This window comes from Dipodomys spectabilis, unplaced genomic scaffold (genome assembly GCF_019054845.1).
Source record: "Dipodomys spectabilis isolate Male_0828 unplaced genomic scaffold, ASM1905484v1 ptg000108l, whole genome shotgun sequence".
Lineage (NCBI taxonomy): Eukaryota > Metazoa > Chordata > Mammalia > Rodentia > Heteromyidae > Dipodomys > Dipodomys spectabilis.
In genome coordinates this window covers 7,481,772-7,625,950 of record NW_024870785.1, presented here as the reverse complement: position 1 = coordinate 7,625,950, position 144,179 = coordinate 7,481,772, and positions in this window count along the sequence as shown.

The window sequence follows — 144,179 nt, the reverse complement described above, 5'->3', positions numbered from 1 at the left end:
ACACACACACACACGGAATTCTATGCCTCCATTAGAAAGAATGAAATTGCCCCATTTCTTAGGTAATGGAAAGACATGGAAAAAATTATATTAAGTGAAGTAAGCCAGGCCCAAAGAAACATAGGTCCCATGGTTTCCCTTATTTGCAATAACTAGTATATGTCTAGGACAAGCAGAAAAGGTCAAAAGCTCTGTACATATGACCATGTAAGTTGATGTTAAGCAAAATGAACCCCAAGATAGGGACACAATAGTTTTTGTCTTTCTTGCTATTGTTTTTAATGTATTTTTTTTGTTTCTTTGGTATGCTTCTTCCTTCACAGTATAACCCCTGTTTTCATTGTTTTTGATTCCAGTACCCTGCATCTTGTATATACATTTTTCTAATTTGGGGAGGGGAAGGGAAAAAACAAAGTGCTTAAATAGGGATACAGGTTGACCCATTGAAACATGAGATGTACAAGACACTATGTTGAAAACGAACTTTACTTCAGGCAAGGGGGGGGGGGGGGGGAGTTGGGGAGGTGGAGAGGGAAGGGATGGTAGGGGAAAAACAAAGGAGGGAGTAACAATGCTCGATAGGAAATGTACTCATTACATTACTTATGTAACTGTAACCTCTTTGTACAGTATCTTTACAATAAATTTTTTTTTAAAGTGAAGCATAGCCAGGCACTGGTGGCTCACACCTGTAATCCTAACTACTAAGGAGTCTGAGATCTGAGGATCACGGTTCAAAGCCAGCCCAGGCAGGAAAGCCCATGGGACTCTTTTTTTTTTTTTTTTTCCTTAACGTATATTTTTTTTGTGGGAATCTTATCTCCAATAAACCACTAGAAAACCGAAGTGGCTCTGTGGCTCAAGTGGTAGAATGTTAGTCTTTGAGCTGAAGAGCTCAGGGACAGTAACCAGGACCAGAGTTTTAAAAAAGGGAAGCACACGGACCCTTGACCTTGACACAAATTAGCCCCATCAGTGCCCATCGTGATGTCTAGAATTTCATTGTTATTACATTCCCTTCTAGCCTCATGAACTACAAGAGACAAACCAATTAAAACTATAACCCCTATGTACAGTATCTTTACAATAAAATACATATTAAAAAAGCAAACCAATTATATTGCAGTTAATTAGTACAATTGTTCTGTAATGCAATGAGTTCCTTTAACCTCTGCTACTATCACCAAAATAAGAAAGACATTAACTGATTAGCCTAGTTGGTTCAGGACAAATGCTCACAAAACATAGTTCAATATCTACTTATCAAAGGATTAGATCCTACTGATTTATTTCTGACAAACTTGAATAAAGGTATATTGACCCTCAATTTTGCCAAGCATCTCAATAAATTTTCATTATTCTGCTTTTGGAAAGACTCAGCGTATGGTTTTCCAAAGACATTTTCCTCTATTATCTGAAACATTCTTTTTATTTATTTATACTCAGCTCAAAATGTTGCTTAATGAAAATCATTTCATGTCCAAGCCCAATTTTTAAGGTTGTTATATCTTTTTTTTTTCCTTAAAAAGCTTTCAACAAGAAGAAATCATGTTCTGCCAGAGTGAAACAGAATAATGGTGAATTCAGATTTTCATCTCCTCGGGGTTGGAGTTTGGAGGAGTTTAAGAACTAATTGCCCTTGATGGGCCGGCAGTGGAAATGGCAACATCTTTTCAATGCAAAGCAAATGGAAAAGAACATCAAATAGCAAAAGAAGATGTTGATTCCAGGGAAGCCAACAGTTTGATTTTATACAAATGTGTTAGAGAGGGAATTCCGTTTATAAATTTATTTTTTAAAAATGTGAAAAACTTTAGCTCCAGTCAACTGGCTTGTTTCACATACCCTGAGGAAGAACACATGGATGAGCAGTCTTCAGGTGCTCCACTGGCTAAGAAAGAAAACAGACCTTGAAACATCACCTAGTCAGACCTCTCATTATTTTAACTACAACTCAGCACAGAATGGCACAATATGGATAATAAAGTATTACAGTCCCAAAGGCAGCTTCTTGAAACATTAGCTTGGCAGCTCTTTCTTTCACCTGGAAACTTCACATTCACATTACAAAGAATGGATCTGGCACAGAACTGCAAGAGTCCACTAATTTGTTAACATCAAGCAGCAAGATTTAAAGAAATAGCAGTCCTTTCCACTCATGATACCACAGCAAATATGTGCAATCTCAAATATGTGCTAGTGAAAAACTTTCATTACACACCAATATATTTCCTTTCAGTGATTTAGTAGTCTATGAAAACTCGAAGGATAGGGCAATCATGAAACTGTGAGGGTTTTTTTGTTCTGTTTTGATTTTTCCACTTTTTAGTGCCATTTTGCCTGAGGGTTCAACTTTATCTCTTCTCCATCTATTCACAAACAGGTTTCTAGAAAACTCTACAAATATACACCTCTGATGTTAAAAAATATGTATGCCCTGAAGTTGTGTTGCCCAAAGCCATTTATTAATACCAACTGTTTCATTCAAGATTAAAGCAATCTCAGCAATATTTCTTGTCAATATATGCTCCTAAGGAGAAGTTGGTTATATTAATGTTTAGAGTTATTGTTTAAACTTCCACTTTAAATACAAGGTGGAGAGGGGGAGAGAGAGAACTTTTAATTAAAATGAAAGGCTAATCAAACTGAAACGTATCTTAATTGTGAAGAGATTTATTGAGTTTAGATTTATTGCAATTAAAAAGCATAAACTTCTGCAGATTGCATGCCAGTGAGATAACTCTTTGCACTGCAAGATAAATAGCTGGATCAGAATTTAGTGATTGAGAATAAGCACAATTTTCCAGAGTTTGAGAACACTAATAGGTAGCATTTTATGAAAATTAAGCTAACACAGTTGATAGGCTTGTATCACAGAAAGGGATCATATTTCTGGTGCTTCAGGAGCACTGCAGATTTGTTCAAAAGAAATCTAAAGACCTCATAATTTCCTGTCAATCCTTGCTTCCATTGTTTTTGTCACTTATTGGACATGCTTATTGTACAAAATTTCAAGAATCATCTTAAACACATCCAAAACTCATTTACTCCTCTGTCTTCTCCACTTCATGAGGCAGACTTCATGTAGTCCACACTCAGCTTTCTCTCCTTCTGTACCCAAGAAATCAAGTAATCTTCAATGGGACTTGTTGGAAGTAACTTGAGCTAACCAACCTAAAAGGAGCCTTAGGAGAAAAACAAAGGAGGGGTGCCAATGCTCAACAAGATGTACTCATTACCTTACAGATGTAACTGTAACCTCTCGTACAGCATCTTTACAAAAAAGTTAAAAATAAATAAAAATAATATTTGTATTTCTATACAATTCTTTGTTACTTTGCTCTCTCCCTCCCCTGTGGTCTTCTTTTCAAATGCCATACACACACACACACACACACACACACACACATTCACTACTTTTTTTTACCTTATCTATAAAATAAAATACAGTATTTATTTCCAAGATTTGTTGAAAGAGTTAGATGAATTGCTATATAAAGCTCTTAGAATGTTGCTAGCAAAAAATGAGGGCTACTTTTTATTTCTTGTTAGTAGGAGCGCCATCAGTTTATATAAATTTGTGAATTGTACCACATCACTGACTGGGAACATGTCTGATATTGCTCAGCAATACCAGTTCCTAGGGCTCAGAATATGTTCCTCTGATAAGTAAGTAGGGTTTGGAATAAGAAAATGGACAGCCTTGTAATCATCAAAGAAACTAGAAAATACAATGAAAACAAAAGGCAAAACTCAATTCTTTCAGAAGAACAATGAAATGATCTCTTTAGCTAGAGCAACAAAGAGAAGAAAATAATCAAACAATAAAATGAAAATTGAAATACAGTATTACTGCCACCTTTCAAAAAAGAAAAAAGGATTATAAGAAATTACTTATATTGCATGCCAACAAATTAGATTATGCAGATGAACTTTAAAATTCCAAGAGAAACACAAACTACTGAAATTGACTAAAGCAAAAATAGAAACTCGGAACACATATAACAAGTAGAAAGACTGAATTATTAATTTAGAATACCTTTTCTCAAAAAATGCTTAGACTTTGGGAGGGAGTTTCACTGAGGAATTGTAGCTAACATTTTTAGTACCAATCCTTAACAAATTCTTGCAAAATATAGACTTGAAGAGAATATATCCAAGCTCATTATATTGTTATTACCACAATGACAAACAGAAAAGACATGTAGAAATAAAAAGTATGGAATACTATAACCACTATGAATACAGATACAAAAGTCCTTAATAAAATGGTAACAAATTGATTCCAGAAACATTAAAAAAGACTACTCATAAACAACTGAATACTCAGATGTAAAAAACCAAACCTGTGCCACCATATCATACCATATAAAAATTAAACTCAAATTAAATCAAAGAATGTAAAAGAGGTAAAACTAGAAAATTATTTAATACAACATAGGCATAAGTCTTTATGCCTTTGGATTAACCAAGTAGCAAACATCTATTACTGAAGTATTTGTCCAAGAGACATAAAAAGAAAAGAAAATACAAATGACTGGTGCTCAAATTTTCATATCATTTTTAGTTCAAAACTTGAACCTAATCATATGCAATCAGTACGTGAATGACTAAGCAAATTTGGGTCTTCTATGATGTAAAATAAGTTCTTATAATAAATAAGAAAGTGCTATTATAAAATGTAATACCATGGCTACATTTCCAATTAATTTTTCTGGATGAAGGCCAAAGTAAAAAAAAAGTACATGGTGAATGGTTTTAATTTATATGAATTATAAAGTTCAAAGTGTCTGCATGATAGAGACAAACTGGGATTTACTACAAGATAAAGGAGAGGGGCTGGGAAGGTGGCTCAGTGGTAGAGCGCTTGCCTTGCATGCATGAGGTCCTGGGTTTCATTCCTCAGTACCACATAAGCAGAAAAAGCTAGAAGTGGCATTGTGACTCAAGTGGTAGAGTGCTAGCCTTGAGCTGAAGAGCTGAGGGACAGTGCCCAGGCACAGAGTTCAGACCCCACAACCGACCAAAAAAAAAAAAAAAAAAAAGATACACGTTAACTCTATCTGTTGAAAATGAACTTTACAACTTCTGGGGAGGGGGGGGAGGGGAGGGAGGAGTTGGGGAGGTGGGAAGGGAAGGGATATATGGGAAAAACGAAGGAGGAGGTAACAATGCTGGATAGGAAATGTACTCATTACCTTACTCATGTAACTGCAACCCCTCTGTACAGCATTTTTACAATAAAAACATATTTTAAAAGATAAAAAAAAACAACCTTTTGTCAATAGCAGTCTCACTTGACTGTTTTTCTCCTCTCTGCATTAGAAGTTCTCCGTTTGTATGACAACTTCACAAACACAGTCAATTTACACCAAGGTGCTTGTAAAGTCAAAAGAACACAGACTAGGGGTGACGTAGAATGTGGCAACCACCAAGCCTCTTTGGAATCTGAAGCCTGGAATATAATACTATAAGTGAATTATTTGAAAAAATTACAAGTTCATCTTTCAGGAGACTGAAGGTCTCTGTCATAACTTTAGAGAATCAGTCTTTAATACATGATGGTCAACTGACTATATTTATATTTAAAGGATTACACAGAAAATTACTAAACTTTCCAATTTAGACTTCTAGACTGGTAAGTGTTAGCTGCCATTTCTCTTCTCAATTTAGATGTAACAACTTTATACACATATACAATTGATCATCATTTAATTGTAACCATAGATTCCATGCTCAAATAAACAGAGTTGTGCTGGTAGCTTTAGTATGGTCTTGTTTGTGATTATTTAGGTAAATGCCCAAAAGTGGGATTGCTGGGTCACAGAAGAGCTCTATGTGGAGTCTTTTGAGGAATCTCCATACTACTTTCCAAAGTGGTTGAACAAGTTATACTCCCGCCAACAATGCAATAGGGTTCCCTTCTGGCCACATCTCCTCCAGCATCTGTTGTTATTAGAGTTCTTGATTATAGCCATTCTAACTGAGGTGAGGTGGGAATCTCAATGTTGTTCTGATTTGCATTTCTTTTATGGCTAGAGAGGTTGAGCATTTCTTCATGTGTCTATTGGCCATCCTTCTTTCCTCTTCAGAGAAGTTTTCTTTCAGTCTTCAGCCCATTTATTTATTGGGCAGTTGTTCCTTTGAGGATTTGTTGTTGGGGGATTTAATTTTTTTAAGGAGATATTTCTAATTTTTTTAATTGTGAAAATACTGTACAGAGGGGTTACAATTACATGGGCAAGATAGTGAGTACATTTCTTATCAAGCATTGTAGCCTCCTCCTTTGTTTCCCCTCCCCATCCTCACCCCTCAACCCCCCTCCACCCGCACCAAAGTTGTAAAGTTCGTTTTCGACATAACGACTTGTATATCTCATTGTTGCAATGGGTCCACCTGTATCCCTATTCAAACGATTTGTTTTTCCCCTTCCCCTCCACAAATTATACCGACATCAAATACAGTGAAAGCAGGAGTTATACTGTGGGGGAGGGACATACAAAGCAACAAAGAAATCATCTTATAAATGCATTAGAAACAATCACATGGAAAAAAAAGCATTTGAGTACATATCTTAGGGTTCATTTCCCTAACATCACCTTATCTGACCTTTTCTGCTTGACTCAGACATATACTAGATATTGCAAATAAGGGAAACCATGGGACCTATGTTTCTTTGGGCCTGGCTTACTTCACTTAATATAATTTTTTCCAAGTCTGTCCATTTCCTAACAAATAGGGCAATGTAATTCTTGCTGATGGAGGCATAGAATTCCATTGTGTATATAAACCACATTTTCTTGACCCATTCATCTACTGAGGGACATCTGGGTTGGTTTCATATCATAGCTATAGTAAATAATGCTGCAATAAGCATAGTTGTGCTGGTAGCTTTAGTGTGGTCTTGTTTGTGATCATTTGGGTAAATGCCCAAAAGTGGGATTGCTGGGTCATAAGGGAGCTCTATGTGTAGTCTTTTGAGGAACCTCCATACTGCTTTCCAAAGTGGTTGAACAAGTTAACACTCCCACCAACAATGCAGTAAGGTTCCCTTCTGGCCACATGCCCTCCAGCATCTGTTGTTATTAGAGTTCTTGATTTTAGCCATTCTAACTGGGGTGAGGTGGTATCTCAATGTTGTTTTGATTTGCATTTCTTTTATGGCTAGGGAGGTTGAGCATTTCTTCATGTGTCTATTGGCCATTTTTCTTTCCTCTTCAGAGAAGTTTCTTTTTAAGTCTTTAGCCCACTTATTTATTGGGCAGTTGTTTCTTTGAGGATATGTTATTGGGGGATTTAATTTTTTGAGTTTCAGGTATATTTTAGATATGAGACCCTTGTCTGTTGTATGGCTAGTGAAGATCTTCTCCCAATCCGTGGGCTTTCTATTGATCTTGCTAGCTATGTCCTTTGCCATGCAGAAGCTCTGCAATTTCATGCAGGGGATTTAATTTTTTGAGTTCTAAGTATATTTTAGATATGAGACCCTTGTCTGTTCTATGAGCTACATATTTCTTTTTTTTCTTTCTTGTAGTGTCTTTTTTTTTTTTTTTTGGGTCCAGTTGTGGGGCCTGAACTCTGGGCCTGGGCGCTGTCCCTCAGCTCTTCAGCTCAAGGCTAGCACTCTACCACTTGAGCCACAGCGCCACTTCCAGCTTTTTTCTTTTTGCTTATGTGGTGCTGAGGAATCGAACTCAGGGCCTCAGGCATGCAAGGCAAGTGCTCTACCACTGAGCCACCTTCCCAGCCCGTAGTGTCTTTTTTTTATTGTGAAAATACTGTACAGAGGGGTTAGAATTACATGAGCAAGATAATGAGTATATTTCTTATCAAGCATTGTAGACTCCTCCTTTGTTTCCCTTTCCCATCCCATCCTCCCACATATTTCTTGGCTATATTTAATGATCAATTCTGTGGTGGTTTTCCTTCGCCTTAAAATCACTTACTTCTTACATGATGTTTTTGATTTTTATTTTTCATATTTTAGTTTCCATATTTTTGCCAAAAATATGGAAAACAGAGGTCCATAAAATCACTAAAACCACTTAAAAATAGTAAGGGTATAAAGCTATTTAGATTTGGGGACAGAGACTTTAATTTTAACACTCAGGGATCTTATTTAGTTTTTTGGTTCCAGTAACCTGTATCTTGTATATACATTTTCCTAATTTGGGGAGAGGAAGGGAAATAACAACATGCTGAAATAAGGATACAGGTTGACCCATTGTAACAATGAGATGTACAAGACACTATGTTAAAAATGAATTTTACAACTTCGGGGGATGGGAGTGAGGGGGAGTTGGAGAGGTGGGGAGGGAAGGGATGGTAGGGGGAAAACAAAGGAGGGGGTAACAATGCTTGATAGGAAATGTCCTCATGCTGGGAAGGTGGCTCAGTGGCAGAGTGCTTGCCTTGCATGCATGAGGCCCTGGGTTCGATTCCTCAGCACCATATAAGCAGAAAAAGCTGGAAGTGGTGCTGTGGCTCAAGTGGTAGAGTGCTTGCCTTGAGCTTAAGAGTTGAGGGGAAGCTCCCAGGCCTAGAGTTCAGGCCTCACAACCGGCAAAAAAAAAAAAGAAAGAAAGAAAGAAAGGAAATGTCCTCATTACCTTATTCATGTAACTGCAACCCCTCTGTACAATATCTTTACAATTAAAAAATATATTTTAAAAAAGAAATATGTAGCTCAGACTGAGCAAAAAAACTAGCAAAGATGTTTGGAAAACTAAAGTTATTAATTTCTCCTCCACTCAAAGAAAAACAATTGTCACCTTTGGTTTTCTGATGCTTTCTCCCAGAAACAACTTCTTTTTTGAACTTAAATGGCAGTAAGGGCACAAACTATTTATGTCTTTAAGTATGCAGACTGAGCACTTATCCTTTATCTAATTTCTGCTTTAAAACTTAGTCATACATTAGGTCTGCACTGTATTTTAGGTGGTTTTTGAATAAAACCATATTCACCTAGGAGCGCTCTGAATTTATCTGCTACCATTCTGGCCAATGAGGACAACCATCTATCATTTTTACATCTCCAGTCTGGTATTTGATTTTAATTTCAGCTGCCAAGAGGAACAACAAAATTACAATCCTGCAGTACAACCATTCCTAGCTGTATTAACTGACAAGAACAAAAGTGCATTTAGTGTGCAGAGACAAGCGCTGTGTCCTGTGACAAGCGCTGAATAGTAAGAGGGCTGTCCTTGACTGCAGTCACAAGAGGACCCACGACAAATGGTGTGCACCAAGAGACTGACAACTCATCCTCTCCAGGGCTTGCCTGCTATGTTACACTGGGTGGAGAGATGAGGACCAAGCTAGGACCACCCACAATGTCTGCTCTTTTCCACAGGACATTCTTCATCAACACTCTGATTCCCTCTTCTACAGCAATTGACCTTGTTAAACATTTAAATCTCTTCTAAAGTTAATGATCTTAGACGCTGGAAACAGTCTTTAAACATATGAAAAAGTATTACAGAAAAAATAATAGCCAGCTGTTTCCCATCCCATCTGAGAACAATGCTTTATGCTGATGCCATTCACCTCAGGACTGAATAAATGCTTCTTGGTCATGAAGAAGATGGTAATTTGATGTTGGAACTGCAGCAGGCTTAGAAAAGACCCAGACTGCCATACCTCAACATTGAGCATTCTGAAATTGTTGACTCAAATTCACTCTCCATTCTTCAGGAACTAACTAAAAGACGCATGAAAGAGGATACATGGGGCCTTATGAAAAATAATGAAGTTTTCCATATGTGAGATCATTCTACAGTATTGAATGAGAAGATGCAGTCACTGAACTAGGCATAAATTGAGGTACTCTGGGTGAGAGTTAACACTTTTATGAAGGAGGTAGAACTACCTGACATCACTCATGGAGAATATTAAGTTGGTTATCTATATGCAGAAGAATACAACTGGATTTCTAATGATCACTCTGGCAGGCTGTGGAATGGACAGAATTTCTTCTGGACAACACCCAAGAGAACAGAAAATAATGGTACCCTTCAGGTTAAGAAGCTTCTGCACAGCAAAGAAACAGTCAATAAAGTAAAGACAAAAAAATCTGCTGAGTGGGATAAAATATTTATAAACTGTACATCTGACAAGGGAGGTTGCAACTCAAAAATGTCAACAGCAAAAAATAAAAACAAAGATTCCAACTAATTTAAAGTCATTAGACCTTCATAAACAGGCATTTTTTTAAGAAACAAAATCAGAACCATAGAAAATATCACTTCCTTCTCGGAAAGTATGGCTTCTGTCAGTAAGACAAATGATGAATGCTAGTGAGTATTTGGGTTGAGGGAGACTGACTCTGTTGGTCAGAAAGAAAAGTGCTGCAATTAATACAGAAAACCATATAAGAATTCCTTTAAAAAAAATAACAAAACTCTCGCATGATCTTCCAATCCCAGTAAATCAGTCTATCACAGAGACATCTGTTATCCCATGTTTATCTTACAGGTTCCTCAAAAGACTCCACATAAGCCAGGTGCCAGTGGCTCATGCCTGGAGTTCTAGCTACTCAGGAGGCTGAGATCTGAGAATCGTAGTTCAAAGCCAGCCAGGGCAGGAAAGTCCGTGAGATTCTTATCTCCAATAAACCACTAGAAAGCCGGAAGTGGCGCTGTGGCTCAAGCAGTACAGTGCTAGTCTTGAGCTGAAGAGCGCAGGGACAGCGCCCAAGCCGAGAGTTCAAGCCTCATGATCTACAAAAAACAAAAAAACAAAAACAGACTCCACATAGAGCTCCCCTATGACCCAGCAATCCCACTTTTGGGCATTTACTCAAATGATCACAAAAAAGACCATACTAAAGCTACCAGCACAACTAACTATGTTTATTGTAGCATTATTTACCATAGCTAAGATACGGAACCAGCCCAGATGCCCCTCAGTAGATGAATGGATCAAGAAAATGTGATACACATACACACACACACACACACACAGAGAGAGAAAGAGAGAGAGAGAGAGAGAGAGAGAGAGGAGAGAGAGAGAAAGAGAGAGGAAACATAGGTCCCATGGTTTCCCTTATTTGCAATAACTAGTATATGTCTGAGACAAGCAGAAAAGTCAGATAAGTTGTTAGACGAAATGAATCCCAAGATAAGGACTCAAATGTTTTTTCTTGCTTGCCAGTGTTTCTAACATATTTATAAGATGATTTCTTTGTTGCTTTGTATGTCCCTCCCCCACAGTATAACCTCTGTTTTCACTGTATTTGATGCTGGTATAATTTGTGGAGGTGAAGGGAAAAAACAAATTATTTAAATAGGGATACAGGTGGACCCATTGCAATAATAAGATGTTCAAGACGCTATGTTGAAAAACAAACTTTACAATTTAGCAGGGGAGGAGGGGTGCGTAGTTGAGGAGGTGGGAGGGCAGGGATGGAAGGGGAAACAAAGGAGGAGGCAACAATGCTGCATAAGAAATGTACTCATTGCCTTGCCCATGTAATTGTAACTCCTCTGTACAATGTTTTCAAATAAAAAACTTATTAAAAAAAGAATAGGCAAATGTCATTCGTTAAAACATCTGAAAGACCTATGTCTTATGTTTTACATAGTTTAGTTGATGAAGTTAATGCTTGTTATCTGCTCATAGGTTTTACATTGTTTCTTTAGTGTGTTGCTTTCTATTCATGATCATTGATGTGTTTGTCATTTTCATATAGGGAATACTTTCCTCTAAAAGCTAGATTTAAAAATTAGATACTGATTGGCTCTCTTTAGGGCAATCATAAATATGGGCATTCAAGATGATAACACAATTTACTCATTTGCATGAATTTGGAGAAATTTTGGCTAATTTCATTCTGTGGTTTGGTTTGGATTCCATGCCTGCCAATGTGTATTACAGGTTATTTTAGATGTTCCCTTTGGTCTCTAATTTCTAATTGATGGATTTCTTGAAAGCAAATATTCAAGGGAGATTTAATAAATATGAAATGGCAAATATCAAAAGCATTTTAAATATTGATATGAATGTAGGCAGTTGATTATCTTTTTGTTTATACTTTTTTGAAATGAATAAATTTGTTTTAAGAATTTAAGAAGTAATAGATAAGAAAGACCTTAGTATTTGGACTTTTAATCGATTACAGTCTGCTAGACTTTAGGTAGCTTTTCTAGGTTCTAGGAATATTAGAGATATTTAAAGATATTTTCAGACATTTAAATAAATTTAGTTACATAATTATAGTTCAATAAATTCAGTTACATAATTATTTGCAATTGAAGAAATACTGCTGGATTAGACAGTAAATGTAATGAAATATTGCAAATAATTTTCTATCTTCTGCAGGCTGAAAGGATAATAAGTAATAATGAGGATGAACTTTTTATTTGCATTGGCATTTTTGTTCTTTCAACATGCTCTAAATCCTGATTATAATACTCTATAGTTTTAAAATAAGCTATTTGTTATACCAGGATTCGGACTGATCGTGATAATAAGATACAAAGGCACAATCTACCATGTAAAACAAAAGCAATAATAGACATACATTGTGTGTGTGTGTGTGTGTGTGTGTGTGTGTGTGTGTGTGTGTGTGTCAAACACAGAAATCTAAGAGGAAGTCCCTTAATAGGCTCCTTGGTGCTGGATATATCTTCTCAGCCATCTGAATGCAACCTTTCCCAGTGGTAATTACCATATGCTCAATTACTAGCAATTAAAAAGAAAAAAATTCCCAGCATTTCTACTTGCTATCATTTAAATAATCTCATGACCATAGATTTTGGTCTATCTAGATGGTATTTTTGAAAAAGAGGGCCAATAGGCCAAGGTTTATTCCTAGTCCTGGTTTTACATCTTTTGTTGTACATTCAGACATACCGCACATACATTTGCCAATATATAAATAAACCCTTTCCTGTACTGTCTTCTTCATTTCACTTCACTTGCTTTCTTACTTTTTTCAGAGTACACATCAGGATATATGAACAAACAAAATCAAATCAGAGCACTAGGCAGCCCAATTAAGAATTTTTTTGATGTAAGCAAGCTGCTAAAAATGTCCTATTACTTCTTCATTTTTATCTATGAATCCTCCCACAGGACTGGCATGTTATGTTTCCATTTTAATTTCTTTCAAAGGATTTTTAATGCTCTTTCTAATTTTCTCAATGATGTTCTCAAAATATGTTGTTCGGTCTCCATGTTTTTGTGGAAGTTCCTAAATTTGTTTTCCTCATCGTTCCATCATGACCATAAAGGGCAGAAGCTATAGTTTCAATCTTCTAAATCTCTAAATACTAGTTTATGGCTTAATATGTGATCTTATCACATGTCTCTATGTCTCCATATGCTGATGCAAAAAATATGCATGCTACAGAAGGTGGATGGAATGTCTAAGTCTGTTCCATATTTTAGTTTAACTTTTTCTTTGTTGATTTTTTTTTTTGTCGGTCGTGAGGGCTGAACTCTGGGACTTGATGCCGTCCCTCAGCTCTTCAACTCAAGGCTAGCGCCCTACCATTTGAGCCATAACACCACTTTCGGCTTTTTTCTGCTTATGTGGTGCTGAGGAATTGAACCCAGGACCTCATGCATGCAAGGCAAGCACTCTACCACTGAGCCACCTTCCCAGTCTCTTTGTTGATTTTTAATCTGAATGATGTATCCATTGGTGAAAATAAGGCTGTGAAGTTCCTTACTATTATCATATCAATACCTATCATATCAATACCTAGCTCTCCTTGGGTCTAATGATATCTTATTAAAATTGGATGCTCCAACATTAAGTACACGTAGATTTGTAATCATCATATCCTATTGAAGAACTGATCCTGTGATTATTACACAGTGACCTCATTTATCTTTTCTTACTCTTTTGCTGGAATATGGCACAAACATCTTGTATAGAAGGGATCAAGAAGAGAAATAAAGGCAGAAGCATCATAAAAATGGTTACGATGATAGTGAGGGATATTCTTTTTTAATAGCACATATTCATTTTGTTTCACTACTGAAGATATGGTAAGTATCCATGATTCCTATAACTCCAATTATAGAGACACTGGAGTAGTGCCCAAAGACACTTTCCATGTCATTCATGCTTCCTAGAAAACTTCTCATTGACTGTATTAAGCATTCCTAATTGAGAAGTAGGGCAATCTCATTTAGGAGTAAACGAAGTTCATGTCTCTAGAAATACTGGCTGACAGCACTCACTACATCCACTGTATGTATGTCACTTTAATCAGTGTCCAAATAGTGATCATAATTCTGGGATAATTTTTATTACATCCTTCTAATGAGAATTCCTTCCTCTCAATTTCTCCGCTCAGAAAAGAAGGAAGCACAAATGTTACCGTGGAATATTTATGCATGTAGAATGTGGGGTTAACCACTACCCGATACACAAAAATCCTGGATACTTTTATGATTTTATAAAGCAAGAATCACATCAAATTAGCTACGATGAACATTTTATCTGAATTCTCAGTTCTAACCCAGCTCTTTGCTTCCTTTGTGCTCCTACAATGGAATCTCCTTCTTCCTCGTGCTCACAATCTCTTTCCCAGTGCAGGCTTCAAGCTCCTTTCCAAATGGCATTCCAATGCACTTTCCTGGGTTCCTATCTGTGGGCCAATGACTGGCACCTGGGTAGCAGATGGTGCAAATGGCCACCATATATTTCCTGGATTGATGAAAATACTGTCAGGAACCTGGCTGTATTGGCCTGATGCCTCCTGGCAGAAAAGACAAGTCAGGAAGAGTGGAAGTAATTTTGATGAAAATGAGCTGGAACTTGGTGATTTTCAAATGCTTACTCTCCTTTCTCTTCTTTACATTTATGTATCCTTGAAGTGCTGCCTTGAAAATGTATTCCAAATATATTGGACATGACAGTATCTTAAAGTTCAGACATAATTCCCTTTTCCTAGGTGTGCACTTTACTAGGGACTGATGTACTTCATAGCTCTGCATGTCTTTCTGCTTGCCAGGCTTGCCTGACTATCTGTAGACAGGGATTTGCATATATCTACCATGAACCCAATGTGCTGGAGGATCAAAGACAAAGGCTCTAGCTTCCTGGATGCTAAAAATCAAAATTAGAGCCAAAGTCCTAGTCACATTTAAAATAAATAGGAACTTATAAAGGGTTTATTTACAATTTTCCTATTTTAGTTACTGGAAAAAAATCCATTAGTTCACTAGATCAGAAAGATCTACCTATGAAACCTGTCATAAAAATCCTCTACATACAATGAACACTTTCAAAATCTTCAGCTGGATACCAGGTACATTGATGGAGTCTGGCTATTATAACCATGCCCGGGAGCTTCGTATGACTTTTCCTTTGAACTCCTCCCACCCTCCTGAAGAATTTGAGACTTCATTATGAAGCTACATTACATATAGTCACATTTAGGGTAAGAAATATAGGTGACTCTCCCATGATCCAGCAATCCCACTTCTGGGCATTTACCCAAGTGACCACTAACAAGGCCATACCAGCACAACTATGTTTATCACAGCATTATTCACCATAGCTAAGATATGGAACTAATCCAGATGCCCCTCAGTAGATGAATGGATCAAGAAAATGTGATATTTTATATATATATATATATATATATATATGTATGTATGTATGTATGTATGTATGAATTCCATGACACTGCACCATTTGTAAAGAAATGGAAAAACTTGGAAAATATCCTATTAAGTGAAGTAAGCCAGACCCAAAGAAACATAGGTCCCATGGTTTCCCTTACTTTCAATGAATAATATACATCTAGGATAATTTCAGCAGATGGGCAAAATAGCTCAATTGCTATGTTCATATGACCACATAAGATGATGCTAAGCGAAATGAGCTCCAAGACATGGACACAAGAGGTTTTTCTTTGTTGTTGTTTTTAATGTACTTGGTAATGTTGATTTTATGTTATTGTTTCTTTTGTATGTTCGTCCCCTTATGGTCTATCCCCTGCTGTCACTGCATTTGATTTTGGTACCCTGGTATTGTATATATGCTTATCTGAATTAGGGAAGGGAAGGGGACCAACAGAATGGTGAGGCAAAGGAGAAGTGAGGAACCAATGCAACAGCAATAGTCACAAGACAGTATGCTGGAAACAACCTGTCTACTTGCGGGGTGTTGGAGGGGAGAGAACGTGGGAGGAAAGTGAAGGAGTAATGAGTTTGACAAGAAATGTACTTATTACCTTACTTATGTAACTGTAACCCCTCTGTATATCACCTTGACAATAAAACAATTTTTTAAAATACAGGTGAGTTTTTAACATATTTTTTATTGTAAAGATACTGTACAGAAATGGGTTACAGTTACATGATTAAGGTAATGAGTACATTTCTATGAGTTTTTTAGGGAGAATATCATGAAATTAAAATCTGACTGGAATAGTGAATGCGGAAAAAAAGAAAAAGCTTGAGAATTTCTGCAATTAGTATAATACGAAAACCCACATGTTCTGGGGACACTACTGTTATAGTTTGAGCAGGAAATATCCCCCCAAAAAGCCCAGGGTTTCTAACATTGGTTCCCCAGCTGGTAGACTAGGAGGTAATAGTACTATGAAGGATCTGATCTAATGAATGGTTTAACCCACTGATAAACTCATAATTTGTTGGCATTATGAGCAGTAATAGATATGTTAAGAGGTGGTCAAAGCAAATGGATGACTAGAAACATAACTTTAAAGGATATCTTGTCCCTGCCCTCTTCCAGTCTCTCCTCTCTTTTCTTCTTGTACATTATGAGAAGAACATAGTCTCCTCCATGATGTTCTGCCTCACCACAGAATCTGTTTAATTGTTCTGCTCCCAATGTTAGGTAACGTTCTGTGATAATTAGGAACACTGATTCACCAATTGCATTAGGCACAAATCTTGGCTCTTCCATTTATCATCCCTGTATTCAGGACAGCGTCATCTCTTAATGCCTCAGTTTCCTTGTTTAAAAAAGAAAACTTAAAATATCTACCACTGAAAGGTAGAGGAGACTAACTATGACCCTGAATAGCACATAAAAGACCCTTAAGAAATGACACTGCTAAAGGTTCTGTGTCTGACAGGGGAGCTAATATTGTGTGATCTCCTTCACTTGCTGAACAAGTTTATGTTTACGTTGACATTATACCAACTTCAGTCGACAGACTATTGTAGAGCATTAATTCATGTTCATGGTACTTTTTTAAAATAAAAATCATAATATAAAAGCTCCCATCTGGGTATTTATAAGAAGAGAAAATAAAGGCTATAAAGTAAATTATTTGTCGTGATTGTTTGGTTAATGACTGAGCTCACTTCATAGCATGATACATAGGGTAGTACTCTTGAAAGCCACTCTCTAGGAAGCAGTGAAATCCACTGGCTGGGTAACAATGGTATTGATGATGCATGTCCTTATGCAAGCACATAAACAGAGAATTGAGATATCTTGTAATTCTAGGAAAGCTGTCATATTTCAAAAGTGTTTTCTCATTAAATTACCCAAGCTATCAACCTGCAGATACAAAGTTATAAATGCAATTCTTTGAAACATGAATTTATATCTATTACCATGTTAAATAAAGAACTTTGTCCAAGTCTTTCCATTTCCTAACAAATGGGGCAAGGTCATTCTTTCTGAGACAAACAGAAACTGTCAGACAAGTTGATGTTAGGTGAAATGAATCCCAAGACAAGGATTCAAATGTTTTTTTTTTTCTTTCATACGATTGTTTCCAACATATTTACAAGATGATTTCTTTGTTGTTTTGTATGTACCTCCCCCATGGTATAAGCCCTGCTTTCACTGTGTTTGATGTTGATATAATTTGTGAAGGGGAAGGGAAAAAACAAATCGTTTAAATAGGGGTACAGGTAGACCCATTACAACAATGAGATGTACAAGACGTTATGTAGAAAAATGAACTTTATGTACAAGTCGTTATGTGGAAAAATGAACTTTACAACTTTGGTGGTGGGGGAGGAGGATTGGGTGGGGGGGCGGGGGGAGGCTACAATGCTTGAAAAGAAATTTACTCATTATCTTGCCCATGTAATTGTAACCCCTCTGCTACAGTATTTTCACAATAAAAAATAAAAATAAAGAAAAATGAACTTTACAACTTTGGCAGGGTGGGGGGTGGGGGGGTGGGGGGAGGAGGTGGCAGGGGGGTGTGGGGGTGAAGAGGGGAAGGGATGGGAAGGGGAAACAAAGGAGGAGGCAACAATGCTTGACAAGAAATGTACTCACTATCTTGCCAATGTAATTGTAACCCCTTTGTATGGCATTTTCACAATAAAAAAAAAAGAACTTTGTTTCTGGTGCATGACTTCTCTCAGCTGATTAATTAAGAGGTAATATGAAGGCATTATGATAGTGGATGTTTTCAAACCTAAGCAACCAGAATGAAATATGCACCTCATTTAGGTCCAGTAGTATTTGGGATGATTTCTCTTTTCCTCAAGCCAGTATTTGTAAAGTTTCATAAAATATAATAATGCTAATATTTCAATTCTTCTTATACCAATTTCCTGGTTTTACTATTTGATGTTAGTCTAGAGTTCCATACAAGATACTACTTTTGAAGAAAGTCAGGTATATGAGACCTATCTGCACTGTTTGGAATTTATTATGAGTCTATTCATAATAAAAACTTTAAATCTGTGCTGTTTTTACATACTTAGATTTTTTATAACAATTCTATCGAAAGGAGAATCCTAATCCTCCATTTGAAAAACCACTCGTTGCAGGAGACTATGAAAAGGGGGCCAGTGTACTATCTACCGACAGCCTTCCACATCCCATGCTTGGGACTGACCTCTCGATTTACAGGCAGGCCACTCAGAGTCATTCAGAGCAAGGTGAACTAGAGTAGCATAAACTTCTGAATGTGTCTGTTTTCAGATATATATTAGGGGAAAAGGCAGCTAGTTGACAATTTAGCGTTTAGATTTTTTTTTTTTAGTTCTTGTTACCAAGATTTAGGCAAACTGCCTCTTCTGCCCTTCTCCATTGTGGTAATGCTGGCCACTTACAAAAGTATAGAGTGATTAAGGACTGTCCTTATTGTCCCTTTACAGATACACTGTGTATGCCTACTCAGGGTATATTCTACTATAGAAGAAAGAGAAACCAAAAGGGAACTGACAATCCATTGTATCTTGGCAAAGCCTCAAAACTAGATGGCTGAGCCTTTACTTGATGCCATACATTCAGCACACATCAGCAATCAAAGACAGCTGTATTTTCTGTCCGTGAGGTTGCTAGGAGAGCCACTGTACTTCAATTGTGGGGTAGGTAAGAACATTACTGACTGCCATGTTTTTAACCATCATTACAAATCAAGGCACTATAACCTAACAGCAAGAATTAGTCAGTGGGATATTAGTTATAAACAGTCTGTGCTCTGTGTAACCTTAAATTCATACAACATTTTCCATATGGCATCTGTCTGTGTGGTTTCTTTTCCTATTTTAATCTATGAATGGCTGATATGGTTCATGCCTTACCATTTGTGTTTGCTTCTTGCTTTGTTATGAAAATTGCTACTTAATGCTACTTTCTCATTTTAATCAAACAGGCTTTGGTATCAGTTGGCTAAAGCCCCCATTTCTTGCTTTCTTCCTAGTTGTTTCAGTTCCAGATTCACAATTTTGTATGTGCTGGAGTCATTCATACAGAGACAGGCAGCTCCTTTAGTAGCACTAGAAACCACACTGGAAGGACAGAGCCACTTTGCTGGACTTCAATAATGTTCCCTCTCATATTGTAGCCTTAGATCTTAGAAATTACTACTCTACATAGACTTGCCTTTTGAAATGAAGAACTGTATCTCTGCAGACACATTCTCCATTCATTACTTCCTTATTCCTCACAAGTTGAAGAAACATATCAATTCTTAGTAACATTTTGGTCAATGATAATACATAAATATACTGTATATTATAAGCAAATATACTGTGTTTTATCGGGTATCTCCTGTGTTTATTCACTTTTGTCTTTCCTTGGAATGCAGTTCATGTACTGGATGAAGCTGGTAAAATAAATCATCTTAGACAAAAAGATGCTTGTTATAGTCCTCCCAATAGCAGCAACTTATTCCCTATTAGTGAAATCCTCCCCTGGATAATCCTGTCATTATGTGACTGGAAGACCTAGGAAGATAAGACAGGACCACAGACTTCATGCTACCAATCTCAGGTATAAAGCTTGTTTTCTTGGGGGGGCTAATAAAAGATGAAGATCCACAAGCGTAGATCTATACTAAGATGAGATCTACCTCATCACAGAAGTCTCCACAAGTAAAAATGCCTCATGAAAGTAAACCTGACCACAAAGTAGGCATAAAAGGTATACTAAAACTATGTATTTCAGTAGTGTTTTTCAGCTTCAGAACCCCCGCTAGGGGCATGAAACTGCAGTGACACTAGGCACAAAAAGTAGTATCTCATGGGATCTAAAAGCTATCTTCTAGATATACCAATGGTTTTGATACTTGAAATTTGTACCTCCATGTAAAAGAAATTACAAAAAAAGAAGAATATACTATACTTCAAGACACTGGGCTCTTTCAGTACTTCACATCAATTAGAAGACAGCAAGGCCACAACTAGAGATGAAATTAGGATGTACATCCAATGTACAAATGTCTCTGAACATACTTATGCATCCAATTTTCCAATATCCTAGAAACTTTATTTCCTCCAAGAAAAAAAGTCTCCAAAATCTACATAATGATTATGTGATTTCTGTTCTGTAGTACCATTGTGTCTACTAAATTCTGACAGAAATCTATCTACATATCTTCAAGTGTGATCAAGGAAAAGGATATACTAGTTTTCGCTCTTCCATCAATAATGCCAATGCTAACAATCTCAAGCTAAAATGGAGAATGCTTAGATGTCTTAAGGCGAAATGGATGAATAATTCCACAAATGTAAATCACAAGGCAGAATGCATGCTGCATTATATAACAAAAGCTAAATAAAGGTAAACACTGGAGCCACCAGGAAAAAAAATGCCTCATCTCTATCCTCATCCCCACAGACATTTTTTATTTCTTATTTCTTTTCTTTCTCCTTCCCTCTCCCATATATTAAAGGCTATTTGAGCAACAATTACTAGTACACCTCTACAAAAATTGATTAGCCCTTTTCTTTTGTAGTAAATTTCTTTAAAAAGTGGTTATCAACTTCCTTGAGGTGGATGCTAACTCTGCCAGAGCCTCTGTTGAATTTCCTTGAAGGAAGCCCCCACTCCAATCCCATCAGATCAACAGTATATATATTACAGAACCACGGCTCAAGAGTAAAATCTCTTTCCTAGACTCCCTTACAGTTTGGAATGGTTTGGGGGAAATATTGTACATGAATTCTTTTTTTAAAAAAGTTAAAAATTTGTATACTTTATTCTTTCCTCTTCTCTCTGTTTAAATGCAGACAAAAAGCTAAGGCTACAACAGCCATCTTGTGGTCATGTTGTGAATATATTAAGCAATGATCAGATTTAGCACAGAGATGCTAGCTCTGATATAATAAACCACCAAAGCAGTACAATCACTACATTTTCTCCATATATTCTAACAGAAAAGAGACCTATTTTTTATTGTAAAGGTGATGTACAGAGAGGTTACAGTTTCACAAGTAAGGAAATGAGTACAATTCCTGTCAAACCTTGCTACCCTCTCCTTCGTTTTCTCCCACTACGCCTCTCCCCCAACTCCCCTCCACAAGTTCTAATGTTCATTTCCAACACAGTGTCTTGTTGCATTGGTTCACCCTTTGTCCTTTGTCTCATCATTTCTGTCATTTTCCTTCCATACCCAAATCTGATAAAACTTACATATAAGACAAAGGGTACTGAAATAAAAAACAGGGGATAAGCCAAATTTTAAAAAATGAAAGAAAAATAAATAACTGTATACAGTATACTTAAAAAACTCATTCCCATATCTTGTAGTTCATTTCAATTAGCACCATTGTATAAGGTCATAGTTATGGAAGCATAGAATTCCATTGTATATACATACCACATTTTCTTGATCCATTTGACCACTGAGGAACATCTGGGTTCATTCCATATTCTTAGAAAGTATTTAGGGACTATTTAGAAAAAGGATCGGGATAAGTAAGAAGAGGAAGGGGACAAAAAATGATAAGGGAAGTATGATTAATGTGCATTATGTATGTACATGAAAATAGTGTAATAAAATCCACTATTTTGTACAGTTAATATAATCTAATAACAAAGAAAATGGAAGAATCTTCATTATTCAATGTTTGTAACCAAATTATTCCTACATGAGACAGCATGCTTTCTACTGAATAAATTACATTTTTGAGAGGCATGACTCAATAATTTATACTCATTTGTGGACATTGCGGCTGGACAGAAACAAAGTTGATCAGAAAAACAACCAAGTAGAGACTCTCTCAAGAAAGGTGAATTTAAAGAAATGAAAGGCTGGAATACCTAGCTACAGTTGTCTACATCATAAACAATTTATCTTAGAATCGGTCTTTGAGGAAATTATGACTCAAAGTAGAGATTTACATATTCTATTATTTTGAAATTAGCACATGAAGATCCTAGAGCTTTCTATTATTTGAAAGAAGCTGGCAGAGTGCCAGATTAATATTCCAAGAATTCATGACCTACTGTATTTTAATAAACTCAACTGGGCTGAAGAGAAGGCATCCTTTCTCTGTTTCCTCTATGTCTCTCCCATACTAAAGGCGAAGTACTAAAACACAACCTATTCATGCTTCTCATTTGGGCTTCAATGAACCACCTTTCATAATCATTTGCAAAACCTAATAATCACTTAAGAGATTAATATAGCAACCAGGTAAGCATTCACTGTCTGCCTCCCAGCCTTCCCTATTCACCCAAGAATTGAAAGGGAACAGAAGATGAAAGCAAGGGTAAGAAAATTCTGAGAACCGAAGACAAAGTATATAGCTCAGGGGACTGAGAAAGATAAAAGGAAGTAAAACTGAAGTAAGTGAATAGAAATTACAGAAGGAAGAAAGTAGGCGAAAGGCTAGAAGGCCGTCTGAATTTGGGGAAAGAAAAGTCTCTAGAGTTGATGAAGATAAAGTTTAAAGACCAGAGACGGTTAAAGAAGATTGCTGTAAACATATTAGAGACTCTCTTATGTTGAACATTTCAAAAAGTATTACTTTTTTGAGGATTTGTTTTGAGAGGTTTAATTTTTTTGTGCTCTGAGAATATTTTAGATATGAGGCCCTTGTCTGATGCATAGCTAGTAAACATCTTCTCCCATTCTGTGGGCTTTCTATTTACCTTGATAGCTATGTCACTTGCCATGCAGAAACTCTTCAGTTTGACGCAATCCCATTTATTTCGTCTTTCTTCAATTTGTTGTGGTTCTCTATATTCACTTAGGAAGTTTTGGCCTATGCCAAGGAGCCTTAGTGTCTCCCCTATCCCTTTCTGTAATACTTTCAGGGTAACTTGTCTTACACTGTCTTTGTTCTATTTGGAGTTGATTCTGGTGCAAGGCAATATATAAGGATCTAAGTTCAGTCTTCTGAATGTGGGTAGCCAGTTCAGCCAGCATCATTTGTTGAAGAGGCTTTCTTCCACCCCATGCTTTTAGCTCCCTTATCAGATATTAGGTGGCTATACGTCTGTGGGTTCATTTCTGGGTCTTTTATTCTATTCCATTGGTCCTTGGTGTCAGTACCAAGCTGATTTTACTCCTACAGCTTTGTGATAGAGTGAGAAGCTTGATATTAATATTCCTTGGCACTGTTCTGTCTGCTAAAGATTGTTTTTGCTATTCAGGGTCTTCTATTATTCAATATGAATTTTTGGATTGTTTCTGCTATGTTGCTGAAAAATGTTGGGATTTTGATGGGCATTGCTTTGAATTTGTAGATACCTTTGGGAAGTACTACATTTTCATGATGTTAATCCTTCTAATCCAGGAGCATGGGAAGTTTCTACACTTCCTTATATCTGCTTTAATTTCTTTTTTCAGGTTTTTAAAGCTTTCATCATAGAGGTCTTTCACATCTTTGGTTAATTCCTAGGGGGTTTTTTAGGCTAATAAATGGGCTAAAGATTTAAAGAGAGACTTCTCCAAAAAATAAATAAGAACAGCCAAAAGACACATGAAGAAATGTTCTAAATCTCTGGCCATAAAAGAAATGCAAATCAAAACACCATTGAGATTCTATTTCATACCAATTAGAATGTCTATTATCAAGAAAACTTACAATATCAGATGCTGGTGGGGATGTAGCCAAAAGGGAATGCTACTACACTGTTGGTAGGAGTGTAAACTTGTTCAACAACTCTGGAAAGCAGAGTGGAGGTTCCTCAAAAGACCAAACATAGTGCTTCCCTATGACCCAGAAATGCCATTCCTGGGCATCTATCCAATCTATCTAACCAGACTACACTAAAGGCACTAGTACAACCACGTTCACTGCAGCATTGTTCACCATAGCCAAGCTATGGAATCAACCCAGATGCTCCTCTGTAGATGAATGGATCAAGAAAATGTGGCACATATATAAACAATGGAATTCTATACTTCCATCAGAAAGAATAACATTGCCCCATTCATAAGAAAATGGAAAGACTTGAAAAAAATTATACAGACCCAAAGAAACATAGGTTGCATGGTTTCCCTCATCTGTAATAATTAGACTGTGCCTCTAAATCTACAGGCAAATCCAATGGATAGTAAAAGACAAACAATTACACTTGGACAGAATTAATTAAACAGCAGTCTAAACATTCACAAAGGAGGATATTCTTAGGAGAGGATCACAAGGGCTCAAAAGCTATGTGCTTATGAGCACATACAATGATGCTTATCTTACCAAAGGGAACACTCAGAAATGGAACAAGAGGTTTTTTTTATTGTACTGTATGCAGTTTTTTTCTTCTTCTTTTCTTCTTTGGTTTATTCCCTTCTGTCACTGTTAATGACTTCTGTACTCTTCATCTTGTCTATAAGTTTATCTGACTTGGGGAGGGGAAGGGGAAGCACAGAAATGGTGGAACAAAGGGTGAAACCCACTAGACACCATGTCGGAAATGAGCTATCCAACTATACAAATGAACTATACAAGTTGGGAGGGGAAAAACTGGGAGAGAGTGAGAAAGGAGTGACACTGTTCAAATGAAAATGTACTCTCATTACCTCACATGTAACTGTAATCCCTCTGTACATTACCTTTACAATAAAAATTTTAAAGTATTATTTCTAGATTATGTAATACCATCTTTGATGTTCTTTAATGTAGCATCCTTAGAATTGCGCTAAAGGGGCTCATAATTGTGTGTTCACATTTAAAATGGATAGATAAATGATAATTAATGGGACAAGCTAATAGTTAAATATACATATAAAGAAAACCACCCAATAATTTAGGAATAAATGCAGAAACAAAAAATTAAAAACTTGAACAAGCACAGGATAGATGTTACAGTTGAAAAGATGGTACAAATTAATATGTGCATTGTGCCAAAGAAGAAACTGAGGCCAAAACAAGTTAATCGAATTGCCCAGGTTTGCCCTGAGTTCTATGAAATGGTGCTTGCCTCTGGTCCTTGGAATAGCCACAGATCTGTCAGGAAGTAAAAACTCAGACTTGCGTTTTATATGCTTCAGACCAATGGGAGCAACATGAAACTATGAATGACATTTACTTCAAGAAAAACGGAAAAAGTAAATTACAAGGAAAACACACTTGAACCCGGGCAATGACACCTGCCAACAGCAAAGGGAACATGTACTCATCTGCCATGACACTAGGAAATGAAACTAAAATGAAAGCAATAGGTGTTCTCCAGGTGCTGTCATCCAACCTGGCTCTCCAGGGCATACAAATACTATCTACACATTCTGTAAATGTAAACTGTGGTGCAAAGGTGCAGAACAGACTGCAAGTGTAGTCTTCAACCTTTATTTTTATAGATCTCTAGAAACACAGTGTTGGGACAGACAGTGGTGAAACTTTTTTGGCATTTGACATCCATAAATATTTTAATGGCAGAAGAGAAGGACTCCAATGGAATCAGGACACAGGACAAGGTAAAAAAGAAAACAAAGTTTACAAGCACTATCACTACTAAACATATGATGCTAGGCAGAGAAAGTCTATTCGCTCAAAATAATCATGTTATGAAGCTATAAACTTCAAAGAAGGTAAGAACCCTCTAGTATTGGTGACATTATGGAAAAAAGTCCTCACTTTCAATGTGAAGGGTATCTCCATCTGTCATAGCAGGCAGGGGATTTCAATCACAGCTCAGAAGCACTGTCTGACTGGGCTTTACAGCTCACAGATTATGAAACCTTGCAGAGATCTTGCCACAGAGCTCTATGTTTTACTAGTTTCCAATATAGCCAACATTTACTCCTCATTTTCCATGTGTCAGACACTGTGCTAGATGCTAGAAATTTCCTTTCCCATTGATAGCTTGTATAGTCAGGTGCAATTAGATGAACATATTTGAAGTTCTAGAATGTACCATGTGGTGAAATAGAAACTGGAAAATCTTGAAGAACAAAATGCTCAGAAAAACAGGCAAATAGCCCTCAAATAATCATGTGCTCTTCTATATTTCCCAGCTTCCCTTACAGTTCAGTGGGTAGAAGGGATTACCACTCAAAATATAATATGCTCTCTTCTACAAGCTCTCTCCTCCATCCATGTATCTGGAAGCAAAGGAAGATGGAGAAAGTCATGTCATAAAAATGACCTAGATCCTCAACTCAGTGTATCCATGAGAGGATCTCAACCTTTACTGGAGTACATATAAGCAATAAACTTGCATTTTGTGAAGCTTTCAAGATTTGTTATAGGCACTGATGTTAACTACTAATGCAAAATCTTAAATTTGCTATTTAATTATCTCCCCCTAACAGATGACACAAGCTTTGTGAAAAAGCAATGAAAAACTATGACCAATAAGTAATGTTCATGTACTCCAAAAAAATGTGGAAAGTAGGAAAAACTTGCCACACAGAGGTCATAATAAGCCTGCTCATAGGTTCTGATTAAAGAAACAACAACATGAAGTCTTTCTCAAGAATTTGACATCCTGGGCCTGAACCTCAAATGAGTTTACAGTCCAAATCCTAACCATGTGGTGTAGGAATATCCAAGCTAAATTAACATAAAATGCAAACAGGCAGAGGAAAGCATAAATGCCCTATGGAAAGGCAAAAATTCAGAGAATTTTGACATAAATTCAGTAACCCTTTCAGAGCCAAAGTACTTATTTCCACAGCTGTGGTAAGCGCCTCCAGAATATGGCTCTCAGCAATAAGTCCTTTTTGAAGGTTGTCTCAGATAAAGAAAACTCTTCATCCAAACTTACAACACCTTCCATACACCTTGCACATTCAAGACTGACCACACCACAATAAAGGTTGGCTTCCTGGCCCAATGCATGAACAATCTGAAGGTCATCCTTTCTCCTGAGCTCACATGGAATCAGTAAAAGCCTCCTTAGCTGGAATGACAATGCAGTTTGCCTCTCCACTATTCAAACACTATTCCTTCCCTTTCACAGATGTTGATCCAAAGCACTGTGAAATAAATACCTTGTTTGATCACCTACATCTTTGAGTTATTGGGAAACCCATTCTAAAAAATATGATGTGACTAAAAGAAAAATAAATTTTGTAAATGAAAAATATAGCATGTGACACACCAAACTTATATGGTATATTATATACAACTGAAAGATAACTAATCAAGATTAAGAAATTTAGGCATTGTGAAAATTGCTGTGAAAACGTTACTGAGACTATGTATGTTAACACCACCATAAACTATTTTCTACTATTCCTTGAATTAAGGCGGTCTACTGTATTGTCAGATGACCAGGCATCTTAGTTTGTCTAGACTGGATGAAGGATTTCATCATCAAAACTGGGATAATCTCAGTTAAATATGATGATTTTCTCCTACCTGTAGGAGCTTGTATTCTTGCTTCTGGTTGGAGAGAGATGTTATCTATTAATAAATCACAAACATGATGATAGTAAATATTTCCACAACAACAAATTGCTAAAATAGTATGTGCAAAAGTAATAAGAGAAAACATCTAATCTATCTTCAACAGCAATTAGAGTTCTAGAAATTTTCTCTAAGCTATGATGGAATACTCAGTATTTTTATCTTACTAGATAGTTGCTTTCCTAAGTTAAAGCATAACTATTAACAATAAAATTTCATGGGAAGGGAAAGAACAAAATGCTGAAATAAGGATACAGGTTGACCCACTATATCAATGAGATATATAAGACACTATGTTGAAAACGAACTTTACAACTTTTAGGGGGGAAGTAAGGGGGAGGGAAGAAGGAAAGGGACAGTAGAGGAGGGGCTAACAATGCTCCATAGGAAATGTACTCATTACCTTACTCATGTACCTGTAATTCCTCTGTACAGTATCCTTACAATTATATATATATATATATTTAAAATTAAAACCAATAAAATTTTGTATGTCCAAAAAACTCCAACAAAAATAAGGAATGACATACATAAAATATGACCCATTACAACTGGAACTACAGTACAGTATGTGTATGTCCTACAGTCTAAGCACTTTTCAGCTTAAATATTCAAACAGAGGCCAATTCAACTAACCTCATTCATTCATTTTTCCTTGTGGCATCCAAAGTTCTACTTATCCTCTCCAGATTCTCTCTGTAATGGATAGAAAAGGAAAAGTGCTCCTTTCCTCCAAAGTTTAGCAGCTGTCATTATTGAATGTACACCATCTCATTTATGATTCACACATGCTCTATGAGATAGACACACATTAGCCTCATTTAGGAAGACAAACTTAGAGCTACAAAAGCACTCACTGCAGATTTCACATATGGTCAAAATGACATAAACACTCTAGTTATGGATATGTGCTTTTTAAAACCACTAAGTTGTAAAGATACCTAAAAGAAACACTGAAAAAATCGCACGTGTGTGCGTGCGTGCATGTGTGTGTGTGTGTGTGTGTGTGTGTGTGTGTGTGTGGTGTGTACATTACACCAGGGTGCATGTCTTTGTCATTGCTTTCATTGATGACCTCTGGTTTTCTGGAAGTGTAGAAATACCTAAGATTAGAGGTTCTGTGATATAAGGGCATACCATTTTGTTGACAGAGAATGAGAAAAAAAAAAATGAACCACAGAAAAGAGCATCTAAATCTCATCCTGTCTCCTTCTCCAAGAATTAGTACCTAATGGGAAACCAACTTGTACATGTTCCTTAACTCAAATGAGAACTTTTTATCTTGGTAGTAAATTCAGATTATGAAATTTATCTTTATTCCTTTAAAAAATATTTATTTTTTCCTGTAAAAAATTTAAGGTACCTGACAATGCTGCATTCTGCATTACTTTGATTTATCTACTCAGTATGAAACTGCACTAGACATAATATAGGGTCAGGTACAGTGGCTCACACCTATAATCTGAGGATCACAATTTGAAGCCAGCCAAGGAAGAAAAGTCCATGAGACTCTTATCTCCAATTAACCACCAAAAGGCTAGAAGTGGAGCTGTGGCTCAAGTGATAGAGGGCTAGATTTGAGTGAAAAACTCAGGGACAGTGCCCAGGCCTTGGATCAGTACATACATACGTACACACACACACTCATGCATGCATGCACATGTATGTGAATATCCTTGGTAAGTGATTCCGAAAATAGGTATTGAGAAAATACACTGATAAATTAAAGTAGAATGTAATGGCAATAACAACAACCTGACACATAATCAGAACAGTTTTAGGTTATGAAACCTGTGGTTGCCTTCTACACTAATCTGGTAAAGTAGACATAAGATATTAAGATCCCTATTCGATGAATGAGAGAACTAAGACAAACTGAACACGTACCTTGTCCAAAGCCACACACTTAAGAGTAGGGGGTTGTGTGACTGGGATTCACATCTCTGTCTCTTGTTCCATATCTGCATTTTCCCCCCAAACACCACACTGCTTTTGAGTGGTGGTGAGGTGATGGTGCTTTGTGAGCATGTGAGATTTTTCTGAAGATCTGATCACATTCACACTGGTGAGATGACATGCCCTGTATTAAGTGGGTTTTCCACTGCTGGAAACGTGTCCATTTTTATAAATGCCTCATGACACTCAAAACTATTTTAAATTGCTTTCTCTAAGCAATTTCAAAATCTTTGTTAAAGTGGAAGTATAAATGAGAACACACAACAATGTTCCCAGTGACCTTTTTATGCACCAGTAAATGCAGTAGTCAACATATCCACCCACCCAGGCTGGAAGACAGGTACTCCATCTCTCCAGTGAGGTCTTGAAAGTTCTGAGCATTCAAGAAACTGCCCAGACAACCCCCTTTTAAATACATGTCTAAAACTTAAAACAATCTTGCTGGTTATCATAACTCATATTCTTCCCATCCTACCTTGATGGAGCCTATGGCTACCATATCCACTTTTTAAAAATTATGTACATATTTTGCTTCCTTTCTTGGTGCCAGTACTGGAGAATAAACCCAGGTCCTAAAGCTCTCTCTTGGGTTTTTCACTCATGGCTAGAGCTCTACCACTGGGGTCTCATTTTTTGCTTCTCTGACTATCTATAAAATTTATTTTTTGTTTCAACTCTTCAAAATGCAACAAAATACTGGCCAAGCAGTATCAATCTTCTTAGGGATGGGAATGTGACAATATTTTAATATAATAATATATTTGTGTGGCATCTTCATTTATCTGAAATATTTATAGGACAAATGAATTATCTGCTGTGGACTTTATTATTTTTTTTACCCGTGACGTGGTAAAAGAATTTACTGAGACAGGAGACTAGAATAAACAAGATTTATTAGAATACTAGTTCAAGAGAGAGACAGCAGGCCGCAAAAGAAGAGCACAGTGCTGCTGCAGCTGCTGCTGCTGCTGCTGCTGCTGCTGCTGCTGCTGCTGCTGCTTTTGCAGCCCCTGCTCCTTCTACCCTGATACAGGGTTGATGAAAGGCTTTTATGGGGTTATTATGGAATTTGTTGGTTAGCTCTCTTTTTGGGGACTTTATTGACTGTCTCTTTTCAGACCATGGTTCAAATGTCCCATGCACTGGAACATTAAGAGCTCAGTTTTCATAGCTGCACTCCATCTGGCCCATTTTGAGGGTTTGATTCTCTTTCATTCCACCTGTCCTGTTTTGTGGAAGGAAACTCACCTACATTCTACTTGGAGCTTGGCTTTTTCTGTCTGCTATGTCCTACATCCATATTATTAAAATAGAGTAACAAACAGTCCAAAAGCTCATTACTCATAGCTCAGTAATTTGATTTATTATCCAGAACTCACAAACATGTTTAGCAAGCATGATGACTTTGATTTACCAACTCAGAGAAACTTTAGCACTTCAAATTGAAAAGGATTAAGAAAGCTAATAAAGGTGAGTGAGAATCACTTACAGTTACAAGTAATTGCTGAATGAGAAGAAAAAGATGCCAAGATAAATATGTTTTTCATAAAGGATAGCCTATTGATTCTGTATCATGAAGGGTCATGTACTTAGTCCTTTATTAAAATGCTTAAATCTGGAAGTGGCGCTGTAGCTCAAGTGGTAGAGCGCTCGCCTTGAGCTGAAGAGCTGAGGGACAGCGCCCAGGCCCAGAGTTCAAGCCCCACGACCGACAAAAAAAAAAAAATAATAAAAATAAAATGTTTAAATCTGTCAGTCTGTCTATCTGTCATGCACACAGGTCATGTACTTATTCTTTTATAAAAATGTTTAAACATTATCTATCTATCTATCTACACACACACACACACACACACACACACCACCACCACCACCACCACCACCACCACCATATACTAATGCTGGGGATTAAACCAATGGTAGGCAAGCACTATGCCACAGAGTTGCCCTCTGTCTAAATGCATCACTATAATAATAGATGTTCATAACAACCATGGGTAAAGGTTAATATTGAACTATAGAAGAATACAGTCAAAGGAGATCTAAAAAATACATTAGCCTTCGTTTTTCAGATGACATCACTTAGTCAAAGGTAAGTTAGGTAATTTCCCAAAGCTGCACAACTCATCCCGGGAGAGTGGCAGACCTAAGAAGAGAATAAAGACAGTCAAAGGGCTAACCACACTGCCTCTCCTTTCCAGTTGTAATAGTCACAGACACAATTAAGAAAGAGCATTCCACAAGGAGCGGTCTTTATGGAGTCTTGCACATAAAAGGGAAAACTTTTAACTATCAGAGCCTGAGAACCAGTAAGTTCCTGTTATTTTTGAAAATCACACTGTGGAACACCTTGTACCCTTAGGAAATAAGGCAAATGTGCTGTTGTTATATGCTAAATTTCTATCTACCATGAATAAATAGGTCATCTATTTCTTGCTCCTTTTGTCTAATCAGTATGGGCCTGGTTATAGGAGGAAATGAGATGAAGAATTTGTGACTGAGTAATGCACACTTTGGTCCTCTGAAATGGATGGTGGTGACTTAATTTTCTTACATCAGTCTGGGAGTGTCAATTAGTAATAAAGAAAGGTCAAGATGTGAAAGCAAAAATGATTAAAATAAAGGGGAAATTAACCTACATGCCAGGGACTCATCACAGAAGCCGAAGAAGAATATAAATAAAGTGGAGGAGATACAGCATAGAAATCACATTAACATTAAAATGCAGCAAACTCAAGAGAACTGAGTATGGGAGGAGGGGATGGGAAGGGATAAGGGGGAAATCTAGATCCCAGATGAAATCAGTTAACAAAGGGCTCACAGCCAAAAGTATGAGAAGCAGGAGCATACTGCCCCAGACACCAGCTTTGCTTGGTAATCCAGCTTTATTCCTTAACTATCCACAGAGTTATTTTCTCAACAGATGCTTACCAGGTACTAAGGTAGCAGACAGGACCCAGGCTCAGACAGGCACTCTTGATGGTGTGAGATAGAGGTAAAAAATAAGTTCTGAAGGGAAGGAACGTGTGTTAAGATTAGAAAGATTACTAGGCAGAGAGAGAGAGAGAGAGAGAAAAAGAATTGCAAACAGGCATTTGTAGGAATCCTTTGAAGCCATGGATTTAGGCTATATAGGCTAAACATTCTAATCACAAAATCCAAAAGCAGAAAATTTTGAAATCTGTAATGTTTTGAGCACCATCATGATGCCAGAACTAGCAAATTCCACATGTTCACAGCCCAAACACTAAAATACTGAATAAAATTATCTTCCCCAATCCCAAACGTCCAAAATTTAAAAATTCATTCCCAAGTTATTTTGGATAAAGGATACACTACCAGAATGTGCTATCAGGTATATAAAGGTGATTAAAATGATTAAAAGCAATCAACTGTACAAAATAGCTACATATTTAAATGACACAAGTTCTGTGCTGATCACTCTCTCTTCCGTGGCAAGTTTAAGTTCTTACGTTCTATCCACTTTCTATTTCACACTGAATGATCTTCCATACAATATCTGTGTCTTTATGTATTCCACATTTATACCCCATACCTCAATATATATGAAATTCATAGGTAACAACTTTGTCTTTTATAAAAAACTTTCATTTCCCTTTTTTTCATTCCCCACTCCACTGGCAAACTCCCTGGAAATATCTCTTTATGGTTCAAATACGTAAGAGATTTCGCTCCAAAGTCTCAACATCTGGGTTTCAGCCCCATCATTCCACCCTCACTGCTTTTGTTTCCATTGTATGATCTCTCATCCCTCCTCTGGTTAACGCCTTCAGCCACCTACTGATATTGGCTATGCCCTTTTTCATAATGCTCCTTCTTAATTTCGGTACCTTTTCTCTCTTCTCCCATATCTCAGATTGATATTTGTCCTTCGTTAGATTCCTGGTTTCACATCATAGGTTAGGTGTTCAAATTCTTTACTTTCTTCTCCTGCTTTTGTCTCTGAACAAACATTTTGGGGTGACTTCATCCATATACCCATAGAAAATTATTTAGAAACTCCAACTTCACATTCAGATATGAAAATGCTCAAAGGAGAAGAAAATTCACCTTGTCCTATGATTCCTTTTTATGAGCAGGTAAATCTTTTAATGGACTAAATTAAGTCAAATGACAACAGATGTTTGTTGACATACAAGAAGAATGAAATTTCCCTGGTGGAAATTACTAATTACGTTGAAAAGAAATGATATTTGTCAAAGTCCTAACAGGAGAGTTTCATGAAGGTCATTTTACCTAAGTGTGGACAAAGTACAGAAAAATCTCAAAGCATACACTAGATCCTCAGGTCTGTTACAAGGAACCTATGAAATGGGCTCTAAGACTTGCCAATCCTCAATATAATGGGATGAAAAGACAGTGTGTGAAGACGTTTTGGGGGTAGAAAGTTTGGGTAATCTATTTTTGTCTGTTTCTTAATATAATCTTAAACCTGGCACACTGATAGACCCCAGTACTGGCTTTAATAGTTTGTGACTTGTGTTTTTGTTTATGTCTATCAGGATATCATTGTAGATAATTGTATGCTGTAATTCCTTCCATCAATGTATAGACTATTTTTCAAAAATTACTACATTCATAGTAATATCTATGCTTTACCAAAAAGATAACCAAGGGTGATTTCAATACTAACCTTACACATCTAAAATTTTTTCCATCATGTTTGTTATTTTCTAAAGGCTTTGATAACCTCCTTATCCCTTTTCTATTCCCAATAGCATCTCTCGGTTTAATCCCTCATCTCTCTCTAGGAATATTATGACAGCCTCCCAACTAATTTATCTGCTTCCCATCTGACACCCCACAAATTCATCTTCTTAATTGTGATCAAAGTAATTGTTATAAAATGCAAATCACATCATGTCTCTACATGGTCAAAATTCTTCATTAACCTTGCAAAATGTATATAACACACAAGACCTAGTCCCTTATAAAAAGTCAACTTCAAAGAAGATATATCACCTCAACAAAATGAAAACATGGAATGCTTATTTTCGAGTCTAAGTTCACTACTTTAGGACAAGCTCTCTGAAGGTTTGTCTTGAATGTATCTCTCACTGATTTTCCTTCAGTTGTCTTTTCTACTGTGTCATAAGTTTCACAAAATCTCCATTCCACTGCTGACAAAAATCTGATTTGAGTTTTGGGTTATACTCTTACATAGGAGAGAAATCTATAGTTTGGGTATGCAAAGAAATCAAGTGCAATAAAAGGTCAACTGTGAATAGATAGGATTTCCTGTTTTCTTTCTTGGTAACAGCTTTAGGTTAAAGTCTTATTTTCCATGATATACTATAAAAAGCTGTTTTAACAAATTTCCCTTTGCATATTAAGTGTCTCTAACAGCAACAGGGGGAAAATTGTGTAACAAGTTCTGCTATCTCAGACATATTTTCACATGTGTTTCCTTCATATGTGGACTACTCTTATTCTGGAAACCTAGTTTGTTCCTTAACCTCGTTTCATTTGCCATTTTCTTCCTGGTTGCCTCTTCTAATCTCAGTCACTACTTATTTCTTTTTCTGAATTACTTTTATGTATGTTTACATATTTTACTGTCTTTAATATTACAGACTTCTTCACTGGGCTGGCCAGTCATAATTTAAACTAGAGATGACTTAAAGTCATTTTAATGAACAAATAAATTAATGCAAAAATGGATGCGTGAATTAAAGTTTTATGAGGTGTAAACCTGACAGAATACTTGGCACACAATCAATAGTCTATACATTTCTTTCCTGTTGGTTGACTGGGAAAAGCAACAGACCTATCTTGAGCAAAGCAATCCTAAGAAGACCATAAACAGGACCTTTGATGTTACTTGGTGGCAGGGTCCGGGAAACCTGTGTGACCAGCACTTTATTATTCTAAGCAATGAGGGCAACTCAGTTCATGGCGGCTGCTGTCACCACTGTTTTACAATCATCATCTGAAGAACAGTAAGAGAATAGAATGTGCTCAGAAGAATATATGCTACACGGCATAAATGTGGGTCTGGAGAGTGTCCTAAGCAACGGTGCTATCTGAGAAGTTGTCAAGATTATGGAGACAAAGTCTTTAACGCTATAGCTTAGGAAAAGGAGGAGCAATAACAGGCATTATCCTAGATGAAGTGTGCTAAAGGGCCTCATTTCATTAACATCACAGCCTTGCAAACTCAGTATTATCCCCATATAATAGGTGAAGACCCTAGGACTGATTGGAATCAGCTCATTTAATGAAGGTTATATAGACAGTACCTTTGTAGTCTGAATTACAAAATTAGCTCTGGTCTCTTCCCATAGAAGTCATCCTTTCATTTTTCTATTTTCTTTTTTTGGGGGGAGGGGAGTCCGGTCGTGGGGCCTGAACTCTGGGCCTGGGCGCTGTCCCTCAGCTCTTCAGCTCAAGGCTAGCGCTCTACCACTTGAGCCACAGCGTCACTTCCGGCTTTTTTTCTTTTTGCTTATGTAGTACTGATAAATCGAACCCAGGGCCTCATGCATGCAAGGCAAGCGCTGTACCACTGAGCCACCTTCCTAGCCCATTTTTCTATTTTCTTAAACCTGTACTTACTACAAGACACTTTCCCCTGGAAGCTAAGAAACAATGGACCTGAAAATAAAGTCACAATTCCAACAGATTGGGAAGGACATGAAAGAAGATAGAAAACAGTGGCTGGATTTTATCAGTGCTTGCTCTATGAATGTATGGAAATTCAGAGAGAACCCATTAATATGTGCAATTAGCACATTAATAAAATGCAATTAATTTGAGAAAGCAGTGGCTTCAGTTGTCACTGTTCTCATGGATACTCCCCATCCCAATACACCTAAGTTGGTGGCCTTTTAAAACATAACATGTCAAGCTACTATTATGAGAGAACTCAGCAAGCATTTAATGACAGAAGTCATCAAACTGACCACCTGCTTCATGTACCGAGAAGTAAGAGCAACAGCAATTATACTGTGGTGATTGATGTCAGAATAAAGAGGCAAAGGGGTGGGACGATACTTTTGAGAGGGCAACTCCAGTTTAAAAACAAAATGAATCAGAATTCAAGCTAACCTGTAATTTCTGTAATTTGGAAAGTAAAAATGAAATTAAGTTTCTATTCACATCTAATTGAAAAAGGTTTTGACTGTCATCTTACAGTTTCTGTTACACAGAAATACAAAATTGGAAGTTTCTTCTAGATTTGCAGTAGTAATTCATAGCAGGAGAGTGAAAGAGGTATTTAGTGTTTTGCTTGGTGCTAGTGGCAGGACTAAAGCCAAAGAGTGTAATCGCAGAATACAGAGTTATAGAATAAGTAGAAGGACTCTTTTTTTTTTTTTTTGTCGGTCGTGGGGCTTGAACTCTGGGCCTGGGCGCTGTCCCTCAGCTCTTCAGCTCAAGGCGAGCGCTCTACCACTTGAGCTACAGCGCTACTTCCGGTTTTCTGGTGGTTTATTGGAGATAGGAATCTCACGGTCTCTCCTGCCCGGGCTGGCTTTGAACCGCGATCCTCAGATCTCAGCCTCCTGAGTAGCTAGGATTACAGGCGTGAGCCACCAGTGCCTGGCAGTAGAAGGACTCTTAACTGGGGGTTTCAGAAATAAAACTGAGGTTTAATCAAATGGCATTTTCTAACTTATACTGCCTTCTACTTCAAAGAGGCAAAAGGATTTACACTTTCTCTACTACAGGTCAAACATCCTTACCTGGAAATCATGTTTTATGTTATCAGTTAGTTGTCACTAAAAGCACTCACATATTTGACTTTTATCTATAGCTCCCATATAGCCCCTCAACACCATTAAAGTAGCGGCAGAAAGTCTTTACTTGTACTAACTAGTTGAACTTGATTTAGTCTGCATTAGGGTAGGCTTTAAATATCCTGATGTGGTATGTGTATTGTTAGGTTCAGTTAAGTATTTATAATAGAGAGAGAAACTTGAAAATGTATGCATAAAGGTTTTATAAATCCTAACTGTTTTTATTCTTGTCAGAAACCTATTTCTACTCAAATATTGATAAACATCATTTCAATTCTTTGTTCTAGAAACATCTGTTTATAACATTTGACAATAGGTAAACATTAAATTCCTCTTGTCTATGATGTTAAATATGAAGTGGCACAAAACTTTGTTCAATCCATCTCTTCTTCATAAAATGATAAAAATCTAACCCCAGAGTATTTAATGTCCTGTGAAAAGTCATGCTTTTTTTTTTTTGCTGGTCCTGGGGCTTGAACTCTGGGCCGGGTGCTGTCCCTGAGCTCCTTCTTGCTCAAGGCTAGCGCTCTACCACTTGAGCCACAGTGCCACTTCATGCTCTTCTTTTTAGCAACAGAATTTCATTGAGAATTCTGATTCCTAGTTCGTAATACCTTATTTCCTCTCATTCTCCTTCAATGTGTCTGTTTTTTCCTCTCTCATACATATATTTAATATTTATGTGTGCTTAGTACAAATAAATGCATGTGTGCATACAAATATATATAATACTTATTTATTATCTTATATATATTATAAATAAATGCACATATTGTGTAATATTCTAAATTCCAACATATAGATGGAATTGTATAACACATTTCATACAAAAGATGAGAATTGGGGAATGTTTCTTCTTTTAAGTATCAATTCTGTTCTCTATTTAACTTTACTGAAATATTTAGTCCTGATAACTGAAAAGGCAAATCTTTCTTCTGTTGTGGCACAGCTTAATGTGGAGGTACAGAGACAACTAATGGTATAACTTTACACTGGAGATAAGAATCATTTCAGAGGAAGAGGACATACGTCAGAGAATAATCTAATGTGGGCCTGGGGAAGCTGAGGAGAGTATAATAAGGTGTATGAAGGCTTCTGGCCTTCATAAATACAGTTGATGTATACAAACAAGTACTGTATGAAAACCATGAAAACAAAAATTCCTATTCTGCTCTATTTTGTAGTTTATGAGACCCCATCTATTTATCCATTACATAATACTTTCCTTTAAGGACTTGAACATACTTGCAAAAGATTATTTTGAAGTATATGCTCATTGTAACCTCCATATCACCCTGAGGTTAGTTTCCAGGATGTTCTTTCTCATGAACAATGGTTACATGTTCTCTTACTTTTACAAATGAAATAGTCTTTATGCAGATAGTAGGTATTTTAAGTGATGCATTATAAATAAAGGCTCTGGACTCTGTCAAGTGTGTTATATCTAAATTCTATCACAGTTTACCTGACAGTCAAATCAGGAGCATTACAAGTATTCAATCAAATGTGATTGATTAATGTCACAAAACAGAAGTAACATAAAAAGTGACAGAGGGACTTGTTCCTCTCTTTTTCATTCATTCTTTTTCTTGTTAGCAGAAGAAAATCTATTGGCAACTCTGAATTTTCCTCTGGACATTTATCCTGAAGAACCAATGCAAATATGATAAACAAATTTGTTTGGGAAAATATGATGATCTCAATGTTTAGGATCTTGCCAAACACTACTTATTACCACTCTCTATTTCCCTGCGGTAGGGAAATAGAAGAAAAAAGGTTGTGTGAATTCAGTTCTTCAATTTAATAGACAGTCATGACCTATCTCACCATTTTAAGTCCCCTAGTATGTGAAAAACTGACATAAAAAATTCAGGAGCAGCTGCTCTCTTTTTACTGAGAACATAAAAGGAAGAAATAGATAAACTACTGCATTGGAGATTAAGATCAGCCATATAAAAACTATTTCTTAATGTTGAAAGTGATGGAACTCCTCAATGGGTAACCCAATGGTAGTGACTGAAGGAATGTTTATGTGAATGCCGTGTGTATGCATGAACACATGATTAACTGTATCTCTCTGGAGGGAGACATCTGTGTTTAAAATGATACCATACGCTTTGGTCTTTTTTGAGTTTTTAATCAAGGCACTATCATAAAAGCTTATTTCAAAATTTAAAAGGCACCATTTTTGAAAATGAGCTTGATATTCAATATGCATAAGGAGCATTTAGTCAGATAAAATAGCAAAATGAAATATCTCAGTTGTTTAGGAGTTTGGACTCCTTGAAGAAACTGTTAATAATTCTAGCAGAGCCTTCTCCTACTACCTAAAAAATGGCTCAGATATATAACACATAATTTGGATTTAATTTTGTATTAGGAATGCATGAAAAAATTTAACATTCAGTTTAAAATTCAACATGTATGCTAAAGGCATATTAAGATCTGCTTTTCCTCAGTGAAATTTGTTTGAGCTAATTCAAAAAGAAATGTATAAGCTGGTGAGAGACAAAAACCTGTACTTGTTTGTTGGCTGAAAAATTGATTGATGGTCAGGGTTTAAACTCAGAGCCTCAAGCTCTAACTTAACTTTTCATTCATGGATATTGTTCTACTACTTGAGCTATGCCTCCAGCCTGGAATTTTTCTGGTTAACTGGAGATAGAATCTCTCAGACTTTTTCTGTCTAAGCTGACTTTGAACCATTAAGTTCATATCTGTGCCTCCTAAGTAGCTAAGACTGTGTTACTGGCCGTCAACCAACTAACACCTATATTTTTGTTCCACAAAACTGTTATTTTGCTAGGTCTGACACAAAACATCATGGCACAGGTAGCTTACACAACAAAATCTAGGAGTCCAAAATCAAGATGCTGGCAGGGTTGGTTCCTCGGAGAACTCTCTCCTTGGGTTACACATAGCTCTCTCCTGCTGCCTCCTTACATGATCCGCCCCTAGTATCCATATGAGCAAGTTTACTCTTTAAAAAGGCACCCATCAGATAGCCACCTGTGACTCATGCCTGCAACTCAGGAGCCTGAGATCTGAGGATTATGGTTTGAAGCCAGCCCTGACAGGAAAATCCATGGGTCACATCTCCAATTAACCAAGAAAAAAGCCAGAAGAGGATCTATGGATCATGTGATAGAGTGCTGACTTTGAGCAAAAAAGCTCAGGGACAGTACCCCGACCCATGTTCAGCCTCATGAGCAGCACAAATAAACCAAAAATAAAAAGGCATCCATCATTATGGATCAAGACTTACTTAAGGACTTCAATAAATGCTATTCACCTCTGTTAAAGCTCTATCTTCACATATACCCTTAAGTGTTAGGGCCACCACTGTTATCTCATAAACTCAATTACTTCTTTAAAAGCCCTTTCTCCAAATACTGTTACATTCTAAATAACTGGGAAATACTATTTGTGCATACAAATGTGCAGTGTGAGAAGGGCAAAATTTAACACATTAACAACATTTAACCCCTAACACATTAGGGGTCAATATGCCAGCATGGACAGGAAAGTCAGTGAGATTCTTATCTCCAATTAACCATCAGAAAACCAGAAGTGATGCCGTGACTCAAAATGGTACAGTGCTAACCTTGAGCAAACGAGCTCGGGGACAGCACCCAGGTCCTGAGTTCAATCCCCAAAACTGACAAAAACCACTACCAACAACAATCTGACCTTTCACCATCATACAGACTCTAGATTCCCTTAAACACTCTACATTTACGAATTTTCAAAATCCTTTGGAATTCACCTCTATTCAGGAAAAAGTCACAGAGGTGAATATGATATTTTAAGTCCAGTCTGCTAATCAGACGGGAAGTTTGTTATAGGTTTCTTTGTGATTGAAATTGAGAAGAATACTTTTCTACAACAGTCTGTCAGAAATATACACACACTAGATACAAAAGACCTGAATTACACAATTGCTTGAGAAAGGCTCCTGCAGCCTGTACTGTCATTAGTCAGGAAGAAGCAGTTCTTATTTTAATCAGGTCCCCTAAGGATGTTGACAAGGATAATAATTCTTTCCCAATGGGCTGATATAACTCTCAATTGTTTCATATTAAAACAAGAGAGGAAAAAAGGCTTTGGGAAAGAATACACATTTTTAATAGAAGCTATAATTCTGTATGAAGGGTTATCTGAATAGTTTGCACAAGAAATGAAATTATAGCAGTTATTCTGCTGATATAGCCATTGAGGGAATGAAGCCAAAGTCCTGCCATCCTTTGCAAGAGAGGTTTGTGAGGACACAGTTAACTCTATGTAACTTTCTGAAGTGCACAGGCTCTTGCCTTGTTCTGAAAAGAAGAAACTGGTGCTATTAGTCTTTGTTTAATCTGACATCAGAGCCTTATAAGAAATAAATGGCATTACAGACACTGAATTTTTCTAGGTATTTTTTCAACAAAGGAAAACCCCCCAAAAAAGGTGTATAACCTCACTGATAACTTAGCTGTGTTGGGTAATGATAACACAGGTAATAATACAGTTTACCTGGCATCGTCCCAATTGCGTGAGATATACAAAATACTGATTTGACCTGTTTAAACATATCAGAAATGTCTACCTAGACTGAATAAACTTTTCTCTCGTCACCTCTTGAAAAGTTAATGGAAATATAATCAGGAGTGAGGGTCAGTTCTAGCTTGAGTATTTTAAACAGCAGAGCTGTAATTCCTTGCTTAACTCTACCTTCTGTTGAGTTCCTTGTCACTGTCCAATCTCACAGGGAAATAATAGAACCTCCAAACAATTTTGACGCAGATTTAGACCCAATTAATGTATGTCAACTTTCCAGAAAGCCTGAGTAAAAGCAAGTGGCATCCTAGGTCTAAATACTGATTGCCATTTCCATCTTCATCCAGGATATAAAAATGGGAAGAGTGGAAACAGTCTTCACCTCAACAGTGTTTTGGTCCACCGGTTTTTATTACACGGGTAAGAGCCATCTGCAATTATCACAGAGAATCAAAGCCTCTTAGAGTAATAAGGATCCTTAAGAGAAAAGCCAAATCCAAATCTCTCATTTTATGCGTGAGCAGACTGAGGCTTTAGAAGTTTAGACACTTACCCAGGGCATATATGCTACTTAATAGCTCACCCGGGAGGGATATTGATCAAAACAAGTGATTGTCCCTAGCAGCCTGAACATTTCCTGTTCAATGTTACTTACATTACTGTTCATAGAAAATACTCTATTTCAACTACCAATTGAAATAAATCAAAAGTTAAAATTGAAGCCCAAAGAGTTTTGCTTAGAATTTGAAGTGCTCTAAACAAAGGTTCGTAAAAAGGGCTCTTTTGAGGTCTCTCATGCTTATTTCCAGGAGCAGGGAGGGTAGAAGTAGAGAAGAGAGATGTCTGCCATGTTGGAGTGAAAGATTGCTGGAATTTAGGTACTTTTCTCTCCAAGAACATGAGCTCCTTTTTCATTCTGATGAGAATTACAGTATCTTAGACTTGGAGGTACATTCTCTCTGCTCTTCTAACTATTGCTAATTTGAGGAGAGTGTGATTTTTCTTAAAATCCTGCTCACTTCCTGTTTGTAACTCTGCATAGGTTGAAGAATTGAAAGGAAGCAAGTAAAAAGAGGAAGAGATGCTAACAAAATTAAATATATGTATATAGAGATTGTAAAAATAATCAAAACCCAAACACCAGCATCTCATATTTAGAGCAGAGTTATAAATTGATTGAGCCAATATGGTTTTTTTTTAAGTCATGCTAGTAATTCAGCTAGCAGGCTAGTCTACAGATTTAGAGGGCGTCAGTGAAGAAGGTTAACTTATATGAAAGCATTACACCACAGTAAAATTGAGGTATCAGCTTCTCTGGACCCATCTGTCACTGAATTGGAAACTGCACTGGAGAAGAGAGTGTTAAGAGTCATGGAAGCTGGGATGGGAGGTGAGACTGCACCATCACCGACCTGAGCATGGGACAGTGGGAGGGCAGTTTTTCTGTGCCAGTGGTTGGCAGGGTATGGGGTCCTTAGGGAAGAGGCCAGAATTATTGCCATGATTCCACTGTGTTACTTTTCCAACTATAAATGAGGCTCCTCATTAATAAACCAGGCCTATAGACTGCCAGAGTTTCTGCATGCATTGGCACTAATGGGACCAATGGCAGAAATGGAAAGCTCTAGGAGTCCTTCAATCTGATTTCAGTCTGATTTGATTTGGAATGGAGCTCAAGCTACAAACATTTTCCATGGAATTCAATGGCAGCCTAACACATTGTATTTGCACTCCAGAGCACTAATAGCTTGTACTGAGTAGCTACAAAAAGGTCTGTCAAATTCATCATTAGAGAGAATACCAAGTTTTCCAGTGAGATTTTTCCTTCTCGACTGGCATAATATACCAGAAAGTGTTAGAATCTGCTTTTGACTGCACTATGCATGCACTGTGTGCATTGTTTTCCCTTTGAGATCTCTCGGTATGGATTTACTGCAAGTCAACTCTGAGGATGTTTTGTCCAATGAGTTTTATTTAGAACGTGTTTTCCCATGATAATGTAATATTATTTCAACAAAAGAGAATAGTGTAAAAGTTTAATTTGAGCAGTCCACAATATACTGCTCCTTAACAAAAACTAAAATGTAATATCCCATTTTTCACCCCAAAGTTAAAGTATTCTGACATATGTGCAGCACTGGGGAATCATGGATAATACGGTCAGTATAGTTCAGACCATTTCAGAACATATAATAAATGGGTGAAATCCACTTTCCAAATCACCTCAATCCCACTCACATTTACTCTGCTCCAGATACAACACAGATATCAACTCATGGTCAGCGTTCAGTCGGTCCCATGCATACTCAACAATTACAGAAACTTCCTTTAAATGTCTAAGGAGAAATGAATATGCTGGTCTTCATTTGATAATAAAGAAAATATGGTTCACACACACACAGAAGGAGGGGGAAGGGCAAACAATAAGGATGAATATGGTCAATGTTGTTTAATGAAACTTCTTTCAATTTGTTTTAGAGATGAAGGTAATGGAAAGTGATAGAGGGGATGAGTTTGATCAGGATACATCGCATCTATGTGTAGAAATGTCATAATGAAACCTGGCCTTGGACAACTAATATATACCAATTTAAAAATTCATAAAAATTAAAAGAGGAAATATGTGTGATGGGATATTCAACTATGATGCCCCTCATCAAGATATATGGCATAAGAAAGGTCTGAGTTAATAGTAACATAGTTTCACATACCATTTAAGTCTTGTTTTGGTGTTTCCTAGGCTTCTTCCCTTTTAGCTGCAACAGAAAGGAGAATATCAGCGGCACTCAGCTATCCATTCACCCAAATCCTCCCTCTGTAAGTATGCTGTATGTGAAAGAAAAGCCAGTAAACACATAATGCTTCTATTTTCATCTACTTCCATAAATAAGTTCTATAAGCTACATCCAACCATCAAGTAATATTATTGAGCATCTGTTCATGGCATTTCAATGTCTAAGGGTGCTAAGGTTGTTTCGCTGCAAAAGGAGAAAACCAGAAATAGCATTTCTAACAGTTATTCAAAGGCAGGAAAGCACTGTTTATCACCCACTTCTGAGAAAGAATGAGAATAAAAGCCTGCAAGTGTAAAAACTTGAGAATGAAACTTCCAATGAAGTAGTGAAAGAGTTATTTCTACATCTTTTAACTACATCTGTCGATACATTCCTGTATTCACACAGAATTATAAAATCAGGCTGCCCCAAGTTTTATGACAAAGGAATACATTTCCGGCAGACAATCTGAAAGTTGTCAGATGAAGATATTTAAACATGTATTTTCAAAAGTTATCTACTAATCCATTAACTGAATAAATACCAGATTATTAGGCTTTGTGCTTTGCAGGATTAGGAAATATCTATGTAACCCCTGTACCAAAGGAGGTTTTAATGCATATCATAGAGAAACTAATAGAAAAAAAGTGAACAATTAAATGTTATTTATAACTACATCCCATATTAGTTGTGCAGTGCAGGTGATTTTGCAAGTGTCCAAAAGATGACATGCTCTGCAGTTTTAGATTAACCCAAAAATAGAAAATAGATGAACATAGAAGGATCAGATTTTGTAAGTGAATAAAAGAAATAAAAAAGAAGAAAACTGAGAGAATGGATATAACGTAGAAATTCATGCTTTTTATAGAATCAACAAAAAGATAGATCTAAACACAGAAGAAGGAACATGCTAGAGAGTAGGGAAGATGTTTCAGAATGCACAGTGGGAAAATCTACCAACTTGTCTTCGTTTTATGCCAGGATAATGAACATGTCTTCTGGTCATTTGTGCTCCAATTAAACGATCTCCCCTTAACTAACCTCATTCTTTTCCTTATGTTCATGCTCTTAGGTCAGCAGATATTCAGCCAAAGGATCTCATAAAAGAGAAATCTAAACTCAAAACTGATGCAAGCCTTTGTTTACTTTGTATTCTCATGGTAGGCAGATGACGTGTGTGTGCATGTGTGTGTGCACACGCACACACCCATGTGCCAGTCCTACTTCTTCTTGCTCAAGGCTCTACCACTTGAACCAGTGCTCCAATTCCAGCTTTCTGAGGGGGTAGTTTATTGGAGAGGAGTCACATGGGCTTTCCTTCCCAGGCAGGCTTTGATCTGAGCCTCAGATCTGAGCCTCCTGAGTAGATAGGGCTACAGGATTTTATCTATAAGACGTTTTTATTCTAGCAAGTGTACAACCACACAAAGAGGCAATTTCAGTATTGTTATTGCAGCATTTCACCCCATCTAAACTGAACACCAACAGGTGTAAAGAAGTGAAAGTAGGTGAAGAAAGGAATCAAATCTAAACATACAAAATGGTGCATGAGATCCCAAATAGGAAAAACATACTGCACATGGTGAACTATAAGAAGTACACCATGGGCTACAGCTTGATAGAGAAGAGATAAATGGTTAGATGACTCCTATAATATAAGCTCCATTAACGTACGTCTTTAGAAACGTGTTCTTCCAAATAAATCAAATACATGTATTGAACTTCATTTTATGCTTAAAATTGCCTGAGAATTCTATAAGGATTTTATTTTTAAAGCCTAATTTTTATCTACGTTTTTAAACTTTTGAATAATATTGAAAAAAAGAAGTATGAAAAAAGAAAGATTGTATAACCACTGTTCAACTTCAGCCTATATCTGTTTATCTCAGAGCAAAAATAAAATACTCAAACACAAAAGTAATGTGAAATTTAAAAACCATAATAATAGAAAAATTACAAGAACACAAATGATTTATCTCTGTAATTTAATTCAGCATTGCTTGAAGGAAGCAGTAATTTGTCAATAAGCAAATCTTTCCTAACTGTGTTTGGTAAAGAAATGAAGAGCTGGCTGAAACAAAATAGAACAGTTTCTGAGGTAAATAGGAAGATGGAGCAAATGTTGGTAACAATAAGTGAGATAACAAAGAATAAATAATAGAAACACTGAGAAAGCAGTGCTCTGGATTGAAAGCAAGAAAATTAAATTTAGGGAGACAGGATATGTGAAAGAGAACAAGCATACTTCTCTCTTTTCTAGAGGAGTAACTGTAAGCTATAGGTCATCAAGCTTTGTAGACTAATAACCCCTGACCCATGACCTTGTGATTTACTTCCCCTTATTTTAAGCATAGCCCTCCTCCTTCGAGAAAAAGGAGGCAACATAGCTGGCTGACTGGCTTCTCGCATCTACCACACAATGGCAAGGTATCTTGAGTTCTCAATCTGCCTTCAGCACTCTTGCTCCAAGCCACTTCAGGAAGAGTTTAAAGAGCAACACAAAGGATCAGCAAACACGTTTCTTTTAAAAAAAATTATATATGATATACATATCTTATATAATATACACATTCATATATACATGTATATATGTATACACATGCACATATATTTCATTTATAAATCTACTGAACCAAAAAAGCATGCTGTTTCCAGTTTAATTAACATATTTAAAATGCTAAGTATCTCTTCCTCACATAACTGTAACCGCTCTGAACAGCATCTTTACAATAAAATTTTTTAAAAAAATGATCGGCAGAACATGTTCATAATTGACTGACGTCTGCCCTTTTGGCAAAGAAAAAAAAGTTCACTAAATGTAAAGGAAGAAGAGTTCTTTCATTTGCACTGAGTTTTAATACTTGGCAAGTACAGGCATCCATTTGTGAATGGGCATATTTCCACACGAAAGCCATCAAAAAGGTATTTCCAGAAGAGCAGTGAGAATTAAACAGAGTACACACACCCTCTTTGATGCCACTCCACAGGGAGACTGACTGGAGTCTGAGAGGGGACATGGGTAAATTGTTCTTTTGTGATGCCAAGGCTGCTGCAGCCAAAGCTGGCAGTGACTTTAGGGGGCAAAGGAGACTGAGTCACCTCCCTTCACGGAGCTGATTTGTTGAAAGGGCACAAGAATTTCCCAGGGATTTCATGCTGCTTTGAGGCAACCTTCATTTCAAATAGATGGGAAAGGGGATAGGAGAAGTGAATTTTGTTGCTAGGTCTCCCAGTGACTTGCCAAAATTTTGCCTGTTTCTTTGTGAACTCAGTAACTACCCCAGCTGGGCTCCCCATTACTCTAAACAGAAAGGGATGACTATACCCAGTCCTTTTCAGTCTGTAAATGTGCCCATGTGAGGGTAAACATGGCCATATTTGTTCTCCCGGGGGAACAAGTCAGGCATGAAGCTGCTTTTGTTTGGACTGAGAGCAACTACCCTCTTCTCAAGTCTCAGAGGGTCAGGCATCTTGTTATAGGAATGTGAGTAAATACTCCACCTGAGAAGAGCAGAGCTCTCCAAAATTGCCCAGGAGTTGCAAGGTTGGTCTGAAACCCTTAGGAAACAGATTGAGGTAATTCCTGGGAGACATTCACTTTGCTAGGTGTGTAGTTCTACAAAGCGTGTCTCAAATAGGAAAGAAAGCAAGATATTGGCCCAGTGGCCCCTCTAATAGTACTTAGTTTAAACAATCATGAGCTGGAGGTGTTAAACACATCTTAGATGTATCTTACTGTATTAGTAAATTAGTGGTTACATATAAAGAAAACAGAAGAATGTTTTCTGCATGGTTTTTCAAGAATAAAATGAATGTATAAGATTACATGCAGAGTATATGTGCGTGTGTGTGTGTGTGTGTGTGTGTGTGTGTGTGTGTATCCATGTACAAGGGAAGTTATGATTAGTGCTGGGGTGGGCTGATCACAAAAATAAGTAGGCATTACTGTTAACTTCAATGAATTTATAGGAATAAAAACATTATTAGTAAAGCCATATGATAATAAAAAAAGACAAGAACTGATACAGAGTTGACAATTTAAAAAAAGATGAAAGAAGCAATGAACTCTAGGGTTAGAAGTAACAGAAATTATAGTTTATCAGACAATCAGAAAGGTTTTCTGGTACAGATGGCCTCGATGCTTAGAAAGGATGCCCACAGAAGATGAATGAAGGACATTCCACATCTGGAGGAGAGGGTTAACAAGAGTGTTAAGGTGACAAATTATAGCACTTGTTTGAGAAACCGTGTGAGTTTGACTGAAGCACTACATTTTTAAGAAAACAGTGAGAAACAGAACGGGTTGGGGCCATACTAGGGAAAGCCTTCTATATTAGGCTATTTTTTTTTACTAAACAAAATCAGAAACCTGTATTTTTTACTAAGGAAATGATACAATTAATAATGGGATATATTGGGGAGATCTTGGTGATGAACCCATAAGACTCTATATCTGAGTCACCTAGTCAAAATGTAAAAGATTTTTTTATATTGGAGTGTGGGCGTGGGAATAGTAAAAGAAGAAAAGAAATGACGAGACTTTGCAAAGGCAGAATCTACAGATTTGACAACTAATCAGATGTGGCTGCAAGTAAAGGAGAAGAGGCTGAGATGATGCCAGGAATTGGAGCCCAAGGGATTGGAATAATAGTGTTACCATGGAGAGACAAAAAAGTCTAGAGAGTAGGAGGAAATTGAGTTTAGTTTGGAGAGTACTGAAATAAAAGCACTAGCAAGAAACAATTAGAAATGCTCAGCATGCAGCTAAATTATAGGAAATAGGACAGAGCTGAGGCTTAGAATTGAGTCATTCTTTAGCAAGCAGTTATGGTGTGAGACACTGGAGTAACAGAAATAAATGAGGTAGATGACTTCTGATATCCAAGAGCTTATGGTCCAGCGAGAAACAGGTGAATATAATAATGGACTGTAAGCTGGTAACTGGTTTGGGGAAAGGATGTGAGCTAATGGTATCTGGAAAAGGTCTAATGTACATCTCTCTCAGACTAGGGGGTCAGGTAAAGATCCTGACAGAAAGCGATGTCTAGATGGCAAAAAAAATGGGAAGAATATTTCTGTGCAACATGACAACTTAACTAACAGTAAGAACAAGCCACAATTGAGCAGAAAAATGCCAGATGAAGATTGTAAAGAAAGGAACTGGACAGATAAGGGCAGTTAGTCTGAGCCTTAAGAGTGACATTGAAGAGTTCAGACTCTCTAGAAAATCTCAGTAGGCAGTCAATGGATTTTAAACTGAGAAGCTATTATTTTTATTTTATAGAAATTGCTCTGGCAGCAATGTGAGAAGAAAAGAAAAGAAAAACCAAAAACAGTACAATGAGATTCAGGAGACCTGGTCTTGAGTAGTAGCAATGTGGGTTGAGAACTGTGAATGGATTCAAAAGGTTGAGAAAGAATAATTCATAACTACATTAAAGATATGGAGGAAATTTGAGGGAATAGTCAAGAACAGTACTAGCTTATTCTTGGTTACTATATAGTTGATATTCACTAAGTAACAAAAACAAAAATAACCAGAGACTCTGTGAGTTATGTGTGTGTGTGTGTGTGTATACACACAGAGCCAAAACCTTGGTTTGATAAGGGGTAGGAAGAGGCCAACCTTGTGATACTGAATTTGAGATTACAGCTGACGGGCAATATGGTAAGATGGCTAGGTATGTTTGTAGTGTGTATGAGAGAATTCAAGAATTATTAGCATAACATGATAATTGGACCCTTAGAAGACAATGATTTTATTAAAATATTCCAGGAAAAAATCCAAGAGCCAATGTCAATATTTCAAAATGAAGAATTCAGTATTTCAAGAATAGGAAGGAGGAAAAGGAGGAGGAAGAAGAAGGGAAAAGGAGGGAGGAACAGGGACGAGGGAGGGAGACGGAAGAGGAAGATGATGATAAGCACCACCCAGAAACTGTTCCCAGGGAAAAGGAAGAAAATCCCAACAGCTCTGTGTGCCTTAATAACGAGAGAAGAGTATGCCAACTCGATTAAGGAATTAACTACATTAAATACTGCAAGACATCAACTTAGTGAGTTCTTTACTGTCTATGTGGCAAAGCAGTCATTAGTGTCTTATTCGAGAGTATCTGTGGAAGCAGGATAGAATGATGTGGGGTTTTGGCTGATGACTATAAGTCAGTGATTGGCCTCCTGGGCACACAGGACAGCTGGGTGGTAGGAACAGAGAGGCCAAACAGCAAGGAATGAGCAAGTAGGTGGCTGAGGAGGTAGCAGAGGAAAACAAATTCTAAAAATGTGTTGAGGAAAAAGATAAAATTTCAGCTAGGTCAGGTGGATGCGAAGAAGTCTTCTGTAGTGGTGGAAAAATTACAAATAGGAGGAAACTTGCGTAGGAGACACTGGGCAGATTGTTATAGGAGCCCAGGCTCTAATGAGTGAGAATGCTATCCCTCCCTCCACATTCCATGGTCTCAGAAAGACAAAGCAAACAAACACAAGACATATCCTGAGGTACTTCTAGAAATACCCTGGAAATATTATAAATATTGTAGGATATCCCAGAAATATCCTAGGATAGTCTTCCTATTTTAGCTCCTGAAAAAAGTTTAAGGGTAAGCATAAGCAATACTGCTCTTTGTCTTCACTGGACAGGAAGTAGGCAAGAAGTAACAGTTGGGTCTAAAATACCATAGAAAATATACCAGTTGGAAAGGCATTAGCAAGTACTTCTTCAGAAGGCACAAAATGTTTGGACTCTGTTCCATTTAGGTCTGTGGGGTTTGTTGTTGCTGTCTGTAAATAACACCAACTTTGATAATAGGAATTCTTTCAGTCATGATTTTGGGCATAAGATCCAAAGGGAAATGAGAGTGAGGAAAGCTAAAAGGAGAGAAATAGATTATTGCCATTCAGATTCAATTCCTACCCAGGTAGACCCTCCACCTCTCCTCCTTGAGCTCCTGCCTGCTGATATTTGTCTATCCCTTCATTTTGACTGCTGTTTACTGGTGAGTATCCAGGCCAGTAGAAACAATCACTGCTCACAAAATATCTTACAACAACCTCCTAGGAGAAACAGACTGATAGCAGGCCCAAAAACAGAATCAAAATTTGTGTTCTCTCAAGTGTCTGGAAGGAAACAGGTAATGGGCACTCTGTGCACACCCCATGGCAGAGTAACCACCAGGATGTGGCCTCTGACTAGGCTTACCATAAAGCAAACGCACAATTTTAATATAGATGTCATGGTAGGAAGAAGATTAAGCATACTAGTTTTTTCCCCCTCAAAATAAAAGGCACACTGTTGTTTTCCTTTTAAATATAAATAAATAAATAATCCCATTATTTATTTTTTTCCTTTTGTGACTACTCCAGGATCTGGAAACAAGGTGCCCTGGTTTTTGGAATCTTTAACATTTTACCTAGTTAATACTAGGAAAACAAATCTAATATGTGAAAATAAAAGGCCACAATAAATCTGCCTTCTTTCTTGGATGTAGAACCTTTAAGCACCCAGCAGGGAAGAAGTATTTCTCCTAATACAGAGATAGAAGGTTGTTTGTACAAAAGGAGAAAAATCCAATTAAAAAGCAGGATTTGTGAGGCATCTGCATTGATGCAAACAACATAACAGAATCAATTCATCAGCTGGAATGCCAAAGGCATGGAAACCTGATATTGGAGATTATAAACCAGTTTCCACTTGATTGGGTTTTTTCAAAAGAGGTGGACCTTCAGTAATAAATAATTCTAAATAAACAGCAAAAAGTTGTAAAATTTGCCAAAGTGATTAGCTAAAAGAGAAAAAAATCAGTTATACTGGTTATAGCATGCAGAAAAAAAATGACGATTTGGCTTAGTTATCTACCAGCCATTAGAACATAGGTGCAGAAGTCCATTCCCAAAGCGAACATGGGCATGCTTTAAGGAAAATAAAATAACACATTAACTGCATATTGTACACTGGCCCCAGAATGCTACCAATCTCTATTTCTCATTTCAAAGCTGCCTGCATTGTAAGTACATTAAAAAACAATAGCAAGAAAGGAAAAAAAAACCACTTGTGTCCCATTCTTGGGGTTCGTTTCACTTAACATCATCTTATCTGGTCACATGTACATAGCTTTTGTCCTTTTCTGCTTGTTCTAGAGATGTATTAGTTATTGTAAATAAGGGAAGCCATGGGACCTATGTTTCTTTGGGCCTGGCTTACTTCACTTAATATAATTTTTTCCAAGTCTTTCCATTTCTTAACAAATGGGGCAATGTCATTCTTTCTGATGGAGGAATAGAATTCCATTAGATATATATGCATGTATATATATATGCATATATATATACACGCATATATATCACATAGAGGCTGACACATTGTAACAATGAGATGTATAGACATTAGATTGAAAACGAACTTTACAATTTCAGGGGAGGGGGCGGAGTTGGGGAGGTGGAGAGGGAAGGGATGGCAGGGGAGAAACAAAGGAGGAGGTAACAATGCTCGGCAGGAAATGTACTCATTACCCTACTCATGTAACTCTAACCCCTCTGTACAGTATTTTTACAATAAAAATATATATGAAAAAAAGCTGCCTGCAAAGCTGCTAGATTTTGCTTTGATTTTGCCATGGGCATTGAGAGACTACAGGTGCTTACCAATTATAATGGTATCTAAAGTCAGCTAAGTGTTTATTGCATTCTGAACTCTATATTAAGAATATTATTTGTATTATCTCATTTCATTTTTGCAATAATTCTACATAGTGTGAATGAAATTATCAATAAATTCTTGACTCAATGACTTCCTTTCTATAAGCTGTGACTCATCATGCAATGCAAGTTACTTGGGAAGCTGAAGATCCAAAGGATCTTAGTTCAAAGCCAGCCAGGGCAAAAAATTCCTTAAGATCCTATCTCCAAAATAACCAGCAAAAAATCCAGGCTGGAAGCATGGCTCAAGCAGTAAAATACCAGTCCAGGAGGCAAACCGATCAAGTTTGAGGGCCAATACCAGAAAACAAAAGTTGTTATACATATGCACTCTAATATGTGGACAAGAATGTTTATTACAATAATGTTTGGGGAAATACAATGCTGAAAACCTACATTTTCAACAGAGGACTAGTAAAATAAATGTTAGTACATCCCTAAAATAGAAATGTACACATTTAAACAAAAGAAAGAGGCAGCTTTATGGATCCTCTGAGACTCTTATCTCCACTAACGACTGTAAAACAGGAAGTGGTGCTATGGCTCAAGCAGTAGCACACTAGCATGAGCACACAGAGGTTCAGGGACAGTGCCCAGGACCTGAGTTCAAGCCCCATATTCAACAAAAAAAAAAAATGAAGCTTTGAACATACATATATACAAAGATGCATCTGAGGGGCTGGGAAGGTGACTCAGTGGTAAAGTGCTTGCTTTGCATTCTTGAGGCCCTGGGTTTGATTCCTCAGCACCACATATGCAGAAAAAGCCAGAAGTGGTGCTGTGGCTCAAGTAGTAGAGTGCTAGCCTTGAGCTGAAGAGCTGAAGGACAGCGCCCAGGCCCAGAGTTTAGGCCCCACAACCAACAAAAAGAGAAAGAAAAAGAAAAAAAAAAAGATGCATCTGAGTAGGAATTGGCCATTTCTTAAAAAGAATAAGAGTTTGGAAAAAATTATTAACAATGTCTACTTCTGGAGTGAGACTGGAGTCTCTGAGACAGGAGGCAAATTTCATTTTATGCTCATATTTATATTTTTAATTGCTTTATTTAGCTTAATTGCTTTATTTAGACAGTCCTAGGGCTTGAACTCTGGGCTTGTGGGCTATCCCTGAGTTCCTTTTTGCTCAAGGCTAGCACTCTATCACTTGAGCCACAGTGCCACTTTCAGCTTTTTCTATAATTAATTGGAGATAAATATCTCATGGACTTCCTGCCTGGGCTGGCTTTGAACCACAGTCCTCATAACTCAGCATCCTGAGTAGCTATGATTACAAGCATGAACCACAGGCACCTGGTGTTTTTATAATTTGAAAATATATATGTGTATATATATATATATATATATAGGCTTTTCTAGTAAATATTTATATGTATATGTAATTTATATTTATAAATGTATTTATACTTATATATAAATATGTATTTAATATAAATATGTATGTATTTAATCTACTTTTTTTTCTTTTGCATCCATAAAAGAGGTTTTCTGTTAAAGTATCCAACTGCTTGCCAAGGACAAAAGCAGAGGCATAATTTAGAGGATACTGGGTTAAGTCGACAGTATCTAAGGACAACTCCTTAGGCAGATACTGTGTTTCCAGATACTGTTCTGTATCTGTACTGTTCTGTAGCTGAGGATTTTAACTGATGGCTTTATTATATAGAATTTTTCTTTATTTATAAGACAACCTAAGGTGAATGTAGCAGAAGCTTCCTAACTGGAGAAAGCATCTGTTTATGATTATCAGACATAGTAGACTGAGCACAATTAAATGCAAAACCTGCCTTAGACTTTGGAGAGACTAATCATCCAGAGTATGACATGCAAAAGGATCTTCTTGCTTAAGAAAATCATCACATACTTGAGCCTGCTTCTCTTAAAATTCCTATTGTTAGAATTATTCCACCAGATGGATCAGCTCCACAGGAAAATCTTGAGAACCAAAGCAAAGCCCTGAATGTGTTTTGAAAGGCAGAAAAATGGTGAAAGAAGGCCTGTAAGTGGGAATTAAGAACCAAATATAAGAACCTAGATGGGGGGAAAAGAAACAAACATGGACAACACAAAGAAAACAGGAAGAAATTATAAATAAAAAGGCCAAAACTTAGAGAAAAGGATAAAGATAAATGATAAACTTGTAAATATTTAAATTCATGACAAAAGCCTTGGTGGAAGTCAGTGAAGTGTGAATAAAAATAGAATGAGTAACTTACTGTTTTACAACTTTCATATTGAGAAAAGTGAAAAGCCTGACCGCAACAAGTCGTGGTGAGGATGCAGGAAAATAGGAAATCTTATCTCTCACAATGTAAATTAGACACGCACAATAAAAACCAATAAGAAAATCTGAAAAATGTACAAACTAGAAGCTCAACAGTTGAACTCAGGTCCTATAGTACATTCTCTGCATATTTGGCCAAGGAGATTGGATAAGAATAATTCTGACACATTGGCAAATAAATTTCTGTCTACTTGAGAGGAAACACAAATAATGTGTTGCAGTTTTACAGTGAATTCTATGTGGTGGTTAAATTGAACTTACTGCTGCTATCAGTATAAGTATGTATCTATACAAACAAATCTTTCAAACATAATAAAAATGAAAATTACGGCTTGATATTTGTAGCAGGATGTCATCTCCATAAATCATAAAATCTGCAGAAGCTGTGCTATATGTTTAATATGACTAAGTATTAAAAGTTCAAAATCCTAGACAAAAAGGATTTAAGACTCAAGAACACTCTATGCTTATGGTGTTGACAGGGGGAAAAATGGTCTTGTAAGTGGATCTACAGACCTTGTGCTAAATAAATGACATTTAGTTTTTCTAGTTGAATATGGCAAAATAGCATGTTTAACAAAACCTGGAAATAGCTACAGAATATTTGCTTTATTTTGTGAGTTTTAAATAATTCATAATAATAAAATTAATGAAAGCACTCTGAAACTTATTGAGAATTTTTTCCTCTCCCCTTTGAAAAGAAATTAAGAATTTTACCTGGCTTTATCATGAATTTCTGTGAATTATTAAGTACATATTTTAAAACCCAAATGCTTGATGTTAACAGATCCAACTGCTGTCTAAAATGATGCTCAGCAATTTGTTTTTCCTTAGAGAAATACTCATTTACTTTCAAACAGAGAACAAGACACACTTGAAAACTCACACCTGCACATGCAACTTCACACTTACATGAACAAAAGATCTATTCATACCACATAAATACGTGTATACACAAAGACATGCTAATATACCCACATATATTCACATACTTCTAATTTCACCACAGTAATATGGTATTACTGTATGTGATTTTTATATAACAAATAACTATCAGACTTTGATGTTAACGATATACATATGTTTAAGTATGCATATCTGAGTTTGTTTGTACCTGTACTGAAAAAGTATATATTAATATAGAATTATACTAAGGATATCTTGGATATGTCTGGATCAGATACCCAGAACTGAAACTCAAAGGTTTCTTTCACAATTCTACATTTATTTTAGGATTTTAATATCTCATCTCAAAATCACTCATTAAAGACTTTCGGAGGTCACTTAAACTTCCAATTTTCTAATAAGTGTTTTATTTCCCAACATTTCAATTTGTTTACTTTTCAGTATTTTTAAGCAGTAATATACAATTCCTTTTAGAAAGGAAGAAAATAAACTACTTAATGATTTATGACTTAGAAATCTGCATATACTGCACTGGGAATCAGTTTTAATAACAATCTTCATGAGACTGTTCATTTATGACTCATAAAATATGGCAATGGCTTGATTTCTGTATGTAAACACATTTTGAAATTTAGCAGAAAATTAAAGTATTGGGAAATGAGCTTTACTCTACTTTTTTAATGGGCATCTAATAAGATCCATTTGTTGGACTGATATTGTTTCTTGTGATTAAGTTAGGTTTTAGTATTGCCTGAAGTGTTTCTCTTGTAGTGAATGATTGAGGAAATGATTATAATTGGCTATGTCTTTGACAGAGTCTATAAACACGGAGATGGCAGCACATGATTAAATTTATGTTTAGATTGTAGAAATCGTTGCTGCTTAAGAAGAGAACAAGCATATTGATCTTTGAGAGTGAAAGAAGGCAGGATGAAAGAAATAATTAAATCTGGCAGTATTGGTGTTTCCATCCACAGCAGGACAATTATACAAATTACATCTCTCCTCATCCTGTCCCTCATTTCTTCTTCTCTTTAGGTTTAAACTCAAGACCCTAGGAGCAAATATCCTGAAAAAGATTTTCTTTACTTTTGCCTTGCTAAATCAACCTGATTTCAACAGAGAAAGGCTCTGTGTTGGTTCATTATAAAGATACTTTACTCTTAAAATCTTGTTTGAGCTGGCAATCTATAGAGTATCAAAATCTATTTCAGTCTTTGTGCAGAGATCTTCTATAATCTGAAAGTCCTATAAGTAATCTGCATGCTTGGGGAGGCCATTTTGGCTAGGAGACTATAATTTTTTAAATTTTTTATTATGAAAATACTGCACAGAGGAGTTACAATTACATGGGCAAGATAATGAGTACATTTCTTATCAAGCATTGTTGCTTCCTCCTTTGTTTCCCCTTCCTATCCATTCCCATATCCCGCCCCCTCCCATACCTCTACTCCACCCCACCCCCCAGCCAAAGTTGTAAAGTTAGTTTTTCGACATAACGTCTTGTACATCTCATTGTTGCAATGGGTCCACCTGTATTCCTATTTAAACCATTTGTTTTTTTCCTTCCCCTCCACAAATTATACCAACATCAAATACAGTGAAAGCAGGGGTTATATCGTGGAGGAGGGACATACAAAGCAACAAAGAAATCAACTTATAAATATGTTAGAAACAATCACATGAAAGTAAAAAACATTTGAATCCTTATCTTGGGGTTCATTTCACCTAACATCAACATATCTGACCTTTTTTGCTTTTCTCAGGCTTATACTGGTTATTACAAATAAGGGAAACCATGGGGCCTATGTTTCTTTGGGCCTGGCTTACTTCGCTTAGTATAATTTTTTCCAAGTCTTTCTATTTCCTGACAAATGGGGCAATGTCATTCTTTCTGATGGAGGCACAGAATTCCATTGTGTATATCTGCCACATTTTCTTGATCCATTCATCTACTGAGGGGCATCTGCGTTGGTTCTATATCTTAGCTATGGCAAATAATGCTGCAATAAACATAGTCGTGCTGATAGTTTTAGTGTGGTCTTGTTGTAAACATTTGGGTAAATGCCCAAAAGTGGGATTGCTGGGTCATAGGGAGCTCTATGTGGAGTCCTTTGAGGAACCTCCATACTACTTTCCAAAGTGGTTGAACAAGTTTACACTCCCACCAACAATGCAGTAAGGTTCCCTTCTGGCCACATCCCCTCCAGCATCTGTTGTTATTAGAGTTCTTGATTTTAGCCATTCTAACTGGGGTGAGGTGGTATCTCAATGTTGTTTTGATTTACATTTCTTTTATGGCTAGAGAGGTTGAGCATTTCTTCATGTGTCTATTGGCCATCCTTCTTTCCTCTTCAGAGAAGTTTCTCTAAGTCTTTAGCCCACTTATTTATTGGGCAGTTGTTTTTTTGAAGATTTGTTGTTGGGGGATTTAATTTTTTGAGTTCCAGATATATTTTAGATATGAGACCCTTGTCCGTTCTATGGCTAGTGAAGATATCCTCCCAATCGTGGGCTTTCTATTGATCTTGCTAGCTATGTCCTTGGCCATGCAGAAGCTCTGCAATTTCATGCAATCCCATTTGTCCAACCTTTTTTTGATTTGTTGTGTTTCTGGGTCTCTATTAAGAAAATTTCGGCCTGTGTCAAGGAGACCTACGGTTTCTCCTATTCCTTCCTGTAATGTTTTCAGTGTGTAGGAGACTATAATTTAATGCCAAGGCAGTTACTGAGCTACTGTAGGGTGTTAGTGAATGAATATATATAAATACATATTTAAGTATATATTTATATGCATTCATACATTTATTTTATTATTTATATTATACATTTTATTTATATTTATTTATATATTATTTTTATTTACATATAGTATATGACTTAATATGCTATGTATATTTCTTTATATTTATTTTTATATATTTATTTTAGTTATATATTAAATATATTTACATATATCTATCAATATATTTATATATTTACTTATACATTTTAATATATTGTGTGTGTATATATATATATATATATATATAGTAATGTGTCTCCAAGATGCAAACAAAGAAACCTTTATGGATTCAAGCCAATATTTCATGAGCAAAAAGAAAATTCATAATGCCATTTCAATAACCCTCATCTATAGGCTATCATCCTACCTGTCTAGGAATTACACAGGACATGTGAGTGATTCTGATCAGTCAATTTTTTTCTTTCCCAGCATTCTCATTCCTTGGCCCTCCTAGGGTCAGTAGGTTTGAGGACCTTTCTATAAGCACATCGATATCTACCTGAATTGTGTTTACTTGGCTCTTGCTCTGAGCCAACACTCTCCCTTACATTTCTTGCTAATGATATGGCTTCATTTTTTTGTCTGTTCACCTGGCAACCAAACTGCAACTGTCAGTCATCTCTTGCATATAAGTAGACTTGTGATACTTGCAGGATGCCAAATTAATATTCTCAACAGGAAGGATAGAAGTTTCATGTTCTCTCAAATCTTGATAGCATTTTCTATTTCCATACTTCTCTCTTGCATCCAATAATTTATCCCTTAGTCTCTTTCATAAATCAGTGCTTCCCAAACTGTACTTCATGGAATGCAATCCTTAAACACGTCTCACAAAACATAAGCCATAGAAAAATATTGCATAATCCACCCTTACCTACCAAATGTGGTATGCGCTGCTGTGCATGGATGCTTAGCATCAGCAGTGGGGCTGGTTGAAATTGAAATGTGCTACAAGTTTAAAATAGACACAAGATTTCAAACACTTATTGTGGGGAAAAGTAAAAAATACCTCAATAATGTGACATTGATTATGTGTTAAAATAACAGTTTTAATACGCTAAGAATATGAATTATTAAAATTAAATGTATCTCTTGTTTTTTAGTACTTTTTGGAAATTTTTTTTAACATTTTTTCTATTAGACTCCCCACTGTAACTGAATTCAATAATATATACTTGTTTAATAGGATTTCTGAGAATCTTGCAGTAAGGAATTCTTCTTAACTTGCTTAAAACTTGTCTTTCTGGAATCTCATTGACCATAGATGCTATTTCCACATAAGAGTCATTAAAAGTTTTCCCAGAGTAGGTAGCTTCCAAAGCTGACTCTGAAAAACAGTGTATGAAGCAAACTACCTAGAAAATGTTTACCCTCTTTGTCTATACAACATGCTTCCTAATTTCCATAAGGTACAGAAAGTGTGGTTTAGACTCTAAATGACTGTTTAGTCCAGATATCACAAACAGACCTGGTATCCATGGCTTTAATAAAGATTAATTGCTTATACTTTCACTGGTTGTTTTGTCAATAAAACTAAGTAGAATTCAAATCCACAAATTTGTTAATGGTTCTTCTTTGTCATGAATATTAACCTTCTTTCAGGAAGAATGATTTGACTGGAATGATTTGATGGCATACAAGAATGGATTTTCTATCAGCTCTATAGTCATGACATACACTTAAATATGGTTTCCACTTATCCTGAATCATAGGAAGAAGTGGGAATGTCAAGACCATGGTGAAGAAAACTGAGAATAGAACCTAACAAACTACTATCCTATTATGCCTATCCATTCTCTAATATTTAGAATACAGTATACAATTATTTCAAGTAATAATAAAATAATTTTCTAATGGTTTTTGTATCATAGACTTCAGTGAACACTTTATGAGCCTCACTAATTCTCTACATATCTTGTACATAAGGAAACTGAAGCTCAAAAAAGTTAAGTAACTAGATCAGAGTTCCATAGCCACTAAATTATGGAGCTCTGAACTGAGAGTCTACATTCTTAACCATGGGACAAACTGTAAAGTAGTGTATGCATATATAAACCTCCTCCCATAACAAATCTCAAGGACTGAAAGGAGAAATGTCTATTATGATGGGGGAAGGGTTCCTCAAATATCTTCTTCTCCCTTGTAAAATCTGTGATGTTCCATTAATATGTGTACATGAAGTGAATTAGTAGAGAATAAAATATTGATTTATAACCTTTGCAACTTTTTTCAGGGACCTTTTCATTAATATTAAACAGCTTTTGTCTATGCTGATTGCCTTTTCCGCAGATATATCCGAATTTCTTCAACCTCACAGGAGATCCAAGACTGACTTCATTACTGCTTTCACAAATTCTAGTACTTCCATGAGTCCATGAGCCTTGTCTCTAATTAACTACCAAAAAGCTAGAGTAGGCCAGTAGCTCAAGTGCTAGAATGCTAGCCTTGAAGAAAGGAACTCAGGGACAGTGCCCAGGCCCTGAGTTCAAACCCCCAGGACTGGCAAAAATATATTATACTGGATCCTGAACACCATGGAAGATCCTCTGATCTGTTGATCACTCTGTTTTCTCTGCGTAAACTCATAACCTTCTGAGGAACTGCAAAGTATTAACATTTTTTCTTAAATAACCAGTTGTATTAGGCTTGTATTAAGAAAATAAAACTTAATAACTACTTGATTATTGTTTTTCCTTCCTGGTACTTAGATATTTGTTGTAGTTGTTCACAAATAAGTTCTCAAATTCCCAAACTTACAGGCAATTCTTAGATCTTTTTTTTTTTTTTTTTTTTTTTTTTTTTGTGGTGCCAGTCCTAGGGCTTGAACTCAGGACCTGGGCACTGTCCCTGAGCTTTTTGTGCTCAAGGCTAGCACTCAATCACTTGAGCCACAGCTCTACTTCTAGCTTTTTAGTAGTTAATTAGAGATAAGAGTCTCATGGACCTTTTTTGCCCAGGCGTTCTTTAAACTACCATTCTCAGATCTCAGCTTCCTGGGTAGCTAGGATTATAGGCATGAGCCCCAAGGACCCAGCAGAAAATTTTACTCTGTAGACTCAAACTGCTGTCAACTAAAAGAATAAGGATCCACTCACTCTAAACTGCTTAGCATTCCATGAAAATTTTCATTGAAACCTAACAATGCTGATACTTGTTTCTGATATTCTCTTTTCTCAGGTTTAAGTAACTTTAAAAAATTTAGGAGTTCACAACAACAGAGCAAGAGTTTATATATAAAGTCATACACAAGAGGAAATATATGCATAGATGCACTGTGTTCATTACAGATTTGAATTCCAAAAAAAGCACAGTTTATAAATTATTGAGAGATATTTTATCTTTTACATTTTATAATGAATAAGTAAGTATATTTAATCAGGATACCAGAATATTCAACCATTTCCTTCTCAGTATTACAACCAGGAAAGTGTAGAAAAGAATTAAAAAACTACTTTGGAAAGTAATATGGAGGTTCCTCAAAAGACTCCACAGAGCTCCCCTATGACCCAGCAATCCCACTTTTGGGCATTTACCCAAATGATCACAAACAAGGCCATGTTAAAGCTATCAGCATAACTATGTTTATCGCCACATTATTCACCATAGCTAAGATATGGAACCAACCCAGATGCCCCTCAGTAGATGAATGGATCAAGAAAATGTGGTATATATACACAATGGAAATCTATGCCTCCATCAGAAAGAATGACATTGCCCAATTTGTTAGGAAGTGGAAAGACTTAGAAAAAATTATATTAAGTGAAGTAAGCCAGACTCAGACTCAAAGAAACATAGGTCCCATGGTTTCCCTTATTTGTAATAACTAGTATATGTCTGAGACAAGCAGAAAAGATCAGATAAGTTGATCTTAGTTGAAATGAATCCCAAGATAAGTATTCAAATGTTTTTTTTCCTTCTTGCTATTGTTTCTAACATACTTATAAGATGATTTCTTTGTTGCTTTGTATGTCCCTCCCCCACAGTATAACCCCTGCCTTCCTTGTATTTGATGTTGGTATAATTTGTGGAGGGGAAGGGAAAAAACAAATCATTTAAATAGGGATACAGGCGGACCCATTGCAACAATGAGTTATACAAGACGTTATGTCGAAAAATGAACTTTACAACTTTGGCTGGGGGGGGGGGAGGGCGGGTAGGGGGATAGGCGATGGGAAGGGGAAACAAAGGAGGAGGCAACAATGCTTGATAAGAAATGTACTCATTACCTTGCCCATGCAATTGTAGCCCTTCTGTTTTTCACAATAAAAATTAAAAAAAAAAAAAGAATTCAAAAGCTAATATCTCAAGTCTCCAGACCAAGAAGTTCAAGGTAAGAAGAGACAAGTTAGAAAGGAATATTAAAGGCATGAGAATGCAGAACTCTAAGATGTTATTTTTCCAGAGAGCCAGCAGCAAATATCTGGATGCCCTTTTCACTCTTTGTTTCACAGATCACAAAAAGAAAGTTGCTGTACTTATATTCACCTCGGCAGCAGACAAAAGGGAAGATTACAAACATAATCCAGACACTATTTTTCTAAACTTTTTGTCTTCCACTCAGAAAAGATAAAGTCATACACCAGAGGAAACACATGCATAGATGTATTATGCTCATTATAGATTTGAATTTGAAAAAAAAAATACTGTATATCACTTTGTTCTTACCAGTCTAGGTTGAAAGGCACGTTAGCAAAGAATTTCTCAGGCTCTGTTCTACAAGTAAAATGTCTTAGATTGCTATCCATCTATAATAAAGAAATGAAAGAAGGAAAAAGGCCTCTGGTCTCCTCACATGGCTGACAGTCAATTTTCTACTATACATTTTAAATGTGCTCATTGAGCCAGTTTCCAGTGCATTACTTGGAGAGCTATTACATTTGAATGGATTCCATGCTGGCAAACTGCATTTTGGAGTCACCAAGAGCCCCCTGATGCTTCACCATCAGCTGAGTAAATTAGTCTCCTTTCCTAAGGTTTTATACTTGGATTGATGCATGTATTATCTCACAGTCTTAAACTCTAGGAGCTATTACCAACTCTGGGGAATAGTGCAGGCTTCCTATCCTGAGAACTGTGAGTACAAGGGCCCACTTAACTGATACTCATATTGTCAGGATATTCTCTGTACTCTGTTGATTTTTTTTTAAGATTTAGAAGACTCTCAAGAAGGTGACCTGCTTTCAAATTTTTCTGAAGATCCAAGATTACTGTGAGGAAATAGTTTTATATATTGTGTGTCGAATAGAATGTGAACACCAAGGGACACCAAAAAGAAATAGGTATTCTAGTCCAAGTGGCCAACGAAACAATTACCAGAGGATTTTTGTGAACACACTGACCTGGCTGAAACAGTGAAGAAATGTTAAACTCTGAGCTACTGTACTCCATCCAGATCCCTTTGTATCCCTTTCACCCCTTTCTGTGTACATTACCCTCAACTATTCTATGCTTTTGTTTGTACTGGTCTCCACATGCACGCAACTCTCTTTAGGGGACTATCTTGGTTATATAGAGATAGCTTTGCCTACAGGCACAAAGGACCAGAAGTATCTGGTATCTGGAAATGCCAATACCTCCCTCTGGAAGAAGGCACTAACCAATTATTGACTTACGTGAGAAGGCAAAAGTTTGCCACTTTACAGGGAGGCAGGAAAAGTTGAGGAGCAGTTTATACTCTAGAGCTCCTCACAGAATCAAAATGGTGCTGGATTCCTGTTTGGCCTCTTCCTATTTCCTGAGCTGCTTCCACACTGTCTTAAAAGTTTTTACTGAGAACACCTCTTAATAATAAAAAATTTGTTCATGAATCTTTATCATAAACTTGTATTAGAAGTATCTGACCTAATACAACTTATGAATGAGTCAGGACTTACTTACTCCTTAGCCTGAAGGACAAACAACATTGTATTTGGTGGAGAAGAGGGTGAGGAGCCCTATCCCTAAAAACGCAGAATAAACAGCATGAGAAAATCACCAGGCTGCAATCGGAAATTTACACAGCATATTAGAATGTAGTAAAACTCATAGCGGGATATTAGAAGACAAATGTTCCCACTCCCCAGCTCATATTGGCACCCTCTGCCGAAGTGTACTTTATAAAAACAAAGTTGAACTACTTAACACTCATGAGAACTCTCATTTTTTTATTCCAAAGCAAACCCTAGCGAGAACCCTAAATCCTCTTATCAAGTGGTAAAGACACAACAGAGTTAAGCATTTCAGGGGACGAGAGAATTTCAGAGGAAAAAAGTCAATTGAAAACTCTCTAAATTTTGGGTCATGCATATACATGAGAGTGAACATTACAAAGAAATGCTAATAGCAAAAAACCCTACAAACAACAAAACCTACTGTTTATTCCTTAGCATAGCGAAGACCTCCATCACCTGGCTCCATATTATATTTTCTTCCACTTCCCTCCATTTCTAAAATTGTAAAGACTTTCACGGGGTCACTATGTGAAAAGAATATAGTTCTTCCCACAACTGCTGCCTTTTGAAATGACCTTCTATTACTCTTCTGCCTGACAAACTTCTGGTTTTTTTTTGAATATCCAACTATCACATTTTCTGGTAACTTCTACCTTTTTAGGTAATTCATTATTTCTTTGTACACTTTGAGTAACTAATTTCTTTGAATCACTAAGAACAACTAATATCATTGAGTCAAAGAAGCAAGAGAAATGACAGTGCTGTAGGTTTGGCATGTCGCTGGAATCTTAAGATAGCAACATGATTTATAAGTTACAACTACAAATACCTTGTCAAACCAGAAAAAAAAAAAGAAATATGACAAACAGAAAAAAGAAATAAAATGGAAAAGGAGATAGAATATGTTAAAAGGAATAGTAGTAAGAAAGACAACAGCTGGGCACCAGTGGCTCATGCCTATAAACCTAGCTACTCAGGAGGCTGAGATCTGAGGATAGTGCTTAAAAGCCAGCCTCGGCAGGAAAGTCTGTGAGACTCTTATCTCCAATAAACCACCAGAAAACCGGAAGTGGTACTGTGGCTCAAGTGGTAGAGAACTTGCCTTGAGGTGAAGAGCTCAAGGACAGTGCCCATGCCCAGAGTTCAAGCCCCACAACCGACGACGACAACAACAACAACAACATGGCATAACCCTATGGTATAACCCCTGTTTGTTTTTGTATTTGTTTCCAATGTCCTGCATCTTTTATACACATTTTTCTAATTTGGGGAGGGGAAGGAAATAACAAAATGCTGAAATAAGGATACAGGATGACCCATTGTAACAACAAGATGTACAACACGCTATGTTGAAAATGAACTTTACAACTTTGTGTGGGGGGGGGGGAGTTGGTGAAGTTGGGAGGGAAGGAATTGTAGGGAAAAAAAGGAGGGGGGAGCAATGCTTGATAGGAAATGGACTCACTATCTTGCTCATGTAACTGTAAATCCTCTGTACAGTATCTTTACAATAAAAATATATATAAAAGAATACTAAAAAACATAACAACAACACAAAAAATATAGATGAAATGGATAGAGGAAGAAATTCATGTAAGTACACGGCATAATCATTTATTTCCAGATTGCTTCTTTTCTTTCAAAATCAAGATTTCTCTCTCTTTTTAGGTCCAATTTTTATTAAACAAGTTTGCTATAAATAAATAAGTAAAAATAAAACAGAAAAAGTACATGCTTTGCCTTGACTTTCATGGTTTTTCTAGCAGTTAGTAAACCAAGACAGACTTTTTAGTCCAATATTCTAATTTACAAAGAGGAAACAGAAAATTACTTTTGTGGCTTTCAATCATAAAAGTCAGAATATCCTGTGTATTTGAACCCTGCATGGCTCAGATGTGGTACTTAGTATGTTTTCCTTTCTTTCTAAAGATGTTTATATCTCTCACCTTTGTTTATGCATTGATTACTAATGTCAAAGAAAATATGCAAACAAAAATAGTAGTCTTTAGTTAAGGCATTTTATCAACATCAAATATCTGAAGTATACAATTTTAATACTAGAAATCAAACTTTCTCTGTTGTCTGTTCTTTTAAGAATAAATGTAGGGACATGTGAGGAAGAAATTAATAATCAAAATATTCTTGAGCCAAATTACTGTTTGAATGATGAAGCAACAAGTAATTGCTGTTGCTAATTTTAATACTGAGCTTAGCTCTTTAAGTCACTCTGTAAAAATCCATTGGGAAGTAGACCCTAATGTGAAAAAGTTGAGTCGAGGTCTTTTAATTAAATTTAAAGATTTTCTTACCCATGGGAAAGGGCATAATTAGCTGTTTTCTAACGCATTTGACCTAAAGATGCTTGAATCAGCAGATAATTGAATGTATTAAAAGAAGGAGCACATTCTAATTATGAAGCTTAGTTGTTGGGGTAGGAAGTATTCATTATTTATTCAGGAGAGTTTACACAAATGTAGACAAGGGAAGAGCAGCAGGCAATTGCCAACCATATCAAGCCTTCAATTGTGTATCTGCACATGGTGACTCGTAGAAGAACTGGGCAGCTCAGGATGTGAGCCATTCTGTTATTCCCATGGAAGATCTCAATCTGCATGCCAAATAAATTACTACTAAAAATAGAGTAGAGCATTTGCAGCACTACAGTGTACCAGCTGGACGGGTGCCTGCACTACAGATTAACTTTGATATATTGGGCTTGGGTATGTCACGGTTATGTTTCTGACGGCACATATATATCCAAGTCGCTACACTAACAAGCTGCTCGCAGATGAAGTTCAATAGGATAAATACTTGGGTCATATGGTACTTTTGCAGGTTTGATTAAGACACTGTTTCTTTTTAAAGGTAAACAAGTTTCATGAACTCCAAGTCCAAATTATCTTTCAATTATGTTACTTGAAGGTTTTTAATCACATTCAATTAGACAATCTCCATTAGTCCTTTACACTCATTATCATACCCAAGAATAAATTCACATCCCCCCCCAAATAGTCACACCCTTGACTTCCTGGATTATTCTCTAGCCCCATGAAGGACTAGCATTTACTCAATTCTGCAGCTTAGAAGCAAAGAAAATATTCCAAATAAATCCTTCCCTTTATATATTTGTGAGTCCTTTTGTTTTTTATTTTGATATTTTTATTTGTTTAATTTTTGAATTGGCATATATTTGAAACATGAAAGGATTGTATTGTTATAATTCCATAAATGCACACTATGCAGTTTGATCAAATTACTCCCTCTACTATGTCATTTTTCCCCTCCTTCCTTACTCATTTTCAACTGTGAAGGTTTCATTTATATGTGTGTATGTATGTATATGCATATCTGTTTGTGTGTATATATATATATAAAACATGTCCCCCAGTCCTCTACACCTCTCATATTGCTTAAGTATTTATACATGTAAGATATGTAAATTTAAAGTTGTGTTTTATACTTATTAGCTAAAGTGGTTTTTACTAATTTATAAATTAAATAAAACAATAAATTTACAATAAAATTCAAATCAACAAGTTTGAATGTGATGGATAATGCTGTTTTATTGAAAGTTACCTTCACTCAAACCCCCAGTATGGCCTTAGCTGCTACAATGGAGAGATTTTGCTGACTTTCTCTTCCTTAATATATCATGTGTGCTTTGTAGTGATAGTTCTGCATCATTCTTCTTAATTTGAACTCATGCAAAATTGGACCTTCCTATTACATGCCATGAAGGCAGTTGACTTTCATTTGAATTAATACACATACAAATATTAAGCAATGTTCTTTTTCTCTAATTAGTTTTATGTAATTAATCTGCTAATAGGAATAAAACCAAAATGAAGTCAGAGATGCCAAATACACTATGCAGTATATTATTTTTATCTCTTTGACTATATCCAATATTATTTCATTTTCTATTCATGTATCTGTTTATTCACTGAACAAATAAAGAGTGCTAAGAATGTATTACATTCTCATGATGATGATAATTAATTGTATATAATTTCTGGTCAAGGAAATTTAAAACCTTTCAAATTGAATGATATTAATGAATTATAGGTTCCTAGCACTTCAGTTTTAGGTTCGGTTAAAGATATTAGAGAAGTGAATAAATCATTTTAAGAAAATATCAAAAGTTTCCACTGGAATGGGAAAAAGACCCCAATTTAAAGTAACTGCTACAAAATAATGATTTTATCCTAACTTATAAATAATATTCAGTTCTTATTGAATGTCAATCATGAGTTAAGCATTAGTTTGTCTAAGCTTCAGTGATCTAATGAGATAGTTATTATTTTTGCCATTTTTAGAGATAAGGCATCTGAGAACCAAAGGCACACACCTGGAAGTAACAGGACTAGGAGTTTAATGCAGGAAAAATAGCTCAACAGTGTGAGTGTCAAACAGAGTTAAGCATGAAAGAGTTGAGCTTTTTCTACATAAATGAATTGAGCATCTTCTATAATTAACAAATAAGATTTGCCACACAGAATATATCAGGTGACTTTGGATGCCAGTTAAATAGTCCATATGATAATGTATGATATAATGTATAACAAACTGCATCACACATATACATGACATCATTTAAAATAATAGATGACATTGTAAATTCAGTAACAGTGCAGTTCATTTTATATGTCCACTTGACTAAGCCAAGAAGTACACAGATATCTGGGCAAACTTGATTCTGAGTTTTGTTTTTGTTTTTTGGTGAGGGCCTTTGGATGAGATCAATATTTAAAGTGACAGACTCAATACTGTAAAGCATATTGCCTTCTTTAATGTAAGACCTTGTCCAAACAGCTGAAGGCCAAAATACAACAAAAATCCTGAATCTTCCCCAATTAGGAGAGGATCCTTCATTCCTGAATCCTTTCCAGTTGGGACATTGACTTCCTTCTAGATTTGAACTGAAATGTCTGCCAGTATCTCAAGCCTACCAGATTTCAGAGTTGGAGCTACCTCTGTCTTGGATCTCCAGACTGTATATCCATCTATCCTCCTTCCCATGTAAAATAATGATTTTTTTTCCTATTGAAACCCGATTAATACACAAGCTAATATCTTTTTCCCACATACTATAGGCCAGGCATTTTTTCCAAGAACATTCTCTCAAGGAATAAACTACTGAAGTCCAAACAGTACTTTAATAATATCTACTTTTCAGATAAAGAAACTGAGACAGAGAACATAAGTAATTTTCGGATGGCCATTTACAATTTAAAAGTAGTGGATTTGCATGGCTTTTCTGTATGCCAACAATGAGAAAAGTGTGGCTGAAATTAGGAAAGCAACTCCATTTGTAATAGCCCCACAAAAAATAAAATACCTAGGAATTAACTAAAGAAGTGAAGGACCTCTATGATGAAAACTTTAAAATCTTGAAAAAGGAAATCAACACAGAACTTAAAAAATGGCAAAACCTCCCATGCTCCTGGATTGGAAAGATTAACATTGTGAAAATGGCAATACTTCCCAAGGCTATCTACAAATTCAACGCAATACCTATCAAAATTCCACCCTCATTCTTCAAGGAAATAGAAGAGGCAATCCAAAAATTCATATGGAACAATAAAAGACCCCGAATAGCAAAAACGCTCCTCAACGGAAAGAACACTGCTGGAGGAATATCAGTACCAAATTTCAAACTCTACTATAAAGCCATAGTAATCAAAACAGCTTGGTATTGGCATAAGAACAGACCTCAGGACCAATGGAATAGAATTGAAAACCCAGAAATGAACCTACAGACCTATAGCCATCTAATCTTCGATAAGGGAGCTAAAACAATAGAATGGAAGACAGACAGCCTCTTCAGTAAATGGTGCTGGCAAAACTGGTTAACTACATGTAGAAAACTAAAGCTAGATCCTTATATATCACCCTGCACCAGAATCAACTCCAAATGGATCAAAGACCTTGAACTCAAAGCAGACACTCTGAAAACATTACAGGATGGAATAGGAGAAACCCTGGGTCTCCTCGGCTCAGGCCGAAATTTTCTGAATAGAGACCCGGAAACACAACAAATCAAAGAAAGGTTGGACAAATGGGATTGTATAAGGTTGCAGAGCTTCTGCATGGCAAATGACATAGCTAGCAAGATCAATAGAAAGCCCACGGATTGGGAGAAGATCTTTACTAGCCATACAACGGACAAGGGTCTCATATCTAAAATATACTTGGAACTCAAAAAATTAAACCACCCAACAACAAATCCTCAAAGAAACAACTGCCCAATAAGTAAGTGGGCGAAAGACCTAAAGAGAAGCTTCTCTGAAGAAGAAAAAAGGATGGTCAATAGACACATGAAGAAATGTTCAACATCCCTAGCCATAAAAGAAATGCAAATCAAAACAACATTGAGATATCACCTCACTCCAGTTAGAACAGCAAAAATCAAGAACTCTAACAACAACGGATGCTGGAGGGGATGTGGACAGAAAGGAACCTTACTTCATTGTTGGTGGGAATGTAAACTTGTTCAACCACTTTGGAAAGCAGTATGGAGGTTCCTCAAAAGACTCCATATAGAGCTCCCCAATGACCCAGCAATCCCACTATTGGGCATTTACCCAAATGACCACAAACAAGGCCACACTAAAGCTACCAGCACAACTATGTTTATTGCAGCATTATTTACCATAGCTAAGATATGGAACCAACCCAGATGCCCCTCAGTAGATGAATGGATCAAGAAGATGTGGTATATATACACAATGGAATTCTATGCCTCCATCAGAAAGAATGACATTGCCCCATTTGTTAGGAAATGGAAAGGCTTGGAAAAAATTATATTAAGTGAAGTAAGCCAGGCCCAAAGAAACATAGGTCCCATGGTTTCCCTTATTTGCAATATCTAGTATAGGTATGAGTCAAGCGGAAAAAGTCAGAGAATGTGATGTTAGGAAAACGAACCCTTAAATATGTATTTTAATGTTTTTGTTTCTTTCATGCATGTGTTTCTAACGCATTTATAAGATTATTTCTTTGTTGCTTTGTATGTCCCTCCCCCACAGTGTAACCCCCGCTTTCACTATATTTAATGTCAGTATAACATGTGGAGGAGACGGGGACAAACAAGTCGTTTAAGGATTCAGGTGGACCTGTTGCAACAATGAGAAGTACAAAATGTCATGTCAAAACCAGCTTTACAATGTCGGTGGGGGGGGGGGAGGGGGGTATGATTGGGTGGGGGGGAGGGGGGAGGCTGGGAAGGGAGGTGAAGGGTAAACAAAGGAGGAGGCTGCAATGCTTGGTAAGAAATGTATGCATTTTCCTGCCCATGTAATTGTAACCCCTCTGTACAGTATGTTTTCAATTAAAATAAAATAAAATTTAAAAAAAAAAAAAAAAGTAGTGGATTTGGGACTTAAATCAAGTCAATATTGACTCTTAAAAACAATAACTTTGGCGGGAGGGGGGATGGGAAGGGATGGGAAGGGGTAACAAAGGAGGAGGCAACAATGCTTGATAAGAAATATACTCATGGGGGGCTGGGAAGGTGGCTCAGTGGTAGAGTGCTTGCCTTGTATGCATGAGGCCCTGGGTTCGATTCCTCAGTACCACATAAGAAAAAAGAAAAAAAGCTGGAAGTGGCACTGTGGCTCAAGTGGTAGAGCACTAGCCTTGAGCTGAAGAGCTGAGGGACAGTGCCCAGGCCCAGAGTTCAGGCCCCACAACCGGACCCAAAAATAAAAAAATAAAAATTTAAAAAAAAAATTTAAAAAAAAAAAAAAAAAGAAATATACTCATGGGGCTGGGAAGGTAGCTCAGTGATAGAGCGCTTGCCATGCATGAATGAAGCCCTGGATCCGATTCCTCAGCACCACATAAGCAAAAAGAAAAAATCCAGAAGTGGTGCTGTGGCTCAAGTGGTAGAGCGCTAGCCTTGAGCTGAAGAGCTGAGGGACAGCGCCCAGGCCCAGAGTTCAGGCCCCATGATCAGACCCCCCCAAAACAAAATTTAAAAAAAATGTACTCATTATCTTGCACATGTTATTGTAACCCCTCTGTATGGTATTTTCACAATTTAAAAAAAAAAGGAAAAAAAAAGAAAACATTGTTAAGGCTTAAGGAAAGGAAATAAATAAAATGGTGGGTGAATGCAGTCATAAACCCATGTTCTTATGTGTAAATGGAACTAGGAAACTTGACCGGATACATGGGTTGGGACAGATGAGGGAGAGAATGGGGGGGGGGGGGGTGACAGTGATCAAGATTCATTGTACATAGTCTGGAACTCATTGTAAATATGAACAATATAGATTGTCACATAAAAAAAGAGTCATTGTACTAATAAACTGACATATTAAAACCCCTCAATATGACTTAAGTACAGCAGAAAATTTTATTTGAGAAAAGAGAATAGGAAGGTAATTTCATAACTTTCCTAGTAGTTTTGAGGGTGAATTATAATATGGAGCACAGAGACTAAAACATAGTTTGAAGATTTTTTAAAAACTGGAGATGTTCTATGATACATTCTGGGCTTTAATATTTGTGTGAGAAAAGAAAGAAGAATAAACTACTCATATTCATTTTATTTCATTGACTAATTTAGTTAGTTGTGTTGTTCACTTCAGTGATAAATCAATGTCATTTTGGAAAAATTATCCTTGCAGTATTTTTCCACTGTCTTTCCCTTGTGGCATTGTTAATTGGAAAATTGAAAACTTCTCAAGGAAAATACATAAATGTTTGTCTACACCTAGTTCTTACAATATTCTATTCAAAATAACAGCAAGAAATATGCTTCCATGCTTGTTATTTCTTTCCATGCCATTAGAAATCAGGTTCCTTTGGAGAATCTAATAGCACCCCTAAAAATTGTTGAAGCTACTTCTTCAGGAACACAAATAAGGACAAGGCCAGAACAGACTTTGTAGACCTTCTCATACTTTGGATCAGGCACATCACTTATGGAATGCTTGATTATCATGTATACTGAATAATATAAAAGAAAATCAACCTGTATTTACATAACTACATATTAACTGATGGGAAACGACATCCATCAAATTGTACTTTTCATATGTTATAGATCCCCAAAGTCATTGCTTCACAAAGTTTGATATAACTTTCATAGCTATGTTACCTGTGTTTCAGAGCTATGTTTCATCTATGTTACCTATTTGGCCTTTCACAAACCAGGTAAAAGGAGTAATAATGAGTTATTTCACCAGGCAAGATGAAATAAGGTATAATGGGATTTTATAATGTACAAAACTATGTCATTCTTACCACACAGTAGTTATCTTTCAATGCTTAACTTCCATGTTCATATTTAAGGACTAGTCCTTATTCTAAATTCTTAATTCATAATGAAACTTTTAAAAACTGTAAGACTTCTGAAAAGAGACATGTTTTGAGGGAGACAAGTAAAATCAACGTTATGACATTGCTAAGAAACACTTTTTGCTCTTAGAAAAAAAATGTCCTGAGAAAAGGATACGCTACACCACATTCTCCACCGGAAATGGAGAACTGAAACAAGATCAAATTTGAATATTTCACCTCACTCATGACAAGAATGGCACAAAAGAATGGGGATGTGGGAGTGAAGATAGGATAGGGATGTTCAACATCTCTGGCCACAAAATAAATGCACCTGACCCCAATTAGAATGACAATTATCAAGAAAACTAACAATAACATGCTGGGGGGATGTGCCAAAATGGAATACTGTGGGTGGGAATGTAAACTTCTTCAACCACTCTGGAAAGCAATATGAAGTTCCTCAAAAGACAAAACATACAGCTTCCCTATGACCCAGCAATTCCACTCCTAGGCATTTATCAAATAGACCACAAACAAGGCTACACTAAAGCTACCAGCACAACTATGTTCATTGCAGTATGGTTTACCATAGCCAAGATATGGAATCAACTCAGATGTCCCTCAGAGGACAAATGGATCAAGAAAATGTAGTACATATACACAATGACATTCTACTCAACCATCAGAAAGAATGATATTATACCATTTGTAAGGAAATGGAAAGACCCAGAAAAAAATTATATTAAGTGAAGTAAGCAAAGTAAGCCAGACCCAGAGAAACATAGGTTGCATGGTTTCCTTCATTTGTGGTAACTACAATGTACCTATAAATAAATCTACAAGTAAATATACTTGATGATAAAAGAAAAAAATACACTGGAACATGATAAATTACATAGGTCTCTAGTCATTCACAGAGTGAGACCAAAGAATGGTATTCTTTTTTTGCGGGGGTGGGGAGGAGCCTGAACTCTGGGCCTGGATGCTGTCCCTCAGCTCTTCAGCTCAAGGCTAGAATTCTACCTTTGAGAATTCTGTCTTTGAGAAGGTAAAGGTGGGTACAGAAATGGACAACAAATGCTCATGATACTCACTAGACACTATGTTTAAAATTAATTTACTAGACACAATGTTGAAAATGAACTATACAATTTGTAGGTGGAGATAGAGAGGAAAACCTGGTACTGATCAAGAGAAGGGTTGACAGTGTTCAAAAAGAAATGTATTCTTTATGTGACTTAAGTAACTGCAATCTCTCTGAACATCACCTTTACAACAACAATAAATTATTTTTTTAAAAAAGAATGCCTTCTTCACCATGTCTGAAGTAAAATAGTTAAAAATTACATAACGCCTTTTAAGGCAGTCATCAAGTCATTCTATAACCATTCATCAAAGATAGCACACAGCAGCACATTTCTTAATGGTATAATGATAGAATAATACTCTAAATTCAGCTACTTCCAGAGAACCTAAATGAACATTATCAAAAGATATGGCTCAAGGGTTATACAGCCTCAAGTAACTATATAAGTAGTTATGATTTAAGTAAACAAAATCACCATCCTAATTTACCACAGATTGTGTGCTTACCAACCTATATGGAGATTGTAAAGGTGCAACTGACAAGTATCAGGAATTTAATGTATTCTCTAAAGCGTATTTTCCCAGACCAACAAGCCCATTTAATTAACATACAACATTCATTCGAATAACATGAAATCTATACGATAACATCCTATTTAAAGATTCCAATAAGTAAATAGCAATAAGCATAGGTGATAAATTATAAGGTCACAAATAGCTATTCCAAGTGATGGCTATTTCTAATATCAATATTCACTCCCACGTTTTGCACACCTTGAACACAATAGAATGTTGTTATTACATTAATACTAAGTGTCCTATATATCCTTATTAGAATTCTTACAGTAGTGCCTGAGGTACTATATAAACAGTATTACAGTGAACTAGGGCTCAAATATTAATTCATGGTGAACCAGCAAGTAGATTTCAAAGGCTCATGTTCTTCCTTACAAGCCCAGAATTGGCCCTAACCTCTGTATGGAGATGTCAAGGAAATACATTTGCCCAAATTACATAGATGTACACAAAGAACTGGCATCTGCAAGAACTGATTCTCAGTTCTTCCTTCTCTCAGTTCTTCTATCATTGTCATGATTGTATATGTGGGGGGGAGGGGTAATTAGGGATTGGACTCAAGGTCTCTCACTTGCTAGAGAAATGATCCAACGCTTTTTTATTTATTCATTATTTGCTTTAGTCATTTTTTAGATAAAGTCTTGGTACATTTTTGTGTAGGACCAGCCTCAAACATGGATTCTCCAATCTATACCTCCCACGTATAGGTATGTACCACCACACCTATGTTCTCACTTGAGTTGGGATCTTGCTACTAACTCTTTATTTCCTATGCAAGCCTCAAACTGTGACCCTCCCCAATCCTTACTCTTTATCCCAGTCTCACTGATAGTATGCAACTATGATGTGGGAGTAGACTAAGGGTAGAGCTATGTAGCAGAAACAAAATTCTTAATTATTACATATTTACAGTTTTGTCTTTCCTCTGGTCTCTAATTAGAAAAATCTTAGTATTAGCCATTTAACATTTCCCTAACCTCTGAATTTAATCCCTGGAATGGAAGAATTATTTAGAAGGAAGAGGTAGAAAGAAATAAGTCTCAAGTATTGAGATATCAATGAGAACTGGAAATAAAGCCTTTGGAGAGGTGGTACTGTTTGTGAGATAAGGAGGAAAGGAAGACAAGAGGAATGGAGCATGGAGTCATGCTGCAAACAGGATAATGAAGTGAGAATTGAGTCTTTCCAAGGCAACAGAGGAAGCAAAAACCATCGTTTGGTTTGTGTTATGTTCTTTGGTACAAGACAGTGCTTTTCTGAAGGTGAGAGTTCACTAGAACTTCAATTTTAAGGCACAACCCATAGAATTAGCAGAACAATGGATGACTGAGGATTATTGAAGGGAAGTAAGTTAGCGGGAGACTAGAACAGGTCAAAGCAAAACCAAGGATGGAGATTTGGAAACTGTTCAGTCTTACAATTTGAAATGGGGGAAAAAAAACAATTTGAAATGGGACAATAATCAAGTATTTTTGTAAAATACATATTTTCTTCAATTTCACAATACCAAAAATCGGGATGTAGTTTACAATTATCCCATAATTTAATGTATATCATTTACTATATTTTGAACAACTGCTATTGAATCAATAGTGCTCCATAAGCCACAGAAAATTCCATTAATGTAAGAGCATGTCTTTCTCATGATAATGATTAACTCTTTATAGCAGAAAGGTATATTATATATTCTTTTGCACAAAGATTACAACACAATAGGTGTTCAATAAATCCTTATTAAATGAAGGAATTAGTAGAGAAGAAAATCTTCAAATTTTAAGTTTTAATACGCACTAGGGGTGGTATAATTGTTATAAACAGTAGTACACTTAAAGAACTGTAGTTTGTAGTGTGAAGATACTACAATCACTTGTATATGTTGATTTCACAGGTGGGAAAAAATGAGTCTGAGAGATTAAGAAACTTGCCAATATTCCCAACTAGAAAAAAGACAGACTTGCTATTTAAATGTATGGGTGAATGACTTAAAAGCCAAAGTCTGCATTGTACTTATAAACTGACACGTTGAATGGTAACCCCTTTGTACAACTACTTAAAGATAATAAAAATATGCTGGGCCCTGATGACTCGCCTGTAATCCTAACTACTCATGAGGCTGAGATCTCAGGATCACGGTTCAAAGCCAGCCCAGGCAGGAGACTTGAGACTCTTATCTCCAATAAACCACACAGAAAACTTAAAGTGGCACTGTGGCAGAAGTGGTAGAGTGCTAGTCTTGAGCTGAAAGACAGTGCCCAAACTCAGAGTTCAAGCCCCATGATGAAAAAAATAAGTAACAATAATATAATTTTTTAAAAGCACATGGTCTTACAATTATACTACCTTGCTTCAAAAGAATAATAAGAATAATTTAATAAGAAAATCAAGTAAAAAAACTGAAAGAGGAAAACAGCAGCAGTATCCAACGGAAGTGTTGTAGTTGGAAATTAGAAAGCATATGCTTTGTCCCTGTTCTAATCTAAATACCAAAGTGGTCTCCTGACTTTTAAGAAAATACCCATTTTTAATCACTGGTCCTTTATTCACATATTACTTTCAATAAGGACTTGATGAGGAATTAATGGTTTTTAAGGAGAATGAACAATACCAATATCCCAATTTGCATATCTGTTGTAATCTACCAACATGAACTTATTACAAAATAAAATCCCAGATAGCAATTTTCCACCTAGTGAGTTATTAATCCAATAACCAAAAAGAAGTTTCCCAAACACTCAACATACTTCAAAGGATTAATCTAGGAAAGTAGCATATTTCTAAATCAGTGTGTCATACAGACACACATTCTTAAGTGTATTTTATAGTCCATGAGCTTGAAGAACAGTGCTACAGCTCACTGAAGCCATTTTTATAAATAAAGTGAAGTGTCTGCCATCAATTTGTGATAATGCACAGTATCAAGAAGCACATGGTTCAGTCACCATCACAAAATAACATAGAAGACAATGGTCAATATTTAATAGCTCCCAGCCAATTCTGAACAACTAAGTAGGGTGGTGTAAGGCTCAGTGCTGTGAAATCTGCTTCATGGAAAATCATGTTTTCATCATTATCTGTGGTGTCAACTAAACACCTGTGTATCTGGGAGGCAGAGGTACTTACTGTCTGCGTGTGGTCCTGCCCTGCAGTTCCACACACTTCATGGACCTCTTCTAGCAAGCTTGGAGCCTTCTGCCTCTTGACAGCATCTCCTTGGAAGGGGTAACAAACCAAACATAGCTCTCAAACGACAAAAGCAAGGCTACAGTCATGTAAGTGTGCCTTTTCCAAAGTAGAAGATAAAGCTAGTCACACAATTACTGTACCAGTGTCACCTACAGAGTCAGAATTTATCACTGAATCTTGTTCAGCCTGCTCTACACTCAAAAACTCCAATGAATTTGGTGTTTCATAGTCATTTATATTCCTGTTGGCATTTTTCTCCTTTCCCTCTGGTTACTATCCAAATTTTCTTTCTCATCAGGTCACTAATAGAATTAGATGAACACCACTACCTGAGCAGTTAAGATCAGAACATGAACAATATTGAAGGAATCACTTGCTAAATCTTCCTTCTGGAGTTTCACTGGACATGGTGGGTACCAGTTCCAGCTCTGTTACTTTGCATTCCAGGACTTATTCAACCACATTAATATGGAACATGCCTAAAAGAATCCCATAGGCACATATTCAAGTTGTATTTACCAGCTCCAAAATAATGGGGTTTTTATTACTTCCTGAATTATGCTGAACATGTCAGTTTAAATATTAAGCTTAATAATTCATTCAATTTCTAAGGGTACCTTTTTCACTTTTGTAGAATATTAGCTTAAAGTAATATTATCAACATAAAGTATATTTCTTATTTACATGTCCAACTGACTTCACAGTAAGAAAACAAAAGTTTTATTAAGTTATACCTTTGCATGGTTAGCAATTATTGCACAACTTAACTTACTTTGAGGAAATTGTTCATAATGGTGGAATTAAATGGAATACAGAAGAAGAGTAAGCCTCAGTGTAGAAGCCATATACATGACAGCAGCAACATAAAGGAATCTCTCACAAGAACTGTATCTGGATTATGAAATTATCTTAAGCGCTCTTGCTTGATGCTTGAAAGTCCAAACAGAACATAAGAAAGAAAATAACACATTTAGATGCATTCTGAAGGTTATAATCACAATTATGTGAGAAAAATACATGTGAATGTCCTCTGAAAATTACCATACAATCAAATAGCAGTTCTTAAATTTCCTCAAGTGTAGAATACTGAAAGTCATAGTGCTCCTTGGAGACCACCATGAATACTGATATACTGAATTACATTAGAACCACCACTTTAATGGTTAAAAATACACTAATGCAATGCAGAATGAGATTCCAACCATAGAATAAATAACATACAAATGTAATAAATTCCTACAACTATCTTTTGTGATTTATTTTATTATTTTCATTATCTGTTTTCCTGTACATACTCATTAATTCTATTTTTTTTTAAAATTTTATTTTATTTGAGAACATACTGTACGGAGGGGTTACAATTACATGGGCAGGATAATGCATACATTTCTTACCAAGCATTGCAGCCTCCTCCTTTGTTTACCCTTCACCTCCCTTCCCAGCCTCCCCCCTCCCCCCACCCAATCATACCCCCCTCCCCCCCCCCCCCACCGACATTGTAAAGCTGGTTTTGACATGACATTTTGTACTTCTCATTGTTGCAACAGGTCCACCTGAATCCTTAAACGACTTGTTTGTCCCCGTCTCCTCCACATGTTATACTGACATCAAATATAGTGAAAGCGGGGGTTACACTGTGGGGGAGGGACATACAAAGCAACAAAGAAATAATCTTATAAATGCGTTAGAAACACATGCATGAAAGAAACAAAAACATTAAAATACATATTTGAGGTTTCGTTTTCCTAACATCACATTATCTGACTTTTTCCGCTTGACTCATACCTATACTAGATATTGCAAATAAGGGAAACCATGGGACCTATGTTTCTTTGGGCCTGGCTTACTTCACTTAATATAATTTTTTCCAAGCCTTTCCATTTCCTAACAAATGGGGCAATGTCATTCTTTCTGATGGAGGCATAGAATTCCATTGTGTATATATACCACATTTTCTTGATCCATTCATCTACTGAGGGGCATCTGAGTTGGTTCCATATCTTAGCTATGGTAAATAATGCTGCAATAAACATAGTTGTGCTGGTAGCTTTAGTGTGGCCTTGTTTGTGGTCATTTGGGTAACTGCCCAAAAGTGGGATTGCTGGGTCATTGGGGAGCTCTATGTGGAGTCTTTTGAGGAACCTCCATACTGCTTTCCAAAGTGGTTGAACAAGTTTACATTCCCACCAACAATGAAGTAAGGTTCCTTTCTGTCCACATCCCCTCCAGCATCTGTTGTTGTTAGAGTTCTTGATTTTTGCCATTCTAACTGGAGTGAGGTGATATCTCAATGTTGTTTTGATTTGCATTTCTTTTATGGCTAGGGATGTTGAACATTTCTTCATGTGTCTATTGGCCATCCTTCTTTCTTCTTCAGAGAAGCTTCTCTTTAAGTCTTTCGCCCACTTACTTATTGGGCAGTTGTTTCTTTGAGGATTTGTTGTTGGGTGGTTTAATTTTTTGAGTTCCAAGTATATTTTAGATATGAGACCCTTGTCCGTTGTATGGCTAGTAAAGATCTTCTCCCAATCCGTGGGCTTTCTATTGATCTTGCTAGCTATGTCATTTGCCCTGCAGAAGCTCTGCAACCTTATACAATCCCATTTGTCCAACCTTTCTTTGATTTGTTGTGTTTCCGGGTCTCTATTCAGAAAATTTCGGCCTGAGCCAAGGAGACCCAGGGTTTCTCCTATTCCATCCTGTAATGTTTTCAGAGTGTCTGCTTTGAGTTCAAGGTCTTTGATCCATTTGGAGTTGATTCTGGTGCAGGGTGATATATAAGGATCTAGCTTTAGTTTTCTACATGTAGTTAACCAGTTTTGCCAGCACCATTTACTGAAGAGGCTGTCTGTCTTCCATTCTATTGTTTTAGCTCCCTTATCGAAGATTAGATGGCTATAGGTCTGTAGGTTCATTTCTGGGTTTTCAATTCTATTCCATTGGTCCTGAGGTCTGTTCTTATGCCAATACCAAGCTGTTTTGATTACTATGGCTTTATAGTAGAGTTTGAAATTTGGTACTGATATTCCTCCAGCAGTGTTCTTTCCGTTGAGGAGCGTTTTTGCTATTCGGGGTCTTTTATTGTTCCATATGAATTTTTGGATTGCCTCTTCTATTTCCTTGAAGAATGAGGGTGGAATTTTGATAGGTATTGCGTTGAATTTGTAGATAGCCTTGGGAAGTATTGCCATTTTCACAATGTTAATCTTTCCAATCCAGGAGCATGGGAGGTTTTGCCATTTTTTAAGTTCTGTGTTGATTTCCTTTTTCAAGATTTTAAAGTTTTCATCATAGAGGTCCTTCACTTCTTTAGTTAAGTCAATTCCTAGGTATTTTATTTTTTGTGGGGCTATTACAAATGGAGTTGCTTTCCTAATTTCAGCCACACTTTTCTCATTGTTGGCATACAGAAAAGCCATTGATTTTTGGGGGTTAATTTTATAACCTGCCAAAGTTTTGAATCAGCTTGAGTAATTTGGGAGTGGAGTCTATGGGATTCTTTAAATACAAGATCATGTCATCTGCAAAGAGGGGAGTTTTATTTCTTCTTTCCCTATTTGGATCCCCTTTATGTCTGCATCTTGTCTTATTGCTGTAGCTAGGCATTCTAATACTAGATTGAAGAGAAGTGGAGAGAGTGGGCATCCTTGTCTTGTTCCTGAGTTAAGAGGAAATGGCTTTAGTTTTTCACCATTGAGTATAATGCTGGCTGTAGGTTTGTCATATACAGCCTTTATTGTATTGAGGAATGTTCCATGGATTCCTAATTTTTCCAAAACCTTCATCAGGAAGGGGTGTTGGATCTTGTCAAATGCTTTTTCTGCGTCTATTGAGATAACCATGTGGTTCTTATTCTTGCTCCTGTTGATGTGATGAATAATATTAATTGATTTGCGTATATTGAACCAGCTTTGCATCCCTGAAATGAATCCTGTTTGATCGTGGTGTATGATTTTTTGGATGAATTGTTGAAGTCGGTTGGCCAAAATTTTGTTGAGAAGTTTTGCATCAATGTTCATCAAAGAAATGGGTCTATAGTTCTCTTTCTTTGATGAGTCCCTGCCTGGTTTTGGGATGAGGGTTATGATGGCTTCATAGAATGTGTTCGGTAGTGAGCTTTCTCTTTCAATTTCATTGAAGAGTTGGAGGAGAATTGGTGTGAGCTCTGCTTTGAAGGCCTTGTAAAATTCCGCTGTAAAACCATCTGGTCCTGGACTTTTCTTAGCTGGGAGGTCTCTTATTGCTGTTTCTATTTCAATGCTTGATATGGGCCTGTTAAGATAGTTTAACTCATCTTGGTTTAGTTTTGGCATGTCAATATTTGCTAGGAAGAGGTCCATTTCTGTCCAGTTCTCAAACTTATTAGCATAAAGTTTTGAGAAGTATTCCCTTATAATGTTCTGAATCTTGCTTGTTTCCGTGGTGATGTTTCCATTCTCATCTCTGAGTTTATTAATTTGGGTGTGTTCTCTTCTTTTTCTGATAAGATTTGCTAAGGGTCTGTCAATTTTGTTAAGTTTTTCGAAGAACAAACTCTTTGTTTTGTTGATTCTTTCTATAGTTTTTTTGGATTCTAATTCATTTAATTCTGATTTAATTTTGATTATTTCTTTCCGTCTACTGGATTGGGGTTTATCTTGCTGCTCTTTTTCAAGGAGGTTTAGATGTGTCATTAAATTGTTAGTTTCAGATCTCTCCAATTTGTTGATGTAGGAGCTGAGAGCTATAAACTTGCCTCTGAGTACTGCCTTTGCTGTGTCCCAGAGGAGCTGGTATTTTGTGTGTTCATTTTTGTTGAATAGCATGAACATTTGAATTTCCTTTCTAATCTCTTCCATGACCCACTCATGATTCAGCAGTGTGTTGTTCAGCCTCCATGTGATACCGGACTTTCTTTGGTGGCTTTTGGTGTTGAGTTCTAATTTTATTCCCTTGTGGTCAGAGAGAATGCAAGGTATAACTTCAATGTTTCTGACTTTAGACAAGTTTGCTTTGTGGCCTAAAATGTGGTCTATTTTAGAAAACGTTCCATGTGCTGCTGAGAAAAACGTGTATTCCGATGCTGCTGGGTAAAATGTTCGGTAAATGTCTGTTAAGTCTAGTTGATCTATGCAGCTGTTTAGATCTGCGGTTTCTCTGTTGAGTTTTTGCCGAGTTGATCTATCTAGTGGGGAGAGTGGTGTGTTAAAATCCCCAACAATTAATGTCTTTGGATCTATATGGGATTTGAGGGAAAGTAGTGTTTCTTTGATAAATTTGGGTGCTCCATTGTTTGGCGAATAGATATTTAGAATTGTAATATCCTCCTGAAGGAGAGATCCTTTAATTAGTATGTAGCGACCTTCTTTATCTCTTCACGAATTTTAATTTGAAGTCTATTTTATCTGATATTAGGATTGCAACTCCCGCCTGTTTATGCGGTCCGTTTGCTTGGTAGATTTTGTTCCAGCCTTTAACATTGAAAATGTGTTTGTTTTTACGGGCAAGATGTGACTCCTGCAGGCAGCAGATAGAAGGGTCTTGTTTTTTAATCCAACTAGACAGTCTATGTCGCTTAATTGGAGAGTTCAGTCCGTTAACATTAAGAGATAGGACTGAGAGGTATTTGGGAGTTCCTGCCATGTTATCTACCTTCTTGGGCCTGTGAAAACTGGGTTCTTCCTATGGTTCTTGGATTCTCATTTTGGGTGCAGTTTCTTGGCTTTTATTGCGGTCTTGTTGGTTTTCTATGTGTAGGACATCTTTAAGAATCTTTTGTAGGGCTGGTTTGGTGGAGATGTATTGTTTCAATTTTTCTTTGCTATGGAAGGTTTTTATTTGGCCTTCAGTTATGAAGGAGAGTTTAGCTGAGTACAGTATTCTTGGTTGATAGTTGTTTGTTTTTAGGGCATGGCATACATCATTCCAGGCTCTTCTTGCTTTGATTGTCTCTGCTGAGAAATCTGAGGTGATTCTAATTGGTTTCCCTTTATAAGTGATTACCCTTTTCTCTCTGACAGCTTTAAGGATCTTTTCCTTGTTCTGAGTTGATCCTGTGTGGATTATAATGTGGCGGTGGGATGTCCTATTCTGGTCTGGTCTATTTGGGGTTCTAAAGGCTTCTTGTATCTGGACAGGCCTATCTTTTTGCATGTTTGCGAAGTTCTCTGCTAGGATCCTGTTAAACAGATTTCCTAGACCATTAACTTCTGTTTCTAGGTGCTCCTCTACACCCATTATCCTTAGATTAGGCCTTCTGATGGTGTCTTCCAGGTGTTGGATAGATCTATCATATTTCTTGGACTTGTCTTGGATGGTTGTATGTTCTTTCTCTATAATATCTAGGCTGTCTTCAATCCCTGAGATTCGATCTTCTGCATGATCTAACCTGCTGTCAAGACTCTCTACTTTGTTTTTTATCTCTTTTCCTTCTAGTTGGTCGGCTTTGATGGCTTCAAGTTCTTTGTTGAAGCTCTGTTTTAGGTCTTGTATGAATTTCTTTACTTCCTTAATTTGGTGTTCAGTATTTGTCCTCAAATCACTTAGTTGATTGGTTATGGTTTCTTTGGGCTCCCATTCCTTCTGTTGGGTTCCATTCAGCATTCCCTTTGTGGTCTCCCTGACTTCCTTCAGCTCTTTGTTAATGGATTCCATGAATGCCTTTAGTGATCTTTGTGTGTTCTCTACCTGGTCTCTCAATTCCTGTATTACTCTTTGATTAGCTTCCTCCCGTTCGTGGGATTCCTGCAGATCTCTTTGAGTGTTCTCAGCCTGCTCACGCCATTCCTCCCTTTCTCTTTGAGTATTCTCAAGTTGTTCACGCAAATCCTGTATCAGTTTTTGAGTAGCTTCCTCACGCTTATGATATTCCTGTATAAACTTCTGGGATGCCTCCTCTCTCTCTCTATCACGCTCATACAGAGTCCTTTGTACGTTGTCAAACTTCTCATTTATCATGTTTGCCAGCAGTGTTTGTAGAGCTGTTTGGGAACTCTCCTCTGGATTATTCATTATCTGTTCTAACCCCTGATTATCAAGATTGGGAATTGAGATTCCCGAATTTGCCATTTTTCTTGTGTTTTTCCAGCTTACTCTGCCCATTTGAGATGAAGATAGCACCAGTTTTGTGCTAGAACACTATCTTAAGGCAACCATCAACCAAAGTTTGCATTTGTACAGTCAATAGTCTACAGATACAATCTAGTTCAACAGATACATCTATTCGACATCAAACAACTATATGTTAAAGGACTTCGAACCACAGAGAAGAATTTGGAAAACCAGAAATTATTAGGGTTAGGGAGAGATGTGGGTAAAAAATAGGAATAGATTGGTGTGGGGAGGCACAGGGAGAGTTAACTATGTCCTAATCACAATGCAGGAAATAGGTTGGGTAGGATGCAAGTAGAGAGAGAGAGAAAAAGAAGAAAGGGAAAGGGGAATGAAAAGAGACCAGAAAAAAAAATAGAAACGTAAAAATTAATGTTATTTTAGAGATTAAAAGACCATCTATTTATAGAGGAATATGAATATGTTGAGAGAAAGGGAGGGACATAGAGGAGATGTGAAAAACTTTAAAAAAATGCTTAAAATATTATATAGGTATAAAGAGGTAGTACTGCTATTAATGAATTTAAGTCTCAGAGGTTTTGAATTGAGTAATAAGTTTGTGGATTGTGTGTACACAATGGGGGATAGGGTCTACTGGTTAACTACGGGTTTATCTGAGGATGTGCAGGACAAGAGTTAAGTCACATAAAGAAGAACAAAGAGGAAAAGATGGAAAGGATAGGGAAGTGAGAAGAAAAGACCAGAAGTTCAGTAGAGCTAGACAAAAAACAAAAAGATAATTAAGAATGAAAGAAAAAGAGAAAGAAGACAAGAAAAGAAAGGAAAACACACATTCACGCATTCCTAAAATAAAAATTATAAGAGGAGAAAAAAAAAAAAAAGTTAATGGAAAACAATTATTTTTTCAGAAGAGGCAAAAATTAAAGATTAATAAAAGTTTTAGAAAAGCAAAAAAAAATTTTTATATATATAATGTAACAAAAAACGAAAAGAAAACAAAACAAAAAAAAGAAAAGAAGAAAAGAAGAAGAAGAAGAAAAAAAAAAAGTTCTTTGATTTTTTTTTTTTTTGGGAGGGGTGGGAAGAGTCCTGTATCTCCCTTTTGTCTGTAACCAGAGTCTGGTTGGAGTCTCTGGTCAGCTTGAGGTCCTGTGGCTTGATTGGTTTCTTAAGTCAGTTTGTTGGAACAGGCAGAAAAATGCTCTGCTTTACCCAAGATTTTGAGATCCCCCTCCCAGGTTAGTTTACTGGGAGGGTGATCTGCTTTGAGAATCACAAAAGAGGGGGATGCAGTGATGAGGCTAGGTTCTGGGTAGAGTTGAGGCCTTTCAACAAACAGTAGCTTTTCCCTGGGGCTATTTTGTGAAAAAAAACTCACAGCACCCAGCCTGGAGCCATTCTCAGGGTTTCTGTTTTTCAATTGATTGTGGTGGCTGCTAGAGGGAGGGGCAGCCTCTGGCTCTGGTTACCCGGTGAGGAGAGCCACTCCAATGGCTGGCGCCTGAGCTGGGTGACTTTTCCCTGGATGGAACTGAGTCTGTGAGGTCACTTCGCTGTTAAGTTTTTGTGACCTGCTAAATGACTAGTTTTATTCCAAGGCCTGAGCTGGAGCTAGCCGCTCCTCTGAGCTTTGTCGGTATCCAAGATGGAGATCACCGGTGCTGGGTGGGGAGGGGTGGCCTTCCCTCCTCTGCTCCCTGAGAAGGAGTGAGGAAGCGGGGCTTCTACTCACGCCCGAGTCTTGGATCCCGGGTCATCTCTGGTCTGCAAAGTGCAGGATGAAGTTGTCCGCTCCTTGTCGGTTCTTGCTGGTGTTTAGTAGAATCCGCTCGTCTGCTGCGTCTGGCTCCTTCGTCCTGGACTGTGTCTCAGGTGTGCCCCCGCGGCGGTGGTCGCTGCTGCGACCCTGCCGCCGCAGCGGCAGCTGCTGGCAGGCGCTCAGATGTGTCTGCTTGGCTTCCCCTCTCTTGACTAACTCTCTGTCCTGTGATGGCACACTTGGTGTGATTCTCTGGCTTGGGACTGTTCACTGGAACTCTGAAACTGTTTTCTATGCAAGAGCTTGTTCAGATTCCAGCTTCTCCTCCGCCATCTTCCCGGAACTCCCTCCTCATTAATTCTATTATCTTCCCCACTAAATGTTAAGGAAATATACAAAAAGCTCTTGACATACAATAGCCATTAATCTAACAAATATTTCTGATACCTAGTAAAAAAACTGATCTTTTGTTCTCAGAGTACTTATATTCTGATTATGGCAGATTAAAATGTTAGTTGATGATTGATAGGATGAGGGAAACAACCAGAGTAAGAAAGAAGGGAAGACAGAAGAAGAAAACAATTTCCAATAGTAAGTTAAATGCATCAAGATGATGAGTTTTGAGCAAAAACGTAAAAGAAATAATGATGCTGGCTAAGAAGATAACGGCAAAACATTCCAGGCAGAAAAGTAACATATTGGTTCTAAAGGACTATCTTAGAGAACAACTGGATAATCAAGGTCTCTGTAGCACAGTGGGTAAAATAAAAAAGGATATAAAAACTAGGGACTAGCAGAGACCACATAAAGCCAATGGGCCTTTGTAGACACCATGGGAGAGACTGCAGTGTTTTGAGAAAACCACTCATTGCCCTCTCTTTTCCAGGCATGTGCCTGCTCTGTAGATCGATACAATCTGTGGTGGCAAAGGCAAACGCAATAGCCTCCTAAGAACTATCATCATAATTTGGGATGGCTCAGAATAAGAGCAAGGTGTGGTCTTTCTAAAGAAGAGCCAATAGAATTGTTCAACAAACAATTTAAGTGGTAAATATTGGCCAACGTACATTAGTAGGCAAGCATCATTGAGTGCCAACACCTTAATAACAATTTATTTGCAAAGAAGCTTACAGTAAAACAAAATCCTATTACCTGAATATTATATATTACATTTTTATTATGTCAACGATGACAAAGGGATTTTGTCCACTTTGTGACACAAGTTTGAAGACTCCTAGAGTTTTGAGGAGACATGTGAAAGGGGTAGAAGAATTTGAGAACCACTAAGCTGCACAAATATGAGAATGATAATACTGATGCTGAAATTGGTTTATCACAGGTATTGTAAAGGAGTATATCTCATCTACTAAATTGAATTTTGTCTTCTGATTTTAGTCTGATATGAGGGATTACATCTGGCATGTACTCATAACATTGAGTGCTAGACTTGTCTCTGCTGAACAATGGGTATCATTTTCTGGTACTTGTTATTTTGATAAAGATATAAGCAAACCACCAGTAAAATTAAAGTGCCCTACAATTCTTAGCTCCCACTATTAACTTCTGAAGTATTATTGCGCATTAGTTTTTACTGCAGCGTTGCAAAAGCATCTGTTAGAGGGCAGAAGAAGTAGGATGGTGCTGAAGGGGAGGATTATTGCTTCCTTCAGGCTGCAGCCTGGAGCAAAATCATTCCAGAGCTCTGCATCTCCTTTGAGCTGAACGAGGCACATACTCTAGAGTATCTGAGCGGTAACCCATGTCACAGCAAGATCAAGAAATAAGTGGGGTGTTTCCATTTTCTTTTTTTATTCTTCTGCTCTTACATCATTTTTTATTGGGGGGAGGGTGGTTCTGGGATTTTATTTCAGGGCCTGAGAGCTGTCCCTCCGTTTTTGTACTCAAGGCTAGTGTTCTATCACTTGAGCCACAGCTCCACTTCTGGCTTTTTGGTGGTTAATTGGTAATAAGAGTGTTACAGTTCCCTGTCCAGGCTGGCTTCAAAGCATGATCCTCAGATCTCACCCTCCTGAGTGGCTAGGATTAGGCCTGAGCCAATGGCACCCAGCTCTCTTACATCTTTCTACTTTCTGCCTCCAGGACCTCCCAGGGACCCAAGCCTGCTCACGGGAAACTAACTGGAATTATTTATTTACACTATACAGCAAATTTAAGTCATCATTTACCCTTGGTCTAGGCATGTACATTATGAACATAAGCCCCAGGTTATATGGGGAACATAGATTGTTTCTCCAAGGAGAGAAGGAGGAGTTTTGGTAGTGGGAGCATGTTCAAGACCTCTAAATCAGCTCTTTAGCAACAGTACCATCTTTTACTTAATTCTAGGTTACGATGAAAATATGAGGCCATGAAGCCCGTTACAGGACAGACTCAGAAATAAGTAGACTAGAAATGTTTGCCTGAGTATCCAATTTTCTCTTTATATCCTATATCCACCCTGACTTGCAGTGCCTTTCTGCAGACAAATAGAATAACGTCATCTGTTAAATGCCAGCCTGCCCCCCACAAGCCTCAATGAAAGATGCTATGCATTATGGCCAAGCTCTCTCCTCAGCTGAATTCAGAAAGTGCAGATGGCAGCACTTCTTATGTCTATTCACAGGGACATCTAATTTTGCACAGGGAAGTAGAGGTCTGGGCATTTGCATTTATCCCAGTGGTTCTACTTTCCTGGCCAAGAAACACATGAAGAAGGGTCTTCACTGGTAGAGAGCCCCTGATAGGATTCCATTCATGCCTGCCACTCACATCCAGAGAAAGGCCCCCTCAAGAAGGCCCTGCTCTCATAAAAGAGCTCTGCCTGATTCCGGAAGACATGGCTTTTTGTTCAATACCATGGGACCCTGTGTGACACTCCACGGCCGGGGCTAAGGGCTGTCACAGCACCCTTTCACAATTCAAAGGGAAAAAGAAAATAGCCTGCCTTTGAGCACCCGAGGTGTGGGAGAAGCAGGAATCAAATCATGAATAAATAAATAAAAACACCAACAGCTGTGATATTTAAAACAGACAATCACTATAACAGCAAATGACAACCCTGCAGCCTACAGAAGCTGCTAATAACTGTGTACTGTGACTGTTATTAAAGATAAACTTATGAGCCATGATTATTCAACCATTAAACCTAAGTGGAAATCAAAGGAAGATCTGTGTCAGATGATATTTTTGGTGCTGCATGGTCTAGGGAAATTACTCATCAAATCTGAAACCTGATGTCTCTGTCCTCTATGAAATGTTCCCTTGAAACTTTGATATTGTTTATGTAGGAGCTTTATTTTTCCTTTATCCTTCAGTTATGATTTTGGTTAACTAATATGTGGGGTTTTGTTTATAATAAGTTGCTGTAAGCATATCTCATTATCAATAACCTAAAAGAAATGCTAGTCACTAGATGACCACTGGATGACAACGAGAAAAAAGGAAAATAGGATTTTTTTCCAGAGTCACCTGCTGATCAGAAGGCCACCCGGAGGTGCTCATGGCGAATAGGCTCCCAAGAAGTCTCCAAGATGAATTGGTTTGGTTCAACCTAACAAGAATCCCACTTCACTTCAGTGTTCAGTCAATTCACATTTCAGCTGATTCTCGGTTATTGACCTTCTATTCTAACACAAGGTAAACAGAAACCGTGGCCCATGTGGCAGAGACAGTATTGCAGAATTAAGATTATTGCATAAGTATCTCACTTGGAAAACAGTAGGATGATCCAGATTGGAAATGGCCTTCAACTAATGTTCTGGATAATACAATTGTTAGATGTTAGGCAAAGAACAGTCAGAGCCGTTAGTTCCGGTCTGGGGCTTTCAAGGGGTTTCAGATGTCTCTTTTATATTACTATCTTTTTTCTTTGGGGGGGGAGGTCCGGTCGTGGGGCCTGAACTCTGGGCCTGGGCGGTGTCCCTCAGCTTTTCAGCTCAAGGCTAGCGCTCTACCACTTGAGCTACAGCGCCACTTCCGGCTTTTTTTTTTCTTTTTGCTTATGTGGTGCTGAGGAATCGAACCCAGGGCCTCAGGCATGTAAGGCAAGCGCTCTACCTTTGAGCTACCTTCCCAGCCCTATATTACTATCTTTTAGATTGTCTGAAATAGAAATCTGAAGAAACTTCTTAATAATAAAGGTGGCAGTCCTGTGACTTTTAAGAATTAGAAATTACTTAACTGCCAAATTTCTACACGTTAGCAGTGTGAGTATGTGTAAGAGATTAAGGACAGTATGTGACTAAAACTACCCTTTTATATCATGCATTTGGGGTTTTGTATCAAAGGATTGGGGATGGGGATCTTTCCGCTTTAACCAACTTTGACATCTCTTTTTGGTATTGAACACAAGTCTTTCCACTTGCTAGACAGGTGCTTTACAACTTAACTCATGTCTCCAGTCCTTCTTTGCTTTAGTTATTTTTCTAATGAGCTCTGAGGATCAGTCTCTGACTAGACTGCTTCTACATGGCTTCCTGCATAGCTGGGACTACTGTCCTCAGCCACCAGCCTGGGCAGGCCTCACTGGCCTCAAATCATGATTCTTCCCCTCTCTTTCCACCCTCTTCTGCAGCTGAGTTTATAGGCATGAATTACTTCTTCAGCCCTGATATTTCCTTTTGATGTTTCCTTTTTGGAAGATATTTGGTGAGATCAGGGTTTCCTCTGATATGTTTTCAGGAATGTACTAAATGTACTCTTGAGCACCTATTATTTACTCGGCAGACTGAGGGACATGACTCAAGAAATAGACTACCTACCTAGTAAGCACAAGACCTAAGTTCAAACCCCAAACAAAAGAAGAAGCTAATATACTGTCTCAGTACTTGGAGCAGAGCTAACTCCCAAAGTATTCCAGATTAGAGTACAAATGGGGAGAGTTAACAAATGTGTTATGTGGCACCGATACACAAGCTCCTGAGTAGGAAATACTTCCATGTAATGGAATTTGAATTAAAAATATTGGTGCTGAGATCACACGGTGACATTCACCCAAATGGGTGTTTTGAAGGTAGTATTTGGTTGGCTGGCTGGTTAGCTGTGACAGGGTTTTGCTCAATAGTCCAGACGGGACTTGAATTTATGATCCTCTTGTCTTTGTATTTCAGATGCTGAAATTAGAGGTATGCATCACCTTACTTGTGTAGGGGTTGGTGTTGGTTTTTTTTGTTTGTTTGCTTGCTTTTTGTCAGTCATGGGGCTTGAACTCTAACTCTGGGCCTGAGCACTGTCCCTCAGCTCTTCAGCTCTACCACTTGAGCCACAGCGCCACTTTCAGTTTTCTGGTGGCTTATTGGAGATAAGAGTTACTTTCCTGCCTGGGCTGGCTTTGAACTCCAATCCTCAGATCTCAGCCTCCTGAGTTGTTAGAATTACAGACGTGAGCCACCAGCGCCTAGCTCTAATTGTATTTGATCTGTTTCATTTTTAAATGGTAAGAATAGAATCCAGGGTCTTATACATGCCAGCCAAGCATTCTATCACTAAGGCCCCAAGGACATTTATTCCTCACTCAGACTTTTAAGAAAGTAGAACAGTAATTCTGATACATGATTACAAAAAATGAAATGTTTCTTTTTTATTTTTTTTCAATTTATACTTTCAATTACCTCTCTACCCAGGTAAATTATATTCAGGGAGGAACCCGGGAACCTGTGTATGTTTCCGAGACTGCTGAGCAACGACAGACAGCCTCCACATGACTGCCATCTACCCTGTGAGCCTCTTTCCTGGAGAAGGCCATCTCCTAAAGCTGCTTGCTGGTGTTCTTCCAGCAAAACCAAGGTTAGCCTCTATACCCACAACTGAACTAATATGCAGAACAACAGAAATCAATCATGTGCTCAGTCACAAAATGAAAGCAGAGGCAGAAGAAACCTCTTTGATTCAATAGGTAACTGCTACTCAGAGAGTGATGAACTAACAAGAAGTTTCTTTTACACAATGGACAGTCAGTCTTCTAATGAATGTGCACTTGGGGCAAGCAGAACCACACTCTGCATCTAAGAGACTCTCTTGCTCCCAAGGACCTAGCAAGCAATCTGGGATGCTGCTTTCATTTCATGACTTGAGAACAGGGTGTGACTTATTCCTGAGAGATGATATGCATCTTTTAAAAGACACAGAAACTTGGCCATTTTTTTAGGTATTCGAAATGATAAACTTGCTACTTAAGAAAACCCAAAATTGATTATTTTAATTTAAAAAAATTTAGTGACCCTAAAACCACCTCTGAATGTATGTGTTTATATATACCTTTGTACATTAGAACTCCATTAAAAGCTACTGTTTTGTGTGGGTGTGGCAACCATGTTGTCCTCTGAAACACAAAATGGCATATAACAGATACCTACCATAACCTAGAAAACTGCATCAAAGTTCTGAAATAAAGACTCAGGGGCTTTATGAGGAGAACATATTACTCACAATGTAAGTTAATAATTATTGTTCTATACAATGGTCAGTATTTTTAATAGTCATGCATCTTTAATGTTCTGAAATAAATTTCATTTTGGAAGCAATTCCATTGCCTTAGACATTTTTTACAATATGTTTTTTTTAAAACAATATGTTTATCAGACTTAAAAAATGACACAAATCTGTGCATATGGGCTGGGAAGGTGGCTCAGTTTAGAGCGCTCACCTTGTATGCTTAAGGTCACGGGTTTGATTCCTCAGCACCACATAAGCAGGAAAAAAAAGCCGGAAGTGGCGCTGTGGCTCAAGTGGTAGAGCGCTAGCCTTGAGCTGAACAGCTGAAGGACAGCACTCAGGCTCAGAGTTCAGGCCCCATGACCAGACCCCCCCAAAAAAATCTGTGCATACATTATAATATCTCTAAGTATTACAGCAAGATTTTGCATGTCAAAATATTTACATCAAGTATAGTTACTAGCAACTATTGGTTCTAATATTTACCATCGGTTTTTAAGTTGGTAAACATCTTTTTAAAATCTTTTTTTGTGCCCTGTATCTTGTATATACATTTTTCTTGTACATCTCATTGTTGCAGTGGATCAACCTGTATCCTTATTTCAATATTTTGTTATTTCCCTTCCCCTCCCAAAATTAGAAAAATGGTCAGTAGTTTTTTAATGTAGACATATTACTTTAAAAATAGAAAAGAATGATCAGTTTTATCTTATTTCAAATACTCAAAGACAGAATGATGCTAGTCAACCCTCTTAAACTTGCATTTATATGAAACTTTTATTACCCAAATTTAATACATATGAGCCACTTAATACCATACTTCTCATCCAGAATAGAGATAGATTTGTTTTAAAAAATTACATAAAGTAACTAAGCAGTAAGATCTACTATTGTTGTTATTCCCATTATACAGATGGGGAAAAAAAAGTTCTAAGAAATGAAGCATTCTGCCCAAACTAACATAGAGAACTAGCAATTCAGATGGAAATTCACTTCACATTTTCTGCTTCTCAAGTCATTTTCATCAGACCATGAATACAAAGAAACAGCTTGCAAATGTTAATGAACAATTCCCACTGGTTCCATATAAAGGAGAGCCAAAAATGTCATTTTTGTGGGGCCCACAAGTGAATTATTTGCCCAAAATAGAAATGCCATCAACTTCCATCCAAAATTCAGAGTATATTTAGATTTTCAAAAAAAGTCAACAGTAATCTTCCTTTGCATACAGTGGTTTACAGAAAAAAACGTTTTGCAACAAAGCTAGCTTTGCTTTAAGCTGGTCTTGAGTCACTGGGTCTTTTGGGGAAGAAAACAAGAACGTTACCTAGGATGAACTCTGGCATTTGCGAGTAAAGGAAAGGCAGAGTGTGTCTGTGATAAACTCTGAGAATAAACCTAGAAGTTATAACATAGATGGCAGATTCTTCTTGCTGAATAACTGGAATAGAAAGGTGAGCAGAAAGACTAAAATAAGAGAAGTGCATTTTTGCCTGAGGTTATGTGACATTTGGTTTGGGGAAATTACATATTCACTTGTTGATTTCTGTCATACAGAAAAGGATATGTTAGCATTAGAACTCTGGTCTCCCTATCCCATCATTAACTCTACTCTCACTGAAGAGTGGAAGGACAAACAAGGCAGGTATAAGCTGCTGCCATCATCTTCTCTTTGCCTTTGATCTCTGCCCACAGAAATTACAGGCTCCTAATTGCTCTATCACAGTTATGCCCATTATCACTGGAAATGTCTCAGGCCAAGTCTAAAAGAAAATTCTAAAGCAATTGCCTCACTACATTTTAACAGACAGCTCTTTTAATAGACACTTCTTTCCTACACTTAAGACATGACCAAATTTCTAAGGCCATCAAAGTTAAGCAAAAGAAATCAATCCACCTATACTTTTTAAATAGACACTTGGAAAATAAATGTTTAAATCTTAGCAAAAGAATTCAGTAAAGGGTATATGCTTGTTCAGACAAATCTGGTTACCATTATGACACATTTGCATCTGAGAGGCCAAGAAAATTTAACCATTCTAGAACAAGTAGAACTATTCTGTAAAATAATTAAATTGGACTCCCCTCTCCGATTATATATAAAACTGAAGTGAAAGTGAACTACAGATGTAGCAATAACAGCTAAAATTTACACCACTCTCACAAGAAAAAAATGGAAATAAATCTTTGTTAACTCAAATTAGGCAGTATTTTTTACATATGATACCAAAAGGATCAGTAAATAGAAAATAGATAAATGTTCTCAGCAATACCATTCATAATAGCCAAATTTCAGCAATCTAATGAGAAAAGTATTTATATTCAACAAGATATTACTTAACTACAAAAATTATAAAGTATTGATATATAGTATAATGTGGATTTGTCTTTGAAAAAGTAGGGTAAATGTAAGAAGCCACACTTGTAGGGCAATATATTATAAAATTCTAATTATATGAAATGGCTAAGATAGAAAAGTCAAGAGACAGAATACAGATTGGCCATTTCCAAATGTTGGAAATACTAGGAATGAGGAACAATGCTAATAGAAATGAGATGTCATTCAAGTTTGATAGAAAGTTCTAAAATTAGGCAATGTTAATAACAGAACAACCAGATAAATGTACCAAAACCTACAGAATTATATGATTTAAAAGCATGACTTTCCTGGAATTTCAATAAAATAATTTGTATGTGTGAAATATTTATAAAGAATGCCATGGAAGCTACTCTTTTTTGTTCTTAATATATCTTTTTTATTGTAAAGATGCTGTACAGAGGGGTTACAGCTCCATGAGCAAGGTAATGAGTCCATTTCCTATCGAGCATTGTTAAACCCTCCTTTATTTTTCCCCTACTATCCCTTTCCTCCCACCTCCCCAACTCTTCCCCTCCCCCTCCCCCGACCCTGCAAAGTTGCAAAGTTCATTTTCAACATATTGTCTTGTACATCTCATTGTTACAATGGTCAGCCTGTATCCTTATTTCAGCACTTTGTTATTTCCTGTCCTCTCACCAAATTAGAAAAATGTATATACAAGATGCAGGGCACTGGAATCAAATACAGTGACAACAGAGGTTGTACCATGGGAGACAACCATACAAAGAAACAAGACAAACCACATAGTATATTACAAGTACATTAAAAATAACAACAAGAAAGATAGAATCTCTTGTGTCCCTATCTTGGGGTTCATTTTGCTTAGCATCAGGTTATATGGTCATATGTACATAGCTTTTTACCTCTTCTGCTTGTCCTAGACATATACTAGTTATTGCAGATAAGGGAAATCATGGGACCTATGTTTCTTTGAGTGTGGCTTCACTTAATATAATTTTTCCAAGTCTTTCCATTTCCTAACAAATGGGGCGATGTCATTCTTTCTGATGGAGGCATAGAATTCCATTGTGTATATATACCACATTTTCTTGATCCATTCATCTACTGAGGGGCATCTGGGTTGATTCCAAATCTTAGCTATGGTGAATAATGCTGCAATAAACATAGTTGTGCTGGTAGTTTTAGTATGGCCTTGTTTGTGATCATTTGGGTAAATGCCCAAAAGTGGGATTACTGGATCATAGGGGAGCTCTATGTGGAGTCTTTTGAGGAACCTTCATACTGCTTTCTAAAGTGGTTGAACAAGTTTACGTTCCCACCAACAATGCAGTAGGAAGCTACTCTTTTTTGGAAGCTACTCTTGAATAGGTTATAAAACAGTAAGAAAGGAACTCTAGAAACGGAGGGAAACAACAAAATCTTCAAGCAAAATCTTCAAGTGCTGGGACTTGAACCATATCTACTCAAAAGTGACACAGAGCTATTTGGTTAATGTTAGAGTTCATGAAAACCAAGTAAGTGTACTTTACATGAAAGACAAACAGAAGCCTTATTCTCACATTAAATGCCTTGTGATACTAAGTCAATCTACTCAAGCTAATCTAGCAATTTTCCTATTCAACATACTTTGTTTATAAATACAATATTCAGTATTTCCCATTTATTTCATTCCCTAAGACTTGCTTATTTTGCTTGTATGGTTACAGTTTTTAAAATAGCCAACTAATATATTTCATTATATACCTGTTCTACCTATCATTATTTTAAAATTTTGTATGCATTTACTTCTGGTTGAAAAATATTCATTTTGTGTTTTTAAGGTACAATGTCATTTTGGGTCTCTCTCTCTCTCTCTCTACATATATATATATATATATATATATATATGATTCAATCAAGCTAATTGGGGTATGTTACACCTTTTTTTCCAGTGACAAATTTGAAAAGCATTCTTTTAGTAATTTTGAATGTATAATGCATTATGAACTGTATTTACAATGCAATGCAATAAATGAATAAATCTTACTCCTCCAATCTAACTGAGATTCTGAATATCACCTTTCCTTCCTGTATACTTCCTTCCCCCATATACCAGTTTCTTGTAACCACATGTCTAGTCTCTGTTTTTATGAGATCAACATTTGTAGATAACGTGTACGAATGATATTCCTGACTTATTTCACTTAGCATAAAGTCATCCAGTTTGTTCCATATTGTTGCAAACAGTACAGGTGTGTTACAGTTACTGCTAACTTGTAGGTTTTACAGGCCTAATTTACAGAACTTCTCTATATTTAATTTTTGGATATTACTCAATATTTGGCTTATGAGATGACACAACAGCTCTAAGGGACATCTGCATACAGACTGGTTCTATTATCCGTATTATCCATGTATCTCAGCCCACCCAAGACAGAAGCTGTTCCACTGAGACAATGGCCCCATGTTTTTCATGTCAATGTTAGTTTAGTACAGAAACTCTCCCAGGAGTACTAATACCATGGTCATTTCTGGTTCCATATGTCCTAGTTCCATTAGCCTTCTTCTAAATGACTACCACTTAACTTAATGAGAAGTCCATTTCCTCTGCCCATTTACTGTCTTCCCTTCTAAGCCTGCTTCAAGGCATGTGGGCAGCCAGTAAAGGTTTAAAAAGATTTCTATTTCATATGCCTTTAGCTGAATTGTTCCTTCCTGGCATTCTACAGGGGTGTCACATGCTTTGTCTTCTTTCCTCCCATCTTAGTGGTTTCCATAATGATCCCACTGAACTGGCTTACGCAGCAATCCAATGACTTCTGTGGCAACTTTTCAGCCCCACTGATGTTCTGATAAATTATTCCAATTTTTTAAGGAATAAATATTTGAATCCCATTGTTATGGTCAAATGGAAACCACAGTACTTATTACAGCTCAGGTAGATGCAGATATCTGAATGTCTTTTGACATTTAGACTGAAGCTCACAGTAAGAATGCACAAATTCTAGAAAATTATGCACCTGTTGAAATGGAGCTGCCATTTTCTTAAGTATAACAACCATTTCTTGTCAAGAAATTTTATTCAAGATGCCGAACTGCAAAGGACACAGAATGAGATATTGGCATGGAGATAGCATAGAAAGAACAACAACAGAGAAAAATCCTGATGGATTCCTTAATCATAGTAGTCACCAGTGAACAATAAAGCACTGTTAAGATTGCTTTAGAAATTAGGTCTTGACCTGACTTTTTGAAAAATAGCACAAAGCAAATTGAAAACATAAAGGGATACGTGTTTTTGAAAGAGGTTGGGAGAACTGCCTTTCGGTATAATGAAAATGAAGGATGTTTGTTCTATCAAAGACCAACATTAAAATTAATGATACCAATGCTAAAAGAGATGAATTATTCAGTTTTTGTTAGATCTATCATATATTCATGTCATTGGTATGTATATACAGAGTGTGCCGCTGCTCATGAAACAGTTTGACTAAGATGAGGAAAATCAAGACAGAAGAGCTACACTTCTTGCGGAAAAGTCTCTGTACCCTGCCAATCTGCAGGAGATGTGGTATGCCCATGACAGCGGACATACTCCGCAACGCTGTCCTGCCATGTCCTACCACACCAATTTGTTTTTCTATCCAGGCTCTTTGCTCTGCTCCAGCTCCACTGGGCTCTTTCCTGACTCGGGCCCTCCCCTGTTGAGCCCTTTTCACCATCTGTCTGGCTTCAGATTTATGGGTGTTTTCTTCTCTGGCCAGCCAGAGACTGCTGAACTAGCACAATGCACATGCCTTCAATCTCAGTCATTAAGATTCAGCCCAGGCTGACCAAAGGGCCAACTGCTGTATCATTTATTATTCCTTTGCTGGTTTTTATGGTTTGCTAAAGTTTTAGATGCCACACTGAAAAGATTATCTGATCCTTTAGGTGTTCCTATCTTCAGGTGTTTCTATAGCCAAACCTCTGAGAGCAGTCTGGTGACTTTAACATTTGCATGAACTAGATGGGAAAAAAAAGAAAAGAATTAAAACGACAATACTTTCAGCCAACAATAAAAGTTAAACAATTTACAAACCAAGGATATTCTGATCTGCATAATCATAATTAGACCCACAACTTCAAGTAAAATAAGCAAATTGCCTATAAACAGAATAATATAGTTAAAATTTTTTACACTATATGAATCTTTAATTTCATATACAAACTATCTTACTCTTTTATTTGTTGGCTTGATTCATTTTAAGGTCCTTTTGCTAGTAGTTCTAAGAACTAACTGAGCTCCCCCTGTATCATCTGAGTCATTATCTTTTGCTTTTGCCTTAGTTTACTTTTCAGATAAGGGCTCATGCTTTTCTCCAGGCCAGCTTTGAATCTTAATCCTCCTACCAGGCCTTCTCAACTAGCATAGATTCTAGGCATGACTTACCACCTCTGGCTTTGTTTGGAGATGAAGTCTTACTAATTCTTTGCCTGGGATAATCTTAAACCATTATCATTCCTATTTTTTTAATAATAGATATTCCAAAATAATTACTCAGCCTGGGACTGGCCATTAAGGGCAGGCTTAAGTCATTGAAGAAACCTGAACTACAGTTACTATGCCAGAAGTTGATATGAAATTTATTTTTATAGAGGTGTTTTAAGTACTTAAGATAATGTATTAGTATACAGTAAGTACTCAATAATACATCTACTATTATGGAATTAAAATTAGTATTCTATTTCATAGATGTGTGGATATTTAAAGAGCCAGGTGCCAGTGGCTCACACCTGTAATCCTAGCTACTCAGGAGACTGAGATCTGAGGATCTCGGTTCAAAGCCAGCACAAGCAGGAAAGGCCATGTGATTTTTTTTTTTTTTTTTTTTGGTCCGGTCCTGGAGCCTGAACTCTGGGCCTGGGCACTGTCCCTCAGCTCTTCAGCTCAAGGCTAGTGCTCTACCAGTTGAGCCACAGGGCCACTTCCGGCTTTTTTTCTTTTTGCTTATGTGGTGCTGAGGAATTGAACCCAGGGCCTCATGCATGCAAGGCAAGCGCTCTACCACTGAGCCACCTTCCAGCCTCTCCATGTGACTCTTATCTCCAATAAACCACCAGAAAACCAGAAGTGGCACTGTTGCTCAAGTGGTAGAGCGCTAGCCTTGAGCTGAAGAACTGAGGGACAGCACTCAGGCCTAGAGTTCAAGCCCCATGAGTGACTAAATAAATAAATTCATACCATTTGTTAAATTACTCAATTATATGAAGGTAGCATACAAATACTATAATTGGTAACAGTAAAGAAACGCTTTAAATAGATGGATGGGTTTCCCACACAGAGCCAGTCTGTGACATTGTATTACTCTATTTTTCCCTTCTTTCAGTTATGAAGAATCTCTATATATCTTTTGATAAAGAAACTGAAAGCTCATATTGCCACCTAATTTCTATATAGAAATGGAAAGGAAAGAAGGAAATCTCCAAATTCTTTATTTCCTGTGAAAAATAAATGCTTTACACATTGTGGTAATGCCCTTTCCAATGAGTTTTCATTCAGTCTTAAGTGACATTAACATAGAACAAATAGACATAGGTAAGGTTTTATGTATGGAAAAAAGTCAACTTAAAATATTGTTATCATTCTTCCAAGTTGTGTTCAAACTTAATTTTTACTGCCAGAGACAAGGAACTTTTTTGTTAATGGCCATTTAGATATTCATAACATCATGAAATTGGATATAGAGTTCAATGAGAATGAAACACAAGCAAAGACACTCAAGTTGTGAGAACAGTTATCCATTTATGAGTAGTCAGGAAAGATGGATGACTTTCAGCAAGGTTGAGACCTCAGGAAGAAGGGAAGAAACCCTTCACTGTTAGGGCAAGGCCTAACATGAAAATAGTGGTTACTGTATTTGTATTTTCCTAATGATCTATGCTTCATGTGAAAGTTCTAGTCAGTATCAGCAGTTATAACGAAAAAGTAGAAACTGTAAGTTTTCAATCAACAAGAAGAATCAAACTAAGTTTGAGCCATTACTATGAGAAGGTAGATAGTATCATTCTAACTCAAAACCAATTGTAGCAAATAATAAATATATCCTAAAGATAGGAAAGAGAAAAAGAAGAAATAAGAGAAAGAAAAAAGATAAAATTATGTGTACAGATGAAATTATACAATTAGTTTGACATATTTTAAGTTGAAACAATTTTGGAAAGAAAAATGAATGTACAATTGAAAACCCTCAGGGCTTTGCAGGAATATATTTGGAAGGACACTGGAGTCCAACAGCTTGGCTCCTGGATATGTTAACAACTGCTGTTCCATGATTTAATACCCATCTGCACATTCTCCTGTTAGCAAAGACAAATAAAAGTGCAAATAAAATTAAGGCCACACAAATAAAGAAAATACATAAAAGCTAACAACATCCAATTAAAACAAACACAAGAATGAAAGAGCAAACTCAAACTTTAGAAATTTAGAAGAGATAAGATACAGTTAAAAAGATAATAAGAAAAGATTAAAGCTTGAAGTATATAAGCCAATAATGGCTAAAGAATACAGATAAAAAGAAAAGATTAAAATTTAAAGTATATAAGCTAATACTGGAGTATACTAAGAAGACAGAGACTATTTTCATAGATGAATTAATCTAAAAGCATATCCTCCAAAGAGGCAGAAAAGTACTAAAGAACTAATTGTCCAGCATTCACTCTGTCATGTCTTCTCCTTCCCATCAGAGTTTTAGTCCCAAGTGTCTACTACCAAGAATGGAAAGACCCTTGAAAATATATGAAGTTAAGAAAATCCTCAAACATTCTCCCTCCAGAAAGAAGGCACTTATCTCTCTTTTTATATATGGTGAACATCTTAAATAGCACAACTCCAGTCCATTTTTTCTCCTTCCTTCTCACGAGTTCACTAAGTGTCTCCTACCTAGGCAAGGAGATGAGTCAAGAACACTCAGCAGCTTATTGCCGATGGGGAAATGAAGGCAAGAAACAAAGATGATACCCAAAGTCACCACTTCCTCAAGACTATCGTAAGTACCAAGGAGAATTTTAAGTATTAAGAAATGCTCGCTTCTTGGGGCTTGGAAGGTGGCTCAGCGGTAGAGTGCTTGTCTTGCATGCATAAGGCCCTGGGTTCGATTCCTCAGCACCACATAAGCAGAAAAAGCCAGAAGTGGTGCTGTGGCTCAAATGGTAGAGTGCTAGCCTTGAGCTGAAATGCTGATGGACAACACCCAGGCCCACAGTTCAGGCCCCACGACAGACATAAAAAGAAAAAGAAAAAAAGAAATGTTCGCTTCTTGTGTTAAGCCATTAATACTAAAAATAAGCAGATAAGTCACATGAAGATGAATCAACAGAGCCACTGCTAGAAGCATCATTTCGAACCAGTTAATTTGGCTGTTAGAAAGAATCACACTTCTGACAATAAATCTCTTAGGGTCAATGAAGAGCCATTGTCTCAAACATCCTTGTTGTCAATCCTACAATAAGAGGAAGTTTTAGTTGACCAAAAGAAAATGAAAGGCAGTCAATTTGATGGTGGTTAGTTGTGGTTTCAGCAGACATTGTTAAAATGTGTACCAAGAGCCGATAGGCTGGACTTGGCTCCTCATTAAGCCACTGGACAGTCTCTAGTGCTGTCATCACCTGCAATGCACCCTCAAGCTCTTCATCTGCTCAAGTGAGGATAATATCCTAGGTACACCAATCCCTGCAAAGTATTCATGCACAGAAAGCTGGTGTGTAAACTGGGCTCGGTCCATGTTTGCTATCATTATTCTAATATCAAGGGTTTACTTGATGTTTGCAAAACTTGATAGCTGGAGTATCTGAAATCCATTAACAAAAGCTCAAAATGCACAGCAGCATCTAGCTAGTAACTGTAAACCCAGGACAAACAGAAAAAATATATACAACAGCCTTCAAGTCTGAGCTTTTTAAAGAAAGTTTTGACTATATGCCAATAAAATATAAAAGAATACAAAATTAATTTATAGCATTTTTTGAATATATGAAGTGGGCCAGGTCTGGTTCTAAGCAGTTTACACTGATTAGCTTATTGATCCTAATAATAATGCAGTGAGGTATGTACCACTGTAATTCAGTGTACTGATGGAAAGTGCAGAGAACCTCTACATTCTGGAGGAGCTAGAATCCAAAGCTGACATGAGACTCCTTTCTAATCTTCTAATGAAGCAAATTTAAATTTTCTTATTTTCCATAAGACCACATGGGTCTGTTGAAGAGTCTTTCCTATAATCTCTTTTACTTTGAAATTCTTTAGCTGAAATTTCTGTTTCTATGAGCTTTAATGGTGTGATACTTGATTTATTTCCTCACCTCCTATTCTCTCCTCCTGGACTGTAAATCCAACCCACAGCTACAGACATAGCTGTAGAAAAGAGGAATAAGGTTGAGTCTGGATTAAAATCTATTCACCAGCTGGATGAAAATGGCTCATGCCTATAATACCAGCTACTCAGGAGGCTAAGGTTCAAAAGATAATTCTCCACTCAAAGCCAGCCCAGGCAAGAAAGTCCCCAATATTCTTTCTCCAAAATAACCAGTAAAAAAAAAAATAAAAACTGGGCTAAACAGGTGGCTCAAGTAGTACAACACCAGCTGAGGAAGCAAGCTGAGCATCTGCAAGCTCCTTGAGTTCACACCCATGTACCAGAAGGAAAAAAACAACAACTATCTAAAAAGGCCATCTTGATAGATTTCATCAAGCTTTTGTTTACCTTTGAAATACATTTGGAATACACCCACAGACATTAACACGCACATGTATACTTAAATATATACGCATATTAAGTGCCATTTATTAAAGGTTTTTTTCCTGAAATCAGTCTTTTATTTTCAAAATTGTTCTAAAAAAAATTCTAAGTAGTCACCAAAAACTTGTAACCTCTTCCCTACCCCTCTCATTTTACCTGCATTTCCTTCTTTTTGCAGGGAAAAGAGGAGGTGGAATACTGGCTGCTTCCTCTTCAGGTACTCTACTGCTTGAGCCATCACTCTAGCCTTTTTTTCTTTTTTTACTTATTTGTCAAATACAGTCAACCATTTTGTGCACGTCAGCCTGAACATCTTTCCATGCTTTTCCCACCACAGCAAGGATGGCAAGTATGCACCACCGCACCAAGCTTTCCTATTAACAGAAGGTCTTGAAAAGTTGTGCCCAAACTGGCATGGAATTGTGATCCTGCTAGTTATCAACCTTTGGAGTAACTAGGATAATAGGTATGAGGCACCATGCTTGACAGTTAATTTCTAGTACTTCAACTTATTTCCTCATCAACCATCCCATTTTACAGGCATGAAAATAAAATAATAATCCCAGAACTAAAATACAGGAGATAAAATGGCCCAAAGTTAATCAATTTGCTTTGACAAAGGTATCTTTGAGAAGTATAACCAAAAATCCTGTGAACACAATATGGTGGTCTGGAATGGGATAAAATAGTGACTCCATCACACAAAGGGCTACATCACAGAAATATCATCTGTGCCCATTTCTGGAGCAGGGTCCTGGTAGGTCCATACAACTGGAATCCCAAAGGTACCCTGCATCACTACCTAATCAACTCGCAGGGTGACCCCTCAGCACCAGTCAATGGAGGTCAGTGTCATGCTCAATTCGCTGTGGAGGGAAAGAAAGAGCTTTTAAGGAAGCCCTTCGTCAAATATAATTAGTCTGGAGGGTGATGGAGGGTCCATTTAGCAGTGCTTACGTAAGATAATATAAAGTAACCCTAACTGGGATTGGCCTCGAGGCATCTTATTTACCAAATCAGATTTAGTTTGTTTCAAAATACTGAAAATGGCATCAGCAATTCAGTTACCTAACATAATCTTAAGCCATCACAATGGCCAAAGCAATCCCTGCAACTTGTCCATCCAAACCTATCTTAGAGTTACAGAGCATATGAATCATTTTCTTCCTGGCTCTATGTTTCTGATAAAAATAAATTTCCAGGACTACAGAGAATTAAGGTTTCTTAAAACACCTAGCTATAACTATCATTAATATTTCAACTATGGCATTTCAATTAATTTATCTTTGCCTTTTCCTAGTTTGGTGGTATCTTGAGTCTTCTTTTCCTATGGTTGTTCTTTATTATCATTATTTTATTTTTGAGCCTTGCCCCACATAGGGAATTCTACAAGGCCTCTAGAAGAATTAGAGTTCTTATATCAGGAAGGCAAATACACAGTAAACTAGCAAACTTGGGTCTGATTAACCTATAAAGCAGGCAGTTACAGTGAAAGGTGACTCCAAGAGGAGGTAAGAATAGTAGGACAAGCTAACAGACTGGGGAGAAAGTGGGAGAAGTAGCGAATGGACATGTCCTCCAATAGGGGACTCAGTGAGGGTCATGTAGGAATTGCACAAGTTATACATAGGACGGGGTGGTAAACAGATGGCCAGACTGGGCAGGGCAGTAATGTTAGGCTGAACAGACTACTGAACCAACACTTCCTCATCCTCCTCATCCTCCTCCCTCCTTCTCATCATATTCCTCCTTCTCCTTCCCCAGACCTGTTACAAGTTAGCCAAGGTCTATTAGGGCTCCTGTTCCAACAAGCTGTGACTTTTCATCTGCGCTAAGGAGTCATCAGCTGCGCTAAGGAGTCATTTCAGTGAGCTTTTTCCCTCTTGGGAGAAGGCCTTCCAATCTATAAAACAGGCTAGTTAGCCAACAGTGTTTCCTAAAATACAGGAAGTCTCCTTTTTCTGCCTCCAGACAAGGGTGAATAATTTACAGTTTTATAGCTTGTTACTTTGTTGTGTGAGGCTAACTGATGTCTTTTTGTTACTGTGAAAAGATTTTAATTTCTTTTGAGCCTGAAGAAACAAGCCCTAAGGAGTCCCTTCATATCTGAAGTATTTTGAAATAATGTATATTCCTCACTTAAACCTAACATGACTGGATTATGACTTTAATTAACATGAGAAAGATGACTCAGAACTTTATAGCCTTTTGTCACCAGGATCGCATTATACTCAAGTATATTACTTGAAGAGCTGCAAAAAAAAGAGATTTTGAATGTGTTTGACATATAGCAACAAACATTGGGTTGACAGACATATGGTAGAAAGATACATATGGGTGCATATGGAGAGACTTAATGGCATCATTTATTCAGCCTCCAATTCCTTAGGGAACAGTCAGTGTAGTTCTTCCAGCTCAGGCAAATTGGTGCTCCATGTGAGCAAAGAGCTTCCTTCATGACCCAAGATGCTGCAGCAATCATACCCATCAACTCCAATCCATCTCCCTGTAGGGTGCCCAAGGGAGTGGAGGGGACTGGCTTATTGCTTCTCTTCTGCCTCCAAAGAGCTGGGCTGGCAGTAGGTTGCTACTAACCATGGGACAGCTTGCCTCTGGGGAAGTAACCTACCTTAATTTCTAGCTTGAAGGAAAAACAGAGCTGGATTTTCTTTTTCTAATCTCTACTAGTAAACAAATGCTACTATTTCTGCATGATCAAGGATGGAGTAATTGCAACAGGTACAAAACTACTCTATAACATACAGAGCATAAGAATTTGAAATCAGAAATGCTTGAAACCTGATTTGCAAAAGGAATATTAGAGCTCCAGCCAGTTAAATCCTAAGTTATTTCATTTTGTTCATGGCAGCTGCTTTATGAATTTTTATTTATTAATTAATTAATTCAAGTAAATTCTACATGTATCTTTCTGGAATTTACTTCCCAATCAGTAGATAAAGCATAAACTAGGTCATTTGTTAGTTTCCTTAAAGATTCAAACTTTTCCAAAATTTCCCAAATGATGCCACTAGCATTTCACCTACACCACCCATTTGTCTGCCTGAGCTGCTATCTTCTCCACACCAGTGCAGTTAGGTATTGCTAAATGGTTCCTGAGCCCCAGAAATGGGAGTTGACATAATTCTACCTCAAAGGGAGAATCTGCCAAATGGAGGAGAGGAGCAGAGCTGAGCAAGAAAATCTGAGAGCAAACAATGACATCATCAGCTAGGCCAGAGCAGAGGAGACAGGCTTTCACCCAGTCAGGGACTGCTGCAGGTCAGGGGTCAGTCTGATTAAAGCAGCTCAGTCTGGTTTACACAAAATATAACTTTCCTATACACTCATTCCCCATTTTCCAATTCCCTTTCTGATACAACAAATTATCCAACAAATTATCCAGTTACAAAAAAGAAGTGGGCTGGGAAGGTGGCTCAGTGGTAGAGTGCTTGCCTTGCATGCATGAGGCCCTGGGTTTGATTCCTCAGCACCACATAAGCAAAAAGAAAAAAGCTGGAAGTGGCGCTGTGGCTCAAGTGGTCGAGCGCTAGCCTTGAGCTGAAGAGCTGAGGGACAGCACCCAGGCCCAGAGTTCAGGCCCCAAGACCGGACCCCCCCAAAAAAAAGAAGAAAGAAAAGAAGTTACTCTATCAATGGAAAGCATACTCTGTTACCTGTTAATGAACACTATAGCTTCAATACTGACCCTCTTCCCCAAAAAAAGATACCCAGGTCCTCATCTGTAGCACCTGCAAATATGACCCATGTAGAAAAAGTGGCTTTGCAGATGTGATTGAGCTTCATCATCTGGACAACCCCTAAATGTAATTAACCGTGTCTTTATAAACAAAGTTAGGCAAAAAAAAAAAAAAATGGGAGGACTATGGTGTGTAAGACAAGATACTATGCTAGCTTCAAATATATAGCAAGGATCCTAGAGCCAGAAAAACAATGCCAGCAGCAGCCTCTCCAACTGCAAGACAAGAAACGAATCCTCCCTGCATCCTTCCAGATGTGTGTGTGTGGGGGGGGGGGGGGAACCTGCTGACACCTGCACTTTACTCTGGTGAAATTGATTTCGGACATATGACCTCCAGAAATTTAACAGAATAAAATTATGCTGTCTTTAAGGGACTGAACTGGCAGAAATTTGTTTCAGCAGCTATAAGAAACGAACTACAAACCTTTTTGAAATCCACCTGATCATCTCAGGTAATGCCTTCAAATTTTGATCCATACTTTCTTTCAGACTGGATAGAACACAGATTTCGCTATGAGACTCTTGAAAAAAGGGATTTGTCTGTTGATTTGCATCTAATTACAAAAATGAGCCAAAAGAAAGCACCAAGTCTACTTATCTGTAACAGATTTATCTACTCTTCCCCTCGGTTCCTCGTTACAAGATGCCCTTGTTAATCTTCTGCAGCATCAGTCCCCCTCAGTCCTAGCTGGACTGCATGCTGGCCTTGTACTTCTCAAAGCTTAATGGGCATAAAATGGATATGAATCACCTAGGGATCTTGTTAAAATGCAAATTCTGATTCTGTAGGTTTGAAGGGGGACCCAAGATTCTAAATTGTAATCCACTCCCCAGTGGGGCTGGTAATGCTGGTCTCCACACCACACTCAGCAGTGAGGAGGCAGAGCACGCTCTGGGAATTTCAGCTGAAGCAGGAGATTCCAACCTGCAATACCAGCCACATCACCATGTGAAATTCTTGAATGTGTGTTGTGCCTAGCTCACCTTGCTTTGGTCCTAGCCCCTTGAGTCCTACCCCAGCGCTGCCCTGCCCTACTTGTGTTGGCACTGGTCTTACACAACTCTTTATATAATTCTCCAGTGCCTCTCTAGGGTTCTGAGCCTAACGTCGATTTGCCTTTCCTGTTCACATGCAACTCTAGGTGGTAAAGACTGTTCATTCCTCAAATAAGACTTAGTGCTCTTGGTTTGGAGTTCTAGGCATACATTCCGTGGAGTATGAGTCTCAGGAGAAGCTGTGCATCATCACTCCAAAGCCAACTTGTCTTGGTGGGCTCCTCCCAGTAACATCTCAGAGCCTATTTCCATCTTTCCCTGTTATAAAACTGCCACTCCCTATTGAGTCCCCTATTGATTTCAGTTTCTAGTCTGAGTAATGACTCTGGTCATTGGTTAATTTATGGATTATAGACAACTGTTATACCCTGCATCCATAAAGGACTAAGTAGCTCCTACACTACCACCTGCTAAGGGCTCTCTTGCTTAGCCTATTTTCTCTGCCCTTGATCAGATCAAAGGGCTTCCCAGCTCTCTGCTGCCCTCTCCTGGCTTCTTTCTGCACTATGCTCACATCAGCCCAGAAGCACCAAAGCAAATCCCTTCTTCACAGATACTGAGTGATCTACAAGACCTAGGAAACAGACCTAACCAGCAAGTTGAAGTGCACATCTCCTACCTTCAATCACTGTTTTCTTGTAAGAAGCTTAAAATAAAACTGGAGAAAACATCCCTGGTGGAATTTCATTCCTAACAGCATGAAAATCACAATATCAAGCATGAAGGAAGGAACTTTTGGAGGACAGTTGAAGAAGAAAGCAAGCTGAATTAGCTCAGCTAATGACTACTGCCTAGCTGGAAAGATTTCAAAAAAATATTAGTTCCCTGAGTCCCACTCCAATTCAACTGAATACGAATCTCAGAGTGTGGTCCTGATTCCTTAAAGTTTTAATAAATTTCCTGATGATTCTAATGAATAGAATGAGCTCTTTAGTTAAAATTATTTTTAAGGTATAAGGGAGCTGGGAACTAAAAGTCTTTACAGAAAAATTTAAAGGACGTATTTGTTCATCTTTTTTGGTGGTACCAGAGTTTGAACTCAGGGCCTTTAACGTAGGCAGGCACTCTACCACTTGAGCCTTGAATCCTTTCGACTATTTATTTGTCAGACGAGATATCATTTTTTGCTGCAGCAAGCCTAAAACCATGATATTTCAGCCTATGTGTCCTGCCTAGCTGGGATTCGGATGTGCTTCATGCCTGGTTTATTGGTTTTCATGAATCTTATCCATTTCTTTTGCCAAGGACGGCCTCAAACCACTTTATCTCCACCTCCCGAATAACTGGGATTACAAGTGTGAGCCACTGTGTCTGGCATATTTGTAAATAATTTCTGAACCTGTTTTAAAAAAACAACAGGATTTTTTAAAGGCTGTCCCAGCAGACCCCAAAAAGAAGAGTTTTTTTCATGTGTACCTTTACCAAACAGCTCTTCAAATCCCATCCAGATTATGCTGGGGCCTAACCTTTCATCTCCGTATGCTCCAGTCCTTTGCCCTTGTAAGGATTTGGTATTCTATCTTCATTGCCGATGCACAGAGGACAAAGGGCCCTACCTTAGCAGTGCCGCCCCTCCATCCCAGCAGGGCAGTGTCAGTTTCAAGCCCAGCAAGTGGCACAGCCCTCCTCTGGTGATGCTTCCTGTGTGGAGCAAGATAAAGCTGAACTAACTAACCACAGACACAACAAGGCTCACTGACACAACTGTCACCAATGACACTGCCCCTACACTATTCAGACTCCATGAAAGCTCTCGTTGCTTCCCCTCAACTGAGGTCTGTTTATTCATTATAACCACTGCTTCTTCCCCAAAGACCTTCCTGGCCATCTGACCTCTCCTTAGTCAACATTCCTTAATGCTTCTTTTGGGTACCATGCTGTCTTACTCAGCGTTTTGTGTATTTACTTGTTACACTAAAAACCTGTTCAGATTTTGTTTACAGCCCTGGAAAGGCTTCACATAATACCTTACACACTTGCACACAGTGGGTGCTGAGTGACTATTTTCTGGTTGAATTTTCTCCAAGTATTTCCAGCTCGGTCATTAGAAGTGAAACTCCAGTCCTGACCAGCACTCTTCTCCTTCAGAGGGACGTGGCCTTGCACACCTCAGCTCACCTCAGCTCACCCTGCGTCACCCCGTCTCTCTTTATTACCAGAGAGGAGACTCCACACGTGCCTCCTTCGGCACACAGGATCCTCTCCATTCTCCGTCAACTCCTTCTCCGTCAACTCCTCCGCCTTTGCTCCTCTCTTGTGTTTACCTTGCCAACTTCAAATTCGCATTTTTAATCAGGCATCGCATCCAATTTCTACTCTAATTTTCTAAGTTTCTCTTACATTTAAGCTACTGTAGTGTGAAGGGGTGGCAGCATAAATGTAAATAAAAAAGTAATTTGCTTTTCTTTGCCTTTAAATAAGTCCCTTAAGCCTTAAAAGTTTTATATGAAGTAATATCACTTCTTATTCCTTCCAGGAAAAGGTTGCCTGGTGATTTAAAGGTGAAAAAACAAGCTCTCCCAGGGCTACAAACACTTTTTAATAGTCAGAGCTTTTACCCAAGATACATTTTCCACAGGGCACGGACCATGCCCTTCACTTTGCTCTGCTCCACAGTGCCTCTACCCCTGTAATTCTGGTGCATTTTGTCCTGTCCCTGATCCTAAAATGGGTTGTTTATTCTGCACAAGTATAAATTTCATTCAGGCTAAACTGTTAGACTCTAGGCAAGCTCCAGCTCTGAGAATGTTAAGAAGAGCTGCTATTACATTTTGGGTGTCTCTGTTATAAGTTTGACCTTCTAAGCAAATGCATCCCCAACTCTTGGGTATCAGGCTTCCTCTGTCATCCAAGTGAGCCACACTACCAACTGAACCGTCCCCTAAAAGTTCCCTTTGCTGCTCTCTCTGGGCATCCAGCTACAAATCTAGGAAGGAGGTGTGGCCACAGAAGACGAGGAGGTGACATCAGAGGATGGAGAAGTGACCTCAGAGCCTGAGGGGCTTCCCACTGCCCCAGGTGTGCCAGTTACCTGAGCTACAGATGCTGGGCAGGGACTGCTAGGGAGGGCCATGTGCAGAACAAAGGGAAGGGGCCACTGGGCCCTGGCAAGTCCAACACAAATGATCCGTACTCTTCAAATGATCTGAAAATGCGAAGTGACCCACAAATCATAACCAGAAAGGTAAGGGGCTAATCACCACCATGGGCATTCAATAAAAGGCCTGTTGGCAGAAGCTCAAGGGGGAAAAGAATAGTAAGAGTAAGACAGCCATTCCATCAGCTCTGCCAGTTACCAGTAAGATTTCCTATGTCAAGTTATGTAGCCACTCATGCTCCATTTCCCAAATCCACAAAATAAGTCCCATGTTATCTCTGGTTACTGTAGTAAGCAAGTAAGAAAAATATCACTCAGTGCTTATGATTCCTACTAGGGAGTTTTAAGTATATTTTATCTCTCAATATGTATACTATCCACAGGAGAAAAGGTAATCTCATGTTATAGATGGAAAAACTTGAAAGGTAATCTCATATTATAGATGGAAAAACTGGAAACAGTAACACTTAAAAGTATTAATGTGCTATACTTGCTTGAGATTTTGGATAATAGGAGATGAAGCCAAGAAAAACCCTACCATGAGTATGCCACTGCAAGGCTGGGAGGTGGGGGGAGGCAGCATGAATATAGACTAGGCAATGCCATGCAATCTGAATCTCAAGGGATGAAACTGAGATTCACGTGGGGACAGTCATAACTGTAATGATGAAGAGCTCAGCCAGGGCTTCAGCCTCTCTAAACTCAGATCTTATTTCAGCCATTGAGCTATCCTTGGGCACTTAACCTTTTTAACACTTGTTTAAAAACAAGGAGATAAGAACAAAACGTAGAATGTCTGGCATATAGTAAGTGTTCAATAACGGCTATCTATTATTATTGGCTAAATTGCATGAGACTCCATTATTTTTTTCTCAGCAGGGAAGATTCCAAAAATCAAAGATCCAGCGAATAATTTCACATGTAAGTACAAACAGGTTGTAGACTGTGGCATTTTTGAGAAGCCAAGAGAAATATCAATTGGGTAGGTATAATGTTTGGAGGTCCCACAGACAGAGGAGATGACAGTGAAGGAAAGTTGCAGGTGGCCCCAACACGGAACTAAGTAAGAAAAAGTACAGGAGAAGGAAAGTAGAACAACTTCAGAAATTCCCTTTCTTTTCTGCCTCTTTACTACACACAAGCCTACAGACATAGGCATTGTAGACGGGTGTCCTTGCACAGCGGATCAGACTAAACTGGCTGCTAGCCTCACCCCTCCAGCCTCTTCATGCTCTGACAGTGATCTGACCTTCCGTGTGAGCCCAGAACATGCCTAGGTCCTTGCATGACAGTCCTAGTTGTACAAAATGTGCCAGAAAAAAAAACAACTAATCAACAGCTGGTAAAGCCACCTGACAAGTGGACATAAGAGTCAATAATCAATAGATGCAACTGTGCATGATACTAGATGAGACCATCTGTCATCCGAGAGGGCTTGAGGAAATTAATTCTTTAGGAAAAATCAGCATACATTTGATGGGTCCAGTTTGGCTAGCTTTTCATTTCAGAACAGGGACAAGGATAAGAAGAATTTGAGAATTTCTTAAACTATTAACATACAGTATTGCCTATGTTATTATTTTTGTCCTCCCCTGGCTGTTTTTCAGTAGTGTTTTGAAAAAAAAAAAAAGTCCTTAAAAAGAAAAAAAATAGTTCAGTTATTTCACACATAAAAAGGAAGAGAGGAGGGAATGAAGTGCATTTTTATCTACTTCACAGACTGTCCCCTCCTGAAAGAAACCCCTTAGAAAATCCCTACCTTCACAGTCCAGAGGGCGGGGGTGACCTTGGTGGCTGACGTACCTTTCCTGAGAAGAACTTAAAAGGTTCCTGTAAAGTGCACAGGAGAAAATGTCTCTGGACTTGAGCTAGGAAGATAAAGTCAGCTTAAATGTCTTCTGGCAAAAGCTCAAACTACTCATCAAATTTAGATATCTCTATGCTTCCTGTGTATGTGTATTTTAACTTCCAGATGGACAGGAAGTAAAGTTTTGAAGAATTAGTTCTTCCTTCTAGATCTCTGCAAAGCTGAAGGTAAAGCAACATATGAGATTTGCACCTCAACCACTCTGCTCTGGTACCTCCTTCAAAACCCCTTAGAAGCCATGCATTTACCTGGCTTCTTTAATGCCAGACAGATATTCATTTTAGGAAAAGCCATCTCTGCTCTGTGAACATCAGACTGCTCTTTCCATGTACAGCTTTTTGATTGTCCTTGCTACACAGCCTATAACTGACAAAAAGACGTCATCAAATGAATTCATAGGAGCCTACTTTGAGTTAGAAACCGCCATGCCTTTCCCTATTTTTACAATGATTTATTTTTCTGAATGTTTCAAACAAGACCACTTATTTTTCTCTCACCTATCACTCTTTTCATTCAAAAGTATTTCCTTATATTTATTATTTCTGTATTACATTGGGCCAAACATGTACCTCTAGGAATTGAAACATCTTGAACATTAAAAACCATTTCCTGAGCCAAAAGTCTCCTCCCTCCCTTCTTCCGTTCCTCCCTCCTTCTCTCCCTCCCTTGCTTTTTATTTTCAGGGACTAGAGGCCACCTATTTTTTCCAAAGATTTACTGAAACTGAGTCTTATCTGTGGGCCAAAGCAAGTATCTTATGAGTTTTCAGTTGCTATCATGTAATTCCACATGCTAAGCTTGGGAACAACAGAATTTTCCCACAATTCTTGAGGGTGACATGTTTTCTTAGATCAAGATTTTGTCAGATTTCATGTCTAGGGAAAACATCTGCATAGATGGAACCCGTTTGAAGTGTCTTCATGTGCTAGAAGGACTAGCTAGCTCTCTAGAAGCTCTTTTTTAGGAATACTAATTCAACTCACAAGACTCTGAGCTCATGCTTTAATCACCTCTCCAAAAGGCCCTGCCTCTGAGTACTGTCACTTTAAGGATTATAATTTACAATATGAATTTGAGGAGCGCCAATATTCAGACTATGCCACTTCCTGCAGAATCAGCATTACCTGTAAGAATTGCAGACAGGTTTAGAGGCTCCTCGGAGGACGCTACCTCACTGGATTGTGTACGAAAGGGAAGTGTCAGCAGGAAAGTGTGGGGCATTTATAGCACCTGTCTGTCACTCTTCTGCGTAAAGTCTTTCTGTGATTCTTCCATCAGCCCAGGATTCATTTGTGCTGCTCTTTTATCTTAAGTCTCAGTATCAGGAGTCAAACCCAGGATACTTTTCCTACCACTGAGAAAGCTTCTTCTCATCATTTACAAAGTCTGTCTTTCTTTGAAAACGTATCTTCCTCTGAATCCCACACAGCAGTGTGCACTGGCTGTGTGCTTCATTTTCCTATGCCTCTACTTACATGACATCGTACCCACCTGGGTTGTCTCTATTCTTACGGGGACTAACACCTTCTCTTCCGGATTCAGGTCATGAGCTCTCTGTCTTGACAGGTGTCCAAGAGTTTGTCCTCACTATTTCCTCCTACTATACCTTAGAGATACTCCAGTGTAACATTCTTCCTTTGAATTTTCAAACACACACACACACACACACACACACACACACACACACACACATGAAAATGGAGAGTAAATACACATTCTGAATGTCTACCTCAGTTAATGTATTTTGAAACCATCTAACCAGACAAATATCCATTTTTCCACAAACATGCACGGTCACTGAAAACATATGAATACATTGAAGCATCCTCTACAATACTGTTCTGAAGAACTCCTTGTTACCACTCCAACAACATGTCACACCCATCTTCCCAAGCCAGCTTATGTGCAGTGTAAATGTGCATCCTAATTTATTTACCCAAGCTCTATTTGTGGGTCATTTAAGCTGTTTCCAAATGTTTGCTATTTTAAGCAACTTTGTAATGGCTAGACCCAGTAGAGTAATAGCTTATTCGTTTGTCTTCCTCTGTTCGCCTGTGGCTTTTCCAAGGCACACATCTCCACTTTTTTTCCCTTTTACCTAGCTGTCCTTATGCCTTTCAGAAGACCTTTTCCTGGGCAGTCACGAGGAATTAAATCTTGTCCCTCTTCTTCTGTTACCTAGTTCAATCAAGAACAACTTCACAGCACTTTAAGGCAAAGGATTTTTTAAACAAGTTTGAGAAGGATCTACACTATAAAATACACATCTTATAAAAACCAAAATATGTTATAACATCAATAAAAGTTCACAAAATAAAATATGCAGGGTATTCCCATGTTTTAAGTTCCATTTAATTTTAATCGGCATCGAACTTTATAAAGTGATTGCATAGGTCACAATGTATAAACACAGGGCCTGGAACTTCTGATGGCATGTTTTGGGCCTCCAGCTTCACTACAAATACGCAAAACTCAATCATCTTCCCCACTCCCAAAGCACTGGTATTTTTTTAATGTTTATTAATGTTTATTTTTAATGTTTATTAACTTACTTATATAGAGAATAGGTTTCATTATAACATTTCACAAGTATATGTAATATAGATCAGTCAAATTTGTCTCCTCTATTACCTTTTCTTATATCTGCTCCCTGATTTTTCCTTCCACATTCTTAAAGGTCCCTCTTTTAACTTCATGTCCTGTCCTTGTCCCCTAAATTCCATATATGAAAAAAATATGCAATGTGTGTTTTTGTCATTATGCTATTTTCACAGATATGTAATGTGCTTTATAATACACTCTGTAATACTCTATAATGCACTATAATACTCACATTTTATCATCTTTTCCACCCACCACTGAGTCCATCTCCAAACAGCCCCCATTTTGTAATTATATCATAATATTATTATTTAGGTATAGATTCCTCATAGGAGTGAAATGTGTAGCATTTGTCTTTTTGAGCTTGGCTTATGACACTTACCATGGTCTTTAGTTCTATACATTTTTCATACAAACACACACACATACACAGGTGTACACATATACACACATACATTCATATGTTAATGGACATCTAGGCTGATTCCATAACTTGGCTATTGCGACTAGGTTTTACCAGAAAGCTGTTCTGAAGGCTGAGTCCCACCCCGGCTTTCCTGCTGGGATACCAGGTGCTGCCATGACTACTGGCCAGTGTCCTCTATCATCACGTCTCATACACATGTGATGAGTGAGTACAGGGGCCATCCTCAAGCCGCTGCTCCCAGCTGAGCCTGAGGACTTTTCAACTGGATGCACCTCTGCTAGGTCAAGTATAGGCCTGAGAAATAAGTAAGCAGCAGCTTTATTTCCACCAGTTGTCTCTGAGGCTCAGACAGTATAGAAAACTATCAGGCCACACAATCTGCGCAGAGTAGGGAAAGGGGTGGCATGTGTACCAAGTAGTCCTGTGTGTTCTGGCCATGCTGGTCTCTATGTGAGCTCCATTCCCTGGTCTCACACCTCTTCCCAGAGGTTCCTCTGCGGTTAGTTCTTAAATGCAGTCACCGTCCCCTTTCCTTTTCAGCACAGCCCCCATTTCCCATCATGTACACTTGTGCCCCAGGCCTGTGTCCAAGACACAACCAACTTCCTGGGCATCCGTGAATTCTTTTGTCTCCCAGACAAAAGGTTTGACAGTAAGACCTCTCACGAGGCAAACACTGCAACTCTCCAACACTGCAATAGCAAGCAATGTGGGAGGTGTGGAAAGCCCCTGGCCTATCATCTGTTTGCTGAACAGACTGCACAGCTCCCATCTTAAACTGTATTTTTTCCAAGTGCCAGACTATATGCCTAGGAAACTCACCAAAGCACCCTTTTCTTTTGTGCTTGAAGTCTGCTGGGAAACTCTTCCCCTTTCCTACCATTTTACCTAACTCCCAAGGCTCAGGTCCACTGTTTATGATTGATAGACAGATAGACAGATAGATAGATAGACAGACAGACAGACAGACAGACAGACAGACAGACAGACAGACAGACAGACAGATAGATAGATAGATAGATAGACAGATAGATAGATAGATAGATAGACAGACAGATAGATAGATGACGGACGGACGGGCGGACAGATGGACAGATGGATAGACAGACAGACAGACAGACAGACAGGCATTTCAACATTTCTGGGTTTCATTTGGGCTCTACGTACTTTTGCATTCCTGTGCCTTTCCATACCACTATCCCCATGCCACTGGGGTTGGGTTTGGTTTCAAAGTTCTAGAAATGCAGAAAGGCACTAATGCCTCTAACCCACCATCTTCCTTCATTTCAAACTTTGGTGATTTAAACAAATCTTATTATCACAACTACCAGTAAGCAACCACTACACATACATCCCCATTTACAGAGTGATTGCCAAAAATTGATTTTTTGAAAGATTATACTCAGAATAATTATACAAGGACATTCTATGTTGGCATGTGTGTGCACATACACATACAGAAGCAAGCCACTCCAGGCAGAATCTGAGACATAGGAAACAGAGTCCCTTCCTGTGAAGTAGCATATTCTAATGAAAGCAAAGGGATAAACTAAGCTCTGTGCATTGAAAACCCCCAACTCAATTGTAGGAGTGTGATTTTTTACGATGTCAGAGACCTTTGAGTTCAAGTGCCGGTTTACCCCACCCAGCACAGAGGACAGTCACTGTGTAGGCTATTTCTTTTCTTTGTTAAGAATCCAGCTCCCTCCCAATCGCACTCCCAGAACATTAAAACTCTTCTGTCAAATCATGTTTATGAGGGCCAGAGGTGTCCTGGTATGAGTCCTTCCAATGAGGTGAACCTCTGGAGGAACTCTGCCTTTCGCCCAGTTACTAAAGCTCTAATTCTTTATCAGAGCCTCTGATTGGAAATTACTTTCCAGAAGAGATACTTGAATACTACAATCGCATTTTTTATCCTCTCCTTTAGTTTTCTTTTTTCAAATGAAAGCTCTTAGTAGACATTACAAACAAATGTTTTTGTGATAACATTTTGCTGTGTAGCCTACATTAATCTGAAACTCACTATGTATCCCAGAATAACCAAAACTCACAATTCTCCTACCATAGTCTCCATAATACTAGGATGCCAGGTGTGCACCACACCTGGCTAATTTTTTTATTCTATCAGATAGTACCAACAAACTAATCAATAGCTCACAAAGTCTTTGTATCCTGGATATCTGTAAGTTCTCCAGAAAGAGGTAGTATTCACATCTTAGGAGCTAAATGAAGTAGTAAAACATTTAAAGGAAAAATAATATTCTAGTAGGAAAGCTTTGTAATTTTTTTTAATTTATTTGCTGACAGGCAACTCTGCTTTTTTTCCAATTTAAATCAAGTACATGGTTGACATGTATGTATAATCAATCTCTTAATGTAATCAATTAATAGAGTGTGCTGTGCTTGTAGTAATTCCAGGGCAAAATTCAAGGTCTGTGAGGAATACAAAGAAGGCTATGTTCCTAGCTCAAGAAAAAAAAATGGCTCTGCAGAAAGGATGGGGTATATGTCTGTGAAAAAGAAATGTGCAGTAATTAAAGCTAAATGCTAATCAAGTCACATAGAAAATCAGTTATCTAGGAGATCAAAAGCAAGAACTATCAATGTGACCTGTAGCTAAGGAGGCAAAATCTGAGGTAGGCCTGAAAGTTGGGTAGTATTTCAGTCTAGTGTTTGGGAGAAGAGCTCCTGAATTGCAAAATAAAACACAAGGGTATGGAAATATGTGAGTTTACAGAGCAGTGAATAAATCCTCAGGCAAAAGCAGGATTCCAACCCTATCCTTTAGGTCAAGCTCTGGGCTGGGCCAATGAAATCTGTGCAAAACTGTTATTACTGCATGTTAAGGTCATAACAACATAAATCCTTTACATGTGCAGTTTGTCATCCTGTTCTCCATTTTTTTTAACACTGCTTCCTCTATGAATGTATTTACTAAAGCTCTCCAGACAGCAATCTAGGTTGGGGTGGCTCAGCGCAGAATACTCTGTGGGATCTACAGCTAATGAGTGATTGGAGGCCAACGGTGAACAGTGATTGAATGGTCGTCACATACAGGCTCTCTTGATACTGCTTCAGGGACCCGAAGTGTTGTTTTTAAATCCCTCAGCCTTTCCCTGATAAATTATATAATATTTATAATATGCAGTCAATAGTCTAATTATCTTTCGTGTGTGGAAGACAGCCACATCATCATAGGAGCTGGAACAGACGTCAGTGATGCCTTGCACTCCCCGTGCAACACTGGGCAACTCACTGACTCCCCTTGAGACAAATGATCACATCCACAAAATGGCGAGAACAGGTAGCCACTCAACAGTCATTGATAATTTGGGGAGAATAGACAGAAAATAACCTTGTGAACGCTAAGTCACTGTATTCACATGATTAGGATTTAGTCGTTTTTAACTTATCACTACCAGACTAATTTGTAAAAACTTTTGGTTGATATTACAGAAATTTGTCACTAACATTTTGTGTCATCAAATTATAGAGAAGCGAATCTGAAATTTATTGTTATAAATGTGATTGAAATAATCATTAAAAGAACAACAATGACAGCTATCACTTGATTGGTACTTACTGTACAGCAAGTATTATTATAAAGTTTCACAAAGACTGTGTCATTAATCCCCAAAACTCCATGAGGCAGGTACTACCGTCATCCATCATTTGGCATCTATCATTTGACAACCATCGTTTGGACAATTTGATACGCAGAGGAGCTGAGATCCAAACCAAGAAATTTGACTCTAAAACTTGTATTCTAAACCATATCTTCTCCTCTAGAGGAAGGATTGAGTCTGGACTTCAATGATTTGAGAATAAGGACAGATGAGGAAAGGGGCAGATACACCCAGCAAGGATGAGGCTGCAAAAGCTCTCACCATCACCACCATCTCATTACCTTACATCCTTTCATCCCAGTCAATTCATAAAGCACACTCTAACTTTTTCTAATTCTGAGAAGACTGAACTACAGAGTCTAGCTAGTCCAAGTGACATAGCTAGCTTTAGAGTCCTTGAACCCAGGCATTCTGGCTCTACCCTCTACCTCAACTTACTGCTTTTCAACAAATATGTTACTTATACCCAGTGCATAAAACAGAAGAAGGAAGAAACAAACCCAACTACAACAGGACCCAAAACTTAATGACAGATAGTTCCATCCCTATTCTTTTTCTGTGGCACTAAAACCAAGCAGAGTTAAGGTAAGGAATGTCCTCAGGATCACTTTGCTAGTAAGTTACAGGAGCCAGAATTCATGAACTATCTGGGAGACTGTTACCATCCAGAAGACAAAAATGAAATCTTCTACAAGAATACTCATTTTTGTGAAAGATAGCAGGCAGTGTCCTCCACTGCGAGGGCTGTGACACAGCCGAAGTAGCAGACATCTGACAGGATTTTGAATGTCCTCAGTTGCATTCCCTTGCTCTGACTGCAACTTTAAACTGGCCTTTGAATTCGGATTTCCTTGAGCATCCTAACTTCTCTCCATCTTTTCTGCCAACCCAGCCATCAAGAGGGTTAGCCTGGTTTCTCCTTCACTCATTTTCTAGGTCTCAAATATGGAGTCTTATTCTTCCTACTCACTGCTCCAGTCCAGCACTGGACCACTGACTGATCCTTCTCCCCTTTACAGGCCAGAGGATATGGAGTCTGAAGCTTGATCTCTTCACTTGGAAGTGTGATGTGAAACCAGCAATTCAAAACCTACATATGTTAAACAATACCACCACAATGGCCTATTAATACAAGTGTGTAAAGACTGAAAAGAGGCAGGAGAATTCCCATGAATCCAGGCTATTTTCTAGAGTCATGGTGAAAACTGAGCAAAGTCCGGCTGACCAATTCCTAGGACAATACAACTTTCCTAGTAGCCAGGGATTTTATTTTCAGCAGGTAACAGCCAACTCCATATCAGTGAAGAATGTAATATCCTTTTAGTGAGTGGTTTGCCCAAGATGTTCACACAGGCCTTTACCACCTGGCTAAGCATGGCTCCCTCACAGATCCCAGTAATCTGTAGAGGAAGAAGAGCACAGCATCTCTGGCTAAGGTGATGATACAACAATCTATCAGTTTACTTCAACCTAACCACATCACTCCTTCCACCTTCTTTGTCTTACTCCACAATTACCCTAAAATGAATTTTCACTTTGGAAAGTGACCTTGCTGGGTTGAAGCTGGTAGTTTTAAAGTCCCCTAAGATTTCACTTTGAAAAGTCATCGTGGACTTCAGACTGACTTTCTCTTGAAGACAGCTTAAACCTTTTTCATCTGGGAGCACAAAAAATAGAGAAGGTTTAGGAATCCCCAGGCTTTAACTGCCAACTGTCTCATTTCCCTGCTCGTATTTTTTTCTCCTCCTCAGCAACATTAAGATGAGTGAAATAATTTCTTTCTTTTTAGTTATCACTGTAACATTCAGGTTTTCTATGACTGTCAATTTCTTGAAAGTTGTCTCATTAGCATTTTCAGAACAGTTTAAAAAAATCCTTTCATCAAAGAAAAAATGTGCATGATCTCTAAATGCAAGTGAGTTGTCACGGGATTTCATTGACATAAATTTGTCCTCTCTTGTCTTCATTTCTGCTTTCTTGGTTCTTTCTTTTGATATTTGATGCCTGAGAACCATACCTAAGGTACTTTCATTTGCAAAAGTGGAAAGAGCTGGACTACATCATAAGATAAAGTGACTTGGAAACAAGGTAATAAGGAAGGATAGTAGGTCTGTTATACTGTATACCCCAACCCCATAAAACTTCTCAGAACAAAATGAGAAATGACAAAAGCCTAGCAGAAGTAATATAAATAACCTTCTACAGGAAAGCAACCTGTGACTCTAGGGCATTCTGTAAATTCCATGTTTTCCATGTGTGTAACAGTGAGAAGGAGAGCAATGTTAGTGAGAGTATAAAGAGTCTTGGGTCTCCTTACTGCCAATACAAGTACTAGTAAGATACAATACTCCCTGGTGTCCTATCTCAGTGACAAAGATCTAATCACGTTTATATTTGTCTTAACTTCAAAGTGCTTTTGTAAATGCACATAGATTAGCACTAAGAAGCTAATTATGTTGTGAGCTGAGATTACTTATCCAAAGCTTTCCAAAAAGTTTTCCTAAAAATCTCAAGCAGTAGCCACATGGATAACATTTCCTAAAAACAGGAATGTGGATCTGGATAACATTTCCTGGAAGCAGGAATGTGGACTTGGAAGCTACCTCAGCATAACTGAACAATTCTCTTATGGAAAATTGGAGACTGTGATCAGGGAGTATGGTCTAATAGTGACAGCAAAAAAAAAGAAGACATGAGACATGTAGACATAATTAACTTTCAAACCAAAAATGACGCACTGGCAAAACCTGGAATTGTTCACTCCTATAGAATATATGATATTTGCTGTCATCTCCATGTTATATTACCTGTGAAATACGGAAGGTTCCGTTGATCATTTCACAGAAGCAGCATTTCTACTGGCAATTTGTGCTCCATTCCTCTACCAATGAAAGGACAAAACCCAAAATACCTGTTGTCCATTACAAAGAAGGGCAATTTGACAGACAAGACTTTCTAGATACAGTGAAATCATATTGAAAAAGGACCTTGGTCTTAGGCCTTAGTCATTTCAGAAGCCCTTTATTTACAAAAACTCAACCATTTGTATTTTCCCCTTTGGTTTTTATTAAAATCCTCTTTGAAGTTTTATCTTGTTTTATAAAGTGAATCATTTTGCAAGACAAGATAAAATCAATTCCTTTTATAACCTATCATATGCTTTAAAATTTTCTTATTTATTCATAAAATATTCATCAAGTACCTACAATGCTCTTGGCATGGTTCTGAGAGTGAAGACTCATTAGCAAAATAAACCAAATTTCTGTCTTCGCAAGCTTCTAGGAAAGGATACATCATAAAACAGATGAATTATAAAATCATATAATGCATTGGAAAAGAGAAATTAATCTTGAAAGTAAAGATGAGGAGCAAGGGAGAAACTTCACTTTATACCAGGAATGGTCTCACTGTAAGTAGAAGACCAAGAACCAGGGAAAGAGCAAGCCATGCAGCTACCTGGGAAAGAAGACATCTGAGCAGAGGCAACAGCAAAAGCAAAGCCCTCAATAGAGTTCATGTCTACAGCACAATTCATGGAGTGGAGATATGAGTGAGAAAATAACCAGAGGCCCAAATCACACTGGATTCTGTAAGTCATTTGAAATGGGGTGAAAATCCTTCAGGGGTTTAATATTTTGAGTGGACCAACATGATCTTACTTAATATGTTTAAGATTCTAATATGGCTACTAGATCCTGGGAGAAGAGAGGCCAAAGCAGAATCCCTATTTCTCCAATAATTAAGATAAAGACAAAAAACCCCACAACGATGAGAGTATAAAGTTGTAAGAATTGTATCTATACATTCTTCCTCACATTCATGGCATTGGCTTCCGAGTTGAATTTTTGTTTTTCTGCCAAATCACTCTTCCCTCTTTAGTTTTTCAGTGTGTGAGCCTGAATCTTTTTTTTTTTCAAATCAAAATACTCTAGCCATATTTTTATTTAGTTCCAGAAATTGAAGGAATGTCCAACTCCAAGGCATTTTTCTTACTGCAAAACAATTACAAATTTTAAGTTTCCTATAAATACCTACATAAAAATAATTAGAGAACTTAATTAATATTTTAATGGCCTTTATAACAGAGAGTATCTGTTATTGATATATAGATTCCTAAGGATCTAATTCTCTAACAGGCATGGAAAGGACCATATTTCTATAGATACTCCTGGCAGGAAACTTGGAAGGTCTTTCTCGTCTTCCTAATGGAGAAACAGCCCCAGGTCATACAACTAAGAAGAACCAGTGATAAAACTTGGCTCTGTCCTGCTGAAAGCTCTTCATTGATGGCTCTTGCTAAATGGGGTGCTGTGAGGTTTCTCTACCAACAGGAAACACCTTTTAATATATGCTGGCTTCTGATCCACATTCTATAAACTTCCTTAGGAAATTCTTTTCCTCTCTTCAAAAGAAGAAGAGTGGGGCTTCAGTGGGAAGGTAGCTCAGTGGTAGAGCGCTTGCCTTGCATGCATGAGGCCCTGGGTTCGATGCCTCAGCACCACATAAGCAAAAAGAAAAAAACCCAGAAGTGGCATTATGGCTCAAGTGATAGCGCACTAGCCTTGAGCTGAAGAGCTGAGGGACAGTGCCCAGGCCCAGAGTTCAGGCCCCACGACTGGACCCAAAATAAATAAATAAATAATAATAAAAAACAAAAGAAGAAGAGTAAGGAGGAGAAGAGTTGGAAATAGAAAGGTCAGATGAACAGTAGAGATTCATGCTGATCCTGTTATCTCTTCATCCATCTAGCCATAGCATTAAGTATAAAACTCACACACCAAAAGAGAGAGAGACTCACACACCAAATCATACCTTTGCAAGATGCAGCGAGATTCAAGGAAGCAGCTGTGTTTTACCCTCCAGCATGCGAGACATTGTTAAAGGTATTTAGTTTAGCTCATACGGAATAAAGTGAAAAAATTTCCTTCACCCTGATCTAAAGGAAGCTCCAAAATCCAAGAGATAGCCAATGGTTGTGGCTTAAAAATTAACAGGCTTCCAAGAAATAATCTGGACATATACTAGCGAATAAAACTACAAGAAATTTCACTTTGAGGATACAGAGTTTCTTCTGAGTAAAATCAGTTAAACCTGACCTTTAAAGAGAATAGTTGTCTCATTTCTACCAATTACTTTTTCTGGATTATTACTGGGTTGTTTATTTTTTTACTGTATATTAATCATATAAAAATAATAGGTTCCATTGTGACATTTTCTTGCATGTATATAATATACTCTGATCTTTTTAAGTTAATTCTGTCAGCATATGAACAGAACAACCTTTTAGCTATTTTGAAAATTTAATGTAAGTCAGAAATAACAATTATTTCCAAATGTGATGCTGGGGTCATGGTGGTCTGTCCATTACCTGCTGCTAGCTTGTGTGAATGACTCTTGGAACTGGCTATCCCTATTGGGACAGACACAAAGAATGCAAGCCCAGCAGGCATCAGCTGAAGGCTGAAGCCATCAGCAGCCCAGTTGGCGGTAGAGCTCCTAGAGGATTGTCAAGGTCCTGCTTGAGAGGTAACCAGTCACTAGAGAAAAAGGGGAAAAAAGAGGCATGTAACCTGGAAACACAGTTTTGAGTCAGCAGAAGACAGTTAGGGGTGGTGTTAAATATCCTTTGCCATCAGAGAACTGCAAATCTAATGTATATTAAGATTTTAACTTACCCCAGTTAGAATCAGCAAGAAAACAACAACACATACTTGTAAGGATGTGGTAGGGCAACCCTATTCACTATTGAATATAAAGCAAATTGGTGCAGCCACTATGGATATTCCTCAAAAATAAAAATAAAAAATAGAACATATGATTTAGCCATACCATTTCTAGCTAAAAGTCAGTTTTATAGATATGTCTGCATATCTGTTTGTCAAGTTACTAACCAAAATAGCCGAAGGATTAGTGGGAAAAAAAAAGAATAGGGGTGGTAGGAGGAGTGTGTACATGCGTGTGCGTGTGTGTGTGTGTGTGTGTGTGTGTGTGTGTGTGTATGCACGCGCACACACACACACACACACAGGTTATTCAGTGAGGAGGTCTAATTTGTCCAATTGGAGTTTCAGAAGGAAATAAGAAAATGAGAATAGTAATTATTACAGAGATAATAAGTAAAAGTTTCCATAATTTGTAAGTAAACATAGATTAGAGAAGTCAAAGTCTAGATAATCCTAGAAAAAGATAATCTTGTTCAGGTATTGGTCAGGTATTCAAATGTCTAACATTTGAAACAAAATTAAAAGAAATAAATGACTATAACCTTATAAAACTTGAGATAAGCAGATAAAACTTTTGATTCAATGACTTAATGGAAAACTGGTGGTAGATTAGACTGTATGGGGCTAAAGCAAGTGGTTCCCAGGGCTTCTCTCCTGGACCAATATCATACCAACTTCATGTTCAGCCACATACTATAAAATGGACAGAGCTCCAGTGAAACAAAATACATTTCTCTCTTTTTCCTTTCTTTGGGTGGAGTACATATCAGAGTAGCCAACCTGGGAAAAAGTGAGGGTTTTGCCATTCTCCTTTAAAATAATCAATAGCACAAAGTATCTGCTATTCCTGGATTAACCGGGTGCCCAGCCCAAAGGACTTCTGCCCCTCCCTCTACTGTGCTGTCACTGGTAAAGGAAGAGGACAGAGGTCACTTGCCATCACATATCTATGATAGCCTCTCAAGTAGCAGTTCATCATCATAGCACTGCAGAGAGTTCACAGCTGTCTTTGTCTGCAAGCAACCATTCTAGTCCCTGTTTTTGTTCAGCAGTTTTTATTCTAATATAATATGTAACTTACTTATACACAGGTAAGTTGTCTTTTAAAATGAAGAATAAAAGAGAAATATTTTGTGGCGGCTTGTTAATTTACTCAAATTTCCTTGTCACATTGATGTCAAGGGTTGAGCGGGGCGCTCTGACTTTTCTTGCCCAGGTCACTGCATGAGTGTTCATCATGAATGATCAGCTCTGGTAAACAAACTGGTGCTCATTTTGCATGCCTTATGTTTCTCACTAAAAGTACTGTTGGTAAGTTTAAGATTGGAATTTAACAAGCAGGGAAAGGGGAGTTGGTTAGTGAGAAGATAAACTCATTTTTTTTTCTAACATCAATCTCAAGGGATGTGGGTGTCTTTTATTAAGTCTTTCACATATGGGGTCTATTTATTTTTTATACTAACCATCCTGTGAAGTTGATACTGTATTTCTTGATTTTCACAGATGAGAAAAATACTTAAATAATTTGCCCAGACACATACAAAAATTGTTCTTTTTAAGGGAAAATAACAAAATGGTGTGACAAGGACAAAGGGTGACCCAACGCAACAAGGATAGTCACAAGACGCTATATTGGAAATGAAATTTACAAATTTGGGAAGGAGGGAGGACTGGGGGAGGGAAGGGATAGTGGGAGGAAAAGGAAGGAACAGGTAACAATTTTGACAAAAAAAAGTACTCATTATCTTACTTACGTAGCTGTAACCCCTCTGTACAGCACCTTTACAACAAAATAATAATAATAGTAATAATAAATTGTTCTTTTTAAAGGTATACTCAATCCAAAATCTTCTGGCTCTTCTAACAGTGATTTTTATACTATATTATTTTGCCTCTTTATTCTATGGATTCTCTCTATTTATACATAAATTCATGCAAATTCTCATAGTAGTGGGACATGCAATGTAATTCACGCATACCAACTTAGGGTGACCAGTTCCACAGGAATATTTTCAAATGGAAAGCGAAACTTTTCCCTTTCCTTCCTTCCTTCCTTCCCAGATTTCTCCAACTAAGATTTCCTCTCGCCAGCCCTACTCCATTTCTCACCTGAGAAAGAAGTTTATTCTCATCCATTCCACTAATATATTTTTACAAATTTTCACCAGATTCTTTTCTCAGCCTTTGATCTTCTACACTGTTAAGGTTTTTACTTAATTATACCTTTTTGCTCAAGGCAGATATTACTTAGACTGACAAAAAAAAAAAAACCTGTGTTATAGCTCATTAACAATGACCTCTCTACTCTACTTGGAATTAGTTTAGCCAAGGTTCAACACACACGGCATTTCTACTGACGTGTTCCTTTATTAAGTTCCCTACATCATGTACGGTAATACATATGACCTTTGTCAATTTATTTCTAAGTGGCTTATGGGCAAACATAAAGTTGTAACTCTGTACTTCTCCTATATCTCAGCCCTTACTGAGAGTGTCTGGCACTATGTTAGCCTTTATAAGCACATGGCCTTCAGAGTTGCAGGACTCACTGTGGGATGTACTGGGTCAGAACTGAATGGTCTTTGAGAGGTAACTACACAAATAAGAATTTTCTGAAGTGTTTTCCACATGTATATCCCAGAAGTTCCTATGCTGTTTTTCTTCACAGTTATTTAGTTTGTGCTACCCTCCCGTTACATATGTCATTATTCCAACTTTTGACCTCACCAATGAATTTAATGTTACATGTAACATTTTCTTCTACACAAAGCCATTTTCTTCTACACTTAATTTTTCACATTGTTAACAAAGACTAATTCCAGATTCCAGTTAACACCTGGCTCATGTTTCCCTCATGAAGCACTCAATTGTCTCTCCCACTGGCCCAAGACTTGAGGAGATAGATTGGCTCTGAGTGACTCTGTGTCAGAATTATCCATTTTTAAATTATGGAAATACAACATGTCTATCATTTTATTCACAGGTTAATTAAAGAGAGTTCTCATTTTGTTTCTTGTCTCGAGTAAAAATATTGTACTATCGATTTAAATTTGTAAAAAGTTCTTCTGAAATGCTAAAATCTTCATAAAAGACAGAATCTGGTAATTGTTAGTGACATTTATGACAGATGTTCAATACGTAATAATGATCTGCCTCTGACTAATCCAGCCAAATCAACACAGCTTTACACAGAATCCAATGGCCAGTTTGGGAACACTGCCAATATCTATTCCAAGGGATTTTAAAAATACAAATCTTCAAATAAAATTAAAAGAAGGGGAAGAGAAAAGAGAATTATCAGACTATATATATCCACTGAGCACAGCATAAAAGGACAAAGCAGAAAACAAAGGCAAAGCAAAACAAAAATATGGCCAGCATAATACTCCCTAAGTTCAATATTTATCAGTTTGTATACCATCTGAGCTATTTCCTTTCATCAGCCATGCACATGACACTTTTATTCTCAGGAGACATTATTGCCATGACAACTTTATCAGACTAAACAGTGAAATGCAGCTCTTGGAGTGATCTCAATTTGGACATGGTTTAGAATATTATTTATCCTATTCTTTTATCAACATCTTTGGTGCGCCCAACAGAGAACATTTTTTAAATGACTATTAAAATCACAATAAAAAATGTAAAAACTTTACAAAGAGGGAAGGAATAAGCCATTAGGCTGAAAAATGGGCAATCAAAGAAGCCACTGCGCTCGGCAGATGGAGAAGCAGCAGGTGCCATGGTGTGACGGGACCTTGCTTCCCATCGTGCATGCTCCACAATGATGCAGGCTGACAGGAAAGGGAATTAATGTGTCGGAGCAGGTACTTTCTGTCCATTAGCTGATTCCCAATACATCCTCACAGACGGCTGCCCATGGCTTTTTGATAAAATGGCTTACAATACACAACTCCAAAGTCTATATGGGGAAGGACAGCTGTGAGTGGTACTGCCTTCCATGCTTCAGCTTAACAGACTGTGAGTGACCAAGTAAACATTTCTCCACCCCAAACTGGGAGTAGTGATTTCAGTCCATGAATAAATTATTTGACTGCAGATGCTGTGAATACATTAGATGACCAAGGGCCACAGGCTCTTAGTGTGTGGGATGGAAGAAGACACTGATGAAGAGAATTCTCAAGGTAACAAATTAGCCCTCAAATAAATGAGAGTCTCAGAATACACTTCTCTCTCTCTCTCTCTCTCTCTCTCTCTCTCTCTCTCTCTCTCTCTCTCTCTCTCTCTCTCTCTGCTTTCAGAGAAAAAAATGCCAAATTATGAAGCTGCAATCAGAGTCAGTGGGTCAGCTTAGACAATCACAGTGCTGAGTGGCAGACACTTTATACTCTAGGGTTTGTCATGTGTCAGACTGGTTTCTCCTCTCCTTTCCTCTCGTTTCTTCTCTCCATTCCTCTTTTCCTTTTTCCTCATTTATGTCCCAATCCCTTAAAATAGACACCCGTGAAGTCTCCAAACAAGCCTTAAACAAAAGCAGAATTTTAAGTGGCAATTGTAGATTTCTGCATACCTTAATCTAGAAAAGGAACATGTTACTCTAAAATATCCTGTGTAACACTTATCAATCAACATTTATTAATGACTATCATTTAATTATCTATGGAATTGAATTATAAAGTGACACAGAAAAGGTATTGGCATATCTTACAATTGCATCTTTAGTACTTAGCAAAATACTAAGTCACATGTTAGAAGCTCAGTAAATATTTGCAATCTGTAGTACATTTCCATTCTTACAAATCTTCTTGAAATACTCAATGGAAGCTTTATATTTCCTGAGATGCCTAAACAAATTCTACACTAAATTTAAATTTTTAAAATTAAATGAGGAGGAAGAAGAAGAGGAGGCATCTATATTGATAATAAGATAGATATCATTAGGTAAGTGCCCCAGGACATTTGAGTCAGCTGGCATTCGTATCTTTGATCTCATCATGAGGAGACAATGGGGAGCATTTCTGCCAGAATAGAGTAAGTTTTAGCCCTTCTATAACCTAAACCCAGGAAAAAAAGTATCTTTGGCCATAGTGTTGGTCTTGTCTGCATACAAGAAAGGTCTATGTTTTAAGAACAAGACATGCATTTGACCTGGATGAAACTGCTCTTCTATTGACATCCCTACTTCAATCTAATCTAAATGTACTTCCATACATAGAAAACAATACCTGCACATTTTAATGTGATATATAGTGAATCCTGTGAGAATTCTGATGGCTAATGTTAGTAACATCTGAAGTTCAAAAATCCGATTTGTTTCCAGAATGACTCATTACTTTATTTAATTCTTTACCATCTATGAACAAGCACTTACTATGTCACAGGGTCAATTTAATTAACCTGTGTAACACTTAGTTTCCTAAAAGTATCATATAAAGTTTATGAGAGAGTAAGATGATGCACAGCAAAAACGATGTTCAATAAATAGTAATGACAACATTATTATTATTATTATTATTATTATTATTGATAACTACATTTTAAAATTCATAAAAAGAGCCTCAAAAATTAAATGATTCATGGTCTGCAGATGCTCTCACTTCTAATTCTGAGACCAGTACACTTTCTGTTAGGTCAATTTAATGCTGAACAGCAGTTAACTTTTAAGACCCAAGACTGAGGATGTGTAGCCCCTTTGGAGCTCCCTTCATTGTGGATCCAAGGGACAGCAAGTCGGTATGATGCCAACACATCAAGCCAGCAGGAGCAGAGTTTTGGGACACTAGACCTGCTAAAGAGGTCACTCAATATCAGCTACTTCCCAAAGCCTCCAAATAAGCTGACATTTTGGCTTTACTTCATTTCAGTTTATGTCAGTTTCAAAAGAGACAAGCTTCTGGGGCTGAAATTGATGTGCCTATGTGACTATTCCAGTCAGCTGAAATTGACAGAGGCTGGAACTGATGAAAGTAACCAATTTGTCAATTTCACCAAAGGGACATCTTTGAAGGCAAAGATTGACTAAGTCTATACTTATCTGTCTGATCCGAAAATTTAATTTTTCTCAGTTTAAGAAAAGTTTTGTGTTTACTCTCAGAAATTATTTTGGACTGTTCTATAGACACAATTTGAATTGGCGGAGCATCCGTTAAACAGATGGCCAATCCCATCAAAACTCAATCTAATGAATTGTTTTGCACAACTTTGTTTTACATTGGACTGATGGATCAATTTATTTAAATTCATCTTTGTTACTTTTGTAAGTTGCAAAGTGAGGGATCACCCTAAATTTTGCCGCTTGTAAGTTTTGACACATTCTATAAAAACCTCCTAACATTAGTGTTTTGGTCAAATCACTCCGGAAATCCAAACTGCATCTTTCCTAGATCTGGTTTTGAGTGGGAAAAAGAAGGAAGAGGCAATGAGATGATGAGGCGAGAGACGACGTCATCTCTATTTGGGAACTAGGCACAGACATGCTTTCTTCTAAGACCTTTAGATTTTCTGAATGTGTCCCTGGATATCATTACCTCTTACCACCTTCTTGAGCCTTACCGAATTCATAGGAAAAACAGTCTCCTTTCCCATTTTGACAAGAACTCTAAACCTTTTCCGCACTAGCTTACTTCTATTTTCCACACTTTCTGAGGTAGGGAGCACAGGACCTGCTTTGATGTGAGGAATGGAAAGTGACAGGATAAAGAGAAGGTAATCTCCCCAAATTTTAGCCCTATCACATATGCATGATGAGTCCTCAGATGCAATACAACATTTTCAAATGCTTTTGGCCATAAATCGCTTTTTCACAACATGTTATAGGAGTTTTCTAGTAGATATACTTGAGGCAACAATGAGCCACAGGACACTTAAGAGTCTCTACAGACACACTACTGAATCCAGCACCCAGAAGGAAGAAAAGACTACAGAGTATATCTGGTCTGATATTGCTATAAACATAGGAATAGCTTTTCACCTCAGTCTTCTATTTTCCTTCTCTATGTCACAGATAATAACTTTTACCTATTTGAAAGTATTTCTGGTAATCTTCAAGATATTCTGAGTTAGAATTCTCTCATATGTTACAGCTAAACAGTTGAATATTTTCATGGATGCATTAATATGTAAGTATTTTAAGGATTTGTCTTCAGCTTCTTTCATTAATCACTACTTTATAAAATCATCAAATTCTTCTATTTGAAAAATGATCATCTCTCATTGTGTATCTTATGTTCCTATGTGGCATCTTTATACAATATTAATCTGTGCCCTGTAAATACACAGTCTTGAATCTTTGGATGATTTACAAGGAAATAAATCTAGAAGCAACCTCAAATTTGGGGTGAGTTCTTTAGGTTCTGTGGCATGGTAAGTTTTATATATCCTATTTTTCTAATTATTCTTTCTTTCCAGTCCATGGCCCCTACTTCTACAATACACACACACACACACACACACACACACATATACACACACACACACACACACACACACACACACACGAACTAATCATTGATAGCTTTCATGATTTCCTAATGGAATGCAAAGAACGCTGCTTCTCCTACAACCTTAACTTTGTACAACTGATTTCAAATGTAAATATTTTGAATTCCCAGCATCTGCCTTACCACTTCCTTTATTATCCATTAATTAGATCTTTTTTTGTGTACCTACTAAGCAAATGGCTCTACTAGAGCACAGAGTACCCAATATGAGCAAAGAAGACTCAGCATTCCTTGTGGGCCTTAAAGCTTAATATAAGTAAATAAATAAAAACATTGGTAAATAACATTCAAATCAAGTAAGTTCTATCAGTAGGCAACCAACCACCTAGTAAAAGATATAGCTCATCTAGATTGAGACATTCAGGGAAAAAAGCCACTTTAACTAGCAGACAATGACTGAGGTAGACGGCAATGGAGATAAAATGCTATGCCAAGAAAGAGTGTGGGATCATATTCCAAGTTCCTTAAAAAGTAGTTATCTAATTTAAAGACTTTCCAAGTATTTGCTGAGCCCTTATTTTGTACCTAAAATCCAGATCAAGTATCATTAATGATAATCTTTTTTGTAAAGACACAGTCTATTGAGTGAGACTATACGTAATGCAACCCAACTGCACCACAGGACAAAAACAGGGTGAAAACTGAAGAAGGAGCGTTCATAATGAAAGCAAGGGCTTGAATAATTGTTCCCATTGTTTTCCCTCCCAACTTTGGTATTTTGCGATATCCTGGGGATTGAACTCATGCATGCAAGGCTCTACCTCTTGAGCCATACCTCCAGCCACTTCATGTTCAGACCAGGCTGTCGTGTGATCCTCCCTCTTGTCACGGAGGTGTGTGCCACCATGTCCAGCTACTCACTGTGCTTCCCTTCTGACTGGAACAACAGGCACAGGCCACCATGCCCAGTTGTTGAGTGAGATGGCATTTCAGTTATATGCCTTGGTCAGCCTCAGATGGCAATCCTCCAATCTTTGCCTCCCTAGGAGCTAGAATCACTGGCTTGAACCACTAGAACTGCCTCCCCTCCTAACTTCTGCAAGTCATTTGTTTTTACCATGTCCGTACAACATTATTTCATATTTTCATGTATCTGCTCTGTCCAGGGCCTACAGCCACTGGTGGTCTGTGTGGATGCTATCTCTGGAGTTCAGTTGCAATTTCCCCCAATGACTGCCTTTCAGCTGGCTTTTCTCCACCCCACAAACCTCAGGAAGATACAAGGAGCTTTCCTTCCTCCATAATCAGAACCACATGCCATGTTCCTCTGAGAAGAGAAAGACAGTTTAAGGTTGATAACTCAAAGCATCCCATTCCCATGTGTGGACGCAGTCAAAGCTTATCTTAATGCTTAGGAGTTTCAGTAGACCTTCATAAAATCCTATATGACATGTTATTGATTTTTATTACTAACCAAGGTCAAATCCAAGAATAACACGTTTCAGCAGTTTGCATTATCCACTCTGGATATGAGAAGGGAGTTGCTGACAATCCTTTCCACTCCATATAGTGAACCCTGCATCATAATGATGGGCAATTCGCATGTTAACTGATACATTATTTCAACAGAAAAATCATCTTTACCACATGAAAAGTATCCACAATTAAATGTCCTGAGATTGCTCTTAACTGAGTCCAATGAAGAGATTTGGCATCCAGGTTTGCCTTTGATTAGAATGATAATGAGATTTCAACTGAACACCAAATAATTCTGTTTATTAAAATTCATTCAAATTTGATTATACACTAGAAAGTCCTTAATATCATAACTCACAGCCTCAACTTCACCCTTCTATGGATTTTACTTATAGAAACTGCAGTTTAAATGAAGATGGTTGTATAAATTTCTACTCATCATCTAAAATATTTCCAGCAATGTGACATGATTAATTTGCACTCAGAGCTCACTTTTCCCCTATCTGTGTTGAAGTCCATGAGAAAGAATGATAGGTTCTTAAACAATATACTATGTACCTACAGGTTTCAAACAGTAGCATCTCATATGATGTAGGCAATTAATCTCAATCCTCTAATACAACTTGCTTTTTAAGTTATACCCAGTAAGAAAACAATAGCCAGCTCTTGGTTTGAGAAGGCTACTTATCCTGAGTTAAGGGCCTCACTTTGTCTTTTTCTTATTATCAAAGGCCAACTTCAGAATCCTACTTTCTGTTCATCACTGCTGAGTGTTGACAAGCCAGGAACACTGTCACTGACAGTAGTTAAAAATGAAGCTGGGTTAATGCTGACATATTGCTATCTTCTGAGGGCCAGTTGATGTGTGTTCATTTGTAATCTAATTGCATGTCCACATTTAAAAATCAGCTCCCAGTGTGGAATGGATAAAAATACAATTACCAAATGATATGTGTAATCATTCAGTGCTGTTAGTCCCGAAAGGTGATATTGCAGTGACATTGAGAAAATTAGATCTATTCTTCATACAATTATATAGCTACACTTTCACTCTAATGCCATTCTAATTGGGAAGGAGCATTGAAATGTGAAACTGAGTGTGTTTCACTCTCTAATTATTACTGAACAACTCATTCTTAAGAGAGGTTTCTGGAAAAGACAGTTGCTAGTGTGCTTTGATAAACCCAAATGTTCATTGTTGCTTTCATGGCAGGTAAAGTATGTTTTTTTTCCCATAAAATTTAGATTGTTAACTAAAAGATCACTAGAGATACAGTTGGGTGAATGTCTGTCATTTAAAATATGTCTGTCTTTAAAAAAGAAAAATTCCATGTGAATGTGTTCTTCCTACTTTTATTTTTGAATATGATTATTTACCCCATTGTTTGCAGAGTGATTGAAATGCTCCAATTTCATAATGAAATGTGCAAGTCATTTCATAGCTAAGTGACATACAAACATACGCTATTAATTCCATTATCCTTGTGATAGTGGTGATGATGATGATGATGATGATGATACTCATCATCATCATCATCTGCAAGAAGATGTCAAAACCTGACCATATTAATTAGTTGCCTTTGTAAGTCTATCATTGTAGAAGTTTTGAAATTAGGTAAATATTTCTCAGTTTAATTTAATAGTTCCTTGTTATACAAAACAGAGATGTCTATATATACATATTAATAATTTTTGTCTGCTAGTCATATTTAGAATATATTTCCAAAACAAACAGTACAGCTACAGTGACATTATACCTCCATTAATTATTCTACTAGACTATAAACCACAAGAAGAATCATTTCTACATAGAAAGCATCTGAAAATAGCTCCAGGTTGTCTGAGCAAATTAACACTTTTTTCTTGAATTTTCTTACTCTCTCTGAGAGAATATTCATTTATATCGTTGAGGAAAACTACAATAACTGCTTTAAAATCCTTGTCTACAAATTGCAACACTGGATTAGTGGTTATTATGTGATAATTATCCATTGCGGTCCCTTTTTAAGTTTTGGATTATATTATACATATCATGAGTGCTCTTGTGGAGACTGGATTATGTTATGATCTTGTAAAGATTACTGGAGCTTGTGATGGTGATGGTGGTGACGGTGGTAGCAATGGTAGGTACTATGGCTTGCTGCCTACTAAAATTATCTCCCATAAGTGATTTAAAGGCCAATTATTTTATTTCAAGTTAGACTGCTTTCAAACTTCCCTATGGATATATAGTTCAAAGGACTATGACACTGAATATTTTGCTTGCCTTCTCTGCACTTTCTTTCCCAGAATGTTCCCCATCTGTCATAATGATTGTAACTGTTCCAATTCTATATCTTGGTTCTTCATTCTATAAAGACCAAATGTATCTGAAGGAATTTTAGCTGCTACCCATATGTTGACAGCATTCTACCCTTGGGCTAAAAGCAAGGGGGTCTGGGGGATATCAGGAAACTAATGTGATTCTAGTTCTCTCATCCAAATGTCAACAAATACTTAGAATCTGCCAGCTTTTGTCTACTTCCCAGAGTTAACAGGATGCTCTTCTAATAGACATGATATAAATTACATTCTAAAGGTAGTTTGATTTATCTAAGGTTATCAAGCTGGTTTTAATTCTCTAGTCAAGTCTATCTATAGTCTTACAGACAAAATTTCTCCACTCAGGGCTGGGAAGGTGGCTCAGTGGTAGAGCGCTCCCCTTGCATGCATGAGGCCCTGGGTTCGATTCCTCAGCACCACATAAACAAAAAGAAAAAAGCCAGAAGTGGCACTGTGGCTCAAGTGGTAGAGCGCTAGCCTTGAGCTGAAGAGCTGAGGGACGGAGCCCAGGCCCAGAGTTCAGGCCCTACGACCAGACACCGTCCCCCCAAAAACAATTTCTCAATTCTAATCCAGGATATATCTCTTTCCTCAGATTCTGTTGTTTCTGCTAGGATAAAATATTCTAAGTGGCCCATCCCAGTTTAAGCTTACACTAAAATAAAGCTGGATGCCCCAAGAGAGTCAATTACATAAAGAACACTTCACTTTGTTACTGAAGGTTAATTCAAAGTTTAATCTGGTGACCACAACTGTGAATTCAGTGAATATAGAGACTAACCAACAGTTAGTCAAAACAGTTAGTTAAAATGAAGTTATGGTGGTATTAGGTGGAACCAAAGGAAACAACACTAATTATAAAATAACTACCTAACTATTTTCAATATACTAAGATAAAATCTGTGTAGAAAGCAATATGTTATCACAAAAAGGGAAGTTTGTAGGTTTAATTTTCTGTTTTGAAATATGAGATTTAAATGATCTCTCTGGATTCCTGTAGCCCAATGGTTTTATTCTATTGTGTTCAAAGGCAGATTAGCCTTTGAATTAACTACATCTGTTAAGATTGTAGGTCCAGAAACTTAAAACAAAAGAGAAAGAGACAAGCTGGGCATGGTAACTCACACCAGTAATCCTAGCTACTCAGGAGGCTGAGATCTGAGGATCAGGTTCAAAGCCAGCCCCAGCAGGAAAGGCCATATAACTCTTATCCTCAATAAACCACTCAGAAAACCAGAAGTGGTGCTAATGGTAGAGCACTTGCCTTCTTGAGCTGAATAGCTGAGGGACAGTGCCCAGGCCCAGAGTTCTAGCCCAATGACAAAAAAAAAGAAAAAGAAAAAAGAGAGAGAAAGAGAAAAGCTAAAATTTGCGAACCTATTAAAGGTATATTGAACTTTTAGGATAGTCATCAGATGATCTTCTCTTAAATGTTCTTGTTTTCAAAATGTTATGGGGCTATTTTTAAGATAGAATCATCATGATCTCCTTTCAAACTCTGGTTTCTACAAATAAATGTTCCTTATACTGAAGTTTATTTATTAGTTATGCTGGAATTTAAGCAATGTTAGTGTGTTTCATTGGGAGAAACTCATTGGATCTTCTTTTTCTACTTTTTTATATGTAGCACTCTATCACTTGAGCTGCAGCTCCATTTCCAGCTTTTTCTGTGACTAATTGGGGATAAGAGTCTCACAGACTTTCCTGCCTCCTGAGTACCTAGGATTACAGGTGTGAGCCACCAGTGCCCAACCTAGCATTCTTATTTTGTAGTCATTGGTCCTTTATCTGTAATCACTTCCAGCCTTACAGTCAGTGTTTCAGAATGCGGTTGGTCGGAGCTATAGCATCTTGGGGACTGACCCCAGATTCTGTCCCTTTTATCTTAACTATGAGCCAATTCAGAATTTTCCTTCCAACACCTAAAGAAAACCAACCAGTCTGACCTAGGTCTTCCCAGACCAGCTCCTAAAACTAGGAACTCGGTATCATTTCCACACTGTCAAACTAATCCTTCTTAAACATCAACCACATCTTGTCCTCTAGCCCCGTTACCTCATTTGTAAAACAAAATGGTCAAAGGAGACCATCTCTGAGATCACTTCTGGTTATTCTAGTATCCTTTAGAGAATGGATGAGAACTCCAAACAATATTCTTTTAGCACACTTTCATTGTACAAAAGTTTGACAGAAAAAAATTTATTCAAGGTGTCAATTATTAAAACCTGTCACAATACAGTTTCAATTTAAACTACTTAATCACAGAACTACTTTTAAGTGACCTTGTTATCCTCACTCCATTTGATTTAAGTTATAATTTACATCCAATGTGCTAATAAAGAGAAGCATTTTTCTCTGACGATGTTCCCTAAGCCTAGAGGACCCAGGGGAAATGTAGAAGTCCTTATGAAATGCAAACACTGTTTTCCTTACCACTATTCAATTTTGTTTTCATTTTTAAGGCTACATTAGTGACAGAATGCTCCAAAATCTTGCTCTTGTTATGAAAATGGCACCATTTTATTTCAAGGCATAAGGGCTACGCCTCTGATATTGAAGGCAATTTCAGAGTGCAACATGAATTTGATATTAAGGTTTCACAGACTGTGTGTCCTTCCAGTGGAGTCAGGTTATCTTCTCTCCTCCCTCAGCCGTGCATGCTCTCCTGAGGATTGTGCCTTGTGGGACAGATAACTTCTTTAACTTGATACACAGGACATTTTGCCACGAGCTGATTCATATCAGCTCTGAAATAGTTAATACTTTCTGAAATAGTTAATACTTTCTAATGAAGTCTATACTCTTGCTAGGGACTTTCCTGAATTAGTTTATGGTATATGATTTCATCATACTGTGGATCACATATCACTTAGTCCATATGACCAATGGCCTTCTGTCCACAGAGTTACTAGCCTCAATAACTACATTAGTAGCATACTCGTGTTCAAACAGCTGATACAAGCTATTTCCCAAATGTATTCACTAAAAGTCCTCTCCTACAGAATTCAACTCATGAACAGTTTTAAAGACGCATCATCTTGACCTTATGAATTATGTACCAAAAATTAGATTTAGAGACCTGTGACACCTGTACCCAAGATGTAGTTTATGAAATTTAAAATGCTCTCTATGCATATATGTATAAGGTAATTTTAAGAATAGGAAATAATTCTGTTAAATTGTCTTCCAGCCTAAAAATAGCAGATGATGCTTTAATGTTTGGCTAAATGCAATGTTAACTTTATGTCATTGGCTTTCCTAATTCTGTTGAATTTTTGTTCTGCCCAATCCTATTTTCCCATAAAACCCTTGTTTCCTCACCTCTGTCCACCCCTGCAACCTATTATAATCATATTTGATGCCATTTTTTTCTCTCAAGTATTTTTCTGGTTAAAATACATATATTTCCCCTCTACTCTACCTTTCTTGTTTGCATAAATCAGGATGGTTATTTACCACTTCGTGGTAGTTTGGCTACTTTAGTCATGTTTTTGATATTTTTCTCTAATTAAATTTCTTTAGGTCAATCCTACTTTATATCCCCAATACACAAATCACAATACTTATGGATTCAGCGCAATATCAAGAGAAAATAATGAGTGTACAAAAGTGGAACTGACGAGTCACAGGGGACTTCTCCTAAGTCTTCTTACTACTACTAACAGCAACCTATTATACCAGGTGCTTAACTTTAGAGTCCTAAAGAAATTTAAGAAGCCTGTGAGTCCGCTGGATATCCCCAAAGAAGGACATTGCTATTCTTCAGATGGACTTACCTTGTCCAAATCACCTTATCTTGTCCAATCCTATTCTCCAGATTCATTCAGATTCACATCCATTTATTAAATCTAAGACATATTCATATTAAGCAGGATCAGCTATGTTGAGAGGCAAATTAGCTAAATTATAGACAATTTTTTCAGATTAATACAACACATTTATGCTTTTCTCATCTCATTCTAGTACACATTTATGAATTTAAAAAGTGTTACATTTTTTCTTTTTCTCATTTCCCAGAACATAATAACTTCAAATAAAACTAGAAAACATGAAGATGGGCACCTCTCTCCTTGGCCTGTAATTTAGCTATACAGGAGGCTGAGATCTGAGGGCCAAAGTTAGAAGCCAGCCTGGTTTTTATGCACAGAAAGTTCAAGGCCAGGGTGAAGGGGGCAAACAAAAAAAAGCTTATAGTCTAAAAGATAAAAAAGGAATGTGAATAAATAATAGCAATTCAAATTGATAAACTGCTTTTAGAAAGACAAATGTAACTTACTTCTACTTTTTTCTTTAAAGCTTTGTCAAGAATAACTGACTTAAAGAAATGCACATTTAATATGTATGGTTTAAGTTTTGACATACATATATGAATCCACACAATCAAGATCACCACACATATTCCAAGTGGTCATCGTGCAGGGCATAGGCACAGCTCTACAAGGAAGTAGCCATGCCATACCTGAATTTCTGAGAGTCTACACATCTCCCAAAAAAGAATGATCTTCTTTTCATTTGTCTCATCTATTTCAAACAGGCACATCCTAATAAAGATGCCTACTGATTTTAGGAGATTCCATTTGCAGTTAATCTTGGATCATTCAATCTGGTTCATAACTTAACTATGAAGTCTTTGGAAACAGCTAGCTTTCCTTCTATACATCTGTGTTACTTACTGTCCCAACTAAATTCAGGATGAATTGTAGCAATCTTGTTTTGTCCCTGATAACACTAATAAATGCCAA